This window comes from Papio anubis, chromosome 2 (genome assembly GCF_008728515.1).
Source record: "Papio anubis isolate 15944 chromosome 2, Panubis1.0, whole genome shotgun sequence".
NCBI classification, from domain to species: Eukaryota; Metazoa; Chordata; class Mammalia; order Primates; family Cercopithecidae; genus Papio; species Papio anubis.
The window spans coordinates 27716760-27839482 of record NC_044977.1 but is presented as its reverse complement, the minus strand read 5'-3'; the positions used below and the strand labels follow the sequence as shown (position 1 = coordinate 27839482).

The 122723-nt window shown below is 41.0% G+C and overlaps 1 protein-coding gene and 2 long non-coding RNA genes across 10 annotated transcripts; all 3 read left to right on the top strand.

Moving 5' to 3' along the window:
- The first annotated feature begins 9265 nt into the window (after positions 1 to 9265).
- LOC108584466 lies at positions 9266 to 10175 on the top strand. Its single transcript, XR_001899562.3, has 2 exons — positions 9266 to 9457; positions 9994 to 10175. It is a non-coding gene; the product is annotated as an uncharacterized LOC108584466 (long non-coding RNA).
- A 7542-nt stretch (positions 10176 to 17717) lies between these two features.
- CD47 (CD47 molecule) lies at positions 17718 to 62466 on the top strand. 7 transcript variants are annotated; one of them, XR_001899556.3, is made up of 12 exons: positions 17718 to 17965; positions 28731 to 29084; positions 38855 to 38944; positions 49148 to 49255; positions 50437 to 50529; positions 51561 to 51653; positions 52434 to 52526; positions 54315 to 54361; positions 57890 to 57921; positions 59247 to 59271; positions 60194 to 60226; positions 62233 to 62466. XR_001899556.3 is itself a non-coding variant. In XM_003893889.4 (11 exons), the coding sequence occupies exons 1-11, from the start codon at positions 17920 to 17922 to the stop codon at positions 62235 to 62237; spliced, it is 972 nt and encodes a 323-aa protein (XP_003893938.1). In that variant the 5' UTR covers positions 17718 to 17919; the 3' UTR covers positions 62238 to 62464. The 7 variants fall into 7 exon arrangements, 4 of the variants coding, with proteins under 4 accessions (XP_003893938.1, XP_009197909.1, XP_003893937.1 ...); XR_001899557.3 differs by lacking the exon at positions 60194 to 60226; XM_003893889.4 differs by lacking the exon at positions 54315 to 54361 and having other exon boundaries at positions 62233 to 62464.
- A 7167-nt stretch (positions 62467 to 69633) lies between these two features.
- Positions 69634 to 94371, top strand: LOC108584465. Of its 2 annotated transcripts, none has more exons than XR_004182039.1 (6): positions 69634 to 70146; positions 75593 to 75886; positions 80886 to 81030; positions 83935 to 84300; positions 93149 to 93285; positions 94128 to 94371. It is a non-coding gene; the product is annotated as an uncharacterized LOC108584465 (long non-coding RNA). The 2 variants fall into 2 exon arrangements; XR_002520256.1 differs by lacking the exon at positions 69634 to 70146 and adding an exon at positions 70586 to 71461.
- The last annotated feature ends 28352 nt before the right edge of the window (positions 94372 to 122723 follow it).

Here is a 122723-nt window from a genome sequence, read left to right as displayed (position 1 = left end):
CAAGTCAGGATCTTACAAGTCATCCTCGACCTCCCTCCTCTTCACAGTTCACACTCAATCAATCACCAAGGCTCAGGAAATCTAACTCTAAAAAAACGAGCTTGTCTTCTTCCTTCCTTTCTTACTGTGGCTTCTCCAGTTCAGGTCCTTATTACTTCTTGGCAACATAATTGGAAAAGCATCTTCACTGGACTCTCTGTGTCCAGCAGAGCCATTCCACGTGGTGGCAGGGAGATCTAAATTATAGAACTCTGCTTATAATCATTTCAGGATCCTCCATTGTCTACAAAATGAAGCCCAAACACAGGAATCAGGTCCTGCGTGCTCTGACCCTGCTTGCCTTGACTGTCTCATCAACCATCATGTAATGCTCTGCATTTTGTGCTCTGATTATACCAAGTCACTGATTGTTTCCCAGAGAAACTCTTCCAAACCTTCAAACCTTAGCACCTTCAATCCCCTCTGTCTAGAACTTTGCAACTGAAAATGTGACCCATGGGCCAGCAGCATCAGCGTCATCTGGAGGCTTGTTGGAAATGCAGACTCTCAGGCCTCATCCCAGAACCACTGAAGCAGTAGCCACATTGGAACAAGATCCCCTGGTGATTCATGTTCACGTTAAGGTTTTAAAGTGCTGCCTAAAATGTTCTTCCTTCCTACTTTGCCCATCTCACTGGTTCTTGTCCTTAGAGATCCATTGCTCCCCTTGGCAAATATTAAATGACATTAACCTGCCCTTTACAATCTTGGAATAAATGTTATGGATATCATATATGATCTATACTCATAATTTAAAAAATTCAATATAATGCTTTCACTATAATGTTGAAAAAGACAAGTAATATGAAATAAAATATCTATTTCTCTATTATTTTTAATTATACTTTAAGTTCTGGGATACATGTGCAGAACATGCAGGTTTGTTACATAGGTATATATGTGCCATGGTGGTTTACTACACCCATCAACCCATCATCTAGGTTTTAAGCCCCGCATGCATTGGGTATTTGTCCTAATGCTATCCCTCCCTATTTCTCTATTTAAATGTGTTGGTACGACTATACTCAAAGATATAAAAAAGTAATGAGATGTTTGCTTAGGATCACTGGGGATTGACAGATACAAGACTGATTCAGGTGTATTACATTGGACATACAAATACCATGAGCGATGAGATAGTCGGTGATGTGGTTTTCCAAGACGGTGAACTGCTTTTAGCAAAGTTCCAAAGATAGCAAAACAAAATATTCCTTTGATTCATAAGGGATTCATATTTCTGCAAAATGCAGCTTTCATTAAAATTGTGTAAAGTATGCTTTGTGTACATGTGACATGAGTTAGGTTTTAGGTTCAGATAATTATAACCACATTTTCACCTACATGGATATCTTGTGAGACATTCAAACATCATGCTGGATACAGGATGAATCTTTGTCGTGTAAGATTAAACCATAGCACAGCAGGACATCTAGCATATCTGGCCTTCATCCACCATATGCCAGAGCTGTCCTGCCATCAGTGACCACCAGTAATGACCCCTAAAATTTCCAAACTCCCCGAGAGGCCAATGCCTTTCCTACTGAGAATATTGGTCTGCCTGTACATAGTTTGGATACTCGACCCTCTAAACCTCATGTTGAAATTTGATCCCCAATTTTGGAGGTGGGGCCTACTGGTAATTATTTTGGTCATGGGGGCTCATTCCTGATGAATAGATGAATGGCCTTCCTAGGGGAGGAGGGGTAAGTGAGCTCTTGGTATTAGTTCCTGAGAGATCTGGTTGTTACAAAGAGCCTGGTATCCCCCTCCCCTCTCTCTTGCATCCTCCCTCTTGCTTCCTCCCTTTTGCCATGTGATCTCTGCACACATCAGCTCCCTTTTGCCTTCCACCATAAGTGCAAGTGGCTTGAAGCCTTCACCAGAAGCGGATGCTGGCACCATGCTTCTTATGCAGCCTGCAGAACCATGAACCAAATAAAATTCCTTTCTTTATAATTTACCCAGCCTTGGGTATTCCTTTATAGCAACACAAATGAACTAAGACAACCTGACACATTCTAAAGCTTCCTTCAAGCCTCAGTGGAAGGAAGGAAGTCAATTGAGAGTGACACAGTTTCTCTCTCCGTCTCTGGTGATTTCCTGGTTCTTTCCTTCCATGGCGCTCTCCCAGCTCCCCGAAATGTAGTTCTAACCCAGTCCTTTTTAGTGTACTCAGCTGTTAGCAGAGCAAGAGTTTCCCTCTCTCTGGTTTGAAAAGAGAGAAATTTGTTATCTCGCAGTTGTGGAGGCCAGAAGTCCGAAATCAAGGTACTGGCAGGGCCACGTTCCCTCTGAAGGCTCTAGGGAAGAAGCTGATGTTCTATGCCTCTCTCTTAGCTTTTGGTGATCTCAGGTATTCCTTGGCTTGTAGATGCATCACTCTATTCCTCTATCTTCACATGACATTTTTTCCTCATCTCTGTCTGTCCTGTTCTTATAAGGACACCCGTCATACTGGACACCCATCATACTGGCCAACCCCACTTCAATATGACCTTCTCTTCTTAACTTTATTAACTACATCAGGAATGCTTTTTAATTACCTTTGTACCCCCCCAGGACATCACAATCTGAAACTGAGTAAATGTGTAACAAAAATTGTGGAATAAATGACTTTTGAAAAAAGTAAAAAGAAAAACTGTGAGAGTATGTAGATATGATATTGGCATCCATTAAAGTGGAATGTTTTCTAATATATCTATTTTACCCTGAAGATAGTATGATAAAAATGGACATTTGGTAATCTTTCATTTTTCCCTCATTATAACGGAAACAATTTCTGCAATCTCTGCTCCTTTATTCAACATACTCGAGTGTCAATTGTGTGCCAAGCACTGAGCGACAGATTCTTTTGGCAAATTCACAATGCATCATGAGAAACAGCTACATACATAACTTGGTAACGTTAAATGTGACTTTATGCCTCCCTGATGGCACCAAGGGAAGGAGTGATTAATTTTGACCAGGGGATTTGGGGAGAACTTTTCAAAAGACAGTTCTACACAGTTCCAAAGATCCACACCTTCTATATTTTGAAAAGATTCATATTTTGAAACTCTCATATAAAGGCAATATGAAGAAATACATGATTTATTCACTAATGGCACTTTTCAAAGTCTCTCAAAAAGAACTGAAGGCAAGCATTTCCTCAAAGTTTCCTTGTTATGGGTATAATGTATAAGCCCTCTGTTGGGTGACTTGGGGCCTTTTCCTTGGGGCCCAAATCCTGCTGGCTCTACCTTCAAAATACAGCCAGTATCTGACCCCTTCTTGCTTCCACTACTACTACAATTCTGATCCAAAACACCTTCATCTGCAGACCTGACATCAGCTGTTAAAACTGACCTTTCCAAGTGGATGTCACCATCGTGGTACTCTTCTCAAACTGGTGATTTGAAATTAATATTGTTGCCCTATTCCCACTAATACATTGAGTTTGTTACTTGTACCCTGAGGAAATTTACAACTGAAACATATACTTCTTTTAATTCAAATAGTAGAAGAGGCTGTGAATATATTTTTATTTTTAGGGGTGGGTTAGGAGATGGTGATAAAAAATTAAAATTAAAATACTTTCAACATGTTTAATCTTTAATAATTACAACATATCTTTCTGCCTTGCTGTTCTCTGCCCCAGAGTATTCCATAGATTCTGCCATGTCTGAGCCATGTAACAAACATTTTTCAAATGAATTAATGCACGCATGCATAAATGAAATGGGCTATATTTCCATTTGTTCTGAGCTTCAGGATTTTTGTTCTATTTACTAGGCTTTAAGGAAGTAAAAAATATTAAAGAGAGCAACCGGGAAGGTTTTTGTTTTTTCCAGTTGTAGAGTGAATGCTGTCTTTGAGGCACCGAGGACTCAAGGTCAGGGAACGCTGTGACCTTCCGAACCTAGCACAAAGGTGGCCTTTTTTTCCCCTCCTTCTCTTCACTGGTTTCATGAGCTGGTGCCAGCTGAGTCGAGATGGTGTGCCTTTACACTTGAATGAAACACTCCCTGCCCTCAGTTCTGGGAGCTCCACTCTGCTGCCTCCATCTGCTGCTTCTGATAAATGCTCATATTTTAAATATATTGCTATCAGCTCACTCCCAAAGTGGTTTGCCGGCTCTCCATATAGCAAACAATCCCACTGGCACACAGCCACTTTTTGGGTGGAAAGAATTTGGGCAGAGAGAAGACATATCTCCCAGTGATGAGAGATGAGAGAGAAGACAGACGAAATTGCCTGGGAAGCTAGTGACAAAGACCACGGCTGTGTCCTGCAGGCGTATAGAGGCCATCGGAATCCACAGAGGGCTCCAGGGCATCTCCACAGAGGGTGAGCACAACTGAAGTCTGGCCATTTTGACCATGGAGTAAATGTGAAGTTTAAGAAGTTGCATTGCTCTTTGCTGAAAACATGTTAAAAATTAGCCTGCTCCACTGACAACACTCCATTACTAGTAACCCCCCAGAAACTAAGATACACAGGAACTTGCCTCCAGCCCTCAAAGCCTCCTCCGGCACATATACTGTTTACGACACTCTTCCAAGTCCCCCTGCTAGTTTCAGCAGGAAGTTGCCTCCCTTTCAGCATTTCTTCCTTCCAGCAACTTATCTCTAGCCAACATAATCACCAATTGCATTTGGGAAGGATGGAGTAATGCAGTGTGGAAGGTCTCCCTGAAGAACACGATCACAGCAGAAGCCACTGGGGTAGACGTCATTCTCTCACAGTTGTAGAGTCATAGAATATTAGAGCTAGAAGGGGAGTTACAGAACATTGAATCCAATTCTTTTATCCTAAAGGAATCTCAAATGTTCATGTCCCAAATGGATTCCTTATACCTCTCCTCCTACCCACCTCCCCTTTTGGTTTTCCCCATTTCAACAGTGTGACTCTAGTTGGTCAGACCACAAACCTTGGAGTATTTGGTCTGACAGCAAATCCTGCTGGCTCTACCTTGAAAATACAGCCAGTATCTGACCCCTTCTTGCTTCTACTACTATTACAATTCTGATCCAAAACACCTTCATCTCTCCTCCAGATTATTGCAATAGCCTAAGGGTCAACATGGGCAAAATCTGTCCTATGAACTGCTTTGGTAAATAAAGTAACACAGCCCTACTCATTAGTTTACCTTGTCTGTGGCTCTTTCGTGCTATAATGGCAGAGTCAGGGAGTTGCAAGAGATCTCACGGCCTGAAAAAATATTTACCATCTCTTCCCTTTTACGGAAAAAGTTTGCTAACCCCTGTAATAGCCTATTTAAATTGTAAGTTGAATAATATTATTGTCCTGCTCAAAACTCCCTCATTCAGCGTTAAAGTCTTCTAAGGCCCTGTATGATCTGAACTTCCCCATCCCCACCTCCCTTCCTGTCCCTGCGCCATGATCTCTCTGATCTCATCTGCTGCTGTTTTCCTTTCTCACTTTGGGCTGGCCAAACTGACCACTCCCCGAGCCCCTGATCTTCCTCTATAAGCCAGGCATGCTCCTGTTGCAGGGCCTTGCATGGACCTTCCCCTCTGTCTGAAACGATCTCTACATTGACATCTGCCTGGCTTGCTCACCCTTTACTCACTTTATACTCAAATGCTATCTTCTAGTGAGCTTTCTCTGACCACCTTATTTAAAACAGCGCCCCCTCACTGCTTTACTTTTCTCCATAGCATCTAACACCATTTAACACCACATTTTCCTTATTCATTGTGTCTGTTGTCTCTCCCCATCTCATCACTAAAATGCAAGCTCCATGAGGGCAGAGGATTTTGCCTGTTTTGTTTTCCTGATACGCCCATGGTGTATAGGCATGCTCCAGGTGTCTAATAAATGAATAAATTCTTTGAAGCAATAACGCTACAGCAGAGGTAAAATGTATCAGTGTCTCAGTAAGGGTTTCCACAAACAGTTGTGCTTAGGACAGTCACTAGGAGCCATAGGCAGAAATGACCTGTGGACTTATGAAGGCATTTTATCTTCCACTTTCCCACTTCCCTTTTTTCATTTCATGTCTTACCAATCACTAGTGTCCTCATACTATTCCTTAAGTCTGTGGCTTTAGTTTCTACAACATTTCAGAACTTACTCTTTCCTCTTTGAACTGTCATTATTAAAACACCTCTCTTTGACTTGCATGACCAAATGAGGACCCTGGCACATTCTCTTCTAAGTTAATAGATTCATTAAAGCCCAAATATTAATGAATAATAATGTCTCTACCTTGTGGAAAGTAATTTGCATTTAAACAACTTTCAATGCCTAAGTCCAACTTTCAAAGATTGTGGGAATTTCCAACAGGCACTTGGCCTGGACCAGCTAGGGTAGTCATCGAGAGGTCCCTGAAGCAAAATCCAATCACAGCCCGTGGACAACTGTCCACTCGGGCTCTGTAGGGTGGGTTCAGCCATGTATGACCCCCTCAGAGTGTGCATGCACACAGATATGCAGGTGCCAATTAGGGACACTGAGACCATCTTAACTTCCATGGAAAAAAGCTGTCACTTGTTGATATGCATGCTCACTTACATATGCTATTTCCCTTAGCCCTTTGATACCTTTTTGCCTAGCTTACAGTCCCATTAACACAAAGCATTTCTTGGAAGAAAAATGAAGGCAGATAGGCATAAGGCTCAGACTCTGATATGGTTTGGCTATGTCCCATCCAGATTTCATCTTTTAATCCCCATAATCCCCACATGTCTAGGGAGAGACCTGGTGGGAGGTGATTGGATCACGGGAGTGGTTTCTCCATGATGTTCTCATGATAATGACTTAGTTCTCACAAGATTTGATGGTTTTATAAGAGGCTCTTCGCTCTTCACTACTCACTTTTGTCCCTCTTGCCTGCCGCCATGTCAGATGTGTCTCTTCCCTTTCTGCCATGATTGTAAGTTTCCTGAGGCCTCCCCAGTCATGCAGAACTGTGAGTTAATTAAACCTCATTTCTTTATAAATTACCCAGTCTCGGGTATGTCTTTACAGCAGTGTGAAAATGGACTAATAGACCCCAAAAAGGCAGGCAGGATACAGATTATTAGAGCACAAATCACAGGATTCTATTGGCCTCCTGGGGCCATACTTACCACACTCCAAAACACAGTGAGAGCTCTGAAGGTGGAGAGGAGGACAAGATTAAGAAGTACAACTTTTTCACACAAAAAGGACAAAAAAAAAATCCTGATTCACAGACTGCGCTGTGCAAGAAACCAGTGAGTTTTCTCAGGCAATTCAGTACTATCAGACAAAATTAACAGAATTATCCAAACTACTGAAGAAGCGGAGTTCATCGGTTAGGTCTGACTGATTTGTCTGCCAGGAGCCCAGTGCAGCACTGATGCAAGTCCTGTGTAGAGAACGCTGCTTTCGAGGACAGGGCAGGTTAGGATGAGCTCTTTACCTTAGTGCGCCAGAAACAGCTCCAGGTGGTCTAGCCCAGATGGCTGTCAAAAATGAACGTATCATTTTCTTTTGAATTATAGAGTATGACTCATTTCTCCCCTACTCCACACACTGCCTCATGGGACCCACTGAATTTGCCACCTGGTGAAATGGGTTATTGATCTGTCATTCCTCCAGGGGATCCCCCAGTTTCGTTTCCTTCATTCTCCAGACAAAGAGACACAATTGCGTAACCGTATGGACACTTCCTGCATTTTATCAGAATGGCATCTTGTAAATGGAAACTCACAAGAGATTAGCAAAGATTTCAGATACAAAGTACTTTGATAGACACACAAAAAGGGCATTTTGTAAACTACAGTGAAACCAGTTTCTTAAAGTATTTCTAAACTCACCAAATATAGAACTAAAGAGATCCTCAAGCCACTTTGAAGTACACATTGGTTTCTATCAGAACAAAGGTAGAACATGTGCTGCTTTAACAGATGTTAGAGACCCTGCTGTCCACATGAGAGGCTTCACTTGTAGCTGACTTGTTCCTGTCTCCTGGGTGCTACACAACCCCGACTAGCACTTGTGACCTGAAGCTAATACAAAACACCCAGGAGGCCAGGATACAACTTGGGTTCACAGGGATTCTCCACTCTACTACAGGTGGATCCCTCCTGACCAAGCAAAGGGGACAGAGGAACTGGTGATACTTTTACCAAGATAAATCATGGAACAGGCAGGCTGCTTGTCTTCTGAGGTCGGACACTAAGCCAGTGGCTCACAAACTTTAGCATGCCCCAGAATCACCTGGAAAACTTGATAAAACACAGATTGCTCGGCCACACTCCAGTGTGTCTCCTTTAGTAGGTTTAGGGCTGGGCCCAAGAATTTGCATTTCCAAGTTTCCCGGTGCTGCAGATGCTGTAAATCCAAGTAGCACCCTTTCAGAACCACCCCTCTAAGCTCAGTGTTAGTATAACATCTTTCTTTCTTGCTACCGTTTGTGGTTCCCAGGGCTTGTGGTTGGTGAAGAGATGAGGGAAGTTGCAGCTTCTGCAGCAGCAGTTAGTATGTGGGAGCAGTCAAACTCAGAGGCTGTACAAGACGGATTAGTGAGGTGGGCGGGGCCTGGAATCAGGCAACCTTTCTCATGATTCCAGACATGTCTGTCTGTCTCGTCTGTTCAAACCCAGTTTATCCATTTCACTTTTAAGGCCCCCTAAAGATAGTTCGAGTCCATTGGCCCACACCCATAGCAATGAGGTCAGTATTAGAGAAAAGAAGATTGGCAGATGGAACTCAGAGAGCTCATGTAGTAGCATCAATAAGCAAACTTCATGCGGCACAGTTTCGACAGCGGTTTTGCACAAGTGGTCATAGCAGGGCAGAGAAGGGTGCATGCACCTAGAGAGCCCTGTGTGGGCAGAAAACAGTTTTCTCAACAGACATTCCTGGCTGCTTCTGGTGGAGGATTCATTTGAAATTGTCAGTCTGCAATGCAGACAGCTACTCTGCAGCTCATTTCAGAGAACACCCATGTACTCTAGCCTTCATTTTCTTTTCCTACAAAACTTCTCCCTCTAAGGATACAAAAGGCAGTCCTTGGAGATCTATTTCTTTCTATGCCTTGGCCCCAAAGAGGAATTCCAGTGCAGGAAAATGTTGCCAATGGGGTTGGGATTAAAAGAAACATTGAGTCTATAGAATGGTTTCGGTCAATTCAAGGGTGTTTGTGTGAAAGGAAGGAAGTAGGGAGTTACTGTGGCTGCCGGCAGTATCTCTGAAGGGATGGGCTGTGGTCATTAACTACCGTACATTCGTGGCATACTTCAGGAGAGATGACACATTTATCTCTATTTATGTTATGTTTCCTTTGTAGGTCACCTAGGGCTCTGCTCTGCCTCATCCTCACTCTAGGACCGAGGCTGAGCGGGCAGCTGCTGTCTGAGCATTCCTGATTGTCATGGCAGAGGGAAAGAAAAAAGAAAAAAATTGCAAGCTAGGCCTAAAAACTTTGGTCCAGATGTACATGGTTATCGTAAGTTGAATTTTATTTATTTATTTATTCATTCATTCATTCTGTTTTTTTGTTTTTGTTTTTTTTTTTTTTTTAGACGGAGTCTTTCACTCTATTGCCAGGCTAGAGTGCAGTGGTGCCATCTCAGCTCACTGCAACCTCTGCCTCCTGGGTTCAAGCGATTCTCGTGCCTCAGCTTCCTGAGTAGCTGGGACTACAGGTGTGCACCACTACACCCAGCTAATTTTTGTATTTTTAGTAGAGACAGGGCTTCATCATGTTGGCCAGGATGGTCTCAATCTCTTGACCTCATGATCCACCTGCCTCGGCCTCCCAAAGTGCTGTGATTACAGGTGTGAGCCACAGTGCCCGGCCTTGTGAGTTGAATATTATCCACCCCACCTCCCTCCACAAATTCATGTTCACCCCAAACTTTAGAATGTGATCTTTATTTAGAAATAGGGTCTTTGCAGGTATATTTAGTTAAGGATCTCAAGATGATCCCTAAATCTAATGATGGTCCCTAAATCTAATGATGGATGTCCTTATACGAACAGGAGAGCACACAGAGACAGAGAAGACCCCGCGAAGACAGCAGCAGACCCTGGAGTGATGCAGCTCAAGTTAAGGAATGCCAAAGGCTGCCAGGCTAGGAAGGCAGGATTCTTCTCAGGAGCCTTTGGAGAGGGCGTGGCCCTCAGAATAGTGAGAGAATAAACTTCTCTTGTTTTAAGCCTTCTGTTTATGGTAATTTGCTATGGTCATCCTAGGAAACTAACATACCGGGCTGAGTGAGTCCCACTGCCATACCCGATTTCAACGGCACAGGGAAGGACAGTCTCACAGTGCTGGATAGTCTCTCTCAGATCCACCCTCTACCTTTCTATACTCTGCTCTGAGCCTGGAAAGTTAAAATTCAAGAACTGCATAAACAGACTCCCCTTTCCTCTGGCTCCTGGTTAAGATTTGCCAATAGTGGGAGTTCAGAGGGAGTGAGGAGAGTGAAGTCATCTAGTTTGCCACCTACTTCCCTGCCAGGCTGGTTGTAGCGGTGTTCCACTATGGAAGGCCACAGCTCCAGCCAGGCAGCTCCTCCTTCAGTTTCTCCTTTCTCTCGGGGTTCTAGTAACTTGTTTCTTCCCCATGCTCCTCTAGGCGCGGGGTGCAACAGCTGTTGTTAGCCAACGTGCTCTGTCATTCCTGGTTGGTTTCCCATTGCCCCACTCACAGCCTTGTAAACAGTCCTTTTATTAATCTCTTCTCAATAACTTCATTTGAGCATGCCATCTGTTTTCTGCTGAGACCCAGCAGACACACATACCATGCACCCAGGAGGAGCCTTAGAAATCTTTGGTGGACACAGTGATGACCTTGCTAAATTGAGAAGCAGCTCTAGTGAAACAATCGTGGGAAATGCAATGAGAGTGGCAGGTCAAACGATGGCTTTGCTTCCACCCCTCCCTCTCTGACAGAGGAAGAAGTGTGAGTTCTGAAGCAAGATTCAAACTCTGGCTTCCCCGTTTATCAGCTGTAATAGGAACCTCTCTGAACCTCAGCTACTATACGTGTATCGTGGGTATAACAATGCTTCCTTTACAAGGCTGTTATGTGGATTATGGGAGAAAAATATGAAAAGAACCTACCTATGCTGTTTTAAGCCCCTAAATTCATTAGGCAGAATAATGTCCCCCAAAGATTTCCAAGCCCTAATCTCTGGGAACTTGTGAATACGTTACTTTACATGGCAAAAGAGACAATGTGGATATGATTGAGATTACAGACCTTAAAATAGGAAGATTATTGTGGATTATCAAGGGGGCCCCATCTAATCACTTGAGCACTTAAAAGCAGAAGTGGAAGGCAGAAGAGTTTGTCATAGAGACGCAGCACAAGAAGCAGAGACAGAAGAAATCCAGGGTGAGAAGAATTTAATATGCCATTCCTAGCTCTGGGTGTGCAGAGACTACCTACAATGACTCAAAAGAGGCCTCTAAATACCAAGGGAGATGCCCAGATGGCAACCAGCAAGGAAACAGACCTCAATCCTACAGACAGTGATTTCTGCCCACTACCTGGATTAACCTGGAAATGGACTCTCCCCTAGAGCCTCCGGAAGGGAAAGCGGCTCAGCGAATGCCTTGATGTCAGTCTTGTGAGACTTGAAACAGAGAAACCAGCTGAGCCTACTGGACTTCTGACCTACAGAACTGTGAGATAATAAATGGGTGCTGTTTTAAGCCCCTAAATTTGTAGTAATTTGTTATACTAGCAATTGAAAGTAAATCCACTAGCACAGCGCAGTCTTGGTGCATGGTCTATGCCCACTGCACGTATGTTACAGGCTCTCAAAGAGGAGAGGTAGGCAAGATACAAAGGGGTCTTCTCAGGACTCAAAACAGTACATGCTCTCAAAGAAATAAGCCTGCTGCGATTTTACAATGTAACATAGAAGCTGGCATTCTCTGGTGCTTTCAAGCTGTCATGAATATGGGTGCCCTACATGAGTGGCCTCCAGCAGCAACCGCAGAGGGAGGAGTAGAGAATGTTGTGCATCTTGTGGCAAAAGCAAATGAATCCTTGTTATTCATTTGACATGCAGAGAAAAACACATACCAGATCACATTATCATCTCTGTAGCAGGATATCCCTTACCTAAAACCCTCAGTCCTATTATCTCCTACCTTGAGGCAGTTCCTGCTTCTAATATTTGCCCCTAACTGAAACACAGGCTAGCAAGAAAATGATTTCCTGCTGCTGGAGCCTTCCTTCCGTTCTCCTAAGCCAAATCCATCTCTCCAACCCCACAATCCCATACCAATATCTTCCAGCTCCCTAACCATCCAAATCTAACCCTTGACCAGACAGCACAGACCTTTGTTGCTCTGCTGCTTTATTTGATGACTGGGGCTCCTATGCTTTTATAGCTGGGTCAAGTTGAAATAGCATCCTAGGAGACTGGGCTCTGAGCCAGGTATCAGAGACATGGGTCCCTCAGCATTGAATCGCCAAGAAATGTGAAGAAAAAGCAAATTAAGGGCTACCCACTAGGCATAGACATGCGCATCTAGCTTCAATGAAAATTGCTGACACTTTTCCAACTCAAAGTGCTCCTTCAATGCTCCTGAGCAGCAATTGGTGATTCTTTTGATAATATTTTCACTGCCCTTCTTGGAGACCAATCTCACGACATAAGATGATTATTAAAATAAGGGCTAATATTTATTGTGTGCCTACTGTGCCTCGGGCACTGCTCTACATAACTGTAAAGGTGTTAACTCATTAAATTCTCAAGCCATGTTCAAAAGTTAATTTATATTATTTTTATCATCCTTGCTTTACAAATGAGAAAACAAGGGTTCAGAAAGGTTAAATAATGTGTCCAAGGTTAACAGGTAGTAAGTGGCTTGAGCTATAACTCAGACCTAGATTAAAGTAACTCTGTATACTACACACCACACTGTGAGTTTTCTTGATTGATTCAACACATGTAGGTCTCCAACCAGGCACTATGTTTGACTTTGGAGATTGTGATGGTTAATTTTAGATATTAACTTGACTGGATTAAGAGATAGGTGTTAAACCATTATTTCTGGGTGTGTCTATGAGGTTATTTCCAGAGGATATTGGCATGTGAGTTAGTGGACTGAGTTGGGGAGATCCTCCTTCCACATGGGTGGGCACCATCTAATCAGCTGGGGGTGTGGATAGAGTAAAAAGCAGAGGAAAGGCTCTCTTGCTCTTTCTACTGGAGCTAAGACACTCTTCTTATCCTGTCATTGGCCATCGGAACTCTAGGTTCTCCAGCCTTTGAACTCTGAGACTTGCACCAGTGGCCTCCTGGCTTCTTAGGTCTTCAGCCTCAGAATGAGAGGTGCACAAAGGGCTTCCTCTGGTTCTGAGGCCCTCCAGTTTGGACAACCATGCTACTGGCATTCCTGGGTCTCCAGGCTTACAGATGGTCTATCGAGGAATGTCTCAGCCTCTTTAATCACATGAGCCAATCCACCTATCTCTCTATCCTATTAGTTCTGTCCCTCTAGAGAACCCTAATACAGACATGGAAATATACTCAGGACAAATTTCATTTTCTCCAAGCTAACGTGATAGAAGAGGAAACTATTACATAGAAACAAATATCTACTGACACATTTTGTTAGTGTATGAACAAAGCATCATGGGAGAGATAACTAGAACTATGAAATGATAGAGAATCATGGCAAAGAAAAAAGTAGGGTTGAGAAAGGCTTCTTTGAGGAAGTGATATTTGATCTTGGCCTTGAAGAATGAGTTGGAATTCTTTGAGTTGAGGAACAGAGAAGAAAACATGAGGGAGAATTATGAGAAGCAGAGCAAACAGTGTAATTGAAGCACAAAAGCCTGAAAGTTGCATAGTCCAGGCATGGAATAATCCAGTGTTGCTAGTGTTGCCTGGCCATGCAACAGATGTTAGTATGCATTCCATTGGCCAGAATTATTACCAAGTGAAGAATCTTAATTACAAAAGAAAGCACATATTCAGAGACACTAAGAAGAAAGAGATAATACTCAGAAACTACAACTAGCTGATGACTGATAAGTCAAAAATAGGAACTCCGAGTTGATGGGTGCAGCACACCAACATGGCACAAGTATACATATGTAACAAACCTGCACGTTATGCACATGTACCCTACAACTTAAAGTATAATAATAATAAATAAATTTTAAAAAAATAGGAACTTAATGACGCTAAGAACCTCTAATATGTCAGGTCAGCTCCAAGGTTAGTTCAATAGTTTCATTCACATATGTTTACACAACACCCTTTAATGCTGGGTGCTTTGTCAGACACTGATGGAAGATACGGTTCCTGACCCTGAGAGCTTTATTTACTCATTCAGTCATTCATTTCTTCATTCTATTTATTCTTTTAACAACCATTTGTTGAGTACATACTATGTGCCAGGCTACTGAACAGGAAGACAACTATATAAACAGATAATTTCAATAAAAGACGGTAACTGATATGCACCAAAGTGAGACTAAAACACAGAGAAGAGCAGTTAACTTATACTGGTATTATCTTGGACCCTGATTTACTGTGGGATCCTTTGCTGTTATGTTCCCTTATGTTGAAAGATGCATCTGGCCCTACACAAAACACAGAATATGAGTAGGTAGGCACATACAGTTCTAAGCTAACCCCTGGGGGTACCAGGAGACAGCACTGTCTCATGTCGTTGCATGACACACCAGTATGGGGCAAAACATTTGCTGAATGAAAAGTTACAATAAGGATACAATTGTATCTACGTAAACGTTTAAAGATACTATCATATCCATACCTACTATGTGGTAGGATCTTGATGTTGTGTGGGGAGGAAGATAAAAGTAGATGTATCCTTTTTTTTTTTTTTTTTTTTTTGAGACGGAGTCTTGCTCTGTCACCCGGGCTAGAGTGCAGTGGCCTGATCTCAGCTCACTGCAAGCTCCGCCTCCCGGGTTCACGCCATTCTCCTGCCTCAGCCTCCCGAGTAGCTGGGACTACAGGCGCCCGCCACCTCGCCCGGCTAGTTTTTTGTATTTTTTTTTTTTTAGTAGAGACGGGGTTTCACCGGGTTAGCCAGGATGGTCTCCATCTCCTGACCTCGTGATCCGCCCATCTCGGCCTCCCAAAGTGCTGGGATTACAGGCTTGAGCCACCGCGCCCGGCCTGATGTATCCTTGAGACAGAAATGAGGGAAAGGGAAATTTTTATGCATTGAGAGAGGAAGTTTGTGAATTTTTTCGCTGGCCGTAAAGTCAGGGAGACTTCAGTCCACCCTGAGCGTGTGACCAAGCCTCACTTTCCTTATCTATAAAGATGACAAGAGTGATTTTTGTACGTTTTTTTTATCTGTAAAGGGGAAACTGCAACAACTTTGATATTACAGGGTCAAAAGAAAAAAGGATGAACATGAGAACAAGGGAGAGAGACAAGAGAGAGAGCAGTGTCACGTATAACTGTGGGCAAAGCGCTCACCATGCCTCTTTCCCTTTGTTTCCTCGTCTCAAAAAGGGATATCATAACATTTATGCTTTCTGAGGTTGTTATGAAGATTAACTTAGGTGATATAGCTAATGTGTACTTCCTGTGTTCAAAACATTCTAATATGTATTATTCTCTCCCTCTCCACCCAAGAAACTCCTTACATACAGATGAGCTCATCATCCAAATTAAAATGCTTCGAAAAGTTAAAAGGGAAACCTTTAAAATGATTAAATACTGAAAAGAGCTTAAGGTTATCTCAGGGAGAGGATAATCAAACCTAGGCAGGCTTCTTTGGACTGTCTCTCCTGAGAGAGGCCTGCTCTTGCCTCATCACCAAAACATACCCCAGCTAGATTCCCAAGAGCAGCAGTGGTCACCCAGGTGGCCTCTCATTCCGTTTTCTGCACAAAAATACATTAAACATATAGCTCAGTAGCTCCCAGTGTAAAACAGAACATCACCCGATCTCTACCTCTGAAGGTTGGGGACAGTCCTTTCTAGCCACTCTTCAGCTTTAGGGGGGTTGGTTGATATCAGGGACAGCTGACAGCCTTATTTAGCCAACCAGCTGCTCTGTGATACACAATGTCCCTAATGCTCAAAGTCTGGTGGATGATTCTTTTGTATCCACATAAGCAGCAGTTGGAGGAGAATCGATGAGTCCCTTTGGTTGCCTCGGGGTGTCAAGGCTGCCATTCAAATCATTACCACCATAATTATTAACCATTGTTTTAGTGAGATGTCTGCCAGACAATTGTTTTTCTTTATTTTTTAATCATTAAAAAAAGCAATCAAATTTCACTAGAGCAAAGCTTGCCTCAAGTTGCATCAACACATTTATTAAACCCCTTCTGTTTGCCGAGCTCAATGGAAAGTCTTGGAGGAGGGAATACTTGAAATGCTCTCGGATTTAAAAGAATTGATAATGCTGTGGGGAAGAGGTTCACACAAAAAAACAATTACAGGAAGAAGCTCGATAGTACACAATACACTGGCACAGAGTATCATAGACAGTGCCACTTTCATATGCTGGGTTTTATTTCTGTGGCAATGGGGTGCTTGGGAGGAGCCGCACTGTGTAGAGGATTTGTAGAAGTGGGGTATTGTGGTGGGAAATTGCTTTCTTTCCCAGCAGGTAGGAGAAAAACAATCAAGGAGGTGGACAGGATGGGCACCCCATTACAGCAGCCACCAGAGCCTGACTTTTTGATGAGAGTACATCAGTTAGAACAACTGTTAAAAGTATCTTCAAAAGTAAAAATACTGTTAAAAGTATTTTTGCTTCAGGATGAATGATGTGGCCGGTGTGATTCAGCGATAAATTCGGAAGCCTTGTCCCTATTGTGGCTTGCGGCCACATTTCGAACCCATTTTTCAAGCATGTTAAACCCAAGCGCAGCGCAGAGGGCTGCACACGGGGCAGTCACAAACCAAGCTGAATAACCTTGCTGGTGGGGATGTGTTGGATACACTGCTAATGCCTGTTTGCGACAATACTCGCTAGTCCCGGTGGTGGCGGTGTTCGCAGGTAACAATGTTTACCACCGTGAATGGAATTTGTTTGATTAACCCTGATCAGAGGATGAAAACACTAAAGAACCAAGTGAGAAAGAGGGAAGAGAACCGCATAGGAAACAGCAGAGCGAGTGGACGAGCGGAACGCAGAGCCCGCCAGGAGCGAGTGGAAGCTCCCTGCGGGCAAGGACCGGGCCGCCGCCCTGCCCTGGGCGTGGCGGCCTCGGGCTCAGGGACGCGCTGGAAGCAGCGAGACACCCCCACGCCGAGTGCGCTTCGGGACCAGACGGCCGCGTTCGGTGGAAGTGGGTGCTGGTGAAAGCCTAGAAGGCGTCCGGGTCCACGCGCGCAGCCGGACGTCGGGTCCAGGGAGAGACTAGGGCTGCGGCGGGGCGGGCGGGGCCGGGCCCCTGAAGCGCGAGGGTGGGAGTGAAAGCAAAGAGGGAAAAAGTAGAGAGAGAGGACAGTGGGGCCCAGCGCCGCGCGAAAGGCAGGAACAGACCCGCGGAGAGGGACGGGTGCAAGGAGGTCCACGGCGAGCGTGGGAACACAGGGTTCAGCCTCCTGCGGCGGGAGAGCACGCGGACCCCAGGGGCGGGCGGGTGCGACAGGACGTGACCCGGAAGCGCGGCGCGTGCCACCGCCCTAGAGCAGGCATCTGGTCTTCGTGGAGCGGGCAGGCGGGCCCCGGGTCTGGAGCCTGCGACTGGGGAGGGCGCCGCGTCAACAGCCGCGATTGCGGGGCGGGGCCGAGTGCGCGTGCGCGGCTCTCGCGGGCGGGGAGCAGGCGGGGGAGCGGGCGGGAAGCGGTGGGAGCGCGCGTGCGCGCGGCCGGGCAGCCTGGGCAGTGGGTCCTGCCTGTGACGGGCGGCGGCGGTCGGTCCTGCCTGTAACGGCGGCGGCGGCTGCTGCTCCAGACACCTGCGGCGGCGGCGGCGACCCCGCGGCGGGCGCAGAGATGTGGCCCCTGGTAGCGGCGCTGTTGCTGGGCTCGGCGTGCTGCGGTGAGTGGCTCCTCGCTCCCAGCCCTGCGGCTGCTGTCGCTTCGCCCCCGCGGGTGTGTGGGCTGCGCCCCAGCCAGCCCGGCGGCGCCCTGAAAAGAGGGTGGCCGGGTCGCAGAACGCTCGGGCCCCGAGCGCCCGAAGTGCAGACGTGGGAGGGCCCCGCGGGGAATCGGGCGCCCCCTTTCTTCCTCCCTTCCTTTCCCTGGTCGTCGTCTTCCCCCTGGGTGAGAGCGGGGCTCATCTCCTCCACCCGGTTCTCCATCTCCAAATGCACACGCAGAGGAAGACTCTAAACCGCGCACCTCGCGCAAAAATTAACTAGAAAGAAAGGGCGCGATCGGAGGCGAGGGGCTGCAGCTGCCAGGGATCCCCTTCTTTCGCACCCCTCTCCCTTCTCAGTGCTTAGACGCATTTGGGGTTGAGGGAGGGAGTGGGAGGGCCCGGGCCTCTTGCGATGGAAGTGCGCATTTTGGCGAAGTCGGTGAGAAGGGGTTTCTGCCGTTTGCCTCCCACATGAACATAGGAGCGAAGAGGACGTAAAGGACACAATTAAGTTTCATTTTCAACTCAGCGTTCAATCAGAAGAATCTTCCGGCCGTGTAATTTTTGCTGTAGTTTTTAATCCTAAAAATAAGCTTGCTGGAAACTCTTTCTTTCTCGTGACCCCCACGCCCCATCAGCCACTTGCATACATTCTAAATTGTACGTTGAAGTTTTTCCCACTTTATTTGGGGGAACCGTTTTAAAAGTAATCTGGATTTCGCCTGAAATAGGAAGACAGTAACCTCCAGTCAAAACATGTGCAACAGAATGGGATTTGGTGTCTTTTGACGCCAAAGAACCTCCCCCCCGCCACCCCCCCCCCCGAGCTTTTGGAATCCATTTCGCTTTTGTAAAACGTGTGCTTCGTCTGTAAAAACTGAGCGAGGAATAGAAACATTCGTAGCTCTACAGTGAGTGCCTGTCACACTTCACATCTATAGAGCCTTTTGTGAACTTTTGTAAGATTCAGAATTCAGCTTGAGTACCAGTAACAGCAGTTGTTACATTTATCCTGGAATGCTAAATTAATTCAATTTTAAACTGATTATTAGCCTCAGTGTGCCATTCCTAAAGGCTTGTGACTTTAGCTATTTCCAAGATGCCCTTAAGTCTCTGCTGACCACTTGAATCAACATCTCCGTTATCTAAATGGTTGATGTTAGTGTTTCCTGCCATCACGTTTAGTATGCTTGTTGCCTTTACTATCATTATTGCCAAAACTGCTTTCAGAGATGTGTTGTATAATCGCATAATAATTTCAGAACGCTTTCATTTTGATCCAGATATGAAGTGATACAGTATCACTTATTCAAATTGCCTAAATAGTAAAAAGTATAAACCGTATACTATTTTTAAAACAGGTAGGTTAGATTTAAATCAAGTAGATTAGAACTGTTGGAATGGTACTTTGAGTGATAGGATTTATGTTAGGCCTTCTTTAGTAATAGTTAATATCATGTAATTAGCATTCGTTTACACACAATTTTAATGTGTTCGAATCCCTAGAGTCATAGAATTCAGAATTTATAGTATTTTATTGTACTTAGTTAATATTAACCTGAAAAAAACCCGCAAAATACAGGCATTATGCAATTGATTTAAGTGTGGACTGTAAAACAGGAAGTGATAGTATTTGTTATAAAATATGTTTTTGTATGTGTTTAATATATAGCTTCGAAAGGGACATGTATGAAGAAAGATGTCTCAGCAAACCAAGGGTTTGAGAGACTGACTTTAGAATCTAAATGAGTGAGAAAGTCATGGATCTGTACATTCATTTCTATTGAAGTTTGATTTTGTTTTCAGTTTCATTAATTAAGCCCCAGGAATCAGGGACCTTTCCTGGCACCCTCTACAGTGTTAGTGGCCTTTGTGGTGAAAGAAGTTATCTCAGATACTCATTTCATGCAATTACAGGCAAACTGCAAGGCACCTTAATGGTTTGCGAGATGTGGAATGAATTACTATGTTGCGTTCCACTCTGCCCCCACTCATGTCCAATTATACTTTGTTTAAAAGTACATGGTTTCAGTGGTATTTATTAGCTAGCAAATAAAACCTTAAATAAATAATGATGGTGTTGTGAACTGTCTTTTTAGTGGTTGAATGATTTCTCTTTGTACAAAATGAGTTTTTTTTTTTTTTTTTTTTTTTTTTAAATCAGGGCACATATGATTAAATAAAATTTTTTTCCATTGTCTAAGTCTAGTAGTAATTCGGCTTGTTTAAATAAAAATGTTTTCTCTTAAAGAATATATTATTTTTAAATACAAGTTGCCATTTTAAGGAAGTAAACGCCTATTTAAAAGTACGTATTTATGGGGCCGCCCCAGCAGTCTAGAGGCAGTGTTTTTTAAAGCATTACACTAAATGCCTACCATTAGGACACTTGCTCATGCTGTCATCTGTGTTTTGGCAGATGTTTTATCTTTGCCACTGAGTTGTTCATGGAGATTTGAAAGGCCAGGTTCTAAAGATGAGAGATAGATGACTTTCCCCCAAATTGTTGCATATTCTAAATCCAAAATAATCACGCATGTTAGCAAAACTAGATTTACATTTCATAACACGAATTCAGCTATAGCTAGTATATAGGCATTGTTTTTAATATAGTAATGTTCTTTTTGTGACATAATTTTCAATCACTTTCCCTGTCTTTTAGGTTTCTGCCTACCTTTTTATACAAGATAAACATTTCTATTTTCATATCTTATATCTCAGTCTGATTTTAATAATATTGTCTTGGGTTATCATGAAGTTACTTTCACTTTGTATACTGGTGTAGATAATTCTTCTGTGATAAAAAGAGCAACAATAATAGTGTAGGATCAGTTTTGTTAAACTCATTGTAGTACTGAAGTAGAAAATACAGAGCACCCAGGAAATTTGATTCTGATATATCTAGACTAAGACAATAGAATCTGGGGTTTTCCTCTTCATGATTATACAGTGTTGAAACAGAAATCAAGCTATACCCACCTCTGAATATTTCATTCCAAATCCATGGAGCAGTTGCATAAGAGTCAGAATCTGGTCAGTCTTATGGTTTGAGATTCAGATTAGGAGAATTAATGTGCATATTTGAATATATATCACACCTGTAGGTTAAAAGGTAAAGCCAAGGGGTTTGGCAAGTTCAAGGTCTGTCAAAACCACTTTTTCCATTTCAAGCAAGTGTGGGCCTATGCTATGCACCAAGCAGTTTGCAAAGCCCTGTTTGGCATATAGACAAATTTCAGACAGTATGTCTCTTAATGACTTAAGATGTAGTATATAGACCATAGGGATATCTTGTTTTTATCCCCTGATGGTACTTAGGTGCTTGATAAGGCCATAATTCTGAATGTTATTGACTTTAAACTGCCCTGCCCCTTGTAATTCTAAGTTGGCCTCTTCCATTCTTATAAGGCCACCTTTTTTTTTTTTTTTTTTTTGAGACAGAGTCTTGCTCTGTCGCCCAGGCTGGAGTGCAGTGGCTCAATCTTGGCTCACTGCAAGCTCCGCCTCCCGGGTTCACGCCATTCTCTTGACTCAGCCTCCCCCAAGTAGCTGGGACTACAGGCGCCCGCCACCATGCCCGGCTAATTTTTTGTATTTTTAGTAGAGACGGGGTTTCGCCGTGGTCTCGATCTCCTGACCTCGTGATCCACCCGCCTGGGCCTCCCAAAGTGCTGGGATTACAGGCGTGAGCCACTGCACCCAGCCAAGGCTACTTTTAAATTCATTAGGGGGATTGCTTTGGGTCAGAACTAAGTACAACTTGTGGACACTCCACTCTACCCCCAGACCTTTATTTTAGCATTCATTGAGGAGAGATCTGCCTTCATCCTTTCTGTACATAACCCAATTTAGTTAGAGACTCCAGTTATTCAAGCCATACGCTAGTTCTAAGGGCAAAAGTAGGTAGAATTCCTTTCTGGCATGTATCTTTACTGGTGATCTTTGCTTCTTTACCTTAGAGGCTGCTGAGACTTCTTACCCTATTCCTGAACATCCATTCCCAGCAGATAATTAACTTCCTACTCTACCGCAAAAAATAGTGGTGTGTGGTTTGGACTCCCTCAGCTTCCCTCCCACCATTACTAAACTGATCTATAACGTCTTAGATAACCTTCATCTCATTCTCTTCCCTCATCCAGCTTCAGAAGAAAACCTACTCATCTTTCCAAGGAAAGGACAACCTGTCTACCATCTTTTCACTTATACCATCTTGGAGACCTGCTCAGTCAGCTTAATTCTTCAGTCTTGCGTCTTAGATCCATCCCTCTCCATTGACTCCTTCCCCTTAGCTTGCACACGTGATCAAATTTACCCCATATTAAAAAGTAAAACAAAAAACCTCAAGAACCAAAATGTCCTTGCCCTTGTCCCCGCTTCCATGTTGTCAGTTGTTGCCTTCTCTACTTTCTTGCACTGCCAAATTTATTGTAAAAGAATCACTGCCACTTAATATATTTTAAGTGCTTGATAAAGCCATCTTCTTTCTCTTTCACTTCTCAAACATAGTGTACCTCAGATCTCAGTAGTCCATTAACAGATGGAAAGATATTCCCCACAAATATTTAAGCCTCTTTTCTCTATAATTAACCTACCATTCAACTAGCTATGCATACCATTTTGGTTAACAATTTCAATTTTCCCCTCTTTATCTCACCTGCTTTCCACAACTAACTTCTGTTGATTACTGTAAGTTTTAGGTCTTCTCTCCAGTTGTTCTTTACCTGGACTATTGCAATAGTCTCTTAATGGATCTCCCTTTCTCTTTTCCCTTGCTGCCCTCAGTCCTTCCTTTACACTGCTGTCAATGTTATTTTTTTTTTTTAATGAAATTAAATCTGAGTGGTTTACAAGTTGTTTATGTTATCAAATCTAAACTCAGCATGACATTCAAGGAAGCCCTTTAGAATTTTTCTTAATCATCTTTTCCAACCTCATTTCCTAGAGCTCACCTAAATAATTCTCTGCTTTCAGTTCTTCACTTTCTGGCTGTACACGTTACTCTGCCTAGAAAGCCCCTTCTTTCCCATAACATTGTTATTCATCCTTTAAGACCCAGTTTAAACATCACCCTCTAGGAAGATCATTCACCCTCTAGGAAGACACATTCTTGTGATTTTTAAGGAACTTTTCTATCCAACCATACAAGTGACTTGAGATTTTCCATGAAAATATGCAGCTTCATGATTTCATAATCAAGTCTATACAAGTGAGAAGCAGTGGCAGGTTCTCTTGAAATATGGAAGAAAAGTATATCTTCTCCCACATGATTTTTAGATTTTTCTTCTATGGAATTTGTACTTTAAACTTTTTACATTCACAAGGAATGTACTGAATCCTACTTTCTGGACCCTGTGTTAGATTCTTGGGATACCAAATGAAGACAATGTCTTACTTTCTGAGCCTGGAGATATCAGTTAAGTAAAATAGTAATTATACAGTAGTAGGTACAGTGACAACATTTGAACACAAGGCAGTGGGAGCAATAAGGAGGGGAAGAATACATTTGAGTAATGGTAGGGAAGGGAAACAAGACTGAACAACTCAACTGCGCCTTTGTAAGAAGAGCAAAAGTTAGCAGCTGTAGCTGCCATTTATTGAATACTTGCTGTATATGTGAAAGGTGGTACAAGAACATGTTCATTATCTTATTAAATCTTAACAATATCTCTATGAGGTATATACCACCAGTATTCACATTTTATAGATGAGGAAACTGAGAGGCAGAGGTAAGTAACTTACCTAAGGTTATACAGCTAAGAAGTGCATGAGCTGAGCCTTAAACCAGGGTCTGACCCCTAAATGTGTGCTCTTAACTATTATACACCCTATGTACTCAGTGGGGTAATAGTGTATAATAGTTAAGAGGCTATTTAGGTTTGAGGAACAGTATGTGCTAAGGCATGGGGGTGAGAGTGCATTTGCATAGTCATGGAATTGCAGTAAGGTCATTATGATTGGAGCTTAGTGTGGAAATGAGGGAGTACAGGAGGTGGGGCTGGAAAGGATCTTGAAGGACCTCGTTTGTATTCCATGCTAATGTACTTAGAATTTAGCCTGAAAAGGGTTGAGGGTGTTGTTAAAGTATCTTAGGCAAAGGAGTGCACATTTGCATTTAGAACAGTTATTTTGGGAACTGTAGAAAATACGTCAGGGCCAGGATGGAGAAACCTTGAGGATGGAGGCAGGGAGCTGGTTAGGAGGGTATGGCAATAGTTCGAGGGAGAGGATGAGTGTCTAATTCATTCATTCAACAGACATTGGATTTAGGAATTATTAATTAGGTTGAACCTACTAAGAATTCTCCATGGCTAAGGAGAGGGAGGAATCTAACGTGATTCTTAGGTCCAGGTCCGGTTCACTGGTAGATGATAGAAAATGCTTTAGCAAAGTGATTTAGGCTGAGGGGGTACATAAGTTTTTGGACATACTGACTTTGAAGTAACTGTATTATATCCAAGTGGAAGTGCGCAGCAGACAGTTGGCTGTCCAACATCTGCAGTTTAGAAGAAAGGCAGTGCATGATTAAGTTTTTTATTTAAAAGTTTGCAGGTGAAGAAAACCATGGGAGTCAGGGAAAATACTGGGGGGCAGAGGGTGCTGAATCGGAAGCCCTTAGGGACACTAACATTTAGTGTGAGTCAAGGAATAGATTTCAACAAAGAAAGCAAACTAGCATGGGATGGACCAAGCAGGAGGAAATTCATAATCAGGAGATACCATGGAGGCCAAGAGAGAAGAGCAAGAAAGAAACCACCCACTGGCTCAAGAACTGTGGAAAAGACAAGACAGAAAGTGAACCATGCATATTTGATTTTTCACAAGGGATTGATGGTGACTTTGGCAAGAGCTGTAGTAGTAAAGAAATAGGGGTGAATGGGTGGAGGCCGGTAACAGATTTAAGGATTGAATTGGAAGTGAGGAAATGCTTTAGATTGTTAATTTGGGAAGAGAGAGGCAAGTATGAGGGATTTTTTTTTTAAGTTGGCGAATATTTGAGCAATTTTTAAAGACACACACAAAACACCTTGTAAATGGAATGGGGGATGTGGGAGGCTGATAATCAACTAAGGGAAGTCCTTGAGGAGACTGATGGGTATGGAGCAGAAATGGAAACTAGCTCTCAGGTGATGGGATTCATTTCTGAAAAGGAAGCAAAAAAAAAAAAAAACAAAAACAGTGTGGATAGTTGGGGTTGCAGGTAAGTTTATAGGGAAGGAGTATTGGAAGCTTCAGGATTCTCCTCTGAAGGATTCAGTTTGTATTAAGAAGTAGGGAGACAGGACTGTTGGAGAGTGTGGGATAAAGGGCAAAAGGGAGTAATTTAAGAGTTGTTAAAAAGAAGAGAACATTCACATGAAACATGTAAAAGGATAAAGATTGAAGGCCTGGAGGAGCAGGGACTATGACATTCTTCTGTTTTTGCCTAGTAGCAACACAAATTTTCTTAGAAATCTGTAAGACCGATTACTCTTCTGCCCATCCATAAGGATGTTATCCATACAGAGAAGATAACACTTGTAACCTTGTATTATATAAAGTACTTATCATCGCCCGTATGAGAATTGTAAGCTCGTAAAAGATAATAACTATATTTTTTCATTGCTGTATCCCCACATCCTGTCACAATATTTCATCACAGGTAATTCTCGACAAATGTTGGTTGCATTTTTAAAATTTCTAACCTGAACTTGTGTGCTGTGACCACCATGGATTGAGTCTTCTCTGCCACTAAAAAGCTGTTTTCTAGACTGTGATCTGAGATGGTTTGGGCTGATAGTCTATATTCACCAGTACTTGTACAGTTCCAGTGAAGGTTTCAAGTCTAATACTTTTGGCATTTGATATAAAATTATTTTCCCATTTTATTTGCTAATTTATCTATAACTCTGGCATTACTCTTGGTTACATTTGTCTACTTCTATCTGATTTAGACTGCTATAAGCATTATTTTGTTTATTCAGAGTTTTCTTATTCATGTTAATTATCTGTGTTTCTTTATTTGCTCTCTACATTTTAAATAGTTTCTTCACTTTGCTGTTTTATGAGAAGGCAGTAGGCAAAAGGAAGAAACCCCAAATCAGACAATTTTACTGCTTAATAGTTTTTTAATGCATCTTAGTATAGAGATTGAAGTTGTAGTTAACAGCTAGAGTGATATTTTTGGCCTGCCCTTATTTATTAATTACTAGTGCAAAGGTTATTCAAATTATGGTTTATCCAGGTCAATTTTACTGTTATTTTTACTAATAGCATTTATTCTACTTAAATTGCTTCAGCTATAAAATGTTTTTATTATAACATAATGCAGTGCAATTATTGCTTTCTGTATTCCTTTGAAAATTCATTCTCTAAACATTTATGAAATTGTGGATTGTTCACCAACTACTTCTTACTTACTTAATTAAAGCCTTTGCAAAAAGTTTCATAGGATGACTGAGTTCATTTGTACCTCTTTTTTTTTTTAAGAATAATCTCTAAAAAGTCAAACCATGATTCATGCAAATATAAAATGAAAATATGTCAAAGATTTTATTTTACTCATTAATTAACAAGCAAACCAGCAAGAAGGCAAAACCCTTTTAAAAGAAAATTGGAAAAACAGACACTTTTATAGGCAATCAAGAATGCCTAAGTGAATTTGCTAATAAATGCAAAATTGGTCAATATCCTCAGGGCAGTAAAATGTAATCTTTTGGAGTCCTCTCTTCCACCAGGTGGAAATCAATTGCAGAACACGATTTATTTTTATCTCTAGGGACACCAATCCATTTGAATTACCTTCAGTTTTCTACAACTTATGAAACTGTAAAACAGCCCAGTCAAAGTCAGTGAAAGACGCAGGCTTCTATAGAGTCAGGTAATTCCACAGGGTCTGTTAGACATTGCCCAGCACTTCGCTGAAAGAATACCCAGTAATCTTTGTATCCCTTTCAAAATCTTGACCATATTTTCTGATACTTGCCTTCCTTTGTAATTTGAACATCTTCACCCCCTTTTTCTTCTCTTGTATACTACGTTCTCTCTCCCTCAGTGTTTCTCTCTCAGGGGAAAGAATTCACAATTCCAAAGTTTTAAAGAATGCAACAGAAGTCCAGGTTTTGCCTTGGGCTTCCTCATACTTGGGCAGCTAGAAATGTAGAAAACTGGGAAGAGGTGAGCTGTGGATGCCCACAATGTAGGTTCAGACTGCAGTTTCCCAGAAATATAACCATTTGGACTAGTCAAAGAAGGTCCATATCATTACATTAAAATGCCAGATTATCTAGTTTTTATAGTATCGCCCTACATTTTTACAGCATAGTATTGTTTAGAGAGTACTTGCTGCTGTATTTTCCATGTTAATGCTCAACACAGTTCTGTGAAGTAGCCCAGTGTTTGTTTTTGATCCTCCTATTTAAGAGATCCGCCTATTTTAGAGAGTAAATCAAGGCATAGAAAAGTGAGTTGCTTAAGGCAGCATATTAAAAAGAGGTAGAAATAGAATTTTTACTCAGGTGTTTTGAACATTATCCAGTACATATTCCACTATGCATCCTTGCATTCAATTCATGGGGTATTTACTGAATAAACATTGTGTTCTTACAATAGAAACATTCTATGCCTCTGATTTTTATTCCAGTTTATGTAGAAGGAAATCCTAATTGTGAACTATTAACAAAGTTGATGTTTTATTTATATTTGTTAGTAATTTGTGTTTTGTTTTTGTTTATATTTTGAGGGGAAGGCCAAGTAGCTACTTAGATAAAAGAATTGCTGAGTGACTGAAGAATATGGAAGAAAACTATAATTCCTACACATTCTTGTACGTTTTAGTTGAACAATGAGTGATTACATTTATTTACCCAGTCCCTCTTCTATAAGGCAACAACTGGTAGTTTATCCTATTGAGAAGTGTTGAAAGGATGCTTGTTAGCAGTAACTGCTCTTGGTTTCAGCCTGTATCTTACTTAGCTTTTTCACTGTTTTGTGGTTTCTTGGGAGAAGAATACCTGTAATACACATTTGGAGATTGTTGTTCTGTAGTGTCAATGAAATGTAGGGGTGGAAAAATGTCATTCAGGACTCCCATACAAAATGTCTATTGCTGCCTATATTTTGCAATGGGAAAGTAGCCACAGATATTGGGTTTTTTTCCTCATTAGTATTTTAGGATTTTCCATCCTAGTGGAAAGATATGATTTGATTCATTCTATTTACTTTGTATATTAAAGTACAGTAGAACCTGCCACTTTTTTTGGAAATGCAGCATAAGGGTAAAGATAAATTTCATATCAGTTCAGCAAGTTCTATTTAGCAGTGTATTGAAGTTGAAACTGAATAAAATATTTGGTTTGATTTTCTGTTCAAAATTTTACCTTGATAAGTACAATGTTTTTCTACATATATCAGTAGGCAGTAATGATTACTTCAAAGCTTTGCAAGCCAGATACTACACCTGCATGTTCTAACATAGTTGCTGAATTTATTCCCAAGATGCATGTAATGTATACTTTGTATTATTGAGAATGAATAAAGAAAAGTCATAATGATGCCTTCCAGCTGTGCAAGTTAATATTAAAATATAATTTGTTTCCGTGTTTCACCTAATAGGTCTTCTTCATTGCTATACTGTTTACTTAAGTGAACAATGGAAATGTTGCTGTTTATCCTAAGGATTTGTAACTTAAGATCTTACAGTACAGACTTCTATAACTAATGAAATATTTTTCTTTTTCCTTTCCAGGATCAGCTCAGCTACTATTTAATAAAACAAAATCTGTAGAATTCACGTTCTGTAATGACACTGTCATCATTCCATGCTTTGTTACTAATATGGAGGCACAAAACACTACCGAAGTATATGTAAAGTGGAAATTTAAAGGAAGAGATATTTACACGTTTGATGGAGCTCTAAACAAGTCCACTGCCCCCGCTAACTTTAGTAGTGCAAAAATTGAAGTCTCACAATTACTAAAAGGAGATGCCTCTTTGAAGATGGATAAGAGTGATGCTGTCTCACACACAGGAAACTACACTTGTGAAGTAACAGAATTAACCAGAGAAGGTGAAACGATCATTGAGCTAAAATATCGTGTTGGTAAGACTTCTATGAAAGCTCTTTTTTTTTATTTGTCCTGGTACAACCTGATCCTCTTTCGAGAGGAGGCCAAATGGGGATAGGTACTCCTTTGAATCAAAAAGCAGGCTATTAATAATAAATGTTGATGTAATGTTTAGCAGGTTTAAGGTTGTGATTTCTATCCTATTTGTTAGTCTACTCTTCACAGTAAAACACATTTACTATTTAATTTGTATTACTTGTTAATTTGTATATTGTGTGGTTCTCAAACTTTTGGTCTAAGGACCATTCTATTTGGGTGATTGGTCCTGGGGTAATGTACTCTTCATTTCTGTTTGCTGCCATCCAAATACTTTCTTTCGTGTGACTAATTTTAAAGTCTCTTTCCAATTATTCAGCCTTCTGGTATTTTTTTTTTTTTAACCTTACACTTTGACCAAGGGTTGGCAAGTCCCAGCCATGCTTCCTCTGGAGAGAGTAGAGGAGAATCAGGAGATTAAATCACATTATCATGGATGAGTTCTTCAGATTTTCTGTGCTTAGCCTTACTTTGGTCTTCTTTTTCTCGGCCAAAATATGAGAGAGCTAGGGATTCAAATTAATTTATTCAAATTCAGACTTGATTATAGCACCATGATTCTGCCCTTTTTGTCACAAACTTGGGTTGGTGAGGTGTAGAAGGTAGTAAAATTAGCTGAATAGTCTCCTGTCTTTGCTCTTTCCTGCTGTGCTAGCTGAGTTCTTCAGCCCCATATGAGTCTGTTCTTTCTGTTTTGAAATCTCTATTTAAAATTACCTGTCATACAAATGGGATCTAATTAAACTAAAGAGCTTCTGCACAGCAAAAGAAATTACCATCAGAGTGAACAGGCAACCTACAGAATGGGAGAAAATGTTTGCAATCTACTCATCTGACAAAGGGCTAATATCCAGAACCTACAAAGAACTCAAACAAATTTACAAGAAAAAAACAAACAACCCCATCAAAAAGTGGGCAAAGGATATGAACAGACATTTCTCAAAAGAAGACATTCATACAGCCAACAGACACATGAAAAAATACTCATCATCACTGGCCATCAGAGAAATGCAAATCAAAACCACAATGAGATACCATCTCACACCAGTTAGAATGGCAATCATTGAAAAGTCAGGAAACAACAGGTGCTGGAGAGGATGTGGGGAAATAGGAACACTTTTACACTGTTGGTGGGATTGTAAACTAGTTCAACCATTATGGAAAACAGTATGGCGATTCCTCAAGGATCTAGAACTAGAAGTACCATATGACCCAGCCATCCCATTACTGGGTATATACCCAAAGCATTATAAATCATGCCGCTATCAAGACACATGCACACGTATGTTTATTGCGGCACTATTCACAATAGCAAAGACTTGGAATCAACCCAAATGTCCATCAGTGACAGACTGGATTAAGAAAATGTGGCACATATACACCATGGAATACTATGCAGCCATAAAAAAGGATGAGTTTGTGTCCTTTGTAGGGACATGGATGCAGCTGGAAACCATCATTCTCAGCAAAGTATCGCAAGAACAGAAAACCAAACACTGCATGTTCTCACTCATAGGTGGGAACTGAACAATGAGATCACTTGGACTCGGGAAGGGGAACATCACACACTGGGGCCTATCATGGGGAGGGGGGAGGGGGGAGGGATTGCATTGGGAGTTATACCTGATGTAAATGACGAGTTGATGGGTGCTGACGAGTTGATGGGTGCAGCACACCAACGTGGCACAAGTATACATATGTAACAAACCTGCACGTTATGCACATGTACCCTAGAACTTAAAGTATAATAATAATAATTTAAAAATTAAAAAAAAATCTCAAAAAAATAAAATTACCTGTCATATTACCCATCATGGGTTAACCACATTCTGTGAACCTTAACTCTGGATAGCTTCAGTTCTGTTCAGTTGGATCAACTATTTGCCTAGCTTTTGTAAAATAATCTGCTACCAGATTAGGAATGGGGTGTTTGGTTTGATGAAATGTTTGGACATTACTTAGGATTGAGAATCAGGAGGTCTGAGTTATAGCCCCTGTTCAGCAACTTACTATTCACCTGTGTGATCTTGAGAAGGTACTTAACCGAGTCCAAGTGACCTCATGTCCAAGAGATTACAATAGATACTTGCTTTTATGTATTCTGTAGTCTAATGAGCATCAAATGAGATCCTGTGTAAACATGTTTTTTTGTAAACCAAAGTGTGTTGTAAACATTAGTTGTTTTCCTGGGATGTTTATTTTGTGAAGGAAGGTATCAAGTTGTTGAAGTTAGCCTGGAGCATTGTGAGAGGGATTTGTGTGCAGTGAGGAATGGGCAGGGAATGGCTCCGAGTAGGCAAGGAGAATTTGAAAGGTCTTTCTGCTAAGAACTCTCTCTTACATTGTAGTTTTTACTATTGATATTAATTTGGGCAAAGGAGCTTTTTTTGTTGTTGTTAAGTATACCTTTCAGGAAGGGTGTAATCAGTCAGTCATATGCACTGCAGCTAACTGGAGTTAGATCATCTGAGAGGTATACTGGAAAACTCAAGATACGAGATTCGAAAGGCCAGAAGATGAAATGAAGATGGAAGAGAAAGGAATGCCAGGATCTGAGAAGAAAGCAGTTTATTATTTTGCATGTGATTGAAAGATTGTTTTATCTTTCTTTGTTTTCAAAATATCCTATAAAAATAAGAACTAGACTTATTTTGGGGGCCATTAAAAGGAGAAAGTGTTGTTTTATTATAGAGAATGTAGAAAATTCTACCAGAGGTTTGAGACATTTGGCTTTGCATCCATTTTAATTTTTTGAAATAATTATTGATTTACAGGATGATTCAAAGATAGGTTCCATGTGCCCTTCACCTGGTCCCCCCAGTGGTTTCCTCTTAGGTGACAATAACACAATATGAAAATCAGGAAATTCACAATGGTGCAGTGTGTGAATGGTTCTCTCTCGTTTTATCATGTGTATATTTGCATAACTACCTACACAATCAGGACATAGACCTATCCATCATCACAAACATCTCCCTCATGCTTATGCTTACTAGTCATACCACCACCTCCTACTGTCCCTAACCTGGCAAGCACCAATTTGCCCTCCATATCTATGATTTTGTCATTTCAGCAATACTATATAAATGGAATGATACAGGATGTGACGTTTTGAGGGCTTTTTCACTCAGCACAATGCCCTTGAGATCTATTCAAGTGATTGCGTCTATCAATAGTTTTTTTTTTCCTTTCTTTTTTTTGCTGAGTAGTAGTCCCTAATATGAATATATTGCAGTTTTTTAATCATTTACCTACAGTAGGACATTTTGGTTGTTTCCAAGTTTGGGTTGTTACAAATGAAACTGCTGTGCACAATTGTGTACAGTTTCTTGTGTAGACACAGTTTTCATTTCTCTGGGATAAATGCTCAGAAGTATGGTTACTGGGCTGTATGGTAAGTATATACTTAGTTTTTAAAGAAACTGCCAGACTTTTCCAGAGTGGCTATTTCATTTTACATTTCCATCAACATTGTAAGAGTGATCTAGTTTCTCCACATCCTCAGCAGTATCTGGTACCACTATGTTGTAACCATTTTTAACTGAAAAAAAAAAACAAGCAAGCAAACAAACAAAAAACAGTTAAAAACTTATCTGCACAAAAAGGTTAAATGGGGCAGGACTCTTACTATGGAGAATAAGTTTTTTCTAGTAAGAATACTTACCTGTTATGGACTTTGAGGATTTAGGCATTAGAAACCATTTTTACTATGTTGTGATTTTTGCAAATACAGGCATAAATGAGAAACAGAATTTGCTCAATAGAGAAGTGAATTATACTTAATAGAATGCAGATAATAGTGACCATTCTTTGTGCCTTTTTTTATTTTTTAGAGGACTAGGACTGAATACATGGAAACACTGTAAGATATAGTTTTATATACCTCTGTGCCTATGTATAGTGTAGTCCATTGGAAGGAGCACTGGACTTGAATTTACAAAGCTGTTTTCTAGACTTCACTGTTTTCTAGACTTCACTGTTTTCTAGACTTTACTGTTTAATAGCTTTAAAAAAAGTTAGATAAGAAACTCAACCTAACTGGCCCTCAAATTTTTCTTAGTACAATAAAGATGCCATCACCATCATGGAAATGTTTGAGATATAAATAATATCTCTCTTACTTAACAAAATTTTACTAAGTGCCTACCATGTGTCAGGTACCATGCTAGGCATCACAGATTCCGTGATGAAGAAGACATCATTGCTGATTTCAAGGAAGTGGTTGCAGTACAAATATGTAAAGTGACCTAACATTTATTTGCACATGTGCCACATACTTTATGTAAGTCGCGTCCTGTTATCCTCTCAAGAACTCTAGGAGATAGATGGAGGTCTTACCATTTAACAAACAGGGAAGCAAAAGAGATTCAAGGTTGTTCAAGGTCAGAGTAATAGCCAGGAATTACACCTAGATCTCTTTGGCATCAAAACCCAGTATTTTTACCACCATAGTATGTGGTTCATGTGACAACAGCTTGTAAATAACTAAATACTAAATGCAAGTAATAGTAATCTTAAAATTTGTCGTTAATATTTCTATTCTATTAACAATACCAAAACTTGAAAACGTAAAATTTATTTTTCTCTAAGCTATTAGAGTTTTGTTTAGAAAGGTCAGTTCAAGTTCCACAGAGTTGCCAGTTCCATTATTATCAACAGGACATACGGTCTGTTCATGATGAAGACATGAAGGCATTGCAAGAGCTTTGTGTTAGTTTTCTAGTGCTGCATAATAACTACAAATACAGCAGCTTGAAACAATACTCATAGTTCACAGTTTTGTAAGTGGCAAGCCTGGTCATGGCGTGACTGGGTTCTCTGATCAAGGTCTTAAAAGACTAAAATCAAGGTGTTGCCCAGGGCATACTTTCATTTGGAGTTTGGGGTCTTGTTCTAGGCTCACATAATTATGGCAGAATTCAATTCCTTGTGATTGTAAGACTGAGGTCCCTCTTTCTTTGCTAAATATCTGCCAGGGAATTCTAGCAGCTCCTAGAGATTGCCCTCATTGCTTGCCCCCTGGCCCCTTACATATCTGAAGCCAGCAAAGGAGAATCTTCCTCTTGTTGAATCCCTCTCACATACTGAGTTTATTTTGCCAGGAAGAACCCAGACCCTTTTAAGAGACCACTTGATTAGGTCAGCTCTCTCTCCCTCAAAAATAATCTCTCTTTCTTAAAGTCAGCTGATTCCCTTTTGCTAGGTGGTATAAGCGCGGAAATGAAATCCAATACATCCACAGTCTCAGTCTCCCACACACAAGGGGAGGGAAGTATAAAAGATGCATGGCTAGGGCAGTGGTTTTGGGACCACCTTAGAATTCTGGGTTTGATTAAATAAATAATGGGACTGTAGCCTAGCAAGTCAACACATCAAAAAAAGCCATCACAATCCTGAAACATCAAGTAAAAATTTGGTTTGCATTTTAGTATTGTAAATGTTACTGTGGGGTGTGTGTGTAACCTGGTGTTCCCTGTGTTTGTGGAGGTTTGAAGGAGACACTTTGTTGATAGAAATGGTGTCTTCACTTTTTTAGGTTGTCTCATTTTTGTACAGTGGTAAGACAAATGAGGTCCTGGGTTTCTGGGTTTTAATAACACTTAAGCTTGGAAGTAAAAATTAGACACTCGTTCGTAGACTACACCCTTGTAATATCACTTCTTTGCCTTTCTACTAGCAAGAAGTTCATTTTCGTGAAAGCCATTCTGCCTGTCCAGGAATTGGTGGAGAATGATAGACACAGTTGTCAGCCATAGCTTGGGTAGAATAAGGATGTGAATGTTCTTGGCTTACCTTTATTAATCTTGTGATGGAAAAATTGCTGACATTGTTCTTAGTCCATTTTAAGCTTAATTTATGTTCTTAGTGGCATAGAAATTCAGAGCTGAAAGAAGTATCATGTCTCACTCTCCCCTTGAGGAACAAGAGTTAACGTCATCTGACAATACTACCATAACAAATCAATAGATTAACAGGCATGCAAGTGTCTTTATATAAAGTGTTGGTTTTTTTCTCCCAGCATCTCAGTTGGTTCTTAAATATCTAATTCAGTGATCCTCAAACTTTTCCCACTGTAACAAATTAGAGGAGGAACACGTTCATCAGTGACTGTAGCTCAAATCCAGCAGAAATGTGTAACAGTGATTTCAAACAGAGAATTATGGATGCCCTTCTCCATAGATTGCCCTCCCCATCCCCCACACACACCAGGGAACAATTTAAAATCCTGGCACAATAGTGAGAACGGAGAGTGACAAACTGATAAGTTCCAGTTAAGAATCACTTAGGGTGGGTGTGGCAGCCCACGCCTGTAATCCCAGCACTTTGGAAGGCTGAGGCAGGTGGATCACCTTAGGTCAGGAGTTTGAGACCAGCCTGGCCAACATGATAAAACCCTGTCTCTACCAAAATTACAAAAATTAGCTGGGCATGGTGGCACCTGCCTATAATCCCAGCTACTTGGGAGACTGAAACAGGAGAATTGCTTGAATCCGCTAGGTGGAGGTTGAGTGAGCTGAGACCGCACCACTGCACTCCAGCCTGGGCAACAGAGCGAGATTCCATCTCAAAAGAAAAAAAAAGAATCATTTAGACAGTATTTTTTGTTCTATAATCTTACTCTCTGTCGTTGAAATGTCTCATATTTCTTGTTTTCACGTAGAATCTGGGAGTCATTCAGTAGTCATCTAGTCTATCTCATCATCTAATTTACGAATTATTTCTATCACATCCCAAGTAGCTGGCGATTCAGATTTTTTACCAAAAACTTGACGTGATGAGACATTGTTACTTCCCAGAGGATCTTGGTCTGTTTTCAGGCAGTTTCAGTTCTTCCTTAAGTCAAGCTAAAACTTGCTGCTATTCTCACTCACTGGGAGGGCTGTAGTATTTCTCTCAAATTTATTCCTCTCTGTGATGAAAATCTCTGTTCTTTTAGCCATTGCTCATGGTTTTAGGATCCCCATTCTAGTCATCTTCCTTTGGAGCAATTCCCTGTTATATCTTCAAATGTGATGAGTAAAACTGAGCTCAGGACTGCATTTGTTGGTCACACCCTTCTCCCTTCCAAATTACTGCTGCTGTAACTTTCTGACAGGTCCTGCTTCCCTGTAATCCATTCTCCATGTGGCTGCCAAAGAAGATTTGAAATAAGTCAGGTTATTTTTCTTCCCTGTTTAAAGCCTTCCAGCCGCTTGTCATTGCTCTTGGAATAAAATCCAAACTCTCCCAACAAGCTGTTAAGACTCTACATGGTCTTGCCCCAGCAAACTCTTCCCATCTGATTTCATCACTGAATTCCAGCCACAGTGGCCATCCTTTGGTTTCTCAAACTTGCTGTTACTTTGGCATCTCTTCCTCTCTGTCTTCACAATGTAGGCTCCTTTCCATCCTAGGCTTAGTTTTGTTCCTCTCCCTAGAGGCCTTTCCTTACTGCCTCAGCTTCTCCCACTCTGTACACTCAGGGTCCCCTGCATTGTTCACTGCTGGCCTTCAAGAGCATAGAGGAGTTCCTCTCCATGGTGGACTTTCAATAAGTGTTCGTGGAATAAGTGAAAAGTGAGTGGTCACTCCAGGGTCGAAGGCACCTCTTACTTTTTTTAATATATTCAAATTAATATTAGTATATTAATAGTCTATTACTATATCCTAAATTTTTTGTGTGTATAGGGGCAGAGACCAATGAAAGAACATTTCATTGTCAGCTCATCTTGAATATGAGATCAGATATTGGCTAGCAGGATTTGCTGTTTAACTAGAGTGAGATGTGAGAGAAATCAAGGAGTCAGGTATAACTCCAAGGTTTTCAGCCTCAAGCAACTGGAGAAATGGGGTCACCACGACTGAAATGAGGAAAATGAGAGGGGGAGTTTGTGGAGGATGGGCTGAGGGCAATATCAGGATTCAGTGTGGAACTTGAACAGTTCAGATAACTGAAAAGCCTGAATTCACTGTTCCTCAGTTTCTATGACTATAAGGAGGGGTTAATAATTTCTCACATGATAATTGTGAGGACTTGAGTTGAGGTACACAATTAAAAACAAAAGCACAGAGGAAGTAAGGAAAAGTACATCGATTAAGCATGGCTATTAGACCATACAGCTTTACCAAATCCATTGGGGATTAGATACAAAAATCCAAGCATGATCTCCAAAATTTTTTCCTGGTAGGGATTTAGGCTATACTGAAGTGACTTTTCTTTGGTATAAGAAGATACTCAGTTATACAATTGGAAATTAAGGTATTGATTCAGAGTATCCAAAAACATCTCTCGGTAGAGATCTACAACCAAAGAAGCATAAAAGAAAAGGTCTTCCATTCACTCATGAAACTGTCTTATGACTATCGTAACCTTCAACAGCAAACGTATTGAGTCTCTACTACATATAGAACAAAATGCTGGATTCTGAAAAGCTAGTATCTGTAAAACAGAGTTTATAATGTTGTTGTATTCTGGGGATTGATATAAGCATTTTACCAGGATTTATTATAGCATTATAAGCTTAACACAAGAAACATGTGGCTATCATTATGGAGTAAAAGGTTGGAAAATTCCTCACCTGTTGACCTGAGGGGTAGTGCATGGTTGAATTCGAAAGAAGTGTTGATTTCAGAGGAATGCCAGTGCTTGCTTAAGGCAGTATCAGAAGTACTCTTCCAACCGCACGGCCCCTTGTACAGGCAAACTCCGGAATACTTTCAGTCCATTTACTTGGCTTTATTGTTAGAGCAGAAATTTCATGGCTAAAATTATGGTCTTAGGGGTTTATAAGAGGCAATTAAACTTAATTTTTAAAAGTTCTCACAAATCGTATTTGAAGTCTTAATATCTTAATTTCCTTTATATAGGATATGTGGATATATTTTTATGATAAAAGTAACATGTGACCCACTTAATAACAGCTTCGTTAATACCCTAAAGCCACTCATGTTACTTTACATATAAACAGTCCTTCTGAAGCCTAATTGTGCATGGATAATTGCAGAGTGAGTTTGAGAAAAGACCGACCGGGCACATCGCTCTCCATCTTAGCCACAGTGAGAAGAGAGTACCTAGTGGTGCATCTTCCTCGCTTAGGTTCCCTGAGTCTGTCTTTACAGGACTGCTTCATTGTTACTTGAAGGCACATTCTTGGGACTTCACATACACAGCTACTCAGCACATGAACACATACTAATTTTAGTTAACTGAGTACTGGTGAGTGCTAAGCTTTGTTTTAAGCCCTTTGCATGTACTTTATTGACTTTGTTAGTAGTTACAACAGTCCTTCAAGATACAGGTACTGTGCTATACTGGTGTAACAGTTGAGGACACCGAAGAACAAAGAGGTGTCAAGTGGTGGTCACGGTTCCACAGAGTGTTAAGTTAGAGTTGGGTTCAAACCCTGGCAGTGTGGCCACAGAGCCTTGTTCTCAGCCGCTGCACTGCACTACCTCCTTCCGTGAAACATAGGAAAAATGTGAGAAACGATTAAGTAAGTGTAGTTTTTTTTCATAAATAAAATTTACGTAAGTACATTATATGTGTAATTTGTTTTACGTATATGTGTGTATACATAAAATATATGTGTGTATATAAATATATGTAAAAATAAGGCCACAGTTTTAATTTTTTTCCATCTCCATAATAAAGCATGTATTATAGACCATTAGCAGGATTTAAAGTGTTATAGTAAATATTAATTGTGACTTTTGTTTTCTTTTTCCCCAGTTTCATGGTTTTCTCCAAATGAAAATATTCTCATTGTTATTTTCCCAATTTTTGCTATACTCCTGTTTTGGGGACAGTTTGGTATTAAAAGTAAGTATTATTTCTACTTTTCATTTATGCTTCAGTGATGATATAGTTATTTCTAGGAGATATTATCAGTGAAATATTTAAAGTTGTACTAGGAAAAGTGCTATTATGATAAATATGAGTATGTAATTTGAATACTGCTAGTCTCCTTGAAGTATATGTTGTCACCCACGTTTTGCTGTAGTTCACTTTTAATTCCTAAGAAGGTGGTTTTCATTTGGTGTTTTTTTTTTTAATCTCTTAAGAATGGATAGTGGGAATATTAGTAACAACACCTGAAACCCATGTCACATTTTAATAGTCACAGAACATCTACACACACACTATGTTATTTGGTAAACAGGTGGTGACAGCCTGCATTAGTTTTGAGATAGGATGTTATACTTTGGAGCATTTAGATTCCCCTCTTTTTATTTTCCCAGTTTGAATTTCTCTGTGTACATGTGTTCACCCTTGGAAAAGTCCCGTGGAACCATGTTTTGTCCTCCTCTCTGTGCAGTTCTGCAGCCTCTAAAGAAGCAGCTACCAGAGAGTTATGTTCTCTGATCTTGCTTTCCTATAATAGTACCATAACCAGACTTCTGAGGGCAGATCTTGATGCTGCACTAGATTTAGCTTCAACAATATAGAATTGTCATTACTAGGCAGATAGGTAATATGTATTATGGTTAATGTTTAATCAACCATATTTTCATATTTTGGTAAAGAAAATTTACAAAATTAATGAAGTTCAGAGGTGACAGTCTAAACTTTTAAGCTTTTTAAATACAAGATTTATTCCTTCTTTCCTTGTAGCGTCCTGAAGACCAGTAAACATTTATATAGGCAAGGAATAAATACTGCTTCTTTAATTTATTCTGCAACCTTTAAACATACAAAAGCTAGCAAAATATTGCAGTGGATTGCCCAGTTGTATATTTTATGAATTTTACTTTTACTCAGCAGTTTAAGCTGTGTATATCTATGGTGATATATAAACATGGAAGGGAGATGACTGATTGATTATATGTTTTAAGCACTTTCTCAAAGTATGGCATTCTGGAAATGCTCAGTGATTTCAGAAATGTTCTCAACTTTTGTCTGAAAGGGAAAAAGGGGGAGAAAGGAGTGGCAGTGGCAATTGTCAAGACATTTAATAACTTTTACTTTCAAGATAGTGTCTAGACTTCTTTTTGAAATTTTCCTAGAATTTCTTAATTTTTTATATCAAGAAAAGGACTGGCATAGCATTAAGACCTATTCTGACATCAGTGATATTAGGGAAAGCTTTTAACCATATTGGTAGAGCCAGGTTTTTTAAGCGCTAAGTCATATGATGTGGGCAGGGAACAGCGTTTTTTAAAGATCATGAAATTATTTCACATAGTGCGATATTTTGAGTTTGGCTTGATGGATGTTTGCTGATCCAGATGTTATCATTGGTGACATTATTTTTAGTGAAATACCAGGAGTGAGTTTGTGCACTGTTGGCTGTATTTTTACAAAATGAGCTTTACAATATTTTTTCTGACTTAAAAAAAAATACATGTCACTTTAGAACAACACCTCATACAAAGTAGGAAGTTATTGAAAAAAAAAAAAAACTCATCTGTAGTCCCCAAACCTAGAAATAAACTATTGGTATATTCTAGTGAATTTCCTATTTCCCTTTCTGTCTTTTTCTATTCATTTTTGTTATGTTTTTTTAAAAAAGGTAACCATAAATGGACTCATACAGCTTATACGCTTGTACATTCTGATTTTCCCCCGTGTCTTCAGAAATCTTGTTATAGCTGCCTGTGTTCTACTTTCGTGAATGCACTATAATTTACTTAACTCTCATCTTGATGGATTTTAAGGATGTTTCCAATTTTTTTGATACTATGAAAATAACTCTGCTAAAGATATGAAGCCTGGAAATGGCAGAGATATTTTAAGACTCTAGATACATACTGCCAAAATGTTTTCCAGAAACGTTTGTATCAACTACTATTGCAGATGAGAATACCTGTCTTTCACCTCAGTTATAATTCTGATATTATAACTCTAAAATCTCTGCTAATTCGATGGGTGAAAAAGCATCTTATTTTAATTGAAATTTTTGTGTTAGTAAGGTGGAATGTTCTTTTTTTATATTTTTTATACTGGTCATATTTTAAGGAACGTGCTTAGAAACCTAAAGAAATATTTTGGTGGGAATTTTTTGTTTTGGCTCATCTTGAAACAGGTAGATGTGTGTGTATGTGCATGGAAGAGGTATGTCTATGCACGATTCACCCAGCCTGTGCTCACGTTTAAAGGTGTTGATGATGATAGTAGCTAGCCATTTGTGGAGCTCTTGCTCTGCATGACAGGCTCTGTGCAAAGTACTCTGTATCTGAAATGACATTTATTTCTCCCAGGAACTCTATGGGCGTAGGCACTGTTGTCATTCCCATTTTGTAGATAAGAAACAGGCACAGATAGATGAGGCAATTTGCCCGCAATCCCCCAGCCGTTTCCTGGTAGTACTAGGATTTGAACTAGTACTGTGTACCTCTGCACTGTACTGCTGCCTCCCCGTTTTGCATTTATTTTGAGGATTTTCTTTCCATGAAGGGTGAAGCTGTACCTAAGCACATAATAGTGAGTAGATAAAACTTATTAGAAGAGCAGAATGTTGACCTAATTTGTTTACTTACTCTGCAAATACCTAGTGACGGGATGCCTGCTGATTACTGGGCACCGAGCTAGCTACATGCCTGAAATGTGGGTGTGACGTGCATATTGCCCTGGCTTTGTAGCACCCACATTTAAGTCATTGCAGCCAGGGAGACATGTATGTATGTGCATCCTGTGCTTTGTCACATCTTCGAGATAGTCATGGATCCAAATCTGACTTTTCTGTTAGTGCCTCCTGTTGATGGCCTGAGCATTCCACCAAATAGAAACAGAAAGCACCTCTATTTTCCACCTGCTTCGATGTATGTTTTTTAGAATCCAGTATGGTAAAGCCCCTAAAGCATTCATAATAACTGAGACCCATGACTTTTATTTTATAGATTTCTAGTTCTCTTTCACTTTTCCTGATTACTATTTGTGGTCTGTACTTGGCTACAGGGGATTTCTCTCAGTGGTTTTTCCAGCTCTGCATGTGAGACTTTGTGATCCAAGACAAAACCTGGACCTTTACCAGGCTAAACTTTCAGTAAAGACAGCAGGTTATGCCCTCATTTGCTCACTGAGGAGAAAGAGTTTCTTTATACCAGAGCTGTATCTTGAATGGTATCTCAGGATGCCATTGGTCCTCCTGAGGAAGAAGCCCGAGAAGACTCTTAAACTCCCAGAGCCCAGCCAGGACTTGGTGAGCCCTGGACCATGTGTCAAAGATAAAGGCCTCTCACAGGGAAATGTTCCTGAATACCTTCATCTTTAGCTTAGCTTTAACTTAGGAACTTTTAAGCAGAATCTCTATGCTTAGCAAACGACTCTGAGATTGCTAGAATCAGACACCAAGCCTTAACTGATAGTATTGCATTTAACACGCTTTGTTCGTGTTCTGAAAACTACACCAACTCAGTTTGCCACTCTACTGACAATTAAGTTCCTGGCTGATTTTCAGGATTCTTCTTTCTCACTCTTTGATATCATTTTAAGTTCTGTCCACCTACAGCTCCAGTTCCTGCAGGATTAAGGTCCAGCTGTATGTAAAGAACTGGCTAACATTTTGAAATTCTTTGAGATAGGTCTGTCTGTTCGTTCTTTGCCTTTATAACTGTGTCTTATACAGGCAATACTTGCTTCAAGACCATAAACATGACCTTGTAAGCTGAAATTCTGCAAAACAATCTTCACGATGAATGGGAAAAACTATTATTGTATTGTTCCATGACCTTAAAAATTTTTTTTGTTAAAACCTTAAAAACTCTGTTATTATCAATAACAATGACATTGAGAAATGAAAAATAGTAAAGCTAGTATTTAGTATGTGGTAAATTAAATCATTAGAAACATTGAGAATGAAAGTGTGTTATCAAGAGTAGTTTGAACAACACTTGTGTGTTCTTCTTGTATAACTTTGGATACAGAGCAAGCGTCTTCTCTGTGGCTTGGTGAATTGTCATACCCCTTTCTAAGTTTGGATCAGTTTCTACCGTTTTATCCTTTGCACTCTCAATGTCATGAAAGAATTCCTTTAATGTTTTTGAATGTTTAAAGTTTATTTTATTGCCAGTCACTTCCTCTGGGACAGCTTTATTCTTTTTGTTACATCCTCCTCACTTTCCTCATTTATATCAGTAAGTCCACCTTCGCTGAGTTCTTCTGGCTTCGTCTCTAGAGTTTCTTGCATTGCAGTAATGTCAACATTCCCACAATCAGCTATTTCTTCTCTTATTCCGTTTATGGTCTATTCAAATTTCACTCCCAGCATTTGTCAGTTTTTATTTCTTTACTCTTTCATGTTTCTTGCCTAGTTTCCTCTTTTGATTTCTCCATTATAAAATGTCACATGGGTTTATCACTGGGAAACAAGGAGGTAACAAAACTCCATACTTTGCTGTCTGTGCATGACCTAAATGTCAGATGTACAGTGACTAGTCACCAACAGTCTTCAAAAGAAGTGACATGATTAACCACTGATCATGATGGGGCATCTGCTGTTTACATAGTTATTTTTGAACTGAAGAAATAGCAGTGAAGTTGTACTTCATGCAGTTACTCAGTTAATATATTGTGGTAATTGAAATTTGGACTATTTGTGAGGAATTTATTTGATTAAACCATGGTAACTGGAATTCCTATCAGAATAGTGCAAAGTGAGGACTGCTGTAATTGATTCCAAATTTAAAATTGTGTATTCTAGGCATCTTTAATTTTTTTTCAACTTTCCCCTCCCTACTCAAAATTATTCCACAGAGATTTTGGTTATGGCTCAGATGTCTTTGAGTAGATGTTCCTGTAGAAATCATTGTTAGAAAATTCAAGGAAAAAAGTTCTCATTATACTACCTTGAGATCCTATTAAGTCCTTGAGTTTTGACTTGAGGACAGCTTAATAATGAAAGTAATTCGGCCATGAAAGCATATTTAAAATAAGTAATGGAACAGGAAATCTCTTCATAGATTAGAAAAATTATTCTGAAAAAGTGAAGACATATCCTAACTTGGACTAGGAAATTTCCATCCAAGAAAGTAAAATATACAATAAATATTATCACAAAGAATCATTCTGTGACCTGGTTGATGGCCCCTGATAATAAGACTTTGTTATTATGTTTACTGTGAATTCTTTTTATTTTATTTTTTTGAGATAGAGTCTCTCTCTGTCGCCCAGGCTGGAGTGCAGTGGCGTGGTCTTGGCTCACTGCAACCTCCGCCTCCCGGGTTCAAGCATTTCTCTGTCTTAGCCTCCCAAGTAGCTACAGGCTACTGGTGTGCACCACGATGCCTGGCTAATTTTTGTATTTTTAGTAGAGACTGGGTTTCACCATATTGACCAGGCTGGTCTCGAACTCCCGACCTCACGATCCGTCTGCCTTGGCCTCCCAAAGTGTTGGGATTACAGTCGTGAGCTACGTGCCTGTCCCCTTACTGTGAATTCTATTCAATAATCTTGAACTCCCAGTGCTTTCCCTTGGTCCTGTCCATATAATGAGCACGTTCTGTTATTAATGTGATTATGTGCTGATTTTATTGTAGGAGGAATTGAACAAATCTATAGCTCAGCATTTTACTCTTTTGTAGAAATCCCTTGACCTTTTCCAAATCCGGACATCACAACTTTCTCCATACACTCTAAAATTTTGAAATCCACAAGGCAGGGAAAGTTGATAATGAAAAAAAGGAAGTTTGGTCTGTTGGACATCCTCTTCTTTCATCTTTTATGTTCAAAGTACTTGATGCACAAAGCCTGGGCTCTTTTATCTCTATCCTATAGACTGATGTCTAGTCAGTATTCATTGTGACAAAATTGTTTCATCAGAGCAAGTTGGATAGTGTATGGAGTTTATTATAAAATTATTTAACTTGCCTTCTGTCAAGTAACCAGTTTATAATTGGTATTAATGTTCATTTTTTTTCCAGTACCAGTTTCAGAAGCTTTCATTTGTGTGTGCTTGTGTGTCTTAAATAGGTGTATTAGATATTTGAAAAATAGTAATTTAAATTTAAATAATTTAAAAAATGAAATTGTAATTTTATGTGTAAAGGTGTCAGATGCGCTTTATTCTGCACTGAAAACAATATTCATTTACAGCTCAACAGATACAAAAAAGATTCTAAAATTACTTTCCTAGAGTTATCAGAAAACAGCACTATAATAATGAAATCAAACCCATCTTTCTTTATGATTTATTCTTAGTCTGATACGCATCAGCCTGGTAAGCCTTCCTGTCTCTCTCCTTACTTACCAATCACTCCAAATGTCATGTCTTTGGGCAGCCATTAAATTCTTGGGTTTTGGGTTTCCTTGGATGGACTGCAGTCTGTGTGAGCCTATATGGGTGTGTCAGCTCCAGTCTTTGGGGTGTCATGGAAACTTAACATGATAGACTTGATTTTATCCCCAAGTTGACTTGGTAATTTCATTAGATTTCATCAATCACAACCTGCATTTTATCTTATATGTGCTGTCTATCAGTCACAAAATCAGAACACCTTCTTGTCCATCCATAACATTAGCTGTTTTCTCAGGCGGCTAGAGGGACATGTCATTGCTTCATCTGCATGAATTTGAAAGATTAAATGCATAAAGGAATTTTCTTAGACTAGAGTAGGCCTTCACCATCTGTTTAACTGGGAAAGAAGTTTTGGGAGTAACATACTCATCACTCACCCTCTCCTGCCCTCAAACACACACACTCACCCATTAGAATGTAAGGGCCTTGAGGCAGGCCTTGTGTTTGCTTTTTATGTTCACCGCCAGCATTTAAAATAGTGATTGTCATACAGATTGATAGTGCTCAATCAATTATTGTCAAATTAAGTAATCTACTTGTTCCTTGATGTAGACTAGCAGAAGGGGCTGGTACATTGTAGGTACACAGTAAATATTTGTAGAACAAATAAATGAACCAACCCAACAGATTTCTGAGAAGTAGCCTGCTTTTGGTTACTGATTATTTTATAGAACATATAAAAGAAAATTTTAGAATACCTAATTTGTTCACAAAAATGTTATATTGCCTTCCCTGATACTTGGTTTTCCTGTGTCAGGCTAAGCACTAAGGTTATAAATTTTTTGTTAAGTGTGTAACTGCTATTATTTCTCATGTACTTTATTTTGTGTATTGATTTCAGTAGTTGTAGCTGAGGGGAATCCTTAAGAGCACGCAGATTTTAAAAATTACATAGATTGCCTTGCCAAGCAGTCTGAAAATCATACTAGGAAATTTGATAAGAGCCTGCTGTTAAGAACACATTAAGTTATTTTTGTCTTAATACTAAGTGGAGAATTACTTGAATTTTTTTTTGTTGCATTTAATGTTTTGATACATACAGTAAATAAGGATAAATCCACTTATTGAAGGATAAGAAAAGATCAATAAGATCCTTGAGGTTATTGGGTTCTATGGTATCTATTGTATCAAATTCCTTGCCCTTTCACTACACTGAGAAATTTGATGACTGGGCTAGCAACAAGATACCTACCCCACATTTGCCATGGTACCTGCTGAAATGTGGCTATGCTAGCAAAGAAAATGAGCCAAAAGAAACTCTTTCTGAAGATTCACTGAAGAAAACCTGGAGATACTCTTTCATTGCCTGTGGTTATTAGGTAGACCCCACAGAGACCAGTGGAGTGTCCGTCCTGGGACCAGAGTGTTTTGGATTTCAGATTTTTTCACACTTGGGATCCTCAACGTGTGTATTTGTTGGAAATGGCTGCTTAATTTAAGGAAAAGGTTAAGGTGGCCTGGAAAACAAGTGGTAGTTGAACTAATCAACAGGAACCAAAGCTACTTCCAATATATAGTGTACTTATATTCAAAAGGAGACAGACCATTTTAGGATAGAACCCTGTCTATGGTAGTATTTTGTGGTGTTTTATTTTTGTTGCTGTTATTCACACTGTTTTCTCCTATAACAGCTCTTCTAAGCCTGAAGAGGATAAATTTTATATGAGATTCAAACTCTTATTTTTATTAAGAAGGATGTAAGTTACTGGGAGCAGTGACTCATGCCTGTAATCCCAGCACTTCGGGAGGCTGAGGCGGGCGGATCATGAGGTCAGGAGCTGGAGATCAGCCTGGCCAACATGGTGAAAACCCATCTCTACTAAAAAAAAAAAAAAAATTCAAAAATTAGCCGGGCGTGGTGACACGTACCTGTAGTCCTAGCTACTCGGGAGGCAGAGGCAGGAGAGTCACTTGAACCTGGGAGGCAGAGGTTGCAGTGAGCCGAGATTGTGCCACTGCATTCCAGCCTCAGTGACAGAGCAAGAGACTCTGTCTCAAAAAAAAAAAAAAAAAGAAAAGAAAATAGAAGAAGAACGTAAGTCAACCTTTTTCTATGAAATTATACTGTACTCTAAGGCAAATTCTTGTTGCTTGATCTTAGTAGCTCTTTTATGCATTGACTTAAACCTGGAAGAGTTTCTTATGAATGTTTGATTGATCGTGAGGTGCGTTTGAAACAGCTTCTATTTTATAACCTTTTGCAGAACCTTCAAGCTCTATTTAGATCACAATATATATGGGATTAAAATGGAAAATGTGACATATATCTAGAGAAAGTTCCTTTTTCTGTGTGTGTGCCTTTTGTGACTTACACACTCAGTTTCATTCTAGCCAGCATTTTAGCCTAGAAAATAGGGAAGCTGTAAAAACTCTGTGCCTTATAAGAAGGCAAGGCTATGACTATTAGGCACGTAAATCCCAGGGCTGGGCGAAGGTAACGAATCAAATAAAAACTTGGGGAACTTGCTATAGGATGTTTTCTGATTAATATGGATTCTCTTCTCTTATTAATGTGGATTTCAGTTACTCTGAGTATCCACATTAATAAATTGGTTATTTATTGCTTATTTATTGCTTAGGACTTATCTCCCTGTAAAGAGACTAAAATTGAGGTTATAAAGTATGGGTAGATAGAAATTCCAAAAATATTTAGGTACCTGTCATATACCTTAAACATAGATTTTTATCATGATCATTTAGGGGCTTATTTATTGCTTTTACTTTATTTAATGTTTGTCACTGCAGAAGAAAAAAAACCTAAATGCTAAATATAACATTTAAAATATTTTTCCCTTCATGACAGTCACCCATTGATTACTGGCATGGAGAATATCTCTATGTGGATAACACACAGAAGCATTTCAGTCACACACTGTTTCTTTCTGCTACTCAGTTTGCTTTTAGGTTACCTTAAACGACTTCCTTAGTGAAAAAATCAACTTCAGTGTTAACCAAAATTTAAAAGATTCATATATAGTAAAAGAACTAATATTTGCAGATTGATCTATGCCATTTGTCTTTCAGAGGAGGTACGAGATACATGACAGTAGAGCTAGCAGCAGAAACAATAACATGTATGATGAATCCTGTTGAGTCTTTGCAGTTTGTTTTTATTAAAATATTTCAGTTGAACAATTTAAGCTTTTTTTCTTCATCAGGATTTCACAAGGGTGTAATTTGCTCAGTTTTATTCTGTCATTTTTTTCAAAACAAAATAACCAGATTTCCAGATGGTTTACTAATTTTATATAAGGTGGAACAAAATTCTCTTTTTCTCAATATTGTTAATTAACCTGTTGTTTCCCATTAGTATTACGTACCTCAGTGCTGTGTTTTCAGTCTGGAGTGGTTTTGCTCGTCAGGGGACATTGACAATGTCTGAAAACAGTTTGATTGACATAACTGGCATCTAGTTACTAGCATCTAGTATGTACAGGCCAAGGATGCTCCTAAACATTCTGTATTATGCAGAGCAGTGTCCCCCCTCCCCCAGAAAACTTATCTAGCTCAAGATATTAGTAATACATCAACTGAGAAAGACTGATGTATAGAACCTCATTTGTTAGTGTAGGAAAATAAAGTGTCACCTATAAATTCACCATCCATATTTATATGCCGTGACAGTATCCATTTGCTTGTGAAAGAGATGTGAGGTGACTTGATGATATGAAGGAGTTGTTCCTCAGAAGTTATTACGTTATAGTACTTTTGTCACTTTGTCTCTGTATAAGTTATTAAAATGGCTTCACTTGTGATTGAGTTCATGTAATTCTTTGTTTTTCTTTTTTAAGCACTTAAATATAGATCCGGTGGTATGGATGAGAAAACGATTGCTTTACTTGTTGCTGGACTGATGATCACTGTCATTGTCATTGTTGGAGCCATTCTTTTCGTCCCAGGTAAGATGTGCAGTTCCTAGGCAGGAACACAGGCGGTAGATGAGTGCATGCCAAGGTGAGGAGGGCTGCATTAGTTTCCTAGGGCTGTTGGAACAAATGACTGCAAACTGGGTGGCTTAAACAATAGCAATTCCCTCTCCACGCTGGAGGCCATAAGTCTGAAATCAGGATGTCATCAGGGCCATACTCCCTCTCAAGGCTCTAGGGAAGAATCCATTTCTTGCCCCTTCTAGCTTCTGGAATTTGCTAACGAATGACGGTGTTTATCATTCCTTAGTTGCGACAGCATAACTCCACCCTCTGCCTCTCTGGTCACATTGCCTTCTCCTTCCTCTATGTCTTTGCCTGTGTGTTTTTGTTAAATCTCCCTCAGCCTCTCTCTTACGAGCACATTTGTCATTGGAATTAGAGCCCACTCATATAATCCAGGGTAAGCTCCTCCTTCCAGATCCTTAACTTCATCATATCTTTTGCCATATAATGCAGTATTCACTCTTTTGCTCTATTAGGTAATATTCACAGGTTTTGGGGATTAGGAGGTAGAAATAACTTTAGAGCCATCATTCAACTCACTACAGAGGCAAACTCCATTGGCCAAGACATGAAAGTGGAATGAAGGTGGAAATTGGCAGTTGCATTTGGAGAATGGGAATGTGAGTGGGAAATGAGGATATGTAGCACAAGAAAAGCAAAGGAAAGCTGGGACTCAACCTGATAACTATAGCACACCATCGTTTCTGGAGAAGAATGCAGTACAGATGTAATGCTTAGGAACATGGGCTTGGCAGCTCTGTTGGTATCTGAAGTTAGTGAAGACAACGGGAGGAAGGAGGTGGATTCAGAAGACAACTTGAAAGAACAGTTGAGTTGACTTTGGGACATACTGAACACAGCAAATGAAGGGAACGGTGAATGATGAATACCAGTTTCTCATCTGGAATTCTGTAAGCTAGTTAAGAAGGAGGCAGAGCCAATTCATGGTTTCAGCATGTTGAAACTTCAGTGTTGAGATTTAGATGTTTTAAGTTTGGTCTTAATGAAAAAATAGTCACTAATTTTGTATGAGGTTTTCAGGGAAACGTATATTTTTAAAATTTTCACAGTTGTTAAGCGTAGAATTTAGATTAGTACATTTAAAAAGTATGCAGGAAAATATTTTAAATGTTTTTATTTATTGACAGGTGAATATTCATTAAAGAATGCTACTGGCCTTGGTTTAATTGTGACTTCTACAGGGATATTAATATTACTTCACTACTATGTGTTTAGTACAGGTGAGTATTTGTTGTTACAGTATGACTTTGCCTACCTTTTTCATTTACAAAACAGTAGTTTTGGTGAAAATACTCATAGTTTTTGTACAACTCAATAAGAGTTGGTTTATTAAAAGATTTTTCATGCTATTCTTAGTGACATTTTCCCATTCATATTAACTTTAAGTTTATTCTAGGTTAGCTATTTTGTAAAAAGTGATTTTTGTATGTATTTGATGCCAATCAGCATAATTTTAAATTATGCATATCATTTCTTAATGATTATTTTCATATTCTAATTTCAGTTTTTTGAAGTTATAAGTGGATGCTAAACAGTCTTTCTCTTCTTTTGCTAAGCTTCTGCTTCTGTATTAAGAAGACTGGTTCTATAAAATGGAATTATGAATCACAAATAGTAGAAACATACTTGTTTTAATTATTAGCAACTGTAGTTTTAAAAGATGGTATGGATATCCAAACTATAATCAGTATCATTTACACTGCATTTTGAAAGTAGATCACTACCATATTTAGTTATTACGATTAAAGAGTCACATTTAACACTTGGTCTTAGAGCCTATCTCTGGCTTGTTGTACATTGGAAAGGTATTAGTTTGTTATAAAATGACAGATCTAGAGATAGAGAGCATGATGTTTACAGTCACGGATTTGCATAATGGTTCTCTCAGCAAGAGCAATTCTGTGTGCATGTGGAGAAGCCATTCATAATAGCCGTTCATATTGTAAAATGCACGAGTGTGGTAAAAGCAGCATTGTTCTAAGATTTAGGGTAAAAACTTCCAGTCCAGCTTAGCTGACTGTGAAAATTAAAGGCTGCTGAATGTGTGAATTTGGAGCTGACTACTTGTGTGGAATGGTTAGATCACTGAGCTAACATCTACCATCGGACAATGAACTCTTTGGTCCTAAGACCAAAGACAATGAACAGTCTTTGGTCTTAGGAGATCCCTGATTATACCAAACGCAAGTGGAGGTGATTGCTTTTTAAATACTCTTGACACGCTTCTGTTACATCCTTTTCCTTCCTCCAGCGATTGGATTAACCTCCTTCGTCATTGCCATATTGGTTATTCAGGTGATAGCCTATATCCTCGCTGTGGTTGGACTGAGTCTCTGTATTGCGGGTAAGAGTCATCTTTCTGTAGACCTAATTTGGGTTACTCTTGGACAGAGCTCTTCTTCCTTTTTCTTCTTTTTCTTTCTCTCGTTTTAAAAATATATAGACTTGATGTTTTTTTTTTATTGCAGTTTTTGGTTCATGGCAAAATTGAGTGGAAAGTACATTCAAATACATATTTTTGTGTGGACATAAGTTTTCAGTTCTGTTTGAGCAAATACCAAGGAGTACAATTACTGGACTGTATGTTAAGAGTATGTTGTAATAAACTGCCAAACTCTCTGTATCAAAATGGCCGTACCATTTTGTATTATCACCACCAATAAATAAGAGTTTTTGTTTATTCATATACTTGACAGCATTTAGCATTCTGAGCTTTTCTTTTTAAACTTCCAATTTACCCCAGTGGTAATAGTGCTTTCCTCCTTGCTACAAAGATATTAGCTGTATATATGACTTGGTGGCTGATTATTCTAGCACCCAAACTGATATGCCTGTATTTATGGAAGAACTTTTAAAATAACTGGGCTCAAATTGGTTGGAGCCTTAGACTTGAAACACTGGTTCCCATTTCTTGATATGATAAGGTATGTGTTATGCAAAGGAGGGCTTTGTTCTTATATCTCTAATTTTGAGTCATTTTACTGGTTAAGTTAATAAACATATATGGATACTTTTTGTTTTTTGATCATTAGAATAACTCTTAAAACTTGGGATCATTACTGTTTTTTAGTAAGTTGTTTCATATGCTTTTCTAATACAGAATTGTATTTTTTTTTTTTTACAGCGTGTATACCAATGCATGGCCCTCTTCTGATTTCAGGTTTGAGTATCTTAGCTCTAGCACAATTACTTGGACTAGTTTATATGAAATTTGTGGGTAAGTCAATCTTATTTTCATTAACCTATGCCAGTAATTTCAGATATAACACTTAGAAAATGCTTTTTAGTTTGTTCTTCCAGTTTAGGACCAAAAATCAGAAAATACAATTGGAATGATTTGAGGGTAATTAAAGAGGGTGGAAGACATATAGGATTAATGAAAAGTTTGGTTTTCAAACTAGTTTAAAGAAAATGGCTTTGCCTATTAGAATGTGTATCTTTTTATACTAAGTAAAAGGGGAGCGATCTTTGAGGATCCATGTTAAGTAATAGAATAGGAGTTGTAATTGTTGCAGTGTTTCTGTGTAGAGCTCTCCTGCAGAGACCTGTTTGTTTATCACTTGCTCTTTTTCTTGCAGACATAGACACCCCTAGACAGGAATGAAGATTCACAATCTATCAGTTTTGTTCATTTAAAGAACAGTGACCTCTAATGCATGACTTTAAAACAGTTCTAGTTAAAACCAAATTATGAAAACATTGAGTTTCAAAATTTAGACTTACTCCTTTTAAAATCAATTATTAATAAGTATGGAATTTACTTCATTGTTTCTAACTTTTATATTTAATCTGCCAATTTTCAAGTAGTGTTTCTGCATAAATTCTTATTTTTATTGAGATATGTGCACACAGAGAGATATTTTTAATTGTGCCTGAAACTAATGTCATCTTACCTAAGCTCAGGATGTTCCCGATAATGTCATTTATATTAGTTTCCCTTTTTAAAAAAATTATATTTTTTATGAAATAAAACATATTCTTAATAATCCAAAGTTATAAATTAATGGAGTAAAAAAATAGTATTTCTGCTTTGCTGTAGGTAAACTTTGCTGTATGTGTTTCTAAAATCTAATACAAAACTTGAATTGTTACAGTCAAATAATTTCCCATATGACTCATAATAGTTTCAAAAAAATTTTACCTTTATTTCTGAACTTTTAGTTCTTGGTAATTGAATTCAATTCTGTCATATATTCTGTGTCTTTCTTTAATTAATGCTTATTAGATAATTAAAATACTTAACCAAAATCTACCTATCTTTAGCATATGAGTTCATAAGTCTTAGTTGTTGCTCAATGAAATTTTCTAATTTTATACCACATAATGCCATAAAATACAATGGAGACATCTAAAGCAGAATGGAATCCATGTGGTAGCTACAGTGAACATCTTGAATGTTGGTGCATATTCTATTTTTGCTACATCTTCCAATCACCATGTGTCTGGTTCTGGAAGATGACACTCCTGGTTTTGTTGCTCCCCACAAATGCCTGAGAATAGTGTGTGATATGCAGTATCCATACAACTCTGGTGAATTAGTATTAGATACCTTTGGCTGGTGGGCAGCACGCTCTTATTTTTTCCTCACTATCTGGGTTGTCCTCCCTTTTACTCCCATGCCACCCCATACCTTCCATATCTAGCATAGAATGATCTTCAGTACAGTTGCTAGCAGGTCTGGTGACAATGCCTCAAGTGGAACTAAGCATTGTCTATCTGCCATCTCCTTAACCTCACTCTCCTGCCTTCTCCATCACTTACATTCCTCCAAGACTGTGAAACCACTCTACTGTACCTGTCACTGTTCTGACATTAAAATTAAAATGACTGAAATCCTGACAAGTTCCCCAAATTATTTTTTCTTTGTCATAGGTTAGCATATAAGTATACTATATGCTAAAATTTATGCTATATGTTTAAAATTTAGTGCAATTTTATTGATAGTGTCCTAATTTTATTGATAGTATCCTAAGTTAACTTTTTAAATCAATTTGTCTGATGCCAGAGTTCAGAGGGACACCTACGGTCAGTTGAAAGGCAAGAAGAGACAAGGTACAGGAAAGTTGCTCTTTAGATAATGTGGTAGACTAGGAGGAACATTAATATGGTTTGCTTATATAATCTGACTGTGTAAATCTGAATCTATGTTACATTAAGGTTGCAAATATGAGCGTTTGTATTAGGAAGTTAAAATTTTAAGTGTCTCCAAAACAATTTTTACTCATTGCACGTGTTCTATTTTAGAAAACTCTAATGATTGTGCTTTGATTTAAATGCAATAAAATCCTCAGATAGTTAAAAATCCAAGCTTTCTCTTCAAGAAGAAGTTAATGTCACTATGAGATTTTTAACTTTTATAATTTTTATTATTTCCAACTTTAAATTTGTAGCCTTAATTGTTATTTTAAAGAGTAGGCCTTTCACTTTCTACAACTTTCTGTGAAAGTGATTTTCACTTTCTATTTTTAAATTTTTTAAACTGTTGTATTTTTTTTTCTTTTATTGGAAGCATTTTAATTTTATAAGATGAGACAAAGGACTGGGCACAATAACTTAATGTGAAAGCATAGAAAAGATTACAAGCAACTAACCAAACTCACTAAAGTTGGGCTTGTTGTTTGTAGAGAACGTTTATATGATTATAAGGGTCAATACTTTCTCATTTTTAAAGCTGTTACCAGTTAGTTCAATATAAGGGCATATAGTGTTTTGATACAAATCAATCTAGTAGCAGTAAGAACCATATTTACCACAACATCCAGATATTTTAGAATGATACAGATGCAGAATGTATATGTAGAATTTATATGTATGTATAGGTATAAATTCAGATATTTTCTTGTTCAATTTGAGAGGTAAATTTGGTATCAGTAGAAAAAATGTTTTTGAAAAATTTAAACCCTGGAAATATATTTATGGCATGGAGTCACGTGTTTCAGGGAGAGAAGAACAAATCAAAAAGCACTGCAAGTAAGCTCGTATGGAATGCTTAAGGCTTGTGGTTAAAAAAAATATATGTATATGGCTGTCAATGTCTTAGGCTTATGATAGCAGCAGCTTAGTCATAATAATTCTTTTGTCACATGGGTTATATCCATATTGGAGAGAATTAACTCAGGTGAAATTAACTTCTACACTATTTGGTTTTATAATATTTAGAGGGATCACAACTGACTGATGTCCCTTTGAAGTACCATTCTTCATAAATCTCTTTTTTCAGAATGGGACAGCCAAATGTGACATCCCTTGGATGTGAGATTTAGAACTAGAAACTATTCTTTACACATTATTAGGGAAGAAAATGAGTTACTTGGCAGTTAGCAATATTCTATTTTGTTTTGTTTTGTTTTTAGAGACAGGGTCTCATTATGTTGACCAGGCTGGCCTTAAGCTCCTGGGCTCAATCTATGCTCCCACCTCAGCCTCCCAAGTAGCTGGGACTACAGGCATGTGCCACCACACCTGGCAATGTTTATTCTGATAAATAAATTTATGAGCTCAAAAATGTAACTCTAAAACCGTATCTCTGACCTTATATATTATCATCAGAAATTTAGGTAGCTGTTTAGTTCTCTTTTTCTTTGTAGAACATAGATATAAGGCATGGTTTCATTGAAGTTCAGTTGTATATACATGTAGCTATCTTGATGTTCCCAAATAAAGCTCTATATTTCTGCTTGGTTTATTGGGGAAGCTGCTAAATGTAGTGCATCCCAACCCATTTTACCCCGTTCTACTTTAAAAAGAGGTTGGCTTCTTGTTTGGATGCAAGGACCAGATCACTCCCCCAGGTTCCTCCACAGTAAGGGAGGTCTATTTAAAGCCACCCATGGCACTAACAGAGACTGGACTCCTATGAGTTCAGATACATAACTGGGCCTCACAGGGGTGGGACAGTATGTAGTCTAGGAATTGGAAGGATCCATTCCATCTCAAAGAGCTGAAGCATCGTGTTGCCCTCTCAGCCGTGAGAGTAAGGTGATGCTCCTATCGGTTATAGTTCCTGAGTTCCTCTGTCTTTGATTCTTTGCCTGTTAGCCAGCTAGCTCACCCTCTCCTTTATGCCCCCGTTTTTTATCCTATTCATGCCTTCTCACAGACAGCTTTTCTTACCTACAGCTTTGAGCTCGTCCTTGCCTCCTTTCTGTTTCTTTTTCACTTTCCCTTCCCATCACCAACTTTCTGGTCTTTTTTCTGTTTCTCCTTAGAGTCCAGTGGTGGGGAGAAACTTGTCAGTCCAGTCCTTTGCCATTTTTCCTGTTGGAGAAAGACTCGTCAGCTTTTGGCTGGCTCACAGATTGGCTTTCCTTGGGTCAGGACCTGCTCTTTTCCCTGCCAGCTTCAGAAGCTTAACAGAGTGCAAGTGTGCAGTGGTGGTAAATAAATAGTAAGGAACACAGAGCAGTCCTGGAGGTGTGCCTCGATCTGCTGATGAGAAAATCCAATGCTGTCATCCAGCCCAGGTCTCAGTGGAATGGACCTCTCTGTTCAGTAGGATCCCCCTCCTGCTGCGTGGTTCATGGCATGTTTCTGTTCGACGCTTTTCCATCTGTAGGATTCTAATTCTGTATTTATTTGGTTTTTTGGGTTCTTTTATTTTTTGAGACAGAGTCTTGCTCTATCACCCAGGCTGGAGTGCAGTGGCGTGACCCCAGCTCTCTGCAGCCTCTGCCTGCCAGGCCGAGGGAGATCCTCCCACCTCAGCCTCCCACGCAGCTGGGGCTATAGGCATGCACCACCACGCCAGCTAATTTTTGTATTTTTGGTAGAGACAGGGTTTCATCATGTTGCCCAGGCTGGTCTTGAACACCTGAGCTCAAGCAATCTATTTGCCTTGGCCTCCCAAAGTGCTGGGATTACAGGCGTCAGCCACCACGGCCTGCCTTCTCATTTGTTTTTTTTATAAGGAAGCTATCTCTTCTTCCCTACCCAACTAGGGTATTCTTTTCCCTTTCGTCACTTTGCTCATGTCCTATATTCCTTCAGCTTCATTAATGAATCCATTTAGAAGCAGTGAAGAAGGCGAGTCAGAAAGCTAAAAAGAAATACATACAGGAATACTCAGAGCGATCTGAGTATTTTCTTTAGTTTGTTAGCTCTTTGGAGCTTTGAAACTGGAAAGACCCAGGGAGTGGTGTGAAGAAAGAGACTGAGCAGTAAGAAACAGGAACAGTGAGCTAAGGGAGATGGAGTAGTGGGGACAAATTCTGGCACATTCTGTCCACACTCTGGGTAGACAGAGGAGGGAGGATGGAGCACCCACAGTGGGGGTATGTTGGTGACAGCGTTTTCCCACCAACCAGTGTAACAAGTGGCTGATTTAGGGGAAAGATGACCTTAACAAATGAGAGAATGTGTTTATTATTTGATGTAGGTGGATTATTTGCTTCGTTTTTCAAATCAGTATATATAATCAAGAATATTCAGCATGTTTGAATAGACAGAACTGGAACTCTTTCATTAACATCTCTGGCACCTTTAGTTTTAGCCCTGAACATTTTATCTTAAAATTAAACATTACCAAATGCCTTAGTTTATTTCATTTATTAAATTTATATTCTTATTTGTTATTTATATCAGCTTCCAATCAGAAGACTATACAACCTCCTAGGGTAAGTTAAAGTTTATTAAATGAATTGTGAATGATCATTTGAGGGATTAGACTGAGGAAATTGGTAATTGAGATATTTTGCTATCTGTTTAGTGTCACATCAAATTAAGAGAAGTTTGAAGTCATTGCATGACCTTTGCATGAATGGGCCCAGTTCTATTTTAAAACCTGTGTTTGGTCATTTTAGTATCAATGGGATGGAATACATGATTTCTTAAGATTGTACTGACTTCTCACACCCAGAACTGCAAAGTAGGAATAATGGCTATATTATCTCTGCAATCAGAAGGAAGCTGATTCCAATATATCGCCTCACCTCTTGGATTCATTGGATATGCATACACAGAATTGACAATTTCAGGCTTAAAAATGAGGAGAAATTCATACTAAATTGACATCATTAAAAATGATAATTATAAAAATAAATGTAAATATTGCTGAAAACATCTATTCGGAGTTATGATTCGATCCCCTCCCATACAAATGTTTTACACATTTTTTCCATTAAAACTGTGCTTAAGGTTTCATTGTACCTTAGATACCTTATTAAGCCATCTGAGAAAATTCCAAGAAAGGAGTAATTTTAGGAGGGCATAAATAAGAGAAAAGCATGTTTATAAACATAGACTTATCACGGTGACAGGCCCAACGGCTATTTTGTGGAGATAAGCTCTGGAAAGGATTATATTGTACTTAGCTTCCTTTTACGGAGTGATGATAGATTTATCTGGAATGCCAAAGAGAGTCTTCTGTCTGTGGCCGGAAGTAGAGGTCACATATGCTTCTAAGTCTGACAAGCCTCAGTGTGCTTAAAGGGCAGGTGGGGCGGGTATGTGTGTCGACCACAGGAGTATATTCTAGAAAGATTGGTGCCATAGCTACGTTGGTCACAAGAGGCCAGCAACTTAACCGGACCTGTAAATCCTAACACATTTTCTTTCCTGGTTACTGAGCGCAATTTGCGATACTTAAAGATGATTCTGTTTTGCTTCCACCTCTCCACTGTATTATTTATTCTGTTGTTGCTATTTATGCTTGCACTTTAATATTTTTAGAAGTTAGAATTTCTTGAGCTGAGAGTGGTGAAGTGGGAAATTCTGTTGAGAAAAATAATATTAAGAGAATAATGCAATTATTACTAAACTATTAACCAGACTTGGCAAGCTTTGCTTTAACATTTATAGCCTTATTTCATTTTTTTTTTTTTTTTTGGACTGTAGGATTTACTGCTTACTACATAGTTTAAATATTAGCATATATAAGTTTTACTATAAAAGGACATGACAAATTATATTTTTATGTAAATATATTTTAAATATTTTTCAGAAAGCTGTAGAGGAACCCCTTAATGGTATGTGGTTATTTCACTCTTAATCCCTTACCAGATCATAATTTGAACTGGCCCGCAAAACTGTAGAATGCCCCGTCTATGCCTTAGGAAGAATATAGAGTTTTTTTCCTCTTTTCCTCTTGCCTTGGCATCTCTACTCTTGATTATTCATCAAGAATTATTGGCTGGGCACGGTGGCTCACACCTGTAATCCCAGCACCTTGGGAGGCCGAGGCAAGCAGATCATGAGGTCAAGAGATTGAGACCATCCTGGCCAACATGTTGAAACCCTGTCTCTACTGAAAATACAAAAATTAGCTGGGCGTGGTGGTGCGTGCCTGTATTCCCAGCTACTCGGGAGGCCGAGGCAGGAGAATTGCTTGAACCCAGAATGTGGAGGTTGCAGTGAGTCGAGATCGTGCCACTGCACTCCAGCCTGGCGACAGAGCAAGACTCCATCTCAAAAAAAAAAAAAAAGAATTATGAATATTTTATAATATTCTCACCTGTGGGAAAAATGCACATTCTGTGTCTAAGTAGTTGCTTACCTTAGCCAAGTGCTATATGGGCAAGGAGATCGTTGCCTTTTGGTACTGGCTGAGATGAAGTGTGACACCCCCTAGTAGAGAAGGATCCCAATTACTTCCAATTTCTGATTTACACGTTTTAGAAAGATACACGCTGTTGCCACAGAGTGAGACCAAAACATCTCATTTCCTTTCTTTGTAAACCTAGATCTGATTTCCCAGCTAAGTCTGTTTCCTTTGTGAATGCTGTGGGTATGATCCACAAAAAGGCTACATAATAAAATGATAGCTTTACAATTAATTTGGCTGTAGAGTTGTAGACTAGTTAGCATATCATGGCATATTTGTTGATTTAGAAATGATTTCCAATTGTGGATCCTTACTAACTGCCTGCTTGGCTTGTTACTAATCCCTAGCATTCAAAGAATCAAAAGGAATGATGAATGATGGTAAGTATAAACTGCACTTAATAATTATAGATCAGTTAAAACACGGACATTGAAAAACAAAAAAGCTTCTTGAAAATGTGGCTCTTTTTTAGTAAAAGGGACACTGTCAGATAATAAAGGTTCACATTTCTTGATGTATATAACTTAAATCTACTTCGCTAAAAATTGCAGAACTACTACTATAAAAGCTGTAGGGTGTCACGAATCAGACTCCAGTCATATGGCTCTCAGCAAAGAGAAATTACCACTTTTTGTAAAACGTTTTTCAGATTCAGTGTCTGGTGACTGTAAACTGCCTTTTATAAGGCACATAAATAATCTGCCACAGATCTTTATCATTTTGACAAAGTTTCTTTTTTGCTTGTGTTGGTGATTTTGTTGCATTTAACCCATGGGGACTTAACATCTCTGCTTTTCCAATCAGGAGCTTGGTTCTAACCTTTTGGGAGATGATTAAAGAGCGAGAGAGAGAGAAAGAGAGATGTTTTGTCCTGAGCTTTTGCTGCTGATGCTGCTGCTTTTTTTTTTTTTTTTTTTTTTTTTTTTTTTTTTTTTTTTAAGGACTCTGGGCTAATAACTTCTAATCTTTATAGAATATTTCAAAGATATATATTTGTTCTTAAAGATACATAGGTTTGAGATATTGAGTGCTACAAGCATTCATTTTGGTTTTACCTTAACATATTATGATTCCTCAGTTTTGTTGGCATTTAGTTACTATGTTTATGTTTTTATCTTATCAAAAACATCTTCTTACCTTTGATATTTATAATCACTCCTCGGTCATGTAAATAGTTTGCTTTATATTTTACTGTTTTAAAGTCTGTGACCTTACCTGCCCACTTCTGTAGCAAAGTGCAGCATTTAACTCAGGAAGCTATATTCCCCCAAGTACCATTAATATTTGCATAAGATTAAAAACACTTCATGCATTGGTGAACAAAGTTTAAAACCATGTATATTCAAAATGGAGTCACAGAATGATCCTACTTTTGTACGTTTGTGTCACAGCCTTTAAAAGCGTGTTTTGTTATGTAAGCCATTACCCTCCTAAAAAAGACTTCAAGGAATAAATTCATAGGAATAAACTAAAAGATATTAAAAAAACAAAAAACAACTGGTACCAGGAATTGTGGCATGGTTTGTTCCAGTAACTGTGGCGTGGCATGGTTTGTTCCAGTAACTGTGGCATGGTTTGTTAATGTTTACAGTCTGATGTCCTTTTTTTTTTTTTTTTATTTCTATGTCCTTTCCTTTTCCTTGGTGGTGTCATTGTTCTGTAGTTGTATGAAGAAACTAAACTTTTCTCCATTTTCAGGAAAGCAATCTAAGAATCTTGAGTGCCTCTTCCTTTGTTAATTTCTCTTAAGATGTGACTTTTTTAAACTACTGCATCAGGAAATACTGTAAATCAGTTTTGCCTTGAATATTTGTGATGAAATCTACGATGATCTTCAAGATTCCCTTAATTTTGCTAATATTCACCTGATCAGCATTTGTTTTTAAAATGTCTGTCTGGCGGGTGCTTCCCACTGACAGCTGCTCAGTGCTCACAGTGTGTCTGCCTTGTCGATGAATGAGGTTCAAGGTGCTTCCCAGGGATCAGAGTCAGGACCGTTTTTCTCTTTCATCTACAGCTGATCAGATGTTTATTTTACTTACATTAAATGAATGGTGGAGATCCAAAGTGAATATTATAGAATATTATTCTAGGATCAATGTCTTTTGCTTTGAAAAATCAACATCTCTTGGCTTTTCCTCAGCCAACCGAGCAAACAGAAATAATCAGACTGTGTTGACTTTTCACTTTGATTTGGCATTGGCCTTTTTCTTACTGAAATTAAAAAGGCTAATGATCTGCCTGGTTTCTGTCTCTGACCTTTGCAGATGTATTTTCTTAATTTTTAGATGCTATATATCTGAAACTATTTTTTAATGCATCAACTTTTTAATGGATAGAAAATAGACACGAATAGTGATTATATGTTCATTTTTCAATTTTCCAGAATAACTGAAGTGAAGTGATGGACTCCGATTTGGAGAGTAGTAAGACGTGAAAGGAATACACTTGTGTTTAAGCACCATGGCCTTGATGATTCACTGTTGGGGAGAAGAAACAAGAAAAGTAACTGGTTGTCACCTATGAGACCCTTACGTGATTGTTAGTTAAGTTTTTATTCAAAGCAGCTGTAATTTAGTTAATAAAATAATTATGATCTTTGTTGTTTGCCCAATTGAGATCCAGTTTTTTGTTGTTATTTTTCATCAATTAGGGGCAAAAGTAAAATGGACAATTTCCAAGAATGATGCCTTTCAGATCCTAGGGCCTCTGGTCTCTAGGTAACCAGTTTAAATTGGGTCAGGGTGATAACTACTTAGCACTGCCCTGGTGATTACCCAGAGATAGCTATGAAAACCAGTGGCTTCCATCAAACCTTTGCCAACTCAGGTTCACAGCAGCTTTGGGCAGTTATGGCAGTATGGCACTAGCCGAGATGTGTCCGCCACTTCTGGGTCAAGGGAATAATAAATTAAGTACAGGCAGGAATTTGGTTGGGAGCATCTTGTATGCCATCTCTATATGATGTGATATTGATGGAGATAGTGGTCCTCATTCTTGGGGGTTGCCATTCCCACATTTCCCCTTCAACAAACAGTGTAACAGGTCCTTCCCAGATTTAGGGTACTTTTATTGATGGATATGTTTTCCTTTTATTCACATAACCCCTTGAAACTCTGTCTTGTCCTCCTGTTACTTGCTTCTGCTGTACAAGATGTAGCACCTTTTCTCCTCTTTGAACATGGTCTAGTGACACGGTAGCACCAGTTGCAGGAAGGAGCCAGACGTGTTCTCAGAGCACTTTGTTCACACTTTTCAGCAAAAATAGCTATGGTTGTAACATATGTATTCCCTTCCTCTGATTTGAAGGCAAAAATCTACAGTGTTTCTTCACTTCTTTTCTGATCTGGGGCATGAAAAAGCAAGATTGAAATTTGAACTATGAGTCTCCTGCATGGCAACAAAATGTGTGTCACCATCAGGCCAATGGGCCAGCCCTTGAATGGGGGTTTATTACTGTTGTATCTATGTTGCATGATAAACATTCATCACCTTCCTCCTGTAGTCCTGCCTCGTACTCCCCTTCCCCTATGATTGAAAAGTAAACAAAACCCACATTTCCTATCCTGGTTAGAAGAAAATTAACGTTCTGACAGTTGTGATCGCCTGGAGTACTTTTAGACTTTTAGCACTCGTTTTTTTACCTGTTTGTGGGTGTGTGTTTGTATGTGCATATGTATGAGAAGGGCACATGCATCTTCTGTATGGACAAAGGTGGGGTACCTACAGGAGAGCAAAGGTTAATTTTGTGCTTTTAGTAAAAACATTTAAATACAAAGTTCTTTATTGGGTGGAATTATATTTGATGCAAATATTTGATCACTTAAAACTTTTAAAACTTCTAGGTAATTCGCCACGCTTTTTGACTGCTCACCAATACCCTGTAAAAATACGTAATTCTTCCTGTTTGTGTAATGAGATATCCATATTTGTAGTTGCATTAATAATAGTTATTTCTTAGTCCATCAGATGTTCCCGTGTGCCTCTTTTATGCCAAATTAATGGTCATATTTCATGTTGGGACCAAGTAGTTTGCCGAAGGCAAACCTAAATTTATGACCTGCTGAAGCCTCTCGGAAAACTGAACATACTAGCAAGACAGCTCTTCTTGGAAAAAAAAAAATGTATACACAAATATATACGTATATCTATATATACGTATATCTATACACACATGTATATTATTCCCTGATTGTGTAGCTGTCCAAAATAATAACATATATAGAGGGAGCTGTATTCCTTTATACAAATCCGATGGCTCCTGCAGCACTTTTTCCTTCTGAAAATATTTACACTTTGCTAACATAGTTTGTTACTTTAAAAATCAGTTTTGATGAAACGAGGGAAAAGCAGATGGACTTGAAAAACATCCAAACTCCTATTAGGAAACATATGAAAATCTTTATAGTAAAATCTTTTATAAACTAAAGTTGTACCTTTTATTATGTAGTAAACTCTCATTTATTTGGGGTTCACTCTTGGATCTCATCCATCCATTGTGTTCTCTTTAATGCTGCCTGCCTTTTGAGGCATTCACTGCCCTAGACAATGCCACCAGAGGTAGTGGGGGGAAATGCCAGATGAAACCAACTCTTGCTCTAACTAGTTGTCAGCTTCTCTGGATAAAGGACCACAGCAGCAGGAGTCCTCCTGCTTGGGCATCATTGGGCCAGTTCCTTCTCTTTAAATCAGATTTGTAATGGCTCCCAAATTCCATTGCATTACATTTAAATTGCAGACAATGTTTTGCACATTATGTATCTGTTTTGTCCCACAATATGCTTTTTACTCCCTGATCCCAGTTTCTGCTGTCGACTCTTCCATTCAGTTTTATTTATTGTCTGTTCTCACAGTGACACCATTTGTCCTTTTCTGCAACAACCTTTCCAGCTGCTTTTGCCAAATTCCATTTGTCTTCTCCTTCAAAACATTCTCCTCCAGCCCTGCAGCCCCTTCCCCCAGCTCTCCTTTGCAGTCTCTCTCCATCTGTGTAGCTGCTCTTTTATCTCTTAACTTACCATTCCTATAGTACTTTATGCATCTTTGCTTAGTTCTATTAGTTTTTTGGTCTTGCTCCTCTCCCTTGATTTTAAAATTCCTTCTATAGCTAGAGCTTTTCGTTCTTCCATTCTCTCTTCCTGCAGTGTTTTGCATACATCAGAATCTAGGTACATAAGTTAAATGATTGAGAGTTGGCTGTATTTAGATTTATCACTTTTTAATAGGATGAGCTTGAGAGTTTTCTTGTCTTTTTTTTTTTTTTTTTTTTGACGAATTTCACGTGCTCTAAAAACCTTCAGAGGTGATTATTTTTCTCCTGGAAACTCCAGGTCCATTCTGTTTAAATCCCTAAGAATGTCAGAATTAAAATAACGGTCTTTCCCATAATTGGAAATATTTCTTTTTTCCGGATGCTGTAGTCAATTTAGTAAGTGACCACCAAATTGTTATTTGCACTAACAAAGCTCAAAACACGATAAGTTTACTCCTCCATCTCAATAATAAAAATTAAGCTGTAATCAACCTTCTAGGTTTCTCTTGTCTTAAAATGGTATTCAAAAAGGGGGATCTGTGGTGTGTGTGTGGAAACACATACTCCTTAATTTACCTGTTGTTGGAAGCTGGAGAAATGATTGTCGGGCAACCGTTTATCTTTTATTGTATTTTATTTGGTTGAGGGATTTTTTTATAAACAGTTTTACTTGTGTCATATTTTAAAATTACTAACTGCCATCACCTGCTGGGGGTCCTTTGTTAAGTCATTTTCAGTGACTAATAGGGATAATCCAGGTAACTTTGAAGAGATGAGCAGTGAGTGACCAGGAAGTTTTTCTGCCTTTAACTTTGACAGTTCTTAATTATGATCATTGAAAACCAGCTTTCTCATAAATTTCTCTTTTTGAAAAAAAGAAAGCATTTGTACTAAGCTCCTCTGTAAGACAACATCTTCAATCTTAAAAGTGTTGTTACCATCGCTGGTGAGAGAAGAAAACATTTTGTTCTTATTAAATGGAGCATTATTTACAAAAAGCCATTGTTGACAATTAGATCCCACATCATATAAATATCTATTAACCATTCTAAATAAAGAGAACTCCAGTGTTGCTATGTGCAAGATCCTCTCTAGAGAGCTTTTTTGCATAGCAATTAAAGGTGTGCTATTTGTCAGTAGCCATTTTTTTGCAGTGATTTGAAGACCAAAGTTGTTTAACAGCTGTGTTACCGTTAAAGGTTTTTTTTTTTTATATGTATTAAATCAATTTATCACTGTTTGAAGCTTTGAATATCTGCAATCTTTGCCAAGGTACTTTTTTATTTAAAAAAAACATAACTTTGTAAATATTACCCTGTAATATTATATATACTTAATAAAACATTTTAAGCTATTTTGTTGGGCTATTTCTATTGCTGCTACAGCAGACCACAAGCACATTTCTGAAAATTTTAATTTATTAATGTATTTTTAAGTTGCTTATATTCTAGGTAACAATGTAAAGAATGATTTAAAATATTAATTATGGATTTTTTGAGTATAATATCCAATAAGCTTTTAATTAGAGCAGAGTTTTAATTAAAAGTTTTAAACCAGTCCAATGTGTTTCATAATTATTTTTTAATTTTCTCCATGGCGCAGTGAAAACATCACATGAGAAAGCAGGAGACCTGGGTGCTAGTCCTGGCTACACTACCAGCTAGCAGAGGACCTGGGAAAGCTACTTCCCTGGATCTCAGTGTCTGTCTCTACCTGTAGAATGAGATAAGTCTCTTCAAGACTGAAATGTATGGTTCTCCATTTTAATTATCAGTTAGGACTGTTTTGATTACAAGTGAAAGAAAACTTAAATCTAAGAAAAATGGGATCTGCTGGCTAACGTAACCTGAAAATTCAGACATGCAACTGGATCCTGGGCCTCCGAAAAGTGTGATAAGGACACGATGTCTTGCCAGCTCTCAGCTTTACTGTCCTTCATGTGGCTTTACTCTCCCAGGTTTCCTGTGATGGCAAATGGCCAGCGGCAGTCCCAAACCCATTTTCTCCCAGGTTCAGGGAGAGTAGAGGGGTGAAAAAGAGCACATGTCTCTCTCTCTTAATAGTCCTGTCCACCCTGGGTTGCACCTCACCTCAGTGCTCTGACTGAGTCATGTGCCATGCCTCCTTCAGTCACTGAGGCCAAGCGTCTCTGGTGCTCTGATCGGGCCTGGCTGACTCCTGAGTCTAGACTGGAGTGGAGGTTCTGGCCTCCATTGGAGCACATGTACCTGGCTGGAGGTGCCAGGCAGAGGGAAGTTCACCTGAAGCAAACTCGGGGGGGTCTTTCCAGATGATGAGATTTGATTTGAGGCACAGTATTCCTAGTCAACGCTTCATTCCTTCAGGTCTGTACTCTGTGATTCTGCATTATATGTGTGATTGTAGACCATTTGAACAGAAAGTAATATTTGCAGCAAAATACCGTCTCATTCCTTACCTCATAGGCAATTTAAATTTTATGCACTTATGAGAACTTTTCACTCTCAGCAGGGGTAACTAATGGAGTTCAGAAAGCATTTAATGGCCTGCCTCCTGCACTGAAAGCTGCTCTGTGCAGCACACAACTGTACTCAACTTGATTGAACTCCCACGGAGGGGTAGGCTTCCAAACGCAACTGAATTTCATTTTGGTGCAGCACCTGTCCACCTCAAGGCCTTAGCTTTGATAGCTTTAGAGAATAATGGCTACGGTAACACTATGCAGGTAAGACATGATTTTACCAGTGGCTCAGAGATTTAAGCACAACTGGCAGTGTTTGGTGTTAGAAGTAATCTTTATTTTTTGTAAGCTTCACACTAAGTACCCATTCACCAAATCAGAGGGAAATGAAGTATTTACTCCTAAGTTAGGGATAATTGGCCTGGTTATTTTATGTATCTATGACTACATAGAACAGTGGGGCTAATGATTGGAACTCTATGTACTTAGCAAGTATTTATTTAATCACTTGAATAGCAGGCAGCAACTTTTCAGCTCTGATGATAGCCAATTGTGAAAGACTAGGCATATTTTCCAAATCTGGATGATGAGAAATGCTTGGTAAGAAGTCCAGTTTGGAGAGAAGTGATTTGTAAATCTAAAGACGGCAGTCTTATGTCAGTTTTGAAGCCAGACTGCAAGACTGCTACCATTCCTCACTTAATGGACAGGCTTTCTGGAAGCCTCTACTGAAAATAATCTTATCTGATCGTAGGCCTCCCCTAATAAAAAGCAAAACTATAATGTTTCTTCCTACTTTTCTCTGGGTTGCCTAAGAAATTCTTCAAGATTAACAGCCTATAAGTGGTTTGACTTTCTAAACAAATGGATTATTTAAAAAATTTAAACGTATTGTTTATAACACAAGCTGGACACTGCCTCACTGCCTCACCCAGCACTTACGGAGGCTGAGGCAGATGGATTGCTTGAGGCCAGGAATTTGAGACCAGCCTGGGCAACATGGCAAAATCCTGTCTCTACAAAAAATACAAAAGATAGCTGGGGGTGCTGGTGGGCACCTGTAGTCTCAGTTACTTGAGAGGCTGAGGTGGAAGGATCGCTTGAGCCCTGGATAGAGGCTGCAGGAAGCCATGATCACACCACTGCACTCCAGCCTGGGAGACAGAGCGAGACCCTGTCTCAAAGAATAATAATAATAATTAAAATAACAAAGCATGGAATATGTCTTTTGTGGAGCTCTCTAATTTTTACTCATTTTTATTAAAAGTACTGTTTGTGGAGGGTGTTGTGGTTAAGCTGCACTGTGGGCAGAGTGAACCCCTGTGTCTCTACCAATCATCATATATGTCACAGATTCTGTGAGGAAATATGTCTCTGGCATGCTAACTGGGAACAACTAGACCCCTTGCTCTCCCTACCATTGCAGCCTCCTCCCCCAGCAGTTGTAGGACTAGCGACCCCACCATATGGGATGAGAGCCCTGTGTCGGCTGCCTTCAGCCCCTGCCTCCCAGGCAGCTCATTCTAGGAATGCTCCTTACACTCTGGAGAGTTTGCATCCACAGCTCAACCTAATGTTTTTGGAATGTGATGTTTATAAGTGTCACTTGGGCAAGTTGTATATATTTGGTAACCCGAATAAACCCTTATTGCAATACTATCAAGTATTCACTTCTCACAATTGAATTGGTTAGGTACATATCTTAGATTTTTAAATTTGATTATCATGAATTCAGTAGAGCCCACGTCTCTTCCTGTCTTTAGCTATATGCCTAGCTATCAGTGGGAATTGTCTGCTAACAACTATTACTACAGGGAACAGAAAAAATTACCATGGATCCTGTGCGAGAATATGTTTGAAAGCATCCACAAAAATCAGTTTTTCTCATTTCTGCTCAAGGAAAGTGGTCAGAAAATTACAGAACCTTTCAGCTTTAAGCTGATGATGATAGAAGATGGGGCATTTATTAATTGCCTAAAAGAATGATCCTTGAAGTTATATCGAAATTTTTTTTTTAGTTTTTTTCAAAAACACTCTAGTAAAATTAATTTTTTTTTTATTTTTTATTTTTTATTTTTTATTTTTTTTGAGACAAAGTCTCACTCTTGTCCCCCAGGCTGGAGTGCAATGGCAGGATCTCAGCTCACTGCAACCTCTGCCTCCCAGGTTCAAGAGATTCTCCTGCCTCAGCCTCCCGAGTAGTTGGGATCACAGGTGCCCGCCACCACCCCCGGTTAATTTTTGCGTTTTTAGTAGAGACACGGTTTCACCATGTTGGCCAGGCTGGTCTCGAACTCCTGACCTCAGGTGATCCCCCTGCCTGGGCCTTCCAAAGCGCTGGGATTACAGGCGTAAGTCACCGCACCCAGCCAAGTAAAATTAAATATTCTTGTATTATTTTTATGTCTCTGGAAAGGTATTAAATTCGTTCTCCCGGAAAAAGCTTCGCTGAAGGGCTTGGCTGGACTAGTTTCCCATAGCTCATCCTTGGGCCTTCTGGGCAGAATCGCTTTTCTTTATTGTGTGGATAGATCAGACTCAGTACAGAGACCAACAGGCTCTCCGCCTTCTCCTCAGAAGCAACTGGGATTCTCCAGAGTAGTCATAAGGTGACAGGCCCCAGAACAGATGTTTCGTGTGTGCCAGAGCCTCCAGGGAGGCCACTCCGTTGCTGTAACAGTGCTAATGAGGCCAGGTTGCCAGTGGGTCCTCACCTGACCCAGTTACTTATTTATATGACTCCATCTTACTCTTCAAGGCTTGAAAGTGCCCTGTTTGGGCCAGGTGTCTTCACAGGGAGAAAAGCGGCGTTCCACGGTCACAGCCAGGTGAGTGCACTCGGCCGTCGGTATGGGCGTCCAAGGAGCGCAGGGCCGTGGAGGGTAAAACGCTGTCTGCAAAACCTCGCCTCTAACTGCCTTGCTCAAAGCAACCCGCCGCAGAGGTCGAGAGTGTCATTTACTCATAGAAAGAACAGTTCTTTCTCCCCCACCCCTGAGAAGCAAAGCCACCATAATGATTTTCACTGTCTATAGGAAATTTTTTTTTTTTCTTTTTTCCCAAGACGGAGTCTCGCTTTGTCACCCAGGCTGGAGTGCAGTGGCCGGATCTCGGCTCACTGCAAGCTCCGCCTCCCGGGTTCCCGCCATTCTCCTGCCTCAGCCTCCCGAGTAGCTGGGACCAGGCGTCCGCCACCTCGCCTGGCTAATTATTTGTGTTTTTAATAGAGACAGTTTCGCCGTGTTAGCCAGGATGGTCTCGATCTCCTGACCTCGTGATCTACCCACCTCAGCCTCCCAAAGTGCTGGGATTACAGGCGTGAGCCACCGCGCCCGGCAGAAAAAATTTTTTTAATCAAAAACGAAACGAAATTCCTGATTCAACACATTCCAAGGGCTGTCCAAATCAGCCTGGCAGTGACACCAGCACTGGTGGAAACCACATTTTATGAGTCTGCCTTTACTCGTCCTCCTGGGCATTTTTTATTCTTCAAACTGGAGATAAAAATGAGGGTTGGTCTCTCAAGGTTAGGAGGAGGAGAGCAGCATATGTTCTTCAAAAGACTCAATAAGATAATAGATTTTTTAAAAAGCTGTTGCTAGTGTAACTTACTTATAGTTTCAAAGGGCTTTTTAAAAATGAAATCTTTGCAAGCAATAGTAAAGAAATCCAGAACCCCCTGAGGAGATGGTTAGAGTCCTGTCAGGGATTTAAATCTAATTATTAGCCTGAAAGTAAAAAGGAGAAAGAACTGGCCAAGTGTCAGCCGGAAAACAATAATCGCCATGGTGGTGTTCAGCAGCCCAGTTATTAGTGCCTTCGAGGATAGTTCAGCACATTTATTCTTGCCCTTGAAAGACAGCCACAGAAGCGTCGATGTTTTCCGATAATTGCTTCTTTTTCCACGGAGTAGAAGTGCTTCCTGTGCTCCTAGGTTTCACCTCTTCTGAGCACCTGATGAAAGACATTGGCTGTTGGTGCAGGCGCTTAGAAGAGAGACAATGTGCACAGAGCTGAGTGCCCCAGCCTGCACTTCCCCACCTGTGTGACCTGGTGCACATAACCTGACTTCTCTGTGCCTCGATGTCTTCATTTGTAAAATGGAGATTAAATGTGAAGATTAAATTAGAGAAAGCATGTCAGGTGGGTAGCATGGTGCCTGGCTCAATGTAAGCTCTCAATACATGTAAGCTGTTTGTCTTTGTCCTCTTACTATACTTTAGCCAAGGTGAAAAAGCTTACCATGACACAGTCTAACAATGAACATAACATATGCTGGAATATGTATTTTCCTATGCTAGATTATTGCCAAAGAAGCAAACAGGACACAAAATGACTGAGAATATAAAATAATATAACAAGTGCAGCTAAGTTGCAGACATGTTCACTCCAAGCACAATATTCACGTTAGGCCACCCTCTGGTTCCCTTAGTGAAAGCAGAGGACAGAAAGTGACATTTGGCATTGGGTAATCCTATTTGCCCTTTCCTGGAATGCAAAGAAGGTGGAAGGAAAGGCGCCCGCTCCTGTAGCACACGAAGAGGCTTTCGGACCCGGCGCCTCCTGCCAACATCACTCAGCTCATTCGTTTATTTATTCATGTCAGTGACAGATTCTCAAGACCTCTGAAAATATGTTAAGAGCAGGCTCTCCAATCACACCAGAAAGAATATGATTAGGAACTTAGAGCTGTCTTCAGGCTAATAACCAGCAGAAACTAAATCCAAGTATTTGGGAGTGAAGATGGATGTTGAAAATATTGAGGCCTAGTAAACATTATTTAGCAAATGGAAGTATTTCAGTCGGGGGTTTTGATAAGGCTTAGGTTTATACTGTAATCAGCCTGCTCTCTTCTCTAAAATGATTAGAGTCCTTGTTCCATCAGTCCTCCTGAGTGGCTGTGGAACGCAGAAAAGGCAGTTGGTGACATGCTGTGATTTGGAAGTGGCTTCTATTTACCTCTTCTCCACCTACTCATATGGCCACGGATGGTGCCCAGTTCAAGCAGGAATAAAACACCATGCAGGGCTAACTGGCTTAAGTCCTTCGAGTGGAGCACAGAAACTTGCTTTAAGAGAGCCTGATTAAAGGCTCCGAGTCCATTTGAAGGCATGGTTTTCTATTAAGCCTTTAATGCTACAGAAGTATATATTTTCCATATAGAGGGAACTAAACTGTCCTAATATGTAGGCATTTTAGCTCCTGACTCCCAACTTGGCCAGAGATGTGTGGTGAATCAATATGTCACATTCCATTAAAAGATGCTTCCCTGTTTGTGTTTGTTTGGTGTTTAGAAATGCAATAACTATACTAGAGTTCTTTGTTAGGCTGTCGTCTGCTTCTCAGGGAACAGAAAGTGATGCAAAGAGCCAATCTCAACACCGTAATTATATCAGAAAGCGTATGCTTGTGTCCTTCATTAGGAACATTGCCATTCTATGCTACCAAATGAAGAGGATCTTATTGACACCTCCCTCTTGCTTCTGCCTCCGAACCAATCCCTGCTTCCTTCCACCCAAAAATAAAAGGACACTCAGTTATGGCATTATCAATGAATTTTTAGTGGGTAGGATGTTCTGAGCAGTGAAAACTATAAATAAATTGGTTCTACACTGGAATTAGCTGTGGAACCGGAAAGATAAACACAGGACAACTAATTGCAGCCGCACGATTAACAAGAATGTTGTTCTAAGGAGAGGAAAAAGTCAATAGCATTAATGAAAATTAAGCAGTATCTCAGTGGTACTAGTAAATAAATAAATATATGTCTATGTTTAATTAAAAGCAAGACCCAATTATGTCTCACTTCTTACCGAGCTACTTAAATCGAGACAGTCTAATGTCAAATGAGAAAAATCAACTCAGGACACTGTCGTCTGCATTTAATCAAGACTTCCGTGTCTCACACAAGCTTTTAAGATGAGTAGCGGTAGGGGTGTAAGTAGGAGTCTCATGCAAACTTCCCATTGCCCTGTAGTGGACAGGTCTGTAGATCTCCAGTTGGAGTATAGAAATCTTCTAGAAGAATGTGACTGTAAAGCCACTTCTATAACTTACTCTGTGATTCTGATGAAAAGATACCATGTTGGGCTAATATAAGCAAAGCTTGTATCTAGAGCTATAGCTAAAAGTATCAGTGTGGTGTTATTTTTTTCTGGCAATAAAAGCAATACATAAATGCTCAGCAAAACGTTGACTTAGGATTTTGCTTCTTTTCAACTAAATTTTAGTACACAGTAAATGTCAGATGTGCAGAAGTCAGATTAGGGGGCAGGGGTTGTTTCTACCTGCTTTGTCTAAATACCTTACCACAGTCAATTTCCTTAGTTGTTTTGTGTCTACCCCCATTAACTAAAAACCCAAGGTAAGATAATCTTGCTTGCTGAGTTTAATGACCGTTCTCTCCTAGGTGAAGGGGATGGGGTAAGAGGCAGAAACCCCTCTCTCCAGAGGAATCTGAAGAGAAAGTGTGCTTTGATGACCCCAGGGGTGCAGGAAAGAGCTGGGGCCCAAGCAGACAATGACTATGCCTGGCCCTGGAGTTGCATACTTGGCCGTTACTCTATCATTTCTTGTCTCACTTCCTCTCACTTGTCAGGAATATTGCCAGGATTGGTGAAAGAGACAAGTGAGATACCACGTCAAATAAAGCCAAATCCTTGAAAGAAAGATGTGATGGTCCACAAATCACAGTCATTTCTTATTTCACTAGTAATGATGCAAATGTCTTTCTTTTCTTTATCTCACAAGGTTTTTTTGCGTGTTTTTTTTTTTTAATCTTTCATGAAAGGCTCATCATTTATTGACTGTCTTACCCTGGAAATAACATTATCAGAAGCTATTTGTTGAGCATTTATTCTGTGCTGGGCGCTATGCAAGGCCTAAGAATACAGTCAGGATCAGACACTGTCCCTCCAAGATAGGGGATATAAATTTAGAACATTTTTTACTTTCTCTGAACTTTGATCCCCTCATTTATTACATAGGACATTTTTTTAAATAGTGATACATACATTCTGGATTTTTTTTTTTTTCCTGAAACAGGGTACTGCTCTGTCACCAAGGCTGGAGTGCAATAGCATGATCATGACTCACTGCAGCCTTGATCTCCTGCACTCAAGCAATCCTCCTGCCTCAGCCTCCCAAGTAGCTGGGACTACAGGCATGCACCAGTATACTGGCTAATTTTTTAAAAAAAACTTTTTGTAGAGACATAGAGACTGGGTCTTACTATGTAGCCCATGCTGGCCTCAAACTCCTGGGCTCTAGCAATCCTCCTGCCTTGGCCTCCCAAACAGCTGGCATTACAGGTGTGAGCCACCATGCCTGGCCCTGGAAATATTTTGAAGACTACATAAAATAATGTATATAAAAGAGCCTAGTGGAATATAACTAGGAGCTCAACAAATGTTAAACTTTTTTTCCCCCAGTCATAAGCAGGAAAAGAAAAATATTAAATCCATACATTTCCCCATTTTTTAAGTTTTTTTTTTTTTTTTTTTAAAGGGTGGTGTTGGGAGAAACCTGAAACTTTTGATTTAAAAAAATAGCTACTTAGGATTAAATAGCAAATCGTATGTCAGAAATCACAGGACAAACAATTCTTTAAGCCAAGTTTTTTCTGTCAGGATACCTGCCAGAGGGGAGCAGACCCTTCGCTGGCAGTGAGAAAGGTGCTCGTTTGAATCAAGCAACAGGCCAGTGAAAATTGGTGGAGAGCCATGGAAATGTCACTGCCAGGTCTGTCCCTCATGACCTGATAGGCACCTTGGACATGGGCGACTCCAGACCCTGGTGACAAAATAAGCAACAGACCCTTTTCCGAGTGGATCTCAGGTGAATTCTGCTCACAGCCAGAGGAAAACGAGTGTTTCCAATTCTTCCTCTCCCTTCCTCAACTTTTCCTTTGGCCTTACCTAGGTCCCCAGGCTTAGTAGTGAAGTCCCATCATTCAGTCAGTTCAAATCCCAACTAAACTCCAGAGATGGCTGGGAGGGGCTGAGTGTGCTTTGTAGAGGCAGAGGCCAAAAAGCACAGTGGATGAAGCATTGGGTGGTGGGGCGGGAAACACGGGCTCTCACCCCTTAGCTGTTGCTGATGAACTGGGGACCCAGATAAGATGCTGTGGCTTCCTGCATCTCAGCTTGTTTGTCTGTAAAATGAAGGACTTGGCCCAGATGCCTCAATGGCTCGCCCAGCGCTACTTGCCTATCATCTCTCCCGGGAAGCTGGTGAGGTTTCCAGGATTGCCTTTCTTCTCTAATCTCCACCCAGGCAAAGGCCAGAAAGTGACCTTCAGAAGAAGCCAACACCCCAGCTCCTGCCTCAGGGTGATATGAAAACCCCAGGAAGGAAATTATGCTGAGAAAAGGAGATCACGCCTCTGTCCAGCCTGCACCAGCCCCTTGGCATGCCCTGAAGACACGAGGCCTAAATCAAGGTCAAAGACACGGCCCTCCTGGTTGTGAAGATTCCAAAGGCTCCCAGTTGCATGAGGAGGTTACCCAGAATGTCAGATTCAGAGCGATTCAGCAAGAACCCTTCAAAATTCAGTGTGCTGTGTGGAAGGTAAGAGGCTGACAGGCCACCGGCAGGTGGGTTTTATTTGGTGTGCACAAAGTTTTAAAAAAATACATGTGCACCGTTAAAAGGGAAAAAGAAGAAAAAGAAAAACAGCAAAAGCAGGAGACTCTACATTTTAAAAAATCTGAATTTTCAGTTTCTGTTAATAAAGAAGTAGAGGATCTGGCTACACTGGGCCCACATTACTCCCCTCCCCTAACGGTGAGCTAGAGTTGCACAGCTTCGGTCCTCTTTGGGTAGAGTGCATATGCTTCCCAATTCTCCAGGGCTCCTTCCACAGTTGCTACTTGAGCCTATATTTTAGTGTTTTGCTAGTAGTGGAGAAATATTTATCTGTGCTCATGAATCTACAAAATGTGAGAAAACAAAACATATACCCAGAGGACTGTGTGTTTTACCAGCAAGTGCAGAAAGTGCCTTTGTGGAAGCAAGGAATAGTGCTAATATTTACCCCTGGCATGCACCACTCACTCTCATTACCTGCCTGGCTCTTAAGCGTATTTTATTTTGTAGCCTCTGCCTGGAAGACTTAGAGGATGGAAATCTGTAGATAGTCTGCAACTATTAATCCACCCATTTCCTGTTACATAGGTCATGGCAGAATTACCGTGGCACCTACTTTGGCAAAAGTTCTGCTGTCTTTAGCCCTTACATGCTTAATCACCTGCAGTAAACTTAAAGACTCTTATCCATCAGTCTTCAAAGGGGTAGGAATTTGAGAGACTAACCTTTAGCTCTTTTGCTTGGAATACTAATAAACATGAATTTCTACGATGGTCTTCTCCATCTTTCATATACATGAGGGAATTCAGGCTCAGACAGATAAATGTCTTGCCCAAAGGGTGGAAGTGGAGTATTAGCTGGTCTAGAAAGAAGGTTGGGAAGGACACATTTCCTTGCTTCTTCACCTGGGGAAAGCAAGGTGCCCTTCCCCACATCCTCTTCTGTCCCCCAGCATGCATACAATATGCGCACACACTAGCTCACTGGTTACAGGCTGGCTAGCTTCTCCCAGCCTCTCTCCAGGGGGTCACCCTCATCTAGCAGATGTGGGCAGGAAGAGAAATCCACTGGTGCTTGCTGCCAGGGGAGATGGCCACTGCCAATTGAGGCTGATCATGAAGAGTGGGTTCCTGGAGTCCTCAGCAGAGCATTGGCTATTCATGGACAAGGACAGGTGAGAAGCCCTCCCCATTTTCTGCCTCTGGCCCTGTAGTGCTGCCTAGTTCCCATCAGGGAGGGGATGGGGAAGGAGTTAAATACTCATCCCAGCTCAGAAGTGGAACTGAGACTGCTCTGCCAGGGCGCTAATATCATGGTGCATAGAGAGCATATAAACATCCTAGAGGCCAGGCACGGTGGCTCACACCTGTAATCCCAGCACTTTGGGAGGCAGAGGTAGGAAGATCACCTAAGGTTGGGAGTTCAAGACCAGCCTGGCCAACCTGGAGAAACCCCATCTCCACCAAAAATACAAAAATTAGCAGGGCAAGGTAGTGCACGTCTATAATCCCAGCTACTTGGGAGGCTGAGGCAGGAGAATTGCTTGAACTTGGGAGGCGGAGGTTGCAGTGAGCCAGGGTCGCACCACTGCACTCCAGCCTGGGAGACAAAGCAAGATTTTCCATCTCAAAAAAAAAAAAAAAAAAAAAAAAAACCTGGGAAAAGAACAAATGCACAGCATTGGCACCGGTGGTGTGAAAGCACAGCCCAGGATGCCTTTTCAGTCACAGTCACTCAATAAAGCTACTTGATGAGCACCTAGCATGGGCTAGGTACCTAGATCAACACACAGTTCCACCAACATCCCTGGCTAAGGTCACATGATCCACAGAGATGCTTGTTTGCTGAGCATGAGTCAGACCTGGAGAAAGTCCTGAGAAAGTCCCAAGGCTTCTGTGTCTGAAGTTCCAAGCCAGGATGGAAGCAGCCAGTTCACCTGCTATAGACTAAATGTTTGTGTCTTCCTCCCCTCAGTTCATATGTAGAAACCCTAATCCTCATGGTACTTGGAGGTAGGGGCTTTGGGAGTCACCGGGTTAGATTAAGTGATGAGGGTGAGGGTGGGGCCCTCATGACGGGATGAATGCCCTCATTAAAGAAATGGAAAAACATGAGACCTCTCTCTCCACCATGTGAGGATACAGCAAGAAGACAGCCCTCACTAGACACAGGATCTGCCAGCACTTTCAGCTTGGGCTTCCCAGCCTCCACAGCTGTAAGAAATAAATGTTTGTGGTTTAAGCCACTCAGTCGATAGTATTTTGATATAGCAGCTTGAGCTGAGATATCACCTGTATCGATTCTTTGGCAATGAATTCAGCAAATGGTTGCTTTGTAGAACGATCAGTTAACTGCAGGGACCAGTCGTCAGACGGAGCTAAAAAGTCACATGCTCAGGGAGCCTCACCCTGGTTCCGGGAAAATGTTAAGAAGAATAACAACTTAAGCTTCTACACGTCCTAACACTGCACCAAATGCTTTAGGTATGGTGTTACTCATTTAAATCCCAGAACACGCAACAGCAGGTTTCATCAGATATATTTTATCCAGGGGGAATATAAGGTTCAGAGAATTAAAAGGCTATCCAAGGTCACCAGGTTGGCAACCAGTACACGCAGGTTTCAACCCAGTTCCTCTGACTCAAAGCCCTGGCCCTGTTCTCCACAGCTGTGCCAAGGAAGACTGTGCTGAAGGTACCATTTGGTCTCAGACTCTTGAATTTTCCTTGACTCCTGGGAAACAGTTGAAAACAGCTGCAAACATGGTTTCCACAACTGCATTCTTGAAGCACATACCCAGAGTTACTTCTTGCAACAGCATTTTCTTCCAGATGACTGAGATGCATCTGCTGGTGATAAGTTCAGATTAACCTATTTCAACTTGATAGCTAGATTCTGACACATTGGAAAAAAAAAAAAAAAAAGAAAGAAAAAACTATAGGATCAAAACCCCAGTTACACTGAACACAATATTTTCCCTTAGGATACACTCGGATTTTATAACCAGATATTTACTATAGATCCAAAAGAAAGTGAGAATCACCATTCTTCCTTGATCTCAAGATATATAGTTCGGATAGTCTGAAATTAGGATGTGTCTTAAAATCAATGTTTAATTTGAACATGGTGGTCTTTTTTCCCCCTCTCCCACTCTAAGTGAGCATTGACCTTCGGGAGACTTCAAAAGCTGCAATTAATATAATTGTGTGTCTTAAAATAAATGGCATTTTATTTTATTTTATAGAGACAGGGTCTCGCCCTGTCACCCAGGGAGGAGTGCAGTGGCATCTTCTTAGCTCACTGCAGACTCGAACTCCTGGGACTAGGTTATCTTCCCACCTCAGCCTCCTGAGTAGCTGGGTCTATAGGCACATGATGCCATACCTGGCTAATTTTTTTATTTTTACTTTTTGTAGAGATGGTGTCTCACTGTGTTGCCCAGGTTGGTCTCCAAGTGCTGACCTCTAGTGATGGTCCCACTGCAGCCTCCCAAAGAGCTGGGATTACAGGCATGTGCTACCTTGCCCAGACAAGTGGCATCTTACAAAGAGGAAATAAGAAGTAATGATAAACAGTCTGGCCAGAATGCTAATTTGTTTATATGTCTCCAATCCGTAGTGTGCAACATGATTTCAATATATGTTTGTTGAAATGACAAATACATCTGTAAAATAGACACTGAATTTTTTTTATTAGGGAAATCTTCAAACATATACCAAAGTGTGGAGTGTATTACAATGAACTCCCTTCACTCAGCTTCAGTATTTTCAACTTACGTCCTATCTTATTTCCTCTGCCCCTACCCACTCCCTCTCTGCCCCAGATAATTTTGAAGGAAATCCCAGATGTTAGAGAGCATTTCATCAGTAAACATTTCAGTGTGGATCTGTAAAAGACAAAGAGTGGCCTTTTTAAAGGCAACTATGACAGCATCATGACAGCTCCCTAAGAATCATCACAGCTCCCTAAAAACCAATATTAATAATTCTGTAATATTGTCAGATATTCATTTAGTATTTACATTTTCCTAATTATCCTATAGATAGCCTCTTTCTACCTTGCTGTCTTTTCTTTACTGACAGTTTATTTGCCTCAGTATCCCTGAGGCATGAAAGCTCCATCCTCTTTTTCCCTGTTTGCTGTGTTGTTAATGTTGTTAAAGGAACTAAATCTTGTCTGGTAGTCTCCCACATGTTGGCTTTGGTTAATGGCATTCCCATAATAACATTGTTTAGGACGTTTCCTTTTCTCCTGTGTTTCCTGGGCATTGGTACTTAGAGCCGGAGGTTGTGCAGACTTAGTTTGCATTTTTTGGTACTGTAATCAGGAGGTGCATGATGTCTGGTTGTCTCTCTCTTTGGATGTTATCAGCTATTGAGGATGATTGCTTAGGTCATAACAAGCACCTTTGATGTGACTGCCCCATACTAAAGCTACCAAAAAAAATATACATTAAAAATAATGAATCTGAGATGTTGGGTATGTTACCTGTTCACTTTTAGGTCATTACGATTACAAGGGAGAGCAATTCCCTTGGGTTGGCCCAAACGACTGTAGGCGCTAGTATAATGTGTTCTGCCGTGATGTGAGGGTGGTGTGCCCAGGCAACCTTACCTTAACAAAAACAGCATTATACACACTTTTGTTTCAGTTAACCAAAAAAAAAAAAAAAAAAGAGCGGCAGGGGGACTGCAGGAATCTCTATAACAAAAGCATTGTTTATAGTTTCAAGTATATAGCTAGAACACTGAAATTGTAAACGTAAAAATGTGGCGTGTGATTCCATCTAGCTCTCACTCGGGAATGATGTCTTAGGCCATCACAATACTTCTTAGACATTTCCATTACTTTTAGCACAACAAAGAGACTGTGGCACTTATGCAACAGGCCTTTCTCTCTGCCCACACACTCTACTTCTGTGTGGGTCATAAGAGGGTCTACACATGTCTCCTAGTTAATCAATCATGTTATGTCCCATTTAGCATATGGAAACTCATGCTGTGTATACAGATAGGAAAGAAAGGAAAGAGATATCTCACAGGCAATCACGGAAGAACGATGTGTATGAGGAGACCTCCTGGGGACCTCAACTCGTCAGAGGCAATGGTAGGGAGCTGAGTAGCCACTGTGAGTATGCTTCCATATGTCCCTTTCTTTTTTTGGCTCTAGCCATCTCTTTTCTCAGTACAGACTAGCTTCATCACACTCTGCATCTCTCTGTAAGTGATTCAGGCATTAGAATGGCTCAAAACATACAGCGCGAGCCTTCAAATGTTTTTCTTTTTATTTTCAGTTGACATATAAGAATTGCACATATTATGGGATACAGAGCACTATTTGAATACATGTATATAATGTGTAATAACCAAATCAGGGTGATTGACGTATCTATTACCTCAAACATTGATCTTTTCTTTGTATTGGTAATATTCAAAATCCTCTCTTCTAGATTTTTAAAAATATACAATAAATTATTGTTAAGTATATTCACTCTACAGTTCTATAGAACACTTGGAACTTATTCCCCTATCTATCTGTAATTTTGTGTCTGTTAACCAACCTCTCCCACTATGCTTCCCAGCCTCTAATAACCACTAGTCTACTCTCTACTTCCAAGAGACCAACTTTTTTTAGCTCTCATGTATGAGAGAGAACATATATTTTCTGTTCCTGGTTTATTTCACTTAACATAATGTCCTCCAAGCTCATCCAGGTTGTCACAAATGACAGGATTCAGAGTTTCATTCCTTTTTTTTTTTCTTCTGAGACGGAGTTTTGCTCTTCTTGCCCAGGCTGGAGTGCAATGGTACGATCTCAGCTCACTGCAACCTCTGCCTCCTGGGTTCAAGCGATTCTCCTGCCTCAGCCTCCTGAGTAGCTGGGATTACAGGCATACGCCACCATGCCTGACTAATTGTGTATTCTTAGTAGAGATGGGGTTTCTCCATGTTGGTCAGGCTGGTCTTGAACTCCTGACCTCAGGTGATCCTCCCACCTCGGCTTCCTAAAGTGCTGAGGTTACAGGCGTGAGCCACCATGCCCCGCCCAGTTTCATTCCTTTTATATGGTTGAATAGTACTCCATTGTGTATACATGCCACATTTTCTTTATTCATTCTTCTGTTGATGGACATTTAGGTTGACTCCATACCTTGGCTATTGTGAATAGTGCTGGAATAAACATGGCAATGCAGATGTCTTTTCCATTATTGATTTCCTTCCATTTGGGGAAGTAGTGGGATTGCTGAATCATACGGTGGTTATGTTTTTAGGTTTTTGAGAAACCTCCATGTTGTTTTCTATAATGGCTGTACTAATTTACATTCTTACCAAAAATGTAATATAAGAATTCCCTTCTCTCCACATCCTTACCAACGCTTGGTTTTTGTTGTTGTTGCTGTTGTTGTTTTGTCTTTCTGATGGCAGCCATTCTAATGGGAGTTGGATGATATTTCATGTGATTTTGATTTACATTTCCCTAATAGAGATGTTGAACATATTTTCATATTCTCATCAACCATTTGTATGTCTTCTTTTGAGAAATGTCTATTGAGATGCTTTTCTCATTTTTAGATTGAATTATTTGTTTTTTCAAACACATTTTTACTATCATTTAATAAATTTTTATCACAACCAAGTACACACAAACATGTAGGTGTGTAGTCAGCATGTATGGTGTGAAATAGATACATAAGTAGACACACATATTATCTTTGAAACCAAAGTTTTACATATTATCATGCTTGCCATGTGTTATATATCCTGATATTTTCTTTTCTATTCTATTCCTTTATTAAAAAAAAATACTGGTTGTGGCCTACTACATTTATTTCAAAACCCATTGGTGGGTCATAACTTTCATCTTGAAAACCACATCCTATAGTGAAGGTAGAACTTGAAGAGCATCAAACTGAAGTTCTTGGGAACTAGACTGATTCCAAATACAAGAATTATGGCTTAAGAAACTGGAGCATCATTACACTGTGAATTAGATCAGAAATTGGAGCATGTCTATATTTGTCACATAATAAAACATTATGTGACATAGGTAGCCAAACAGCCCTTTGGTTGTAATGTGTGATCCGGTTAATCTTGGAAGTGAATCAATATCCTACAGTGATCCATTGGAGGAGAGAAGCACACTGGCCTGATGAAAGCCATCAGGAGCCCTGCCTTTTCTATTGTGGCCTTGATGGATTGGCACTTCCAAACACTCATCATCCATCACACCAGCCCAATTCTGTTTTTTCTAGCTCGACAGAACACACTGTGTTCTCTGGAGCCACAAAGAGAAGAAAATATTCCCTCCAACACTCCTGCATGATGAATTTTTCTACCTCTACATTAAGTTCTGCTTACAGGGCATGTCTTTTTGGCTTTTTGAGTGTCCCGACTATGACAGGAGAACTGGTAGAAGACCAATAATGCTGCTACTATCACCAACCCATATTGCCTGACATTTTTCACCTCTCTTCTTATAAAGAGCTCCCAGCTCCAAGAAGAGAAAAAAAAGAGGAAAGGAAAACCCACACAATATCAATAAAGTTTACCCTTGAGATTAAGTTGCATTCTCAGATAGTGTTTTCACAACATAATTTTTTATGCATTCTGCTTAGATTTTAAGATATTTGGGCAGAAATCAAAATTTCCCTCCAGTTTTTATTCTGCAGTAAGTGCTAGGTTTCTGCCTCACGCCCACATACTCACACAGATATTAACATATGTGGAAAGTGACTTCTATGATAGAGTTAATTTCCCATTTACTATGAGCAAGGAGTTTTTTCTAAAATATGATCAACTTGGCGGTGCTAGTGTATAAGTTTAATAATATTTTTGGTAACTAGAAAGGAGGAAATAACCCATGAGTCATGAAAAACCTGAAAAGACTATTCTGATGTTTGTTTATCTTGAACTAAATTTGCAGGGAAATAAAATCACTCTAGCAGCTAAAACTGCACACTCACATTCTTTTGTATGAATTAATTATACTTAACTGCTCTGTAATGTCCTGATTAATTATTTCCTGTTCCAGTCAGTTCATTGTGCATTTTGATACAAAACCTGCATGATGATGAGGATCTTGGATCTATTTCTCATCTTGCATACGGCCCCCATAGAGCTGATCTGAATGACTAGCTTCAAAGAAAGCCAACATCTTCATCAGCACCCCAGGAGAGCTGTGTTGGACACAGGCGGTGACAATGGAACTGTATTTTTGGCCCAGGGCATGGAATCACCACTTATGCATGAGGAGCAATGAGCTGGGGCATTTAACACTGCACAGCTGTGAGAAATATAACTCTCCACGCTGCACAAATTCTGGTGACTTGTCTCCCACCAACAGACTCTCATGTGTATGGAGTGATGGGGCTCTCAAGAGCAAGGTGAACACAGCTAGGTAAGTCCTGAAGACAGGAGAAGCCAACTGTATCCATTTCCAATTGTTGAGATGGGGGTAAAACAACACAAATTCATTATCTGGCAGTTCTGTAGGTCAGAAGTCCTAAAATCAAGACATCAGAAGGGCTGTGTCTCTTCTGAAGGCTCTAGAGGAATATCTGTATCCTTGCCTTTTTCAGTTTCTAGAGGCTGCCATGTTCCTTGGCTCATGGCCCTTTCTTCCATCTTCAGAGCCAGCAGAATAGCATCTTCAAAACTCTGACCTCGACATCCACCCTCACATCTCATTCTTTCATTCATCTAACTCCTCTCCCTTATAAGGACCCTTGAGATTACATTGGGTCCATATAATCCACAATCATCTCCCCATCTCAAGACTTGATTAATCTAATGACATCCGCAAGCTCCTTTTGCCATATAAGGTTCGTATTAGCATGTGGAGGTCTTTGGGGGGCTGTTACTCTGCCACCACATTGAGTATCCAGATTGAGGAGGGACCAGTGTAGATCAGGCCAGAGCCTAGGCACCCTGCCCCCACAGTAGTAGGGTAGTGTTTAGTCAGGCCTTCACAGCACCAGCAGAGCGGGGCAGGAAGTCTGTAGGTGTGAGTTCTAATCCTAGCAAAATGACTTACACAATGGCCAAAGCTACCCTGCATTTTACCTGGTTACAGGCTGATTTGCATTCAGCGTTCTCTAAAACCATAAAGCTGTTACTGACAATCCATGATACCAAATTAGCTTGTAAGTGTGGGTAGGACTGAGGACAGCAGGAAGGTGCCACCAAGAACCTGAACAATGAGTTGCCCCTGTTAATTTTAAATTCTTAAAATCAACACAAACATTGATTTTATACAGTTGCGTGAGGTCAATAGGCTAATCCCAGGCTCCAGTTATCATTCACACATTGAAAAGAAGAGTGTTACCGAGGGTTCCTGGACTCTCAGTGCACTAATTGACATGAAGCCAAAAGAGTTTTCTCAGACAAGACTTCATTGGAGTTTATGTCTGGACATAAGGGTGGCAGCACAGGAGAGAGAGAATTCTCTGGCTCTCCAAAAAGAGATGCTTGGGCTTTTTTATTAGGCAAAACACAGGAAATGACATCAGGAGTAGAGTATGCAGGCTGGACTTGGAAGGGCAAAGCACTGAAGGGTAGGGTATGCAGGTCACCATATTTGGTTTCAATGGTTATCTTGAGTAACGGGCCACCCAATGGTCTGGCCAGCAGCAACAAGGCTGTAAATAAGTTGTTCAGCATTCCTTTCTGACGTGAAACATTACACAACCTTGGTTTGTGTATCTGGATTTCCTAAGGCCAGTTCCCAGACATCTTTAAGTAAAAGGCAGTGAGGTAGTAGTGTAGGGCTTGTGGTCAGTGGGAATGCATGCAAGAATGCTCTAGTGGAAGTGTCCTGAAGCTGTTAGACTAGGTAGGTAGGCAGACAGGAGCAGGGCAGGAGAGGCCCCCACCGCAAGGAATGTTGGGTGATCATCAGGTGATGGTCAGGTAGTTGGTGACAAGGAAAGACAGTCTCCCTATAGAAAATGCCTGATGCTCACGATCAGCAGCTTCCTGCTAAGATCTCATGAGCTGGGCAAGTGGGCTCAAGCATGTGCACTAAGAGGCAAAATGGCAGAATTTAACTGGTCTATGACCTTCCTCTAGGAATGCTCAGCTGCTAAGGGAAAAGCACCTCAAGTGGGCATGTCAGTAAACACACTGCATGTGCGGCCCCTCCCAAGTGCTGGCAGGCCTCTGCAGAGTCAGACAGCCCATCCCGAGGGAAAAATCAAGGGAAGAGAAATGAAAACCCTGGAACCATGTCAATGTATGAAACCCCAAGTCAACGGCCAAACAGGGAACTTGGATCTCTCAAGTTACCCACTTGGCCCCCTTCCAAATGTACTTTACTTCCTTTGGTTCCTGCTCTTAAACTCTTTAATAAACTTTCACTCCTACTCTAAAACTTGCCTCGGTCTCTGCTTCTGCCTTAAACCTACTTCTGCCCCTTGGCCAAATTCCTTCCTCTGAGGAGGCAAGGATCGAGTTTGCTGCAGAGCAGTCGGATTCACCACCGGTAACAAGGCCAAGTCTTGTTCCTACTCTGTCTCAAGAGTATGAGAATCAGGAGACTAAATGAGCTTTGGCACAGAGAGGCACAAAGAGGTTCCTGTGAGCAGAGACCCCACATTGCCCCTTTCCCCTGACAAGCCCCCTGAGCCTGTCCCCAGCAGGCGGCAGATGCATCAGGCACAGAACCTGAGGTTTGTAAATCTTCAGGTCGTGTAATAACTGCTCTTTCCTCTGATTTCAGGCTCACTACGAAACCCTGGGATAATTGGACTTCCCAGGGAGCCCCTCACACAGGGAGAGGATGGGCTGTCAATCTCTGGTCTACTTGACAGATAGACTCTGTTTCTCATGGAAAATTAACAAGCCAGCATGCTGGCTTGCATATATTCATGTCTTGGGAGTTTAGTTAGTATGAGTCAGCACCTCAAAGCTGTCAATCTCTGGTCTGCATGACAGATATACTCTAATTTCTCATGAAAATTAACAAACAGCTATGCGGATTTATATTTATTAATGCCTTATGAGTTTAGTTAGCACGAGTTGGTATCAACTCTGATCAGCTTAGAGGTCCCTGTAAGACTTGAGCTGCAATGAGTTCCCCAAGATTCTCCTCTGGTCAAAAAGTCCAACCCTACCCCCATGCCCCACCTTATTTCCCAGCCCTCATTCTAGGCCATTTTCTTGCACATCTCCAGGGGCCCATTGACAGACTATGATGTAAGGTGCCCCCTGGAGTTGTGCCATCCTGCAGCCCTGCCCTGAATAACTCCATAGGACTCCACTTAAATTCTGCTTCCTTAGCAGGCACCTGCAGAGTGAAGAGCCCCCCGACTCCAGAGTTATTTGGCTTCCTTGTGTTATGCTCTAAGAATCCTGCACTTTCCTTTCTTGCACTTTTCACCCTTGTTTGCCATCTATCTGCCCCACCTTGAAGGGGGCCAGGTTGGTTTTACTGACTCTTAGATGCCCCGTGATTATCATAGTGCCTGAGACAAAGTAAGAAGTACTCAATAAATATCTGCTGAACAAATAGATAAATGGACGCTGCCCTGACCTCCCCTTGTGCCTCTTTTTCAACCACTAGAGAGTGGAGAATGGATGCTAACACAACAAAAGATTCAGGAGCCACTATTATAAATTAAGGAAAAGGTCACATTCAAGATAAGACAGAGAATGCCTTCGTGGAGTTAACAGGAGGCTGTCTTCCCAGGAGCAATGGAGAGACAGCCCATCAGGACAGACTGTGACAGGACACTGCTGTGGCAGTGGCAGGGCAGCAATGAGCTGTCTCTAACAAACAGCTGGACATTTCTATTTGAATGTCCTGACATTACCACAACTCAACACGTTCAAGTTCGACTCCCAAATGTCCCGATTTCTAGGTGTCCCTCAGCCTCCTAACTCACGAGTTGAGATTTCTCTGTCTTTAAAGAGACCAATTAATAAATCAACAACTCACATAGGTTTCTAGCCTTATCATTACCTTACTCCAAGTCCCACCCTGTCATACACCTGGGCAACTGTCACAGTATCCTGAGTTGGCTTCTCATTCCTGGTCTCACCTTTTCTTCGTGCCTTAAATACTTTTTTGAAGAAACAAATACCACTTTAATAACCTCAACTCCTATTTCTCCTCCTATTTGGAAACTCTTTCAATGGCTCTATGACTCCACATTTGCAGCAGACTGGCCTCTAAGCCCTGCGCATCTGTGGTTTTTTCCATCCTTATCTCCTACTGTTTCATATCCTAACCCTGCTCCTCTGTTCCCAGACCAGTTCTGCCTCCTCCTCTAGAGCAGATGAATTCTAGTCCTTTTCCTCTAGATACCCCTCCCCCTCCTGTCCCCATAGGTTTGTTCAGGCTGGATGGACTGGCTTTCCTTGTCTTTCTTCCCTATTGAAGCCTGATCTAACTCTGTGACTCAGCTTAAGACCCAAGGCTTTCATGAAATTTTTCCTTGATTGTTTCAATTCACACAGAGAGACTTGCAGAGAAGTACCCGGTGTTGAAAACATGTAGACCTCAGGGTGCAGCCTCCCTTTACCACTCAGGAAATTGAGTCTGACAAAGCCTAGCCATGCTCCCTTTCTGAAGCCACCACTTTTCTTTACCATTCATTATGACAAGTAATCATCATCTTTCTTAAGAGGAAGGTTGGCCCCAGGAAGATGAGGAAATCCATTAGGCTTCTTCTATAGCAACCTCAGCATCTCATTCAGGGAGAGGCTTAAAAGACTCTCCATAAATTAACATTGAAGGATACTCAGAGAGAAAGTGAGCTGTGCCAGTATAGGGAAAGTAAAGTAAAAGACAAAGAGCTTGGCCATGGGTATTTCCAATCATTGCCAGGTGACAAGGTAGCCTAATTCTCAGTGACCCATCCCAATATTCAAGCCAATATTCAGGTCACCTGGTCTAACACAGCTCTGCTATGAAGAGGATCCCACAAATGTGTTGGAGATTGTAGTGGATTGGATAGTGCCCCCCAAAAAAGATAGATCCACCTCCTAACCCCCAGAACCTGTCATGGTGACCTTATTTGGAAAAAGGGTCCTGTCAGATATAATTAAGGATCTGGAGTTGAGATCATCATCAGGGTGGGCCCTAAATCCAGTGACACATGTCTTTATAAGAAACAAGAAAAAAAAAAGACACAGAGAAGGCAAGAAGGTCATGTGGAGACAGAGATTGGAGTTGTAGAGCCATAAACCAAGGGCCTGGAGCCACCGAAGCTGGGAGAGGCAAGGGAAGATGCTCCCTTAGAGCCTGTAAAGGAAGCGCAGCCCTGCTGAACCCTGATTTCCAACTTCTGGCCTCCAGAACTGTGCAGAATACGTTATGGTTGTTTTAATTTGTTATGGAAGCCCTAGGAAGCTAATACAGACAGCAAGTACCTCCTTGATGCCACACCTGAAAAGTGCATCTGCCTCTGCCACACTTTCCTCAGAAATACCTGTGGACCCTTCAAGCATAAACAGGGCATCGTTACTTGACATGAGGGGTGTTTCTCATGTTCATTTCTCATGAAAATTAACAAACAGCTATGCAGATTTATATTTATTAATGCCTTATGAGTTTAGTTAACATGAACCTTTAGAGGCATTTAGAAGTTAGCATGAGCTGGGAGACACACCTGTCTAATCGGTGCTCAGGTAGTGGGCGGAAGGGCAGTCATGGAGACAAGGAAAGGGAACCTGTTCAAGGAGACCAAGAACTGAGTCTTGAAGAATGAGAAGACATCATCTGGGGGAGGAAGCTGGACGAGGCATCAGGCAGGGAGAACAGCACAGCAGTCCACTGTTCACAGGGAATCAGTGTGAGGCAAGAGTGAGGAAGGCTGGAAGCTGAGAAAAGGGCCAGGTGCTGGAGGGCTTTGCAGGCTATATTAGGAAGCACACACTTTTCTCTTAGAGATTATTATCAGCTGAGGCAGCGTAGGGCATGTTTGGAAATTTGTGTGTCGGCATTTAGTGGCCTTGCAGCCAGGCAAGCTTACTGTCTTTCAGTGTGATGGACAGTCCAGCACAAGCAAGATGTTCTTGTCCCTCCCCAAATTATAAAAGAGCTCCATTCCCTTGAGAAAAACTGCTGGGTGATGATTGGAACCACCGAAGGGGTTTAAAGAAAGAAGTGACAAGATGGGAATTGCGAACAGATCATTCGGGTGCAATGGGAGTGTGAGATTGGAGAGACAGAAGTGAAGGCTTGAGAAAAATTAGGAAGCCACAGTTCAAGTACTTTCAAGGGTAATGGAGATAATACAGTCTCAGCCAGGGCAGGGGAAGGAGGTATGGCAGGAGAGGAAAGAGTGTTGAAAGGAAGGGGCTGAGAGGTTTAGGGGCTGGGAGGTGAGAGATGTTTAGGTAAAAACAGCAGGATTTTGTATTTGAATAAGGTGTCAAGAGTGCATCTCGGATTGCTAGTTGGGAGATATTAACAGATATTAAGAATAAAAAGAGAGTAACCAGATCATAATTTATTTGAGACATGTTATTGAAGTGCCTGTGGAGATAGCTAAGCAGAAATGCCCTTTAGGCAATTGGAACCTCATAACATTTGAAGGATGTGAACATTGTAATCTCTAAGGAGGGTATTTTCAAACAGGCTAGCAGAAGGTGGAGGTCCCCATAAGTGGACAATTTGGAGCCTATAAAATTACTAATCTCACACTAAATGGATCGGGTGCTTATAATTTAGTGCCATTTCAGAAGGAGTTAGTTCCTTTAAATAAAGGGCAAAAGAAACTCTTGACCTTCAGATGAAGGGCTTTGTTTGCACTCAGATTAGTTAACAAAGGAAGACAATTGCTTGGGTGTTCAGCGGTCATGCCACCTTCATAATGAAGACCTAGGTTGTTTCTTGTGAAACAAATAATTGGAAAAAACAAAGCATTACATCAGTGTAGACAAGTAAGACTAAAACAAATGTTGACTCTTGCCCTTTGAAAGAGGACCCTAGACTAAGGAAGATGGTATTTCATTTTCTTTATTATGCTACATGGAACACTTGATATTTCTATCAGCTTATGTTTGACTATAGAAATCACTTCACTACTTGGCTTCAAGTTAGTGCAGAGGAAATTCCCAGTACTATTCTTTTTTTTTTTTAAAAGCTCCTTCTAGTCCATGAGGGTTCCCAAAAGGTTTAGGAGCTCATTCTCACTTCTTAATTTCATAGCTATATGTAAAATCCATGAAGGCAGGGACCAGATCTGTCCAGTTCACCATCAAATCCCCACAGTTGGCACACTGCCACACACATAGTGGGCACCTAGGCATCTGGTAAATGTTTGATTTTTTAAACAACGACAACCAAAGCTTAGGCAACTAATTACAGCAGTAATTCTTAAATCACCTTTTGATGAAGTCTGCTGAGGGGAAAAACAGGTGGTGATGAGAAAGAATAACTGGTAATATTGATCTATTCCGGGGAGAGGAAGACTTAGTTGAGAGTCATTTGAGTTGAGGCCTGATGCCTAAGATGAGAAGTTTTTATGACAGGAAGAAGGAGGAAGCGAGGCAACGGATGATTAAATGCCATGATGGGTGATACAAATGAGTGATGGAAGCAGGAGATTTGGGGAGAGACAGAGGTGAGGCTGTCAGCCTCCATTTCCTGAGCTACAAAGGGGGGCTGTGCCCTGAGGTCTCAGTGTTTTCAACACCCCGTCCTGCTCCATGAGTCTTTGTATGTGGGTTGAAACAATCAAGGAAAGTTTCATGAAAGTCTTGGGACTTAAATTGAGCTGTGAAGACAGACCACGCTTAAAAAGGGGGCTGAGAGAAGGGAGGACACACTAGGTGATAGATGAACCCTGAGCAGAATCCCAGGAGCAGAAAGGAGCATCGACCTTCTGGATGGAAAAAGGTAAGATTTGCCCTTTCAAGAGCAGTGGGAGAAATGAGTAAAGGAAGAGAGAATGGCTTATGGTAGAAAATACTAGGTCTAATCACTTATTGAGTTAGGAACTGATTATCTCATTTAACCTCACAAAACTCTGTGAGATCAGGACCGTATTCTTAATATCCTAATTTTATATTGCATAAATGAGAACATTGAGGCACAGAAATGTGAAGGAACATGCCCAAGACACAGCACAATCAAGTGGTGGGGCAGGAATGTGGTGGCATGGGCTGTCCGACCTCCTGGCCAGCACGGGAGGAGAGGGTATGGCCTCAAGGGTGGGGATAACCAGTGAGCTGCTTTTCTTATTTCTCATTTCTGTTCTGCCTGATGCCTCCTAGCATGATTTAGCCATGTCCTATATCCCCAATAAGGGTATAAGCCCTGTGAGTGCAGGAAGAAAGACTACAGTGTTTACAGTGTTTTTCTTTTTCTTTTCCTTCCTTCCTTTTTTTTTTTTTTTGACTGGGTGTCTCTCTGTCACCCAGGCTGGTGGAGTGCAGTGCTGAGATCATATCTCATTGCAGCCTCTTACTCCCAGACTCAAGCGATCCTCCCACCTCAGCCTCCCAAGTAGTTAGAACTATAGGAGTGAGCCACCATGCCCGGCTAATTGTTTTTTTTTTTTTTTTCCTATATTTTGTAGAGATGGGGTCTCACTCTGTTATCTCTTGTCTGTTGTCTAGTGAACAATACTGTTGAACTCCTGGCCTCAAGTGATCCTCCCTCCTCAGCCTCCCAAAGCACTAAGATTGTTATCAAGGGCAGGCTTGGCTGCTCGCCGCTTGCAGCTTTGCAAGCAAATGACAAGGATGAGATTCAATAAAAAGAAAGCTACTTTATTCCAGAGCTTAGCAATGGGGAGGTGACTAAACTCACCTCTAAAGGAACCACTTCAGATTTCTGGGCAGAAAGCAGGGTCTTAAGAAGGGAAATTTTGGTATGCAGGGCATGCAGAAAGGGCATGGAGGTGTGGCGCCTAGAAGATTTGCTCTGAGGACTTATCTTGAGCGATAGGCCATCTGGTGGTCTGGCTGGCACCATTGTGGGCATGACCAGGTTGTAAATTAATCATTGTCTTGAGGCAGTCTCCTGGTGGAGAATTTTGAATGTACCTTGTTTGTCTTAAGATTTGGTCCCTGGAACTTCTAAGCAAACATATAATTAGGTAAGCTAGCAGTCCTTGCAGGGGAGTACCTGGTGGAAAGAAAGGAAGGTAGAGATTACATTTGCATTACTAAAAGGTTAATACAAAGAGCTGCAGAAGGAAAAGAAAATAAGAAACCTTCAAAATAGGGTACTCAGTTTTAGGATTACAGGCCTGAGCCACCACACCCAGCCCCCACGTTTTTCTCGTTCTTTATAGCTCTAAAGCCTGGAAGAGGACTCACTCCTACATTTTTCACTGGAGAAGAGGCTCCTACAATTGTGCCTGCCCTACCCAGGACCTCCATCTTCCCAGGTGCCTTGCCAGTCTGGCCAGGAGTGGACACCTTAGTCAAGGTCAGTCTGTGACCTTGAGATTAAATATTGCTAGAGCTCTTGCCAACAAAAATGATCTCCACTAGATTAGAGTGTCTGTTTCAACGTATCAGACCCTCTTTTATGTGGAGTCTGAAAATGAGATATTCAGAGACAATCATCAGTCAATAGCAAGGTCAGAGGCCAGGTGACATACAGAAAGAAGGCAGTGAGCAGAAACTATAAAGCAGAAAAAAGCAGAGTAAAGTCAACAAACAGTGAAACAAGAAGTTGAAACAGGGAGTGGCTGAGTTACTACAGAAAATTATGGCCAGGTGTGGTGGCTCACACCTATAATCCCAGCCCTTTCGGAGGATTACTTGAGGTCAGGAGTTCGAGACCAGCCTGGCCAACATGGTGAAACCTCGTCTCTACTAAAAATACAAAAATTAGCTGAGCATGGCTGCGTGTGCCTGTGATCCCAGATACTCAGGAAGCTGAGGCAGGAGAATCACTTGAACCTGGGAGCCAGAGGTTGTAGTGAGCCGAGATCACGCCATTGCCCTCTAGCCTGGGTGACAGAATGAGACTCAGTCTGAAAAAAAAAGAAAGAAAGAAAATTCTAGGACAGAGAAAAGATGACTCCTAGAAGGACTGGCTTCATGGGCATGTGACCTGTGCTGAGAAATGCCGCCACTTGCTGTGGCTGGCTTGAAATTCTCAGGGGTCTGCATTTTCATTTTGTACTGAGTCCTGCAAATTATGATGATGGTGGTGACCACAATGACAAAAATGATTGCTATTTTTGAAAAGGAGTCAGGCACTTAGGCAGCCTTGAGATTGGGAGATACTAATACTGTTCTTTCCATTTCTCTTGCCCTCAGCTCTCCAGACCTACCAATCATGCCCCATGCAGGATTCTGTGAACTGTCTCCAGATCACTTCCATTTAAAACCTTCAATGACTCCCAATGCCCTGTGTGATTTTGAACTTGACCCTCTGCAATTCACCTGTCCTCATCTCAGAAGTAGGCCAAGGATAAGCTTGGAGCCATTCCACTGGAGCAGCTTCTCTGAGAAACACCAAATGTAACCTGGCATCAAATTGTTAGCAGAGAAATATCTCCTCTCAGAGATTTCTGCGTGTTTTTGGAAAGCTTAAGATACTTGGGGATGGGTGAGGGGATGAGACACCCAAGGGGTATGCTGGAGGAACAATAGATGGTGGCTGGAGTGAAGCGTGAGGTAGGTTGAGAGGGACAACTTGGAGGTGGTAGACCCTGTTTCCCATAGACCTTCTGTTTTGCCGAGTTGGCCATGATGTTTGAGGTCGGAGCTAAATTAGAACAGTGGCACAAATGAGTGCAGCCTGTCTGCTGCCCTTTCCCCAGGCAGAGCTCAGCCTCTCATTTAAGCAAATGTTGGATAAATATTTAAAGAACAAAGTTTTAAAGGGTGCCAAATCATCAGACAACGTGTTTCTGTCTAGCCTTGCTCACTCCTTCTTCCTTCTCTGTCTGTCTGTCTTTCCTTTCACACCCATATTCCTTTGTCCTCCCATTCCATCTGCCCTGCCCCTTCCCGCAGTGGCCAAGAACACAGGCTGAGCCAGATGCCCACATTGGATTCTCAGCTTCACCATTTAATAAGTAAGAGTCCCTGGAAATGGTGTTTTTTGTTTGTTAGGTTGTTCTGAAGTTTTGTGGGCTTTTTCTGCACTTTTAAAATTAATCTCTGTGTCTGGTTTCTCATCTGGAAGTTGGGATAACAGTAGTGCCATACCAACTACAGAGCTGATAGGATTAAATGAGATCATTTATTACCTGGCACCATAATTGCATAAAACATTTTTATTATTAACATTGTGTCTGACACTTGGAATTATTTTAATCCACTCAACCCAATAAGCACTTAATAGATGTTCTTTGCATTGAATTGAATGCTAAATCCCATTGCTAATCTCCTATCACCTCATCCTCACCTTTCTCTAACCTCACTCTCCCCCTTGCTAGAACTTCTCATCTGAAGTCAAGATAAGAATGAAAAGAACAATCCAAATTCTCCATTCCCAGATCCCATCAAATATTTTGAATTGCAAACGGAAGCAGAATGTTTTCTGATGGAATACTCTGCTATATTTTCCTGAAAGACTATTTTAAAATATTCATCTACCCTAATTAGTAAAAGAGGGTCGATTTGCAAAGCAGGTGAACGATATTTTGAGGCTCACTCTTGAACAGTAGCAGAGTGTCAGTTCGTGGGAATTTATTGTATGGAGTTCCTAGGGCTTTGGGGTCATGATGTTGGCATTTAAACCTTAGCAAGAATAGCGCTGAAAGCAAAGCTGACATATATAAGAATGAGTGGGCCCCGGTGCTGCCTTTTTGTTCTTTCAAAAAGATCATAGCATATTAATGGGAACGACTTCTGATTCTTCCTCGGCGGCTGCCACAGCACTCTGAACACACCATCCTTCAGTTCTCTGCATGGTCTATTTGGTTATGATGGAATGAATTTTAACAGGGTCCTTCCTCCTTCCTCTCCCCTTCCTTCCTTCCCTCCTTTACTCTTTCTCTCCCTTTCTTTCTTCATTTCTGTTTTCCTTTATTAATTCACTCAAGGATATTTAAGGCTATCTACCACAGGCCAGGCAGTAAACCATACTGAGTTGGTACTTACTCTTGTGACTCTTACAATCTAGCTAGGAACACAGACATTGAGTGTTAGTAAATTAGAAGTTGCCATGGGAGTAAGAAGAGATAAGACCGAACCCATTTCTGCAGGATGGGAGAAGGTGCCCTGGAAGAAATAATTATCCCTGGAGATATGAAAAATGAGCAGATCAGCTGGGAGAAACAGGCTAGGAAGAGGGAGGGTGGGGGCCAGCAGGGGCCGTGGGAGAAGGGTATGGGAGCTCTTTTGCACTCAAGCAGCACGTGCTCCTGGCCTCAACCTGCAGCTGCTCTGAGGGATGCCTGTAGCCCTGGGCACTTCCAGAAGATCTCTTCTACTACATCTGTGCTAGGGGTGGCTTTGCTTAGAGATGAAATCAGCTGCCACATCCTGCTGTGAGTTGAGGGGATTTTGTGCCACACTCTGGTCTCGGTCATCTGTGATCACTTCCAGTTTGCACACGTGGAGGTCTAGTCTCTGAGAAGCAGAGCAACTTGCCCCAGACTCAACACTCTGAGAGGCAGAGCTGGAATTAGAACCCAGGATTGTCTGTCCCTGAAACGTGTGCTTTTTCCTCAAGACTAAGGTAGCTCCTAGAGGTTTTCTTAGGTGAAACTTCCTGTCTGAAAATACCATCTTTACACAGATGACTGCAACCCATCCACCACAGAAAGGTTAGGTCTTAGAAAATAACATAGTTCAGGAATACCGTTTGACCTAGCAATCCCATTACTGGGTATATACCCAAAGGATTATAAATCATTCTACTATAAAGATACATACACACATATGTTTATTGCAGCACTACTTACAATAGCAAAGACTTGGAACCAACCCAAATGCCTATCAGTGATAGACTGGATAAAGAAAATGTGGCACATATATGCCATAGAATACTATGCAGCCATAACAAAGAATGAGTTCCTGTCCTTTGCAGGGACATGGATAAAGCTGGGAGCCATCATTCTCAGCAAGCTGACACAGGAACAGAAAACCAAGCACTGCGTGTTCTCACTCATAAGTGGGAGCTGAACAGTGAGAACACATGGACACAGGGAGGGGAACATCACACACCAGGGCCTGTCAGGGGTTTGGGGGAAAGGGGAGGGAGAGCATTAGGACAAATACCTAATGCATGCAGGGCTTAAAACCTAGATGACGGGTTGATAGGTGCAGCAAACCACCATGGCACATGAATACATATGTAACAAACCTGCACATTCTGCACATATATTCCAATAACTTAAAGTAAACTAAAAAGAAAAAGAAAAAAGAAGAAGAAAATAACGTGGTTCTCTTCCCATGCCCCTGTTGTAATTATCAAAACAAACACTGGGCAAGCTTCAAAACGCTGAAAATGCTTACAATAAAGAAAAGGGGACTAGCAGCTTCTTAAAGCTGTCCTTACTGTTTAAATTATGAATACTTTTATATCTTGAATCTTCTTTACCTTAAACTAATACATTTTAAAAGTTTTTTTATTGTAAAAAGCAAATACTCCTTGGGAGGGGTGACCTATTGAGTCAGTAACACTTAAGGGTGTGTATGTTTACTGGGATATTTTCATCCCAACAAGAGAAACAAACGCAGTACACAAATTATAAATGCCCGCAAAAGCTGAAAATGGAGAGGCGGAGATTACAGTGCTGAATGTAAATGTCGCGTTCAGGATTTCACCTTGTACCAACTATTTTAAGTTATTATAAAATATTCTGAATTCCCTAAGCCTAGTTCACGTTTCCACTGAACATTTGCTCAAAGTTTTTTCTCCATGTGGAATATCTTCTTACCCCTTGAAATAGATTTTACCTCCTCCAAGAAAACGTCTCAGATCCCCTTAGTCAGAAATAGTCTGTGTCCCCTCTCTCTTCTCATGTTATACGGTGATATGTCTATTATTAAGGCTGATTGCATTAGTTCTCGTCCTACCTAAGACTAATTAGACATTGGCCCATTCATTTCCTCTTCTAAATTGTGAAATCTCAGGAATCATACCTCATTAGTTTGTGTACCTTCCACAGGGCCCAGCCTAGTGCTGTGTTCACGATAGGGGCTTAATCAATGTTTAAAGACTTGAAATAAGAATATGTTCTCCCCTGGTTTGAGTAAATCTTTAGTAGAAATTTCTCCATAAATAGTCAAGATGAAGAGTTTTTCAGCTTGAGCCATTTGTAGGATTGCTCTGGCCTTGATGAGTTTTCTTTGATGGAAAAAAAGCATAACCCAAATGTACTCTCCTATGATAAGAGTTAAAATTTCAAGAGACTGAGCTGTTCACAGCCAAACATTTCGAATTCTGTACTATGTTCTGAGCCAATTAGAAGCAATTGGATTTATGAATTTTTTATTTTCCTGATTGATTTTTCTATTTAGTTTCTCCTGAAAAAGTACTTAAAAATCTTTCCATAACATTCACCCTTTTTGTTGATTTCTAGCCCTAGAGAACCAACCTTTCAGCAATTATACAAGCCCTTCACACAATTTTTTTTTTTGCATTCCACTTCTTTTAAAGTAGTTTATTGAAATCCTCTCCAGATAAAAACCTTGAAATCATTAAGCAGATCACTGTTCGGAACGACATTAATTCCTCTATTTTTCTCCTTAAAAGAGATGGCTGGTAGACAGATTGGAATAGCAATAAGGTATGGTATTTATCTATAATACCTCTTCCATGATGAATAACTAATTTATTAACAATCCCATTACTCGGAACATTTCAATCACAGTGGAATGAGGTCTCTGATCTGGGTCCCGGTTAATTTAGAAATGGCCTCTCTCCCTGGGGACATTTAGAGTGGCTGAAGCCAGCTGGTGATGGGGCCTGAATTTGAATACTGCAAAGCTAGGAGTATGAGCCATAGCTTCTCAATTCCTGGCTTAAAATAGCCTGCAAGGCCTGGGGCCTTGCCCATCGCCATTGTTTCCAGGGATTTTGGCCCCTGTCCTGAAGATTCTCTCCCTGTTCGAAATGGTGCCACAATGGTCCTGGGTGACTTCTGTGTCTACAGGGGACTGGACTTCATCAGCACTTAGAGCTGTTGAGCTTTGAAGGGCTCAGACTTCTGGAATCTCCTCTTTGACCACAAAACCCTTCTTTGAACACAGACCCTGGGAATCGCCTCTTTAACTATAATCTCTCCTGGCCTGGTTCCCTGGCTCTGATAAGCCCACTGCTTCCTTACTTATAGAGGAAGAGAGTCATAGAGTCCTAGTGGTGGACGGACCTTTGGAGAGCATCCTGCTCAGGGTATTTAGCCTAGGCATGCTTTCCTCAAATGAATCATACATGGAAGTCCCATAAGAAAGAACAGAGCTTCTCCGACTAAAGCATATATGTAGACTTCAAACCACTGATTTCAGCCTATGTTCTGGTTTTATACACCACCTGGGATTTTGAATACATTGGGTTCATAGCCCTAGGCTTTAATTCCTAATAGTGAACGTGGGGTCTCTGTCCCTGCGAAATCCCCCTTCACTGCCACCTCTTCCCAAATCTTCTTGGAAGGTTCCAGAGAATTTGTCACCTATGATCATGAATGAAATTGGCCAGCTCCCCACACAGCACCCTCCCCTGCCTTTGTTGCCCTCTCGACTCCATGCAGGGTGGAGTCTATGCTGGTACATCCAACAGGCATTGCTACTGCTTTTGCTGGGCACGTCTGCTGCCACCTTCTGCAGTGAGTATCCCCGCTAAGGCCGTGGAGATGGGAAGGCTCTGTCTAAGGTTGACCACCTTCTTTTATGCATTCCATTCTGGTAAAAGGGTACTAAAGCCAGAATCATCATGAAAATAAATTTTTTGTGTTGGTTCACAGGCTTCTTTCTCCCTGTAACAGCATAATTGAGTCAGTGGAAGGCTGGGATGAGGATCAATCTGTATCACCGAGGACTGTGGCTTTGGTCCTAGATCAGGTTTGTGGGCTGGATTCTTTCTGCTTTCCAAAATGAGTTCCATCTGAAGGCTCTTCAGTGTCTCAGGCAAATTGTTTCTTCTGGCAGTTCACTAGATGCAATGAATGGCAGCGGTCCATAAGCTCAGGCATCAACTGGGCCATTTCCTTTCACCCTTAGCCAGGGACCCCTCTCTACTCACCTCTACCCCCAAACACAGAGTAGGAAAACAAGGTTTGGAAGAAACTTTTTAAGTCTGAGATCTCTTGATTTGTCTTTCTTCGAGGGAAAACACATTTCTAAAAAGTGATCATTGTATTTATCACAGCATTGAGAACTGAAACCTAAGCAATTAATTTAAAATTTTGATCAAGTAAACCAATCATACTGTGTGATCTAGAGACAGAACAAGGATATAACTAGTCAGTAGGATAAAAAGTCACACCACACACCACACACACACGCACTTCCCTAAACCACAAAGGGACCTTTCCCCATTCCCATTTTTTCCCCTTAGGATTGGTTTAAAGCTTTGCTACTCAAAGTGTGGTCCACAAACCATCAACATCAGCATCACTTGGAAGCTGGTTAGAAAGGCAGACTTTCAGTCAGACCTCACTCCAGAATCCCAGATCCGAACTTGCATTTTAAAAACATAGGAGCTGGATGCGGTGACTCATGCCTGTAATCTCAGTATGTTGGGAGGCCAAGGCGGGTGGATCACTTGAGGTCATCAGTTCAAGACCAACCTGACCAACATGGTGAAACCCCATCTGTACTAAAACTACAAAAAAAAAAAAAATTAGCGGGGCATGGTGGCAGGCACCTGTAGTCCCAGCTACTTGGGAAGCTGAGACTGGAGAATAGCTTGAACCCAGGAGGTGGAACTTGCAGTGAGCCAAGATCGCACCACTGAACTCCAGCCTGAGCGACAGAGCAAGGCTCCATCTCAAAAAAACAAATAACAAAAACAAACAAAAAAAGTAGGAGGTTCATACCTACATCCAGTTGTGAAGCACTGCTCCAGATTTTATCAACCACTTACAGATAGAGACAATATGTTTCTGAGCCTTCACTGTTCACATGTGGATGAGGTAAAGGAAGAAAGAAGTCTTGGGGAACTTGGAGGAGGATCAAGACAAAAAGTGCTAAAGAAGGATGCTGGGAATGTTCGAAGGAAAAAAAACTTCATACTTCTCAGTTTTGCCAAAAATTGGCTCTGGGCACCAGCTTTTATAGTTGAAGCCAAGAAAAACATCATCCAACTGTATAATTTCAAATAGGAACTGTGGTGTTGTCTCCAATTCCACTGCTAGGCTAAGATCAGGGCCGCTGGCCCAGCAGACCAGGACCTCAATTTCCCCTTTCCTGACAGATGACAGTCCCGGAAGCTCTGTTTAAGAATTTAGTAACTGGCTTGAGAAAGAAGATATAGTCACCATTGCTTTTTCCCTTGAATGCAATCAGTAAGTGCTCTGACAATGTTGAAGACATGTTGCTGGGGGAAGAAAATCCTAACATTAGTAAGTCACAATGATATATCCGGAGATTTTTTTCTGTTTAATCCTCCTTATGCTAGGACATTTAGATATCTGCAGAACAGAAGTAGGTAAGTACCTGGCTTTGCAAAGTAATGCTATTTTATTTGCAGAAGATGGTGAAGCTTAGCAACTATAATGTCTAAAAACAGACACCACTTCCCTGGACTCAGCTCTCACATTCCTGGGCATCCTGTCCTACTGATGAATTTCTCACTGGGAAAGCACCAGATAATGGCATTGCAGGAATGGGGTGAAACCTGCACCAACATGCCTTTGCTGTGACTTCTCCAGCTCACACTTTGTCCAGTGATGAAATCAGTCAGGGATGGAAGTGCAGCTGCACATGCGCCCTGTGCTCACACCCTGCTCTGGGTAAATACCATTGCCCCGGATCATTTTCTTTTCCACGGAAAGAATCTATCTTGGTGACCCAGGAAATCCAGGGCTTGTAGCCAGATACCGTGCTGTGGGTGTGGGGGCTCTGCTTGGCCAAACAGCCGCATAGAACAACACAGAGTGAGAAGTGGAGTCAGGGCAGTGCGTCTCACTCACCACTCTCGTAGCTCTGGAGACAGGTCGCTATTAATCACTCCGACCACATCTATCAGGCTTCTCTCATTTGGCCACGGCTCATAGTCACAGAGGCACAACCAGGGTCTCCTGATAAATCAAATCCAACAGTTCTATGATAAGGATGACACAGGTGAATGAAGGACAAATGCATACAGTTATAGCCATGAGTCCACGCCATTAAAAAAATGGAGGACGAAAATTTTTGCGGACTGCTAACCAAGTGCCAGAGACTATTAATTACTCTCTCTGCCTCTTTCTCTCACTCTCTCATTTCTATCTTATTCTTTTTTATCTCTCTCTATACATAAAATCTTTTTTTTTTTTTTGAGACAAAGTCTGGCTCTATTGCCCCGGCTGGAGTGCAGTGGCACAATCTTGGCTCACTGCAGCCTCTGCCTCCTGGACTCAAGCCATCCTCCCATCTCAGCTTTTTGAATAGCTGGGACTACAGGTGTGCATCACCATACCTCACTAATTTTTGTATTTTTTGTAGAAACGGGGCTTTGCCATGTTGCTGAATCTGGTCTCAAACCGTTGAGCTCAACCAATCCACTCCCCTCAGCCTCTCAAAGTGCTGGGATTACAGGCATGAGCCACTGCGCCAGGCCTTCTATATATAATCTTATAAAACCTCCACCATAACCCTATGAAGAAGCCAACATTATTCCTGTTTTAAGATGAGGAGACTGAAGCTCAGTGAGGTTAAGAAATGTGCGCAAGGTCACACAGTTATTAAGTAGTGAAGCTAGTATAGGATGATAGCAGAAAGAATTAGAATAGAGAGGAAGATTACATAGTAGGAAACTGAGTCTGGGGGGCAAAGAGAAAATGAAAAGAGAAAGAATAAAAGGGAACAAGAAGACAAGTCCAAGAGCAGAAAGCAAGCTGCCTGTGTAACCGGAATTCCTGCCCTGGGGCCTCAGCTCTGCCACACACAGGCTGGTGACTTGGTACAAATCATATAACCACAGTTTCTTAATCTGTAAAATGAGGTTAGTAATGAAATGGGAAGAGCTCCCTTATCCCCCTCGCAGGGCACGTGATGAGGGTGTGGTTGCTTCTTTGGTGCCCCTCTGCTCAAAACCCCTAGAGGGAGCAGGCAGTCGGGCAAGCTGTGGGGCTCCGATCCCACCGCAGTGTCTAGGGCTGAATGCTCACAGCTCCTGAGGCCCCAGTGGGCATGTGTTACACCTCGGTGCTCTTTTAGTTTAGCCGTCCGTAGGCGGCTTCTGTTTATCATCTCAATTAGACCCCCTGACTTATCACAAGGACAGAAGGCTTTCTGTATTCCAGGCTTTCTTGCCCTGGTGTATAGGAAGGATCGGCTCACACGTGGGCTTGGAGAATGCGTGCAAGGTATTACTGAGTGGAAGTAGCTCTCAGCAGATGAGGGAGCTAGAAAGGAGACGGAATAGAAAGGTGGTTTTCCCCTGGAGTCAGGCTGCTCAGTGGCCTGGGGGCTTCTCTGACAGCACCGTTCAAATTCTGGCTCATTCCGCCCGTGGGTCTGTCGGTGTGCTCTTACGCAGCCGCGCGCCTCTTGACGTCCAGCCACTTGTGCCTTCTTCCGCCGGTGCGTTTCTCTGGACATCCAGCTGCTTGTGTGTCTGCCCGCTGGGGTCTCAGGGTTTTTATAGGCACATGATGGGGGTGTACCAGGTCAGGGTGGTCTTGGAAAATGCAACATTTGGGCACGAAAGCAAGAGTGCCTGTCTTCACCTAGGTCCACGGCACAGGCCCAAGGGTGGAGCCCGAGCCAGGGACCCGCCTTTCTCTCTCCTGACCGCGCTGCTCCTATATCAGTGGGATCCAGCCAACTGCTTCACTGGTTTGTTTCCGGGATCAAATAAAAATATATGTGAAAATGTCTGCAAATGGAAGCTATTATTCAATAGTGTTTTAAAAAATAATTTAATTTAATTTAATTTAATTTAATTTAATTTAATTTAATTTTGAGACAGGCTCTTGCTCTGTTGCTTTGGCTGGAGTGCAGTGGCAGGATTACAGCTCTTTGGGCCTCAGCCTCTCTGGGCTCAGGTGAGTCCCTCACCTCAGCTTCCCAAGTAGCTGGGACTACAGGTGTGCACCAGCATGCCTGGCTAATTTTTATATTTTTAGTAGAGATGAGGTTTCACCATGTTGCCCAGGCTGATCTTGAACTCCTGAGCTCAAATGATCTGCCTGCCTCAGCCTCCCAGAGTGCTGGGATTACAGGTGTGAGCCACCACACTCGGCCTTTAATGGTGTTTTCAGGAGCTGTGTCTATACAAGTCATGTGGATAGATGAGAATCAAAAGGCCAGGTCTCCAGGTCACAGTGAATGGGAACATCTACCAAGTGGTAAAGGGAGCCCACAAAAACCCCCCTCAGATTGGGAGCCACATTGTGTGAGAGCCTGCAAATCTCATTTCTTATAGAATTGACCCCATATAGGGAAAGATGACCCTTGTGCTTCCGGCTAGTGTTTCTGGGCAGAGACAGCAGAGAGATGAGCCTGCCGATCATTTTGCCATTGAAGTTTCAGAGCGGAAACCCCTTCTCTCAAATCCTGCATGAGAAACCAAAGTAATCACTTCTTCCTGGGTCAAGAAAATGTCACTGAGTTGCCCAAAGCTTGCGTTTCACACTTTTATTAATGACAGCCTGGGAAGAGAGCAAGAAGTGAAAATGCGGTGAATGCTTCCTGCTACTAGAGGCTGGGGATGGAGATGCGGGAGGGAGGAAACAGAAAGTTTGAATGCAGGGGTCCATGCAGGATGAAACTGACGAGGAAACACTGAAACGGTTTTTAGTGAAATAGAGTCTAGAATGAAGAAGCCAGAGGGAAATAGTTAGTTGGAGAGGCTTCTCTTGCATTTTTGTCCAGAGCAGAGTGCCAGAAAGAAGAAATATTAATTTGGTTAGTTCCTCCGAGGTGAGGACCATGTAGGGATTTCTGACACGAGATCAGGGAGCTCCTAGAAGTGTTGTCTGGCCTGAATTGGAAACAATCCTGGACTGAGCTCATTAACTTCGCCCAACTAAAGAGGACCACACACCTGCGTTGGTAAATATCCACCTTTTTAGTGTGTGCCTCAGTTTCTCATTTTTGCAGGGGCAATGCCTAGAAGATACTGAAGGAAAGAAGCTACAGAATGAAGGGGAAAGACCTAGATCTAAAGAGATGCTCCTGGAGGAGGAAGAAACACAAAGCCTTTCTTTTCTTCCAGGTCGCAAGAAGGTGGCGCGGACTGAATGGGATCCTCACAGACACGACCACTTCCTAATCCCTGAAAGCTGTGAATGGTATCTTATTTGGGGAAAGGGTCTAAAAGTCATCACTGGTAGCCTTTGAAGAGTAAGGCGGGGGAGATTCAACAGACACAAAGAAGGAGCCAGCGATGTGAAGATGGAGGCAGAACCTCCAAGGAATGCTGGAGTCACCAGAAGCTGGAAGAGACAAGGCAGGATTCTCCCCGAGAGCCTCTGGAGGGAATGTGGCCCTGCTCACACCTGGATTCTGGACTTTTGGCCTCCAGAACTGGGAGAGAACACACTGATTTTGTTTAAAGCCACTAAGTTTATGGTAATTTATTACAGAAGCCACTGGAAACTAATACAGGTGGTCATGCAAAGAAGTTGCCCAGTGGCAGAAGCAACTCTGAATCTTATGACTTTTCTTAAGTCCAGGACCGGGTCTTTTGACTCTTATGACTTTTCTTAAGTCAGACAAGGAAGGCGATGGTATTGTCTGGCACTTGATCTGTGCAGAGGACAGTGCCGAATCTCAGAGGAGAAGGAGACCACACAGTGCATGCTCTGGATGGAGGTGCTTGCTGAAATCAGGAGCCAGTGGAAAGAGGTAAGTGCAACACTCCTAGGGATAAGGAAGCAGAAACGTAAAACTGTAGATGGATATCCAGGGTCTCATCACACCCCTTGTGAGTTGGAAATTGAAGATCAGAGTTAAATGGCCAAGGAGTTGATCAGACCCTCGTTCAAACCCTAGCTCCACCACTTAGTTGCTATGTGACCTGTCCTCTCTGACTCCAGTTTCCTTGTCTGTAAAATGGAAATTGTAAAACCTACATCACAAGCTTGTTGGCGTAAAGTTCACAGCACTTCACAGAGCACTTGGCTCCCTGGCAGGGCTTGAGAAATGGCTATTGCTATTATTGCCCAAGATTACAGGACTGGTAAGACAAGCCTGTCTGCCTTGGGAACTGTGATCCTTCTAGAGCCTGGGGCTGACTCATCATGCAGGGCTCAGACTATCTCTGAGAAGGTGCTCATTTCCATGGCCACACAACATTGATTTGCACAGGAAATTACCTGCCATGTATAAACCTCTACTTTTCTGCATTATCCTCCAGTCACAAGGGCTAGAAACCTGCAAACTACATTCCTCAGACTTCTCTGCTAGAGGGTTTTAGTTTAGATTTTGCTTATGGAAAGCACTGGCATGAGAGCAGGAGGCAGGCAGAGGGATTCTCATTCTGGCTGCAGCCTGGGCAGTGACAGTCTAATGCCAGCTCCTGCAGAGTGGGTGGTGGCAGCAGCGTGATTCTCCGGGCCGTGGCTGATGACAGCTGGCTTCTGAAGCAGCTGAGCAGGCAGCAGGGATGCAGAGTCCCATGAGCTCAGGGGCAAGTGACTTCACACAGGGATCAAACAGGTAAATTGCAGGCCTGATCTCTGGGCAGCAATACTACCCTCACTCCCATTTGTGTTCCTCCTTTCCTTATAACAACTTGGGAACTTCACTCCCTATATTCAATCCCTCCTTGCTTGAAATACCTAGAGAGACTTTTATTTTCTTGAATGAATCCATAACCAATACATCAGTCCTCTGCAAAGCACAGAGGCCACGGCATAGAGATTTTAGGAGCTCTAGAAGGCCATCTTCACCAGAAAATACAATCTTATATTCTCAATTACAGATAAGCTTAAAATGAAAATGTGCCAGGGATAGCTATCATATTTGCTCAGATACTTACCGGGAATCATTTGATTGTATCAGAATCTGTCCTTAGAGAAGGTTTTCTGTGTCAAGGAGGAAGAGGGGACAGGGTGCTAAAAGCAACAGGGCAGGAGGAGGAAGCTGTAATGAGAAACAGTAAAGAGAGAAAAGCCCTCAGCTTGAAGAAAAAGTATCAGTGGAGAAAAGTGCAGGCCTGCCCAGGCAGCTTTAACTATAATTTGACTTTTTTTAATGTTTTAAATTTTTGTAAAATATACATAACATAGATTTTGTATTTTCACCATTTTAAGTATATAGTTCAGTAGCCTTATGCACAGTCATATTGTATAACCATCACCACTATCCATCCCCAGAACTTTAACATATTTCCAAACTGAAATTCTTCATTGTTTATACAGTAACTCCTCATTTTCCCCTCCCCCTACCCCCTGACAACCACCATTCCACTGTCTGTCTCTATGAATTTAATTAGTCTAGGAACATGATATCAGTGGAATCATACGATAATTTGTCCTCTTGTGTCTGGCTTATTTCACTTAACATAATGTCTTCCAGGTTCATCCATGTTGTAGTGTGTTTCAGAATTTCATTCCTTTTTAAGGCTGCATAATACTCCATTGTGTGTTTATACCATATTTTTTCTCTCTATTCTTTCAATCAATGGACAGTTGGATTGTTTCCACCTTTTGGGCTATTGTGAATAACGCCACTGTTGAGACGGAGCAGGGACCTCTCTTTGGGCCCTGCCAGCCACTCCCTCCTCAACCCCAAGGATGGAAATAAAGGAAAATCTTGAGTTTCTTCAAGAGAAATTACAGGGACCTAACTAGCCTTGTGAAGGGAATGAGCAACTTCATATGCATGAAGGTTAGTAATTACAAAACAATAGTCACCCAAAAAGGTTAGAGCCACAGGCTGTTTGGTTCCTTATAAGATATAAAGAAATTAACTTTATATCTTGACATATGTCCCCGAGTTGTTTTTCACAAAGCCGGACCCCCACCAGATGGAAAATGCTGAGCACGGTCACATAGACCTCAGGTAAGAGGGCACTGAGGACTGAACTCTGAGTGCCATTTTTTTGTTCTAAATTTCTCCCTGGAGAGAATGGGCCTGGAGAGTCACGCCCACAGGCCAAACCTCAACATTCCTTTCTGATGACCTGAAGTTTTAGACAAGGCTTTATTTGCTTAACCAATTGAAAATCAAATAATCTCTGAATCTACCTATGACCTGTCAGCCCTCACGTCAAGGTAGCCTGCCTTCCTGGGCCAAACCAATATATGACCCTCATGTATTGATTTACAATTCTGCCTGTGACTTTTGCTTTTCTGAAATGTAGCCCCGTCTTTAAAAACCCTTGCTTGTAAGCTATGGGGGAGGTCAGGTCTTAAACATTCCCAGTTCTCCCTGCACGGTGCCCTGCAAATGAATGCCCTCCTTCTTCTCGCTGCAAACCTCCATGTGGATGTTTGACTCTACTGCACCAGGCAGGCAGATCCAGGTTCTGTTTGGTAACACTATGATCATTAATGTACAAATATCTTTTCAAGTCTCTGATTTCAATTCTTTCGGGTAGAAAAATTCCACATGAAAGTGGAATTGCTGAATCACATGGTAATTCTAGGTTTAATTGTTGAGGAACTATTATACTGCTTTCCATAGCACCCGTGCTATTTTACATTCCCGCCGGCAATGCACAAGGATTCCAATTTCTCCACATCCTCACCAACAGGTGTTGTTTTCTGCTTTTTAAATAATAGCCATTCTAATGGGTGTGAAGTGGTATCTCATTGTAGTTTTGATTTGCATTTCCCTAATGATTAGTGATGTTGAACATCCTTTTATGTGCTTATTGGCCATTTATATATCTTCTTGGGAAAATGTAACTTGACTTTTTACATGAATTAAAAAAAGAAGAAAGAAATTTAAGTCTGTAGGAAGGGAAAAAAGTGATTCCATTGGGGCCTCAGAAATTATGAAAAAAAATTTGTAAAGAATGTGTGAGATCACATTCCTTACATAAATTGGGTAGGAACAAATGCAGATTGGGACTTCTCTGCCTAGTCAAATAAACTTAATCAAAAGGCAGATTCCAATATAAACTCAAACAAGTTGTGAAATAAAATGCATTAAAGCACATGAATTTCTATTAAACACTACATAAAATCCTATAAAAATAAAACTCTCCTTATCATTCAAATTGCAATTTTATGACTCTGGGCTTCAAATGATGGGAAGTTGCCGTTCAGGTTCATGGGGTAAGAAGGAGGGCAAATGTGATGGGCACAGCAAGTCAGTAAAAAAAAAAAAATAAAGAGAACTGATTCCTGACTTTTCTCTTTCACATCACACTGAAGGCCCGCACAAGTGATACTTGGAACTGTGCAGGAGAGAAGACTCTTTGGTGGAAGTAAGGAGGTGGATCACCTGCTCACGTTTGCTAAGGGCATTTGCTTGAAATGGATGCGTGGGAGGGAGTCTGTCTTCAAACCTAGACATAAAAGAGATTTTATTTGCTTTCTTGATTCCTTTTCTCTCTCTTCTCATATTTTTACTCCAAAGTGTGTGCAAATTATTCAAGCATCTGGGACCCAATGCACCATCACTCACTGCAGCTTTTATTAAGCTTTGTGCCATTCACAAAAGAATTGCAGTGAAGTTAATTAATGGCCAAATTAGTTGGAAGTTACTTGGAATCTATATTGCATCAAATTTCTATCTCAATGTTTTTGGCAAGAAGAATAGAAAAAAGAAAAAAAAATTGCGCCAGTGATAAGCAACTAACAGAGTGGCTGACACATAACAGATGTTCCGTATTATGAATGGATGGGTGAATGAATGAACAATTGAAATAATCTGGGTGACAGTTGATCAGGGCCTGAACTAAGCTGTGGCAAGGACCATGCGGGGAAGCAGAAATGCTGTAGACTTAGTTAGAAGGCAATACAATAGCCCCTGATGATGGACAGGAAGAGGAGAGTGAGCAGAGAGGAATTAATCTTAGCCCCCACTATTTCTTCTCTAAATTATTCCAACTGCTTCATAATTGCTCTCCTTGCATTTCACCTAGCTGCTGTCCACCAGATGGTATAACTAGGAATCACCCTTAATTCCTCCTTGCTCATTCTCCTTTTCTCATCCATTGTCAGGGGCTGTTATATTGGCTTCTAAATCTACACTATTTCTGCTCCTCACCATGCTCTTTGCCACAGCTTTCTGTTGGCCCTGATCAACTGTCGCCAAATTATTTCAATAGCCTCCTCACTGTCCTCTTTTCTGACATTCTGTCTACATCTAGTACATATGCTAAAATTTCTATTTTTATTTTACTTTATTTTAAGACAGGGTCTCACTCTATCACCCAGACTGGAGTGCAGTGGCACAATCTCGGCTCACTGCAACCTCCACCTCCCCAGTTCAAGTGATTCTCCTGCCTCAGCCCCCCGAGTAGTTGGGATTATAGGCATGCATCACCATGCCCAGCTAATTTTTGTTTTTTTAGTAAAGACGGGGTTTCACCATGTTGGCCAGGCTGGTTTCAAACTCCTGACTTCAAATAATCCACCCACCTTGGCCTCCTAAAGTTCTGGAATTACAGGCATGAGCCACTGTGCCTGGCCTATACATGCTAAAATTTCAATACAGTGGCCTTCCTTTACAAATTGAATGACATCAGGAGTATCATTTCAAGAAGCCTATGTAACAGAAACAATAAACATGACTACATGAAGAATATATGTCTAATGATGCTCATTGCATCATAATTTGTAGCTTAAGAATTGGAAACAAGCCAAATATCTACCTATGAAAGAATGCTTAAATTGCCTATGAATGGAATATTATGTAACTATGACAAAGAATTAGGAAGGTCTATATGAACTAACGTGGAAAGATATCTGTGTCATCTTTAAAAGAAAATTTGTAGACAGAGCATAACGGCATTTTGTATAAAATGTACAGATAAATTGTGCAAGAAAGAGTTAACACAGGAGGCCTGACTGCTATCCTTTGAAAGGTTCTTGGCTGGCATCTGGGAACTTGGAAGTTAGGAGAGTTCCTGCCATTACCAACTGTTAAAAGCGGCTCCCTGCGCCCAAACTGTTTATAGGAACCACGTGGTTTGTGCTGAACATCTGCTTTCCTGTGGCAGATTCTGAAATTTTGATATATACCAGTTAGAGGCTGCCTGTGTGACCAGTCCCCAGTAAAATGCTGGACATTGAGTTTCTAAGGAGCTTCCCTGGTAGACATTTAACATGTGTCACAACTCCTTGCCTGTGAATCCACTGGGCAAGGAACCTTGGAAGCTTGTGTCTGGTTTCTCTCAGCCTTTGCCCCACACACCTTTTCCCTTTGTTGATCTCATTCTGTATCCTTTCACTGTAATAAATCTTAGCGGGAGTAAAACTATATGCTGAGTCCTTTAGTCCTTCTAGCGAATCAGAGAAACTGGCAGTGATCTTGAGGGCCCCTAATGCATGAACACATGGCTTTATTTATACAGAGGCACAGGAAAACGTCTACAACCGTTGAAGATGTTTAATTGTCAGTAGTGGGTTGAAACGCTCACTTTACCTCTTACTATATAATGTTTTTAAAACAATGGGAATTTGATTTTGAGTTTTGTGTGTCTTTGGTGATTTACCATGATGTCATGATTGCTCACATGTGTGTCCCTACATCATGATGCGTCTCTTGGTCCTGTCTCGGTTTTTGGAACATCTCCAGTGACTGGCATTGTGCCTAGCACATGGTAGGTGATAGAAATGATGGTACTAATTGAATGTGAAAGAAAAGCAAGTAGATGGACATAGAGATAATTTAGAAATAACCTCAAAGGCAGTATTGACATGTAGAATCTTCCTTTCTTTTGATGTTTCAGTTTTTCAAGACCTTTGATTTTCCAGCTAATTTCAAGCCTTTCCAGTTTTTACCCCCATTTGGAAGAGGGAAAAGGTAAAAATAAAGAACAAAAAGAAGAGGTGAGAGACAGATGAAGCTAGAAAAATAACTGCAGTTTAAACTTCCCCTCTCCTCAGCCCAGCCAGAGGCAAACAGCTGGTTCTTTCATTTGACGTAGTTTATCCTAAAGAGGACAGCATGCCTTCCTCCTCAAACTACTCTCTGTTGGCAGCATGACTGCTGTGTCAAAGGAGGACATTGTCTGTGTGATAGGTAGGGTATGAAACAAATGCAGAAAACTGTTCTGTTTTCTTCCTTTTGAATGTACAGTTCTGTTAGACTGATTAATTACATGGTTAACTATAGGGTACCATTATGTAAATATAAATGAAGTCAAGTGTTTATTCATTGCCTCAGGTTATAATTGAGACTGTTAGTTTTAAGAATTTCAACTGGTACATAAAAGGAAACCATCATAGATTCAAATTCTGGTGCCAGATTCTGAAGACTTAGAGTATAGATTTTGAGGAAATATGCAGAAATACTCAACTACTGAGTGGGACGATAGGTCCAAGACACTTTGAGTTTTAAACTCTGTTTTAACTTAGAGTCTATAATTCAAGCTGGCATTGAGCCAGCATTTTCTAAATTTCTTCTTGCTTAATCATAGATTAACCATATATAATATAGACAGTTACAAATTGAGATGGCACAGAATTCCTTACTTCACATATGTGTATGAATTTTGTATCTCCATGTTGCAGCCAATCTGTGAAATATTCTAACTTGAAAATGAATACATTCAAGTGGTCAGGCTGGCCTTACCCAGGTTCTGAGAATAATTTAGAGGCATCCAAAACCATAATTTAAAAACCATTAAATTCCTACTACTGCCGTGGGCTTCCAGCCATAGCCTTGAATAGGTTTTTATCCTTGTGAAAGATCAGAACCTGTTTTGCTTGCTGAAGCTTTGTGAAAAGGTGAATCCATCTACTGCAGTTATAGAAAGTCAGAATTTGCTTGACATTTTCATTACTAATAGCCATTTTTCAAAATAAATTCACACTTCAGTTAGTTCTTGTTGGTCAAAAATGGTTGTCAGAACTTGCCCAGGGTTCATTCAGATATCCCTTGAGATATTCTTGTTATCAAGTGGACCTATTTCTTCCATGTGCCATAATATATCAACCACATGTAGCCAAATGCAAAATCTTTAACAAGGAGGGCAGGGGAGGAGTGGAGTTACCTGTGCAGATTTATGGGCAGTTTTCCTCTGTCTTTTACACAGGTTTGACTGATTAATGAGAAACAAAAGCTTAAAGTCAAATACCTGGATTTAGAATTCAATGCAATGCAATGGAGTAATTATTTGAATAAAGCCCAGTAGGCAGCAAGTCATGTCTGTACTTTGGGGAGGACCATAGCAGGCACAGCAATTAGTGCAGAGGTCCTGTGGTTGAAATGTAATGAGTTACAGAAGAGCAGCAGAAGAGGAATTCAGAGAGGTTCCAGAGGGCCAGACCTTAGAGGGCCTTGCAGCCATTGTCCATTGTAGAGACTTTGACCTTACTCCTCCAAGCTGGAAAGCCATTGATGGGAGGGTTTTAAACAGAGGAGTGGCATGATCTGATTTAATTTTGGCAGCATCAATTTACTGCATTGATTAGACCACAGAGCAGCAAAGGTGGAGCAAGAAAGGAGATGTTGGAAGCTGTTGAAAGAGAAGATAGTGTTTTGGACCAGGATGGAAGCAGTGGAGGTGGTGAGAAATGGTCAGACTCTGGATGTGATTTGAAGGACCAACTCTCAGGTTTTGCTGGCCCGTGGAATGTGGGGTGCGAGAGGAGGGAAGGGTAAGGCCAAGGTTTTTCATCATAGGCAACTGGAAGAATGCAGCGGATGTGCCCAGTTTTATCTAATTTCTTCTTTCAGTAAAGTTCTCAGCTATTAGTTTTCTGAGAGTTATAAAGATACAGCCTCAGTGAACCAATATGCAGGCAGGGTCTTTCTCAGTCACAGGGCAATTTCAAAAGTGTGCCATGGCACGTGTACACCTATATAACAAACCTGCACGTTCTGCACATGTACCCCAGAACTTAAAGTATTTTTTAAAAAGTGTCCCTAGGGTCTGGCCCTGGGCACGCCTAAGCTACAATCAATATGAGCCTCAGCAAATTGGTGCACCCAAGGCACAGGGTGAGGGGGGCAAAGACTAGGGCTTGGGCCCTAGGAGTCTTTCTGCGGAACTGAAGCCTTTCCCAGAAGAGAACTTTCCCCAAGGGAAAAGAGAGTAAGAGTCACCAGACTGATGACTACTTAGTCATTAGTAACAGAAGGGGTGGGGAACTTGCCAAGTCAGCACAGGCAGCTCCTGGCCCGTGGGTTTGTCCCCAGCCCAGAGCTCTACTGACTTCTCTCTGGGTCCCAGGGAGAAAGAATGATGTGAATAACACCTGAAAGAGAGCCGTGTTTGTTAAAATCTCTACAGGGCCCCCGCCCTGAGCAGAACCTAGCCATGACATTGCGTGGGAGTCCCAGTGCCTGTGCCTCATCCTCTCCCGCCACCCTACTGGGGGCTGCCAGGTGTATACAGAGAAGGACAGGACTGGGGAGAAGAAAAACAGGTTGGACAGAGTTCCTTTGTGAGGAAATGCAGGACAGTTGCTGGGAGCTCCCAGAAATGCCTGGTGGGAACCACGCCTGCAGCAGGGACTGTGTAGCTCTTCCATTAAGCGGTGGCTTCCAGAGAACCTGGCATCCCACCAGACCTTGGAATAGGATTGGCAGCCCATGCCCAGCTGGGACAGCCCCAAGTACGGCCAGGGTGACAAGTGCTATATGCTAAATTTGGGACAAAAACAATAGTGGAGATCCACATCAAGGGTGGGAGACTTCAAATGGTTAAAACGTTTGAGATGAGAGTTTTTCAACTTTGAACTCTATTCGATTTTGGTTTTTTCTTTGATGGAGTCTTGCTCTGTCGCTAGGCTGGAGTGCAGTGGCGCGATCTCGGTTCACTGCAAGCTCCACCTCCCGGGTTCAAGCCATTCTCCTGCCTCAGCCTCCCAAGTAACTGGGACTACAGCTGAACGCCACCACACCCGACTAATTTTTTGTAATTTTAGTGGAGACGGGGTTCACCATGTTGGCCAGGATGGTCTTGATCTCCTGACCTCATGATCCGCCTGCCTCAGCCTCCGAAAGTGCCGGAATTACAGGGGTGAGCCACCGCGCCTGGCCCACTCTATTAGAATTTTTAAAAAATTGTTTACTCCTTGAGTGAGAATTAAGCTGCAAAGTGAGAGTAACTATCATATCAGGAGGAGAGGAGCAGGAGGGTGGTCTCAGAGGACATTTTTACCTGGACTTGAAGCACACGTAGTCTCTGCTCTGGTCCTAGCAGCCACTGAGCACAGCGACCCTTAGGATGCATGGCGTTGGTATTATGCGTAAAGGCAGGTGTGGAAATTTAGTGGGCAGGGCTCTGCTCCCTCTAACCTCTAAAATGCTTCCACCAGCTTCCAGGATCCTTAAATAATTTCCATGGAGTATAATATATATAGTGGTTTCCTTCTACAAATAGGAAAGGGGCGTAGGGGTGTAATAATAAGAACTCATTGGTGTAGAGGTGTAATAATAGGTGTTGTAATGATGAGTGAAAGGGACAGGTATCACATACAAATTGGGGCTGGCCAGTCTTAATCCCAGCTTTACTCCCCAGAGTCTGTAGATCTTAGGCCAATTATTCAACCCAGTACAGGGGAGCTCCATCTTGACCGTACATGAAACACACCTGGGGAAACTTTAAAAATCCCAGTGCCTGAACCTCATCTCAGCTCAACCAAATCAGAATTATGTGGGAGTGGGATCAGGGATCAGTATGTTGCTAAAGCTCTCCAGGTGTTTCCAATATGCAGCACCTGTTAGGAGCTGCATTTATTCTTAGGCTCTACCCCCATGCAATTAAAACAGCCTCTACAGGGCAGGCCTGGCAGCCCACATTTTAAAATACTGTTTGGGTGATTATAATGTACAGCGAGGGCTGACAGTCATAGACTCTCATTAGTAATGAGACAACCATGTCTAACTCATTAGGTTGTTGTCAGAATTAAATGAAGTAATACATGTAATGCATTAAGCATAGTGCTTGGTTCTCAATAAGCATTTAATAAATGGTATTTTGAAAAAGTATCATTATTGTTGCTATTATAAGATATCACAAGGAAAGAAAAGGATGCATGGAAGTAGATTGGAGGTCATGAACACAAGCTTAGAGGCATTCTGTGGGGCCAAATCTAACTCCACCAACTTCTGTGTTAGGCTGAGTGTGGTGCCTGTGGGACCGCAGAGTCCCTGACTTGGTGGCTTGCCTAAAATCATCTCAGTCCCTATTCTGCCACCCTCTGTGGCCTGGCTCGGGAAGAGGAGGCCAGGGAAGGGAGCAGGTGGCCTAGGGTCCAGCACAGGGAAGGGAAGTCTGAAAAGAGAAAGCCAACCAGACTATTCATTATTTGGCTTTGCAAATCTACCTCTACACTGGCCGCTGGGCATTGCAGTGGAATTAAATTAGAGGAGGCAGTTCATTTGTAAAAGACTGAAGTGCCTGTGACAAGCAGGCTCTGCTGAGTGCTATAAAGTGACTCTTGAATGGGATTTATAAAAGGACAAGAGAACCGAGGTCACCTGGGAGATGATGGGTCTGCAGGGACCTCTTTCCTCCCCAAGCGAAAGGCAAAATCACAGCTCTGGATTGCGTTTCCTTGTCCCTGTTGAAACTCAGCGTGCTGCTTTTCTAAATCGGTTTCCTCCTTGAAATTGGACAGGGCTGCCACCTACCACCTATTTGTTTGGACGACATATATAACCTCTCCGGACCTCAGGCAGCTCAACTAAATACTGGACTCATCATACATACTTGGAAGTTTACATTCTGAACAGGAAATTCATTCAATGATTGAATTAAATTCAGTGAAATGAGAGCGCATACGTCATGTAACACCCATCCCACGATGAAAACTCCCGAAGCACTATCCTTCTACTGGGGCTGGACTTTTCTTCAACAGAATAGTCTCTTGTTTTGATATCAGAAGCGATCTTCAGTGGGGAGCAAGGGAAGTGCAGGTGTGCTTGCTGAAAAGCCACTCATAGGGAAGGAATTGGTTTGTCCTGCTCTGTCTGGTGCCTCCCTATGAACAAAGCCTTTCTACCATGAAGACACCATGTAGTCTCAAGAACTTAGTTCAATAAGGACACGGCTAAAATTGCAGTAAGGGGGACAAAAGCTGCTGCCATCTGAAAGGCCCATCAGACCCCATCCACCCCAACCCTGTATGCCCAGGAAGACGTTCCTTTAATGACTGCTCACTAGGCGATTACTAGGAATTAATTCAGTAGAGAAGATAATCAATAGATGGCCCACTGGGTGTGGTCCATTAAAGCAGAACTGCTCTTCTCTTGAGGTGTGATAAATAGTGCATTTAAAGTATTCAATACTATAATAAAGGTTGTAATTAAGTGAGGCAACTTGGCATCTTAATAATTGCGTGCTTGAAAAGATTTAAACTTCAGACCCAGACAGGGAGTAACATTCATAATCCCTCAAATGGGTTTCCTTTCTAGAAGAGAGAAATTAATGCCTGACTCTTCTTCTGAGAAGCTGACAGGGCAGATCTGTCCCCAGATCTTTACGGAGTTAAAAGTAAGAGGTGACTTTGAACGCCTGCCACTGAGTCTTTTGTTCTCGCGTTTCCTTGCTAGCTTAATTATTACCATATTCCTAGTGGAAAGAAAAAGGCAGGAGCAGGAGCAAAAAGAGAGGCCTGGGGGAATGCAGTTCAGGGAGCCGGTAGCCCCAGCAGTATGCAAATCACTTAGCCAATATACAAATGACTTTGCAGAAGTACAGTGAGACTTCCCAGACCAAATCATTTCCATTTGTTTCTTATTATTAAAAGAGAAGCACTTTCAGTCATCTCTTGTTCTTTTGCCCTCCCCCATCCTTTGCACAATTTACATACACATACACACACAACATGCACACACACTTAAAATTCAACGTTTTCCTTTCCCTGTAGACTTTTAGTAAATTAAAAAAAAAAACAAAACCAAACCCGTGAACTTCAGATATCTTATAATTACAAATCTTCCATTCAGCAGTTTGCAAAACAGATTCATTTTGTTCGTTGTCATCCCATCTGGATGACGTGTAGAAGTTGCTGGACATTTAAAAATGGATGTTGACATCGTCAAACATCCCCCAAGACTTAGGATTGTGAGCCTAAGGAAAGACTCGGCAAAGGAGCGAAAGGAAGTGTGTTCATTCTCACACATCTTTGTTTAAGTGCACACTACTTTTGATCATAATCTATGGACAATGTTTATGGAAAAATCATATACTAATAAAATGGTTTAGTCCTGGGAAACTTTAAAGCCCTGTAGACAAGCAGAGAGCCTGCCCAAGTACAACTGAACTCTCACTCTGCCACCCAGCCCCAACTCAATCACAATGCTAGTGGGACTTCCAATTGCTGATATTCCAAATTCTGAATGTTATGTTTAGAGATCTCTAGTGGAGATCACAGATTTCAAAAGAGTGACACAAAATGTGGAGGCCATAAGGAACATTGTAAAGCTTGATACTGTTACCAAAATTCAGCTTCACATTAGGTGAAAATATCTTGCTTTGTATGCTGGGGAGAGGCCACGCGTGTTCATACAGGGCTCGGTTCTTCTCTGTCTGCGAGGCAAACAGGGCTGCCCCAAGACGCCAGGGAAAACAGAGCTTTCTCCCAGCTTCTCCTTCTCTGAGTTGAGCCTGGATGAAGAAATTTCAAGCGTAACTAAGGGGGAATGGACCAGCCCTGCTTCCACATGGCGGTGGTACACAGAGCAAGCTCTGCACTTTACATAAATACTCAAATCCTGCACTTTGATATAAAATGTATTGACCCACCAGCATATATTGGACACTTAACTATTTAGATTTTTTTTTAAAAGAAAAACCAAAAAAAGATGCTTCTGGCAGGGCTGCCTTTATGCAAAGTATTAAAAGTGACTCATCTGGATTACGGCTTTTTCTAACCCCACCCTTCCGTGTTTGCCTTTCCTTTTGCTGAGCAAAACTTTACGCCAGGCAGGGCTCACTGCTAGGGAGGGGAATTTGAGCAGGGTTCCAGGCATCACTTGTTTCCTTGTCTTGAGTGTCCTTGCAGTGATCCTTACAGTGACTTGGACTTGCCAGAGTGGTATCGGGATTGGCAGGAGAGTGCCCAGGGCTGCAGCGATGCATGTGGAGCTCTGTGAGTGGAACCAGAGTTGGTCTGGCAGGCCTGGTTCAAACTGCAGAGGTGAGAGGCAGCACCAAAATCATGTAGGAACCCCCTAAGCATTGACATACGTGGTCCCACCCACCATCTCTGCAGGTAAAGACCAGGCAAGCATAGAGCTGCAGGGGATGTGTTAATATTGTGAGTCCTGGAGTGTGAGGACATGGCTAGGAAGGTTTAGGGATTGGGCATTGCAGATCCTGCAGGCTCAGCTGCCAGAAGAGGCCCCGGAAGGTGGTCACCATTGTCTGGATTCTTCCGCTGCCTTTAAACTCAGAGCAGCTGGAGAAACTTTCCCAATTCTAGTCTTGCCAGGCTTCTTCACCACCTAGGTTGAACAGACAAGAATCCAGGCCCCTGGTGACCTTCATTCATTCAACATATAATTACCAAGTGCTTTGTATGTGCCAGGCACTGTGTTAGGCACTGGGGAGACAGTGCTGAGCAAGAAAGATGTCATCCCTGTCGTCATGAAGCTTAACCCTAGCAGAGAGACCCTAAAAATATATATAAGTAGTCATTACTTTTACTTGAATAACTAGACGAAGTGCAACACCATCATCCTTCAAGGTCTTGGCCAGGCACAAATCTCTTGACACCTTTTCTAAAGGAACTCAGACTTAGTTTGGAGATGGAAATGTATGTGCAGAGTCAAAGGGAGTTGAAAGACCATCTGGCACCCCTGCCTCTAGCTCACAGATGAGAACATTGACATACAGAGCCATGAGGAAACTTGCCATGGTCACATGGCTTATTGGGCCCACAAATAGATTTGAGAATGTATTCCCAACCACATACAAGATGCAAATGTGTATCCTAACATACTCTAATTATAAAACATGCATAATTATATTAGTGGATAGCAGGAAGTAGAGGGGTAGAAAGTCCCAAATCACAGTAACTGTATTTTTAATTTTGGAATGCATTTCTGCATAACATATGAACCTGAATACGCCTATAGTCCTGGGAATTCCCTTCAAACAAAGTGATGAAACTGCACAATAATGACCTGACTCAAGAGTTGCTGGGAAGCTGTCCAATATTTCCATGCTGGCTCTTGCTCAATTCTTCTGTGAAGTCTGTGTCTTCCTGTGAAAGTAGATTTCTAGGTCTTAGAGAATGATAGAAGGCCTCTCTTCTGCCCCACCTCTTTCGTGCCTTTCATTTAGGCAAAGTAGACAGGGAGGGTGTCTTCTCCCAGTCAAGCTAGAATCAAACTGACTTAGAAAAAACCATTCATGGTATCTGGACTGTCGCCAAAACAAGTATCTACTGTACTTTATGAGGACTTCACCTCCTGTCCAGGAGGCCTGATTTTATTGGGCAGTCTGGGAAATCCCCTGGAGAGCTGGTCTGCTGCTAACAACAGAAAATTCCATAATGCTTCCCCTTGATGGTTTCCAGAGGCCATGCATTACTCTGGCTAGTTCTGTAAACACACAGTTTTAAAGAGATGATTTAAATTGAGCATTGGCAGGCCTGTTTGAAGGTTATGTTAATGCATTTTAATTGCAGTGGTAGAATTGGAAGATGTATTAATAACAATCCCAGTGAAGCTGATGCTGACGGGAATGATTTAAATATTTAAATTGTTTATGTGGTAGGAAAATGTGTATTTAAAAAGATGTGTGAATTTGGTTGATTTCACTCTGTAGTCACCCTCTGGCTCAATCTAATAGGGCAACCTGACCTCACAGCTTCACTCCATGGAAAGTGATTCCGACCCTGATGACAATGAGGTTCTTGGATCAGGATGATCTGACGGGACAAGTTAGGCTTTCTGATCCCTGTGTTATCTGGAATCCCATTGGTTGCTCAGATACTTCACTGGTATTAAGGGAATTCACTCAAGAAGCCAGCCTCTTACTGTTTCTTCTACCCAATCTCTCAGGGACCAGCTGGTGATCCAGAGGGTGTGGCAATAAACTTTTGCATGAGAGCAGCTTCTCCATTGGGTACTATTTACTCCCTTGCTTGCATTCACATTGCTTAATGGCAAATAGCTACATGGAAAAGAATCTTACAGCTAAGGCAGGGGCGCACAAACCCCAATGCAAATGTGAAAGATTTTTAAATGGGTAAAAAGGATCACTGGGTGTCTTGTCTAGGGGTTATCTCTAACTTTCATTGTCTTTGAGCTATTTTACAACTCTGTAAGTTATAGAAAACTGATCATCTAAAATATTATTATCCACAGAAAGGAAAGCAGTGAATTGTGTCTGCTGAAATGCAATTGATTATTGCACTGAGCATATTCATCAGTTTTTTACCTATTTATTTCAGCATTCCTGCATATATATATATGTATGTGTATATATATGTATATATATATAGAGAGAGAGAAGCCATATATATATATGGCTTCTTCTTGGAACCAGTTGTAATGTCTTACTGCTTATTCGTTAGTTAGAGCTAAATAAATAAAATCTTATTTATAAATATAAATACAAAACGAATAAATGAATAACATATATTCATTTTATATTTGTCTGAGTGTCACAATTTACCCCAAAATATTAGTATTTAAAATAGCCGTAAGCTGTGTCTCATGCATACAGCTGTGGAAATATTTTTTAATATGGATTGTGATGATTATGAAGTAGGAAGTTGTAGCAAGGTCACCTCTATAAACCACCTAAAATGATAGCAGAGAACATTCACTAAAATAACTGAAATATTTAATAAAAAGGGTCTGTCAAGTCTTGGACTCCAACATACAAAGTGGGTGAAGTATTTGTGTCAGGGGATCAAGAGGGTGGACCCCCACTCTGGTGGGAGCTTCTGGTCATCACTTCCATGTCGTAACCACACCCAGTTGAGTGAAAACAAGGCACCCTGACATGAGGCAGCCGTAGGACCCACTTCCCATTATTATGTGATGATTAACTGGTGCCTGCCTAAGAGCCCAAAGCTACAAAAGGCATGTCATGCTACCCAGAGGAGGCTCCTTTCTTGGTCAAAAATAAATAAGCCAAGACCCAGTGTAGAGAGAGGTAGCATGATGACCTGACAGGGTATAGGTTCCTTTCTTCCCTGTCATCTCGTCTTTACTTTTATTTTCCAGTACTAGAAAAATGAGGAGAAGAAGTGCAACATGCACACAACCTAGAGATTTTATAAGCTATTGCATTTATTTTTGGTTTGTTCTTGCCTGACTTTCAGAAAACTCTATTCACTATGGAGAAAATTGAAGAATTGTCACTTTCAGGTTTAATGTTAATCCAAAGCAGACATTACTCTTTACACAAAAGAAAAAGGATTACCAAACCATAGGATCCTATTTTCATTTAAATATATATACATATTCACACATATATATATAATGTCTGGCAGAATATATGCAAAAATTATCTTGGTAAATTGCAGGTAATTTTTTATTGATTTTATTTTTTGCTAACTGATTTTTTAAAATTTCCTGTAATAGATCTGAATTACATTTATAACATGAGGAAAAAATTAAAAACAGATAAACTTAATTTAATCCTCAAGTCTATTAGGTAGTGTCTTTAAGTTAGCAAGAAAGAGACCTATATGGGTTACCTTCATGGATGGGCTTTTAAAAAAAAAAGAAAACTGAAAACCCAAAAGGGACATCACAGCAATTTGTCTTATC

Bases quoted from the DNA above. Each gene is read 5' to 3' on its own strand.
- CD47 (XM_003893889.4), top strand. From the start codon at position 17,920: ATGTGGCCCCTGGTAGCGGCGCTGTTGCTGGGCTCGGCGTGCTGCG. The intron at 49,256-50,436 runs GTAAGATGTGCA...ATTTATTGACAG, and splicing joins AGCCATTCTTTTCGTCCCAG to GTGAATATTCATTAAAGAAT. The intron at 52,527-57,889 runs GTAAGTCAATCT...TATTTATATCAG, and splicing joins AGTTTATATGAAATTTGTGG to CTTCCAATCAGAAGACTATA.